Below are 144,179 nucleotides of genomic sequence, written 5' to 3' on the forward strand. Positions count from 1 at the left end.
ATGACACAAATACCAGAATCTTGGTTGCCTGGTGAAGAAATCAGTGACAAAACTGTTCCCGATCTGGAAAGTCTGTCGCCAGTAAGCCCTGGCAACACGCTGCAAGTGATAAGGGTAGTAACAATTGTCATGGAGAATGTTCCAAACGGTCGTCTTGCTTACCCTCAACTGGCAGGCCAACTGTCTCGTTCTGAAGCGGCGGTCGCCTTCCACGGTGCTAATCACATTTTCCTGCAAGCCTTGTGTCCGAACATTTCGGCTACGTCCTTCATGATTTCCTGCTTCATGAAACGACCCTGTCTCAGACAAACGGCGAAACACAGTTGTAAGCGTCAATGCCGTGGTTGTTGTCGGCGGGGATAGGCCTCCTGATACAACCTTGCCACCCGCCGCCTGTTGTCATTTGTCTTTCCGTAAGTAAGGACCATGTCGGCAAGCTCTCGAATCGAATATGGAATCATTGTGTACAACGCTGTATCACATCCACTACAACATGAGTCAGCACAACATTAACAATTACTAGGGCAGGAGAGGGTGCTAGGGCATGACGTATGAGGAACGGTACCACCATCTAGAACGAAACCATGTGCGCTGTACTGTGGCCGCATGGTACAGCTTGGGTTAGACTGCAGCTTCTGTGACCAAGTGTAATTGAATAAATGGTCTCTAGCATCGAAACCATGCATTTCCGGACTTAAGTTCATTAGATCTGTTTTGTTCGTATCCTCTCATCGATCAGTCCCTAGAGTCTGTACACGGTGGAAAAATTCACCCTGTATATGTCCTCGGAACACGAAGAATTTTAGATCTGACACAATCCATTTAACTATTGTTGACGGAACTGACATAGGCAACTTGGGATGAGGCTGTTTTCTAGTCTGCCTTTTGATGCATATTTTTTGAGCTTTGACGCTGGCTCAAACTCTGTGTAAATAAGAATTTGACTGCGGACGCAGTACTGTGACTCTGGTAACCTGTCACATTAATAAATAATTATTGCAGATCGTATAAAAAGTTTTTGCATATTATATCCGTACACAATATAGAAATATGATTGTTAAATAATTAACTTACGCTCATGTTTAATTTCAACTGCTGACAAGAAAAGGCGGTGTTGCTAATTCTTTTGTACAGCATGTAAGCAGAAATTTGTTCGAGGATTATAGTGTGCTGCTTAAAACATAAGTTTGTAACTGAGGAATTTTTTCGTTTACATCCGCGTTTCAATAACGTGTTCTATGCGTGTACATCTCATTCCCTTGTTTTCCAATTTTTATTGTACGAAGTGTTTTTTATGTTGGTATAAAACTGGCAATAAAATTTATTTTTTTATTCTGTATATTATCTGCGTTGGTGTAAGTTTCTGTCATGATTCGTATGAAGCGTATGATGGAAACAGACTTTATGTGTACTTAATGTGATACGATGGGTCACCAATAATGTAGTCTAACATACACTCATTTCTGCGAAAGTTGTAACCGTCTGACACTTGGTGCGACACTAGCGCCCCAAGCGGCGGGAAAGCAACCCTAAAAATTAAAGTTTGTTTTTGATTATTTTTCTAGTTAATTAGCGAAATAGTTATTAATTTTTGCGTTCCAAGCATTAGTTAATTATCATGAGACATGAGTGATCATGAAAAGCATGTAAAAACAGTGAATCTCTCTGATTCAGTGACGTAAGCTACAACTTAATGATAAAGAAATACTTCCCAATGTGTGTACAGTTACAGCTTACTCCATTGAAAACAAGAGAATATAAACACATAATTTATGTAAGAGAAGAACGTATTTCCTTCGTAGACTGTTCTTATTCTGACAAGCACTTTCCTTGACGCGTAGGAACTTTGTAGGAAGCCTAATGTTTCGTACAGTCTTACGCTTCACTCAGCTTTCTAGTACATAAATATTTTTGTAAATTTATTTGCTTTCGCTTTAAAGGCGGATGTGTTGAAGATTATTACCGTTTGTGGCTAAAATGCAGCAACAATTGTGGTAGCGGATTCTTCTGTGTCGGGAAACAGTTTTATTGCTTTTGTTCTTTTATCATCACGTCTGTGTGGTTTCTTCTTCAGCTACAGTTGTGGTAGATCATCTGCCGTATTAAATAAAGTAGGTATTGCATACCATACACGTTTTCTGTTCTACATTCACTGGTTTGTTTGGAAGTTTAGTGAAGAAAACTCGTTTTTGAATAGATATACGACACCTTTCTGCGAAAGGTCAGGTCTTCTGCTGTTTACTAGCAACTTCTTTGTTCTTGAGGAACGCTACATTGTCCAGTAAATATCTGTAGGTTACAAGAAAATCGTAAATAAACCCCCTAGGGTCGTTGGGAACCTAAAAAAAGACAAATGTGGTGTCTTCTTCTTGTTGTTGCTGCAATTTATTGCTCTACAGACGCTGCAGTTTGTAAAAACAATTATACAGACCAATACAAACAATTAAAACTTGCTTTAGCTTTCACAAGGTCTCACCGAACTCAACAGTATTACTTCCTGACCGCTTGGCGCTCTGCCATCGCACTGGGTAACAGAAAAGAGACAGAGTCTCGTGATTGTCATATTGGACTGTGGTAATAACATCTGTAGGATTTTGCTAATGGTGGAGATTATTTTGTTAAAACAAGAGACTGTGTGTAGCCGTGCTGGCGTGTGAAGGCGAGAGCGAAACCGAACCGGTGCGCGTAAATTTCGGAAACTTTAATTCGGTGTTGTGAAAAGTCAAGACTTAATGAGAGCCTGGAAGTGTTTTGCTGATCGGAATCGTTTTGGGGACTGTGGAAACGCGATTCAATGTGATGCATCGTTGAGCAAGTGGCTGGCTGTTCCGTTATTAAAGGGGACCAACACTGGTAACTGAGATTGCGGATCTGGACTGTGAGACGTGAAGAAAATCAGTCGGCGGAAGAACCGAGTGAAAAAAGTGGACCGTGATACAGCTGCATTGCATGGTGTTCGTCTATGAGCAGTGACGTACAGAATTGTCGTGTAGGAGAATGGAAGATGCAAACGAATAATGTTACGAGCGCGCTAGCTCCAGATTGACTGTACGAACAACATTATACGGACCATTCGTAAGATTTGTTTGTGACGAAGACTGAACAAACGAACACGTTCCTGAAAAATAAACTGGAAGCGGGCGTGTATGCCTCGCTACAGATATATAGTGTTTCAGCTGCATTTCCGACCTAAAACTCCTTTATCGACTCTTCATGTTCTTATAGAAATCTGAGGCGTAACCGGAAGAACTAAATTAACGTCTTTACAGCGTGAAAGAAGAAAAACATTATTTAATACGATATTAAATGGAATGCAGAAAGAAGAAATTTGCCCTTCCGATCGACTGCCATCTTTGATGGTCCAGCACAAGACGCAGATATTATTGCAGTACCACAGAGCTTCTAACGCAGGCGTGGCATGAAAGGTACGTCTTTGTGGTTCCACTACATCTCTGGAGAGGGCAACTGTAAGGAAATAAACTGTACGAAATTTTATAACCCAGTCCACTAACAAGGGGAGGCCACCACGTTTGGAACGCTGATTTACTGCAAACTTCGTACACTCGTAGTACTCCACGAGGACAACAAAATGTGTAAGCAGTAGCGCGTACTTCTCAAGCGTTATTGAGAAAATCGCAAGATAATTTCGGTCATCAAACATATACCTGTGCGTGGCCATTTTTGCCAGGAAGCGGCGGCAGCCGACTAATCGCCGGCACGGTAACTCAGCGTGTTCAGTCAGAGGGTTAGCTGCCCTCTGTAAAAATAAAAAAAACAATTTAAAAAAAGTGGTTAGCGTTCAAGCCCCGTTATCGTTGGTTCGCTGGATCGAGTACCGTTCGTCAGTTTTTTTTTTAATTTTCAAAACAGTCATTTTCTTTACTATTTGTATTAGAATTGATATAATGGGAAAAATACGTGTAATCGGATGAACTTTTATTAAGTTTAAAATTTTATTTGGCAGTCTTCAATTTTTTATTATCACAAATAATATAATGTTCATAACTATCGACTAGTAAACGACCAAAAGTATAAAGTGATACTGAAAATGTATGCTTGCCCGTGATTTGAAAAGTCCCTCATACCTGGAAGGAGCCCTTAGCGACTTGTTACCTTGTTATGAGCGGCACAGACGGCTTTCGAAAGATGTGCAATTAATCGTCGCTTTCGACATTACGGGTACAAGTTGCAGGATGGTATTTTTCGTCAAAACATGGAAACAAAGTTACACGGCAACAGCAGCATTGAATAAATGTTATGTTTCCGCATACGCAAGGTCTTTTGAGGTTTTCCGTGGGGAACAGACCTCGTTAACATTTTCAAAAACCTCTCTTTCAGACGATAATTTGGAAGCAAACCATGCATAACGCAGCACTTACTTAAATATCGGCTCTGCTAATTGGTCATGCAGTATCGACTGTATTTTGGTAGCGTCTTCACGAGAAGCAATTTCTCATTCTCTTTTGATTAAATACGAACAATTTTGAAGATACGGACAAGCATGCATTTTTCGTATCACTTTATGCGTTTGGTCGTTTACTAGTCGACAGTTATGAATATTATATTATTTGTGATAGTAAAAATTTGTGGACTGCCAAATAACATAGTAAATTTAATAAAAGTTCATCCGATTACACATATTTTTTCCCATTATATCAATTGTAATATAAATAGTAAAGAAAACGACTGTGTTGAAAATAAAAAAAAAACTGACTAGCAGGACTCGATCCAGCAGCCCAACGATTACGGGGCTTGAACGCTAACCACTTTTTTTTTTCGGCTGCCGCCGCTTCATGGCAAAAATGGCCACGCACAGGTATATATTTGACGGCTGAAATTATCTTGCGATTTTCTCAAAAACGCTTGAGAAGTACGCGCTACTGCTTACACATTTTGTTGTCCTAATGGAGTACTACGAGTGTACGAAGTTTGCAGTAAATCAGCGTTCCAAGCGTCGTAGCCTCCCCTTGTAAGCTAGAATCATAAAAGAACCTTCGATCCAAGTAGGAAAGAAATATTTACGTACGAGTAGTGTAAGCAAAAACTTGCAACAGCTTGATACATATAGTATCTAGGTATATAAAATTGATATATCTTTTACAAGAGACGTTCCTTAATTAAAAAAATTAACTGACTACTCGCAGACATTTACCACATGACATACCATATGATTAACGGGTTGTGTGACAGATCGTAGGGTTTAAAGACAGTATAATTCACCTGAAAATGGGATTTCTACTTCAGTTACATGTAGAAGGCATAACTGTTCTGCATGATAACAAAATAATTCATACCCACAACACTTAATATACTTTATTTTATGATGTATTATATTTTTATTGTTGTTGCCTTTCTTCTTGTTGTTGACAGAGAGAGAGAGAGAGAGAGAGAGAGAGAGAGAGAGAGAGAGTGTTATGTGGATGTGCCGCGTTGTCTTCCTACGATAGTGTCATACGTAAAGATTAATTGGAGGAAAGCCTGAGAATTGAATGTAGTTCATGTGTTAAAGTTTGCTCAGTGTTTGCACGCATTTCTCCCGCGGAAGACCTGAGTAACTGGAGATTTTTATTATTATTAACAACGGTTTAACTACAAAATATTCCTGCAAACAATACAGAAATAAAACTTCATTTATTTAGTGACTGTGGAGCAGCACGCTCTTATTACTATAGCAGTATTAGCGGTTGTATTAGAACAGTTCAGCCATGTCAAGACAGGCGAACGGCACAATTGCTGACACGTTAATCATAATTGCATGTTACGGAAATAAACCGACCATAAAAATACATTTTCATCTGTATCACTTCATACACAGTAAAGCGCTTTCAGTTTGTCGTACTTGGATATTCACCGTTGAAGCTAGTAACCAACAAAGTTTGAAACCTTCCGCACAATGTACGTTCTTTGTAGTCACTGTAGCTGTAGTATCTTTCTTGCATTGAGAGAGCCGGATTATCCCGTTCGTACACTACGAATGGCAAAAATAAAAAACGACGCACTTTCATGTTACGTTGGTTCGTTGCCACAGGCAACAAAAGGCAACAGGAATGCATAAGACAGATAAACTGAACAAATGTTGTCATTATCTTGCTGGAAATACTAAGAAAGATCTCAGCGTGATTTGACAGGCCGTTATTCTGTAACGTAGCATTAGTTGCAGTTTGTTATGCAGTAGATGAGAAGGATTTTAACCATTTGTATAGTACTAGTATTCGCATAACTATAAAAATATGGAATTTGATGTTATTTTGTTAGCAAAATAAAAATTGTACACCGTAATTAGTTGGGCCGAGCGGTTCTAGGCGCTACAGTCTGGAACCGCGTGACCGCTACGGTCGCAGGTTCGAATCCTACCTCGGGCATGGATGTGTGTGATGTCCTTAGGTTAGTTAGGGGACTGATGACCTCAGCAGTTAAGTCCCATAGTGCTCAGAGCCATTTGGACCATTTTTTTCTGTAATTAGTTGAAGATTACAATATGACTACGACGAGATAGTTACTTCATGAAGAGAGGGATTATTCGTAATTTAAGATTTCCAGAAGACACCTTTATGATTTTCGTATTCTCTGTTAACTACCATTGTTAACTATTGCTTCTTTTATTTGATTGTCACTGATAATTTTATGTCATACCAACCATGATCAATAATTCATCTTCGAACCAAATTTCGCCTAGACCGAAACAGCATATAAACACTACATGTGACACATGTTCTTTAAACAGGTATGAATTTATTAGCTGTTAAATAATAGCACCATCTGCAAAGAATCTAAAACGCCTGCTGACATCGTGTCCTAAATCGTTTTGATTCGTTAAGACCGGCAGACGTTCTATAACACTACAATGGGGAACGACAGACCCACTCGATGACTTTTCATCAGTTACTACGAATTACCTTCCTGAGAAGAAATTACGAATCCAGTCGCACATCTAGGCCGATACTGACTTGTTTTGTGTGCAGTGGGGGATCTGTTCCGACTCTAATTAATTTACTTAGCACGAAACTCTTAATTCTTTGAATTTAAGCCGCATTTAGTCTACGCTTACACAGTTCGGAAGGAGTGGAGATCGTGTCTTCGGAAGGCGCCTAGCAAATTCTTAAATAGATATATTTTTTTGCTTGTTTAAAAAGACATTTTTTGTGTTTATTTCTATATCTACATGGATACTCTGCAAATCACATGTAAGAGCATGGCAGAGGGTTCGTCGGACAACTTTCACAATTCTCTGTTATTCCAATCTCCTATAACGCGCGGAAAAAATGAACACGTCCGTGAGACTTCTTATTTCCCTTATTTTGTTATGAAGGTCGTTTCTCCCTGCGTAGGTCGGCGTCAACGAAATATTTTCGCATTCGGTGCAGAAAGTTGGTCATTGAAATTTCGTCAGAAGATCTCGTCGCAACGAGAAACGCCGTTGTTTTAATCATATCCACCCCCAAATCGTGTATCATTTCAGTGACCCTCTCTCCCCTATTTCGCGATGTTACAGAACGTACTGCCCTTACATGAACTTTTTCGATGTACTTCGTCAATCCTATCTGGTACGGATCCCACACCTCACAACAGTATTCTAAAAGAGGACGGACAAGCGTAGTGTAGGCAGTCTCCTTAGTAGATCTGTCACATTTTCTAAGTGTCTTGCCAATAAAACATAGCCTTTGGTTAGCCTTCCCCACAGCATTTTCTATGTATTCCTTTCAATTTAAGTTGTTCGCAATTGTAATTCCTAGGTATTATTAGTGGGTTTGAATGCTACGGCATGCAATTTTGCAGCAATGACTCCGTGGTCACTAATTCCTGTATCCGTCATGACGCTATGTATTTGCTTGTTGTCAAGAAGTTTAATATCTCAGGATTGTTTGTTGCCAATTGGTCTAGTACGTTATCAAAACCATCTACGCCTCGTATGGGCTCCTGAAGAAATTGCTCCGCCCGGGGCACGACACTTTTTTGGCGCCCTCTCCCTTCCTCCTCGGCTCCGAGGATACGACAATCCAGAAACCCATATAGTAACATAATATATACACTCCTGGAAATGGAAAAAAGAACACATTGACACCGGTGTGTCACACCCACCATACTTGCTCCGGACACTGCGAGAGGGCTGTACAAGCAATGATCACACGCACGGCACAGCGGACACACCAGGAACCGCGGTGTTGGCCGTCGAATGGCGCTAGCTGCGCAGCATTTGTGCACCGCTGCCGTCAGTGTCAGCCAGTTTGCCGTGGCATACGGAGCTCCATCGCAGTCTTTAACACTGGTAGCATGCCGCGACAGCGTGGACGTGAACCGTATATGCAGTTGACGGACTTTGAGCGAGGGCGTATAGTAGGCATGCGGGAGGCCGGGTGGACGTACCGCCGAATTGCTCAACACGTGGGGCGTGAGGTCTCCACAGTACATCGATGTTGTCGCCAGTGGTCGGCGGAAGGTGCACGTGCCCGTCGACCTGGGACCGGACCGCAGCGACGCACGGATGCACGCCAAGACCGTAGGATCCTACGCAGTGCCGTAGGGGACCGCACCGCCACTTCCCAGCAAATTAGGGACACTGCTGCTCCTGGGGTATCGGCGAGGACCATTCGCAACCGTCTCCATGAAGCTGGGCTACGGTCCCGCACACCGTTAGGCCGTCTTCCGCTCACGCCCCAACATCGTGCAGCCCGCCTCCAGTGGTGTCGCGACAGGCGTGAATGGAGGGACGAATGGAGACGTGTCGTCTTCAGCGATGAGAATCGCTTCTGCCTTGGTGCCAATGATGGTCGTATGCGTGTTTGGCGCCGTGCAGGTGAGCGCCACAATCAGGACTGCATACGACCGAGGCACACAGGGCCAACACCCGGCATCATGGTGTGGGGAGCGATCTCCTACACTGGCCGTACACCACTGGTGATCGTCGAGGGGACACTGAATAGTGCACGGTACATCCAAACCGTCATCGAACTCATCGTTCTACCATTCCTAGACCGGCAAGGGAACTTGCTGTTCCAACAGGACAATGCACGTCCGCATGTATCCCGTGCCACCCAACGTGCTCTAGAAGGTGTAAGTCAACTACCCTGGCCAGCAAGATCTCCGGATCTGTCCCCCATTGAGCATGTTTGGGACTGGATGAAGCGTCGTCTCACGCGGTCTGCACGTCCAGCACGAACGCTGGTCCAACTGAGGCGCCAGGTGGAAATGGTATTGCAAGCCGTTCCACAGGACTACATACAGCATCTCTACGATCGTCTCCATGGGAGAATAGCAGCCTGCATTGCTGCGAAAGGTGGATATACACTGTACTAGTGCCGACATTGTGCATGCTCTGTTGCCTGTGTCTATGTGCCTGTGGTTCTGTCAGTGTGATCATGTGATGTATCTGACCCCAGGAATGTGTCAATAAAGTTTCCCCTTCCTGGGACAATGAATTCACGGTGTTCTTATTTCAATTTCCAGGAGTGTATAATTTACTCCAGTAGTAATTTATTTTCCGGAAAATTTTGTTTGTCTTGGAGACCCTTTGGCGCTCCTCTGCAAGCGGCGCTCGGGGCATGATAGACGCCGTGACGCCCTCTCGCCTTGCCGCTGGACAGGCTGAAGTCACTACCAACTTTAATTGTATGAGTCGGGTGCCCATTCGAGTGCTGGTTATTAGCAAGTAAAAGTTCTCTGTGATCCGCTGATCCTAATGTTCTACAGCAATATAGTATTACCAAATGTCGTATATTAATGGTAAGAAGATGGGCCTTATTCTGCCCATTAATAGTGTTCTTAACGGCGTAATGGCGTTGCTTTTTTTTTCAATTTGTGCTTATTGTCTTGCTTAAAACAACAACGTGAGGTGTTGAAACAGTGGTCAACCGAAAGAATAGTGTTAGAATGATGAACTGAATTTCAATTTCTAGTGTCATAGTATTTGTAAATTGGTTAATAGTGATTTTGAGAAGTAAAGATTACATGCTTCATTCCATTTACGGTATTTAAAGTTTAAAACGACCATTATTTATATAACATATCACTGCATTCGTCAATAATTATTGAGGAAGTGAATGATAAATGAAAGTAAATGTTACAATAGGAGTGATGACGGTGTGCAAGATTGCGACAAATTAAGTAAACGATTGTTTCTCGTGATTGCGACCACAACATACTCGCACTCTGCTGTAGCTTTGTAATGTTAAATCTTTGGAATTATCATTCGAAGACTATGAATGTGAGATCGTATTGTTGTCTATTTGCTGCAATAATAATATAACGAAAGTGCGATTTTTTATCCAAAAGTGAAGGCATCACGCACCGATTTCTAAACATCTTTAAATGTTGTATAAGCGACAAATATAGTCTCAGCAATACAGTGCAATGAATTTTAGTCTCTTTTCCAAAAACAGTAGCAACAAAATACGAAATTTGACGTACAGGAGGGAATATCATACATAAGAGTATTAAAAGCTGTGAAAATTTAAATCAGAAACTATCGCCACAGGCCTGACTTACGGAACGAATGTTTGTAGATGTTAAATTGATTAAAAAGGAAGCGAGAAGAGAACTACCATATTTGTATATACAAATGCTGTACCACACAATCGTTATTTGGAGCTTTAAAGCAATCTACTACAGTACCGCATGCACAACACTAGCCGACAGGATACATGATAGAAAGAGACATAGTTAACTGTGCTCTCAGCCAATCAGGGAAGATACCATTACTGACCTCACACTCTTGTGTCTGTATAGGGAACTGGTGTGCGCCAGCTGTCTGTGAATCGTGTAAACTTCATTCTGCATATTTCCGGATTTTAGCTGTTTTGTGTATCGTTTTCTCTGATGCGGAGACACGGGGCCGACGTAGCATTTGCCTAAACGAGCGTGGAAAATCGCCGAGAAAACAACACTCGGTGTACCAGACAGGTGGCCGTTAACCCGGCGGGTTTGGATCACCTCCCACGCGGCGCGTTTAGTTACACGAGCAGTGGTGCTTTCGTATCACCCCGAGAGGGAGAGAACCGTGGACGCGGCCATAGCCGAACTTGGTTCGTCACTTGACTAGGTACAACCACGTTCTGGTTCAAAGTGGGCACCGTTGTTAGTACAAGTGCGGGAAGTGACCGCGCAAAATGCTTACTGTTACCGTCGTTACATTTGTTGACAATGACGAGGAAAAATGAATGATTGTAGTGCCGGAAACGGTGACGGGCGTCGCAAGCACAGTGTTAAACTGAGTGAGTCGGTGGGCTACACATTATATACGGAGGGCGCCCAACGAACGGGCCACTGACGATATGGGCGTTGCTTTATTAGGTAGACATTACTGCAATTTTATTAACAAATAACGAAAAACTAATTTGCGAAGGCTTTGTTTTTGTTGCGCAGAATTAGCTTTCAAGGATAGCCGAGAAGAACTATTTGCCTAGTCGCCGTGTGTGCGAATGAGGCGACGCACGAACCCAGGAGTGTACCTCCTCCTCCCCCTCCCCCTACCCGTTTCTCGTGCGTAAACATGATCAGGTCTTCAGTTGACTTTGCGAGTAACATGTGCATTAAACTGTTTGTGAACCGTGTTTCGTAACCACTAAATGTGAATACAGCTATCTTACCTGTGTGTTCCACTGGTTCCCAGGCTCGTCCACTCAAATTTTGTATTAAGAAGTACAAACCTACGTCGCCAATCTCGGCACGTTCTGGAGTGGGAAGCCGGAATGTGGTGTTTGAGGATCAAAGGAAAGAACACAAAGGAGAAATGGAATTCTCCGTTGCTTTTTTTTAATGAAATCACACAACAGCTTCATTTCTTTAAAAGTGTAACTAGAATATATATTATTCAGTAATATGTTACAAGGTAGGCACCGAGTGCTAAACATTTTCCGTCAGAGGAGGTCTGTTTGTACAAAGCTGTGTACGGGACTACTTTACAAAGCGATAAGCATTGTTCTGCGGCGCCTGCTGCGACCGACCGCGGCAAACAAAGAGCGACGCGCTGATAACGACGCTCAACCTGACACTCGCCGCTTTCAGCCGGGCTGGTTCTCGTAACGCACACATAACAGAGTTCAGAAGTAATTTATATTTCCGCTAAATACTATCGCGTCGGTAAGGCAGAGATTGTGGACACCAATGTTTCATTTGTTCTCGTCTGACACGCTTTTTCGTAACCTTAAGAACTGTGTCTTTGACTTGCTGCGAGGAGACAAAATGAAAAAAGCGTAACGCCAAAAACGTCAGTGAAGTCTTTGAAAATGGAGGAGTACCATCGAAATGCTTAGGACTGGATCACGAAAATAAAAATAATAAAGATACTGTTACTGAACATGGCATCGCAGGTAGAAACGTCTGTTACACAGGAGCAACGCTCCGAGACTGTTAATGCCGAACTATCTGTCATTAACGTGAATAGAAGAGAATATGTTACCGAACGAGTGATGTTACGCTTCCTGTTCTTCATTTTGTTAATTGGTCTACGTCCTGTACGCCGATGAAATAAGATGTTAAAGAATTGCTACTTTGTAGTGTTTTTTTCGGGTTTGCGGCGGGTACTCTCTCGTCCTAGGCCTATCAGAATGTACACAGAGCTCAGCTGGTGACGTCTGCTGCTGTGTTGTGTGAGAGATTAGCCAGTTACGAGCCAGGCATGCGAGGCTACCAACTGGCGCTCGAGGGAAGTTAGCGCGGTATGCCGGATCCAGCTTTCGGTACCCGGCTAGGCGGGTTCACTTTTTCACCCATACAGAGCACAGTTACCTAACCTTTGACATCCGTTCTCGAAACGTTTTCCCCACATAGCATGTGTCCAAGAGATTCCCATGGCCGGAAAAAACAACATATATCACAAAAACAAGTGAGATTGCCATTTCATTTTATCGCCGAGAATTCGTCAAAGTGAATAGGATTATTTGACTTTCACTATAATTTTATTTTCTTATGAGACCCGCATCTGCGTCGAAATAAAAGCAATAAAATATGCCTGCGCGTTCCATGTGCTCTCATTTTTGAACTATCCTCAGCGGCAATAAATTTTTAGTACGGTCCGAGGCGCCAGATTTTTACGCCTCCCTTAAAGATATTTGCAGTCCGTTTTCACGTAGACAAACTCTGACTAGGAGCGCACGAAACGCGTTTCATAACTTGTATAGTCTTTCACCGAGATCCAGGCATTAACTTCGTTTCATCTCTTAAACATAAGTACAGTATAGACGTACCACACTAGCAAATAAGTATAAGAAGAAATCAGCGTTGAAACTTTTTTGTAAGTCTGGAAAGAAATTACGGTGTAAAACTACGTCCAGTGTAGGCCTTAGCACGGTGCGCCGTCCAAACGGCAGCAACAGCGGCAGCGCAGAAATCCCCACGTTCGACGTGTTCTCACTCCGTGATTTCTTCTCGTATCTACAAAACAGTTATATCACTAAGTTCTTCTCACACCGATCTGCTAATATATATACCGTGTTTCCTTTTAAAAATAAAGAAACGAAGCTGAAGTCTGCATCTCGGTGATTTGTTGATCAAGTTGCGAAAATGCGTTGTTCTTTTGTTTCATGCACATCTGGTCACTATTCGTGTAGGTGAAAAGAGATTACTAACATCTGAGATTAAAACGTTATTTGAAGTTAAACTCTGAGTTCCCATAATTATGTAAAAAAATTATTATGAACGGAATTTAATTTAGAAATTTGGTGTTCAACATATAAAAGAAACATACGCTCCATTGTGTAGTGCTCTTACGTCAAGTCGCTATAGAAGAAGCTGATTCGGTACCCAGGGTTGGTAAAAATGGAAGTGTGTGTCCGATAAAAATGCCTAGAAACATATCGGATGTTGACAGACACAATTAGATTCGACTAACGTCAGTGGATGTTGATTAATATGGCGTCGGTGACATTGTTTCCTTGTTTTCGGAGTCGAACTGAATGTGAGGTTCTGAAGTACGCGTGGTGCTTAGCGACAGTATTCTACAAAACATTCGGCCGTCGTTTGTCAACTGCAGTCGTGCCCTCGGTCGAGTGTGGTCGCAACAGGCGTGCAGAAACGACAACAACCGTTTAACAACAATAACAACAACAACAACAGCATCATCTGCTAGCTTCCCTCGACACAAAAGTCCCAGCAGCGGTAAACCAATACATGAGACTGAAACTAGCACACTCCGTCACGCTTTGTATACAAAAATATACTCTGTCCCCGCTATCTGCTTTCGACGTGAGACCTGTTATACAGGGGAGGCCGAGCTGCCACGCAGTCGGAGCTAGGCTAAGTTGTGCTAGGAGCAGGCCACTGCAGGCTGAGTGCTAAACGCGACCAAGATACCTCTTCCGAGGTAGCATAGCGCTTCTGGTCTAAAACCCAGAGTAGATTTAAACGGAAATTGAAAATCACTACCGAGATAAGTTGCTCCTCGTGCAAAATCTTTTTATTGCTTACAATTTTCGCTCGAAGTGTCATCATCAGCCATGTAAAAGATCGAGTCAATGTTCTTACACAGTTAATAGTATGTCGGCAGTAACAAAATGTAATTTGGGAGGTTCCTTTATGATCACATGTACTGGTGGAAAATCGTGTGCTATTTTGACCATTACAGCTTCTATTAGCTAACGTAATCGTATGGTCAGTTGATCAGAACAGCTATGGGTGTCATATTATTTTCTGTCAGTAGATACGACTGTAGGTTACACTTTTTTCGACATACAATCATCTATATTAAGTACATCGGCATGACCTCCTTTAATGGAGCTAATGGTAATTTTTGTATTGGAACTGGGAGCCAATAAAAAGATTTTATTCGAGCAGCAGCTTATCTCACCAATGACATTTCCAAGGTTTGAGGCACCACCTACATAGCTGAAAGGTGGGAAATTCGGTGGACTGTCTTACAGTTTAGCGTGGTGTATTCGCCAGAGTGCGTTTCGGAGCGCAGCTTCGTGTTCAGACCTTCGAGGAGCACTCTCTGCAAAGTCAGCACTGTGGAATGGGCGTCTATTGAATCTTAAACCGAAATCAATCGGAGAAAATCCGAAAGAAGCCATTAAAGCACTTTGGAGGCTTCAGTGGTCCGTGCACCACATGTCACGTTTCTCTCTTTATCGCCGCCACAGGTTCGAGTACGCGGTGACATCGGAACGACGTCGTCTACCGAATAAAACGAAATGTTATGCCGTAATACAGTCGGGCCAGTTTTTCACTTCCACAGAGCTGCGTCAGTACAGGGAGGTACGTGCTCGCCAACGTATCGCGGCTTCAGATCTCGCCTTCTACCACGGCGCCACGTGAAGGCGGCTTACCTCGGTATCCCTCCGCGCATTTGCGTCAGCGCCGTCTCAGCGACAAGGCTGAGCGCGCCTCGAAAAATGGCGCTCCTCCAATGCCACGGATAGCATTCAGCCTGGCCTCCGAAGAATGAATTACTTACATAACCTGTAATTACTCCAGCAGACAAGTACTGCTGATTGTTATAATGGAGGTGCAGCGGCTCCAGTCTTACAAGCGGTTTCTCCCTTTTATAAATAGCATACTGCAGAGTCAGAAAGCTCAATGATGAAACACAAAAAGAGGTTCTTCTCAGCAAGTTTTTCTGCCTTATCCACTGATTCTCGATATTACTAAATAGCACACTCGTAACTAAAAAGTCCTAGTCACATGGCGTCCATCTGTTCTTTTCACTGCACTCGGAGACTAATCGAAACGTCACACTGATTGCTCTCAAACCGTCTTCAGGAAGACGAATCGTAGCATCCCTATGCCTCTATTGTCTGTTTACACGAAGGGCCTGCTCTCTGTTGGCACGCTAGAGGCACCATTCACACGCAAGTTTGTGACTGCACTGGATTTGGAACGGCTGTTCTCTGTCGCGGCTTCCAATGCAGGACGAAAAGTGCCCAGCGAGGTATAGACAGAATTCAAAAGTTCATCAACTGTTGAGTTATTTGATGTCTCCTAACAGAATTGTCGAGACTGCACGAAAGAGGTGAATGGCCGACTATATGTCTCTTATTTCTCAGCAGCAATCCATAATCATTACGGCGAGTCCGCACACAGTGGGAAAACCTCAGGTTCGACAACTGAGGCTGGCAGCCGGCAGATCGTGTCGAAACCCGGCCTGAAGGTTGTCAGTCCAGAACGGCAGCGTGACTGCTGGGCTGGCCGCACTCGAGAACATCAGCCGCGGCTGTTGCAGGACACCACGCATTCCAGAGCGTGCGAGAAGCGCTGAGTGGCGTCGAAGCAGTGCGGCTCTGGAGGCGGGGTCACTTGTGGAGCTGTCTGTCAGGCAGAGCTGGTGGCGTTACGAGATACTCGCGTGGCACCATACGTGACATTCGTGACAGGCTTCACAATTGTAGAATACTTCCCTGTACAGCTGTCTGTCGATGGTGCAAATCTTCTTAAGGAATCGCTTGCGTCCTGAGCCGTCCCTAAATCCGGAGCAGCAATATTGAACTAGAGGCGTACTGTACATACAGTGATAGTCTCACAGATATTTTTTTGTTCTTGCATCTCTGCGCCAGCTGCTGCCATCACATGACAGGGTTCTCCGTCCCCGTTCCAAGCGGCAACCTTGTGTGAAATGTGGACCCAGTGAGCTGAATAGTTGTAAATGTTATGCGGTACAGTCTTCCTTCACGGTAAAACTTCAGACTGCCACTTCACCCGAGTGGCTGTTACAGGCTGGAGTTGTTTGATAACATTATTGGTCGACAGTCTAGACTGTACTGTTGATACTGGGGCTCAGGCTTTCTGTTTTCGAAACTGTGCAGGAGGTCAGTTGCGTTGGGCATTCTTCTGGGCGCGGTGAGACGTGTACTGCCTCGTAGTTGTGATACGATTCCTCTCCTCTAATCGTCACACAGAACGTTGTGTCGTGCCAGGTTGTCACAAGCTGTACAGGTTGCTGGACAAGCTGCTCTGCCGATTCACTGGCCAGTCTGCTGGAGAATCTGGAGGCTACGTCCGGTGTTCTAGGACAGCCACTAATAGACAGTCGCAAAGCTTCTGCTGCCCGATCCACTGGGCACGCGGGCAGTTCCCGGGACCGGTAGTGGTGCCGTCAACGGGTCCAAAATTAATGGACGAACGAGACAAACCGGACTCAGCAGAGGAGTCACTTGTGTTCTGTGTCACAGTTGCTGTGTGACTCGCCAGTGGTGGGTCAGGTGGCAGGCCGGCAGCAGGTCTACCGTAGTCTCCGCGTCAGTTTGATCCCGCGTCGTGGTCGATCACACACTGTCCCAGCCGGAGAGGCGCCCGGCTATCCACTAGAGCAGTGGCGGTGCCCAGCTGGGGTGGTCGACGTCGCCGAGCCGAGCTGCCGCGTCCTCGTCGCTGGGGGCGGCGGCCTCGCGTCACAGGACGGCCGCGTCGGCGGCGGCGGCGGAGGCGGAGGGGGCGGCGGTGGCCGGCGCCGCCCAGGGAGGCGGCTGTCACATGACGGGCGCCAGCGCGTGGGCGTGCGCGTGGCAGTGCGGGGGCGGCACCTGCACCTGCACCTGCACCGGCTGCTGCTGCTGCGGCGGCGGCTGCTGCGGGGGCGGCTGCGGGGGCGGCTGCTGCTGCGCCGCGTGCAGCTGCTGCACCGCCTCCATCTTCTCCTTGTGCAGCAGCTCCTCGCGCTTCTTCACCTGCTTGCGCTCCTTGGCGCGCCGGTTCTGGAACCAGATCTTCACCTGCAACAGGCGTCAAACGCACACGCTATTTCTGCGTCCGATCCTCCGATATCGTACGATTAAAGAGTAAGAAGTGCACAGTAATCGAGAAAACGGTATGGGAGGCTGGGGCTCAACGGGGGACACGACCTTCAAAGAACGAGGCCGTCCACCCATTGAAACGAGTGTGTCAAATTTCAACTACAGCGTATTAGTCAGGGGAGCCCTCTTTTCGCCCAAAGCCACAGGAACCGTGGAAGACGCTGCAGGAGGCGCCGGAAGATACCTGCCCTGTGCTTCAAAAATGGTTCAAATGGCTCTGAGCACTATGGGACTCAACTGCTGTGGTTATCAGTCCCCTAGAACTTAGAACTACTTAAACCTAACTAACCTAAGGTCATCAAACACATCCATGCCCGAGGCAGGATTCGAACCTGCGACCGTAGCAGTCGCACGGTTCCGGACTGCGCGCCTAGAACCGCGAGACCACCGCGGCCGGCCCCTGTGCTTCCGCTGCGGGGATACAGACCAGTACGGAGAGGCCGCTTCGCAGGCAGAACTTACAAACCGATCAATCGATGAGATGCGCCACGATTTTCAGGTATCGGAGAAACTGAGCGTATCTCGATATAAATATTAAGGAATGTTTTTAAGGGGAACTCTCTTGGCGAGTGCATGTAGTTTGGGAATAGGGGTCACTACAGAGCAGCATTAATAGTTGATCTCAAATAAATAAATAAACCCTTCGGAGCTGTGAAGAATCCACGAATGAGAGGTAGGGCACAGCAGGGGAGGGAGAATCCTAGACCATCCTGGCATGGAACCCGCCACCACCCCTGTGCTGCCACACACGGACAGTATGCATTGCCTCTGTGCTGACATGTCGCCCGATAAGCCACTGTCATAAATGTACCCCTGTCAATGTACTGTTTGTCTCTGATCTTCTACTGAACCGTAAGAAAAGAAACCCTGAGATAATTATCAATACAATGGGCATATTATTGTCCCCTTATTTTTTATTGTAACGTGTGATGGAAAAATATTCCCTCATTAACACGCAGCTCCGGTTGATTCCAATAGGATTTATTAATTTTTATTTTTTTTCCAGGAACTGTAGTAGATGCTCAGGAAATAAATGCAATAACAGTCGACGGTAACAATAACTGCATACATTTAAATCTGGCCCGCATTTACACACGGATCCCACTGGGTTGTAGAGCGCTCTCAGGTACTGCAAGCCGCGCAGTAGCGTGTTGGTCCACCTTTGGAACACAAGACAACAATACATTTGCGGGCAATGGTGCGAAAAGTCCTCGGTACGTTTCCAGACTATGTGGCACCAGAAGTTTTCGCGCAGGTCACTCTTTTCCCACAAAATACGAACCGAGATTTCGTGGGCGCGGGGCCGGCGCCCGCTAGCATCCCAGATGTGTTGAATTCGTGTTTCAGACCGGGAGAATGTGGCCTCGACGGCAACGTGAGTTAACTTCTGTGCTCCTCATACCACTCTCCAGAGTATCTATGCAAAGTGGTTGAAAGAGGGCGCAACCACTATTGGGCGATTAGATGTCAGTCGTCCTCACCTCATCACACAACTTTGTCAACTGAAGACATAAAGTCTTGACGTTGATATTACATCAGAATATTTTATGATCTGAAGATGGCGGTGAAATAAAGTAAAATCCGCCCAAACAGGCCATGAAGGACCAACGGTACCGACCGGCCGCCGTGCCATCCTCAGACCACAGGCGTCTCTGGATGCGATGTGGAGGGACATGTGGTCAGCACACCGCTCTCCCGGCCGTATGCCAGTTTACGAGACCGGCGCCGCTACTTCTCAATCAAGTAGCTCCTCAGTTTGCCTCATAAGGATTGACTGCACCCCGCTTGCCAGTGGTAACTGATCCGAGTGCTAGCCCAACGCGGCAGCGCTTAACTTCGGTGATCAGCGGGAGCCGTTACCACTGCGTTAAGGCGGTTGGCCTGTAACATCAAGTGTCATCACACTGCAGGAGCCTCCACGAAGATTGCGTTCACCACTCGAACAACAAGCAATCGGGCGTCCCCTGGAAACGACCTAGTCGGCCAATCCTGCAAACACCGGAGCACCAAAACCAAAGATGACAAAACTCTCCGAAGAGACTCAAAAAAGGCCTTTATCAAGACCATCACTAGTGACAACTTCCTGCAATATTGAAGGCTTATCTGTAAATAAAGAAATTTTATTATCTGACATGTGCAAACGAAATAACTGTGACGTTTTAGTGCTACAAGAAACACACAGAGCACCAACTAGCCATAGACCAAAAATACAGGGCATGAAATTAGTTCTCGAGAGACCACACGAAAGGTACGGAAGTGCTATATTTGTGAAACCGAACTTAGACGTACGCTCCTGTGCTCTGACCTGCGAAAAAAATATAGAAATTTTAACTATTGAGCTACATTCATGTACTGTAACATCCGTGTACAAACCACCCAGTGCGAGGTTTAAATTTACGGAGCCTGGAAATTTCCATTCAAAAAACATTAAAGTTGTACTAGGAGATATTAACTGTCACGGTCTCGCATGGGGTTATAAAGAGACAAATGACGATGGCGAAATGCTGGAGACCTGGGCAGACCAGGCTAAACTGAAATTGATACATGACCCAAAGTTGCCTGCATCATTTAACAGCGGAAGATGGAAACGAGGATTTAATCCAGATAACATCTTTGTCTCCGAAAAGGTATCCCTGCAAACTGTAAAGCAAATCGAGGATCCAATTCCAAGATCGCAACACAGAGCAATAACTTGCTGCATTACTGCAGTAATCAAACCAGATGTAATGCCCTTTAAGAGACGCTTCAATTTCAAAAAAGCTCATTGGGAACTTTTTACAGAGGACCTTGATAAGGAGATCTTGGAAATTAAACCAGAGATACAATCATATGAAACTTTCATAGACCTCGTCAAGAAAATCTCTCGACGGCGCATACCTAGAGGGTGCCGCACCCAGTATATCGCTGGACTAAATGGTAGCAGCAAGGAAGCTCTGAAAAAGTATGAAGAACTATACAATAAGGACCCCTTCTCAGAGGAAACGATCCAGGCAGGTGAGGCACTGATGTCTGGTATCTCCGAAGCGAGAAAGGAAAAGTGGTGCAACCTCCTACAAGAGACGGACATGAAGCACAGCAGTAGGAAGGCATGGAAACTGGTCAAAAGTCTCAACAACGACCCAACAGAACCACAACCAAATTACAGTGAAGTTACACCCGATCAGATAGCTCACCAACTACTCATGAACGGAAAAACTAAAAGGAAGATCAGGAATGGCAAAATTAAAAGAAAATTGAACGAGGAGATTAGCTTCCTAGCTCGCCCGTTCTTCATTCAGGAGCTACAAGATGCCATCAATGATTTGAAAAACAATAAGGCTGCTGGCCTCGACGATCTGAGATCTGAGCAAATTAAACATTTTGGACCGGGAGTACAAGCATGGATCCTAGAGCTAATGAATAACTGTATTACAACAATGCAAATTCCTAAACTGTGGAGGAAAGCTCGGGTTATTGCATTACTAAAACCAGGGAAAGACCCAGCTGAAGCTAAAAATTTCCTGCCTGTATCACTGCTTTGTCATTTATTTAAAGTGCTGGAGCGAATGGTCCTCAAACGCATAGCTGATTATGTGGACAAAGCCCTCATTAACGAACAAGCTGGATTCCGACCAGGAAAATCATGCTGTGGCCAAATTCTTAATCTCACACAGTACATCGAAGACGGCTATCAGAGAGGAGAAGTAACTGGGGTCGCATTCCTGGATCTCAGTGCTGCATATGACACAGTTAACCATAAGTTGCTTACCCAGAAAGTGTATAATGTCACTAAGGACTACACCCTTTCTATGTTCGTGCAATGTCTGCTACAAAACAGACGCTACTATGTAACCTTACAATCTAAAAACAGCCGTTGGAGGACACAGAAAAATGGACTTGCACAGGGTAGTGTCTTGGCTCCAATATTATTTAACATCTATACCAATGATCTTCCCATCAGCCGCCGGACACGAATGTTCATATATGCTGATGATGCAGCAGTGGCCACACAGGATAAAACCTTTGAACAAGTGGAGGAGAATCTCACAGGAGCCTTAACAGAACTTGCTACCTATTACGACGGCAATAATCTCAAACCAAACCCTAGTAAGTCTCAAGTATCCGCCTTCCATCTTAGGAACAAACAAGCCAAACGGAAACTCCGAGGTCTGGAACCGCAAGACCGCTACGGTCGCAGGTTCGAATCCTGCCTCGGGCATGGATGTTTGTGATGTCCTTAGGTTAGTTAGGTTTAACTAGTTCTAAGTTCTAGGGGACTAATGACCTCAGCAGTTGAGTCCCATAGTGCTCAGAGCCATTTTTTTGGAAACTCCGAGTCATGTGGCAAGGGGAAGAGCTGAAACATACAAACAGCCCAAAATACCTGGGAGTAACATTGGACAGAGCACTTACTTTTAAGCAGCACTGTCACAACACTAAAAAAAAGGTCTGTGCCAGGAACAACATACTGCGGAAGCTAACAGGTTCATCGTGGGGAGCTCAACCACATGTTTTGCGCACCACGGGTCTGGTGCTGAGTATCTCAGCAGCGGAATATGCGGCGCCAGTTTGGAGGAACTCTGCTCACACTAAGCAAGTTGACGTCGCCGTAAACGAAACTGTACGTATTGCCACAGGATGCCTCAAACCAACTCCCACAGACATCATTTACCCCATCATAGGCATAGCACCACCCACTATCCGCAGACAAGTAGCCGCCGAGATCGAAAGATCAAAACAAAAGAATGATCCTCGACACCCGTTGCATATGCACCGAAAACAACGTGTCCGGCTGAAATCCCGCAGGAGTTTCATTGAAACTACTGAAGAGCTCGTCACCAAACCCGCCGCAAGGCGGCTATCTCTTTGGGAAGAAATGGTGCCACACTCCACAATGGATCTACTTGAGGAGGGATCTGCAGGATTTCAACTACCTTTTACAACTTGGAGGTCATTAAACCGGCTGCGCACTGGAGTAACTGGGTGCAAATCAAACCTATTTAAATGGGGTTACAGTGATGGCGACAGGTGTGAATGTGGAGCAATACAGGACTTGGACCACCTACTGATCTGCCCAGATATGTCTATGACATGCACTAAAGATGATATTTTGAAAGTCAATGACAAAGCAATCTACGTTGCTAATTTCTGGGAAGGGAAGATATAATTGGTGCATCCGGACACGGAAGAAGAAGAAGAATCACACGACGGGGGGGGGGTCGGAGACTCGCCCGCTCTGTGAAGCAGGATAGGCGGCTGCCTGCTGCTTATCCGACGACAAAGTGCGTTGCTGCTGAAGACACAAGTAGCGTTCAGCGCACCTTACAGAACACGGCTCCCCGCAGCAGAATGCCACTACATATTCTCATTTTGGCCCAAAGTCAGTTAGGATTGCAGTGGGTACGGGATCATCGAGATTGGATCGTCGTTGGGCCATAACGGACTGCCCTTTATGTAGCATTTCCCCACATGCAGCCCGTGTAGTCGCTAGACCGACTCCGCATTCGTCTCTGCACCGCTTCTCCACCGCAGCGCCAGCCGTAGCGGCTCATCACTGTACAGAAAGATACGATGCCTTCACGTACAGGGTGCTTATAATTAAACGTTCGCTATTTGAGCCAATGTACACGGAAACTACTTACCGTATGTTCAGACTGTGTGCTTCAGGTTACTACTGTTACTGTCAAGATTGGCCGTTCGGCGACGTAGGATCGAAACATAAATCAGCGTGCATTACAGTTGCAGTTAACACGAATCAGGACGACTTGGGCAGGGCTTTACTCGTAAAGAAACAACAGCAGTACTGCAGCTACTCTTCGCGAGTATTGATGCATTAAAAGAGTATGCAGAGGTTCTCATTCCGCAGCGGCGCTGAAGAACATGATTCGGAAGTTCGAATTAACTGGCGATTTGGGAACTGCTTCTAGGTGAGACCGACGGCCAATTGCGCCAAAAAATGTTGAGGAAGTTAGTGTCCACGGCTGAGAATGGTGGACGCAATGTCCCGTCTTCAGGCAGCGCACGAGCTGTGTTACGACAGCTGAACATTCCACGGTGCACCGTTCGCAGAATGCTGCGAACGACTGAGAAATGGTATCTGTAGTGACGTTCCTGAATGTCACGGATGCAGATGGGCGTCACACTGAGCAACGTTTGTAACGTAGAACGCAAACGTGGTACGCGATTAACAAATTTTACCTTCTCATGTGGACATTAAGATCTGATTCTTTCCATGGTTTATCCGTTTTTTCTCTTTTGTATGTCCTTACAAATGTTTCCACGAAGTTTTTCATGGGGACCCTACCAACTAGTGAAAGTTCAGTTATAACTACCCTGTACGTCGGACGGTACCTTCTCCTGTGGTGACGGTTCTCTAACACTTAAAAAGTTTTTTATGTCTTGTTACATAGAGCTTCAGTGGTTTTTGTAATTGTGCTACTTTAACATTATTTTTCGTGTTTTGGCTTGTACAAAACGTTAACTAATCATGGTGCGTGATAAACCTTTTTAAAGATAAAGTCACAGAGACATTAGTTATTGTTACGTAAATATTGTTTTACGATGCCGTTTATTATCATGTAACTGAAAGTGGAGTATTAATAAAATTGTCAGGAGAATGTTAATAAGTGGCAACATTTTACAGAGTGTTGTGATACCGCAGAGCGGAATAAGAACACCCTTTCTACAAGAAAGTGCCTACCGCTGTACAAATGAATGAACTGACTCTATTCAGTCGGTTGTTTGAAAAATTTATACTCATTTGCTTCTAGTTTTGCGTTTAGTTTGATTTATTCATTCATTCCACTAAGTGAAAAAAGCTTCCACATCGGTAAAAACTAATTAATATATTGCTGTAGATTATGTTTTTCAGATACAGTTAACACGTAACTCGATATCTGCTCTTAATCTAGTGCCGACAAATAACCTTCAGTTCAATTTTTCGGCAATGTTTGTGAAAAGGCGTTTAATTAATAACTGACTTTGTATCTAGATCAAAAGTCCGAAACGCTCGGTGGCGTGGTAATGAGAGAAGAGAAGATCACATGACTGGATAAAAAGTGTTCCTCGAGATACATTCAATGCATTACCGATTCTGCAAGGATAATTCATATTCTAAAAATATATTTATTACAGATATTCAAAGAAAATGAACAATGACAAATATTTTTGAGGAAAAAATGCTCTCGACAAGTGACAATACACGATTAAAAAGCAAGTGATAAAGTCACCAAACAATTAAAAAATATATCTTACATGATTTCCGTTCACGTCTCCTCAGCATTTACCGAAAGAGAATTATCGGTTATGGTTTCAAACCAGTGAGAAGACAGACACAGGGCTTCATTAAATTTAAATAATGTAGTGCTTAGATGTTTAACCAACAGACAAAACTTAAAATACAAACCACACATAAGGATATAACACTGAAAAAAAGAACCTACTACTAAAACAAAAATAACATACGTGCCATCAAATTATCTGGCCACTTAACGAATAAAATGAACGAAGTTTTACATAAGATAAATGTAAAGTTAGCATTACCACGACCAGTAATCTGAAAATACGAATTCGATCCGGGAAAGCCAAAATGTCAGAATTTTCGAGCCCCGGAGTTAACAAAATTTATTATGAAAATTGTGCGAAATTCTACAGCAGCCAAGCAGGAGGAAACAACATTAGATTCAAAGAATATACGAGAGCAGGTGAAAGTAATCAATCAACTAACCGCCTACATCTTAAAAATGAAAACCACAAGGCAGAACACGTTGAAAACACTGTGCAAATTTTACACAAAATATCTAAGTGGCGTATTATGAATGTATTGGAAGAATTAGATATATACATACAAACGAGAATTTCCTGATCGGCTTACTTAATGAACAAACTGACCTGAAACAGAAGCCCAAAATTTTATTGAAATTTTCAACCACGGGAAAGGATGGACGTATAAAATCACAGATAATACATACACAAAAAATCTTAACCAATAAAATCTATGAAACAAAGACATCATCCGCGACTCCCAAAGGCGAAAAATTTGTAAACATACAGCATCTAAGGATACCAAATGTTAAATAGCTGTGAAGCAGTTACCACGAAACATTTTACATTACAGAAAACTGCGTGATTATAATAATATTATTTCATAACAAACAGCTCACCCCGGATTCCACATGGCCGTCAACTCCACCTAGACGTCAGCAAAAATTTAATCTATAAAAATCAGTTGTTGATCATAAGTGAGACGTAAATTACATTCATTGTTCACAACACCCGCAGGTGCACTTGAAAATGGCTTTGCAAGCCGAAACAGGCAACCTTTGTGTGCAGAAACCTCTATATACACTCCTGGAAATGGAAAAAAGAACACATTGACACCGGTGTGTCAGACCCACCATCCTTGCTCCGGACACTGCGAGAGGGCTGTACAAGCAATGATCACACGCACGGCACAGCGGACACACCAGGAACCGCGGTGTTGGCCGTCGAATGGCGCTAGCTGCGCAGCATTTGTGCACCGCCGCCGTCAGTGTCAGCCAGTTTGCCGTGGCATACGGAGCTCCATCGCAGTCTTTAACACTGGTAGCATGCCGCGACAGCGTGGACGTGAACCGTATGTGCAGTTGACGGACTTTGAGCGAGGGCGTATAGTGGGCATGCGGGAGGCCGGGTGGACGTACCACCGAATTGCTCAACACGTGGGGCGTGAGGTCTCCACAGTACATCGATGTTGTCGCCAGTGGTCGGCGGAAGGTGCACGTGCCCGTCGACCTGGGACCGGACCGCAGCGACGCACGGATGCACGCCAAGACCGTAGGATCCTACGCAGTGCCGTAGGGGACCGCACCGCCACTTCCCAGCAAATTAGGGACACTGTTGCTCCTGGGGTATCGGCGAGGACTATTCGCAACCGTCTCTATGAAGCTGGGCTACGGTCTCGGACACCGTTAGGCCGTCTTCCGCTCACGCCCCAACATCGTGCAGCCCGCCTCCAGTGGTGTCGCGACAGGCGTGAATGGAGGGACGAATGGAGACGTGTCGTCTTCAGCGATGAGAGTCGCTTCTGCCTTGGTGCCAATGATGGTCGTATGCGTGTTTGGCGCCGTGCAGGTGAGCGCCACAATCAGGACTGCATACGACCGAGGCACACAGGGCCAACACCCGGCATCATGGTGTGGGGAGCGATCTCCTACACTGGCCGTACACCACTGGTGATCGTCGAGGGGACACTGAATAGTGCACGGTACATCCAAACCGTCATCGAACCCATCGTTCTACCATTCCTAGACCGGCAAGGGAACTTGCTGTTCCAACAGGACAATGCACGTCCGCATGTATCCCGTGCCACCCAACGTGCTCTAGAAGGTGTAAGTCAACTACCCTGGCCAGCAAGATCTCCGGATCTGTCCCCCATCGAGCATGTTTGGGACTGGGTGAAGCGTCGTCTCACGCGGTCTGCACGTCCAGCACGAACGCTGGTCCAACTGAGGCGCCAGGTGGAAATGGCATGGCAAGCCGTTCCACAGGACTACATCCAGCATCTCTACGATCGTCTCCATGGGAGAATAGCAGCCTGCATTGCTGCGAAAGGTGGATATACACTGTACTAGTGCCGACATTGTGCATGCTCTGTTGATGTGCCTGTGGTTCTGTCAGTGTGATCATGTGATGTATCTGACCCCAGGAATGTGTCAATAAAGTTTCCCCTTCCTGGGACAATGAATTCACGGTGTTCTTATTTCAATTTCCAGGAGTGTACAATCCAATAAAGATTACATTACAGCTACTGGAATTGATTCCTTATTTTTTTAAAGGTCGTATTTCGAATTACTCGATGCTGCAGGCTCTACGGACAAAAAACTATAATCAGTTTGCTGTCCTCCAAAAGCCATATATTAACTGGGAGGTCGTACAACTGCTTGCAATTCGTTCTATTATCGCAAAACGCGAGTTGCCCCTTGTGTTGTTTAGAAAAATCTGTTTGTGAATATTCATAGCCTGTCCCGTGAGCTGTCCTGAGGCCATCTAGCGTATGAGGAGGACGCCACCCCCCCCCCTCCCCCCCCCCCCCCCACACACACACGCTCACAACGCAATTTGTTTCCAGGCGCGCCCAGTCGCATTCGTGTAGGCAGGCGCCGCGGGCCACTCCTTTCTGGTTTCTGCATCTGTAGGGAGGTGTTCGCATTGTGAGTGCGGTGTTGTCGGGCGCTGCTGTCTCGAATTGATCGCCAAAATGTTGGCAGTGGGACAGGAAACAGAAGGTCCTGCCGCGATACTCCACAGCTCCCATATTACCCTCGACAGCGATGCGCTCGACATCCGTACGTGAAGGCGGCCCAAAACATGACCCTTCCAAATAGTTATCCAGCGTCACAGAAGTTCTCCACCCATCGGTGAAAGGTGAAGAGGCTGATCCACATTCCATCCCAGGTCTTCCCGCCCAACTGTGCTGGGGCCTTGGCTGTGGCTCGTAATGGCCACCTAGACGGCCAAATTGGTGGTTTGGAGACGAATGCGTTCTGTCTGTATTGCCACAGCTGGACTACCCCAGATGCCTCTACAGAGGGAGCTTGCAGCTCGGTCAGATCCTCCTGAGAGCACCTAAGTCACACAATGTTCAGGTAGCACTCACCAGCCGGCGTTTCGTCCACCGACGACTGGTGCGAGACAGATTTTCAAACTTGTGTGTCTTACGACAGCGGGTGAAAGTCCGAATGACGTCGCTGCGGTGTGCGCCACAGTCACCGGAACACACGGTGGCTACTGTGATCGGTGACCTCACAGCTGACGCTCTCACCTCACCACAGCGCACGGAAGCTTATACAGGGTGACCCCTGATGATGTTGCAAACATTCAGGGATGAGGGAGAAATGTAGATTTCATTTGAGATAACAGATCCTAGTCCGGAAACGAACGAGTCGAAAGTTATAAGCAAAAAACGACCTGATAGCTCTGGCTGTCGAATACATGTACCAGTACTGTTGTTGCTGCTGCTAAGATTGTCAGTAGACAACCCCGACCAGCACAGCTACAAGCTCAAGTAATCCAATGCGAATGTGGCTCTGGGTACTGGCATGAGTAATCTTGGTGTAAAATGTCTGTTCTGTAGTAGACTTCAGTTTGTGTCTACAAGTTGAAGTACTAACGTCGATTAGCCCTAACCAAATGGAGTCTGACGGAACTTGCAGACTTGATTTTCATGTATAGGCAAGCAAATTGAAGCAGCAGAGAAGTGGAATGGTTGTACAGGGCCAAATATCCACGTAGAAGGCATCCGGATCACACTATGCTCCCAAGACTTTCCAACGATTAAGTGAAACAGTGCAATTGTTACTACAGTACAGTGATTGAGGAGGATGAAATACATGGACTGCCGGCTCAGAACACGCAGTGCTTGCTCACGTGGACGAGGCGCACACAATCAACACTCGATCAGTTGCACGTGAAATAAATGTTGCACAGAGTACTCTATGGCGAGAATAATGGGAAATGCGGCTACGCCCCCAACATCCATAGAAACTGCAGGCCTTGACTCCTGCTGACTTCAGACTTCGTGGCGTGTTCTTGCACTGCTTAGATTCGATCCTCACTTTCCTACTTTTCAAGGGTGAAGAATGTTTCACTAGAAACGGAGTGCTAAATAGTCAGTCATGTCTGGGCCGATCAAAATCCCCGCGCTGCAGCTGTGAAGAGCCATCAACACAGATTACAGTCAATGTGTGAGCAGGCATAGTCAGTGATTACGTACTGGGCTCATTCCTTCTCCTTCCTCCCCACTGAAACGCATCAGTGTATACAGTGTTTGTTCAGAGACTTCATCCCCAGGTTCTTGGAACATATCCCACTTGTTATTCGTCAACAAATGTGGTTCCAACGCAATGGAGCCCTACCTCACTTGGATTGAGGGTTCGTGAATACCTGGATCTGACAATCCCTGTAAAGTGGATAGGCAGATGAAGTTCTGTTTCGTGGACAGCACGTCCACCAGATTTCACTCCACCTGATTTCTTCTTTTGGGGCCATGTGAAGAGTCTTGTGTATGAGACGCCTGTCGAGACTGAAGAAGTTTTTCTGCCACGAATTCTCGCTGCTTGGGCCACTGATCAAACGTCACCGGGGATTTTAGAACGGGTACGACAGATCTTTGTGTGACGATGCTATGCTTGCATTGACACTGGAGGACACTATTTTGAACAACTGTTTTAAATGCAGCAGACTGTGAAACTTGGACAGGTCAACGTAATTCATTATTACTGTGCCGCAGACTTAGGATTTACGGTCTCTCTGGCACCATTTTACATGCACCGTTACCAGTCCATTAACGGGGCAAATTATCTGAGGGTATTGTGGAGTTATCAGCGGGAATTCTGTACATCATGATCAGGATTCGAAGTTGGGGCCTTAGTTCTGGCGCTGCGCGAGGCTAAGGCGGAACTTGAGTAGATTATTGTTTGTACCTTCCGACTCGGTCTTGTCCAGACTAGGATCCCTTACCTCAAATTCAAACATTTACCCTTCTTGATCAACCCTAACAATTTGTATCATCATCACGGAATCACGCTGTGCATAGCAACCCCAGGCATATTTCTAATTGCCGGCCGCGGTGACCGAACGGTTCTAGGCGCATCAGTCCGGAACCGCGCGGCTGCTACGGTCGCAGGTTCGAATCTTGCCTCGGGCATGGATGTGTGTGACGTCCTTAGGTTAGTTAGGTTTAAGTAGTTCTAAATTCTAGGGGTCTGATGACCTCAGATGTTGAGTCCCATAGTGCTCAGAGCCATTTGAACCATATGTCTAACTCATACGCAACTGCGAATACAATAGGGATATTTCATTTAATGCTGTATTAATACAGTTACCTTATTTATTACTTAAATAAACAAATAAGTTTGACTTTATTTAAAAACATAACGCCTTATGAGGTATGCAATGTAAAGATGCAGTAATTGCAATATCTTCAGATGACCTATTATTACATTGTTATCTCATAGCAAATTGTTAATGCCAATACTCAACCAGTTTTTGCAAATGTTTTATTTTAAGTAAATTGGCATTTTACTTAGAGATGCGATCCTGTAAATCCGAATTCTTTTGCCCAAGTTCTGCTATTTCTTTTGTCGTAATTTCTAATTGCTGGCACAAACGCGCGGTGTCGCAACCACATCATTATTTTTTTGTTTGTTTTCTTCACCGGGATTTTGTTCATTAGTTACTAATATATTTACGTCTAAAGTCTCTTCTGCTTGTTTACGTAAATTCACTTCTGTGTCCGAATTTTTCTCTCATTACTATGCTCATTACTGCTCCCTAAATCAAATGGTTCAAATGGCTCTGAGCACTATGGGACTTAACATCTATGGTCATCAGTCCCCTAGAACTTAGAACTACTTAAACCTAACTAACTTAAGGACATCACACAACACCCAGTCATCACGATCCCTAAATCAGCTCTGGAGGATGGGACACATACAGTTGGAACAGTCTCAGGCTTCAACTTCTGCTTCTGAAGAAGATTAAATAGTTCGCCCTTCAAGTCTAACCACATCTTGCAGTCACTCAACAACGAAGTGGCGACACAGTTTATGGCGGTGGCAGGACTAGTGTTGGTTGTGACGTCAGCATCCGCAGCTGGCTACTGTGCATGCGTGTCTGCAACCATTCTTCCTAGTAGACACTTCAGTTATGTTCATCATGCAGATAGAGACAAATGCTATCCATCTCTTGCAACACAATGTTTATTTTGTATTTAACCAAACATGTTTCACCTACTCATATTAGGTAGGCATCACCAGTTGACTATCAACAGAAGCAGATTTATACATACTTTGTTAGGAGATCTTTAATATTTCTTGACAGCACATTTAGAAGTCTTCTAATAAAAGACATAAGGTTAAATAATTTTATTTATGAATCATTCATGATGCCTGACGTGTAACATATGAAACATGTTTGGTTGGAACCAAAATAAACGCTCAACTGCAAAACTCAACAGCATTTGTTCTTATCTAAAGGTATGACACACACAATTAAATACTGTTTAACTGCAACTTGTGTCTTTTTTTGTTATGACAGTGGTTACCAATAAATGTTAGCGAATGTTGGTGCACTCCATCCCAATTGTCAACAAATGTAATTTATTGCACATAAATAGGTGTAGAAATCCAATGCTGTTCGGTTATACCACTGGCACTACATCACTGGAAAAGGAAACAACCGTAAAATACCTGAGCAACCGCCCTCAGCGACCTAATGTGGAATGACCACAAAGCAAGTTTTAGGAAAAGGGGATGGCAGGCTGCGAGTCGTTGGAAGAATCGTAATGAAATGTAATTCATTCACGAAAGAAGTGGCTAATCAAGTGAAACAAGTTTGCTTTTACTGTTCATAACTCATTCATGTTCGCGACCCGTTTCGGCGGGCTAACTTCTATCATCAGCCGAATTTGTGTGGCCTAAGATGACACGCGGGATTGTGTTGTGTCTTAGATTCCACACATCATCTTTGTTCCTTTCAGTGCTTACAAAGTGCGATGGTGTATGTGATTCAACATGACAGTAAAAGGAGTCTCTGACCACAGGAGACAGTACCACAGTTGTATTATAACACAGTGTGCAGCAGGTGCGCCCTTCAGTCCGAAGACGGGTTTCAGAAGGCTCTCTACGCTAGTCTGTCCTATGCCAGAGTCTTCATCTCCGCATAAGTACTGCAACCTGCATCTACCTGAACCGGTTTACTGTATTCGTGCACTACACTACTGGCCATTAAAATTGCTACACCAAGAAGAAATGCAGATGATAAACGGGTATTCATTGGACAAATATATTATACTAGAACTGACATCTGATTACATTTTCACGAAATTTGGGTGCATAGATCGTGAGAAATCAGTACTCAGAACAACCACCTCTCGCCGTAATAATGGCCTTGATACGCCTGGGCATTGAGTCAAACAGAGCTTGGATGGCGTGTACAGGTGCAGCTGCCCATGCAGCTTCAACTCGATACCACAGTTTATCAACAGTAGTGACTGGCGTATTGTGACGAGCCAGTTGCTCGGCCACCATTGACCAGACGTTTTCAATTGGTGAGAGATCTGGAGAATGTGCTGGCCAGGGCAACACTCGAACATTTTCTGTATCCAGAAAGGCCCGTACAGGACGTGCAAGATGCGGTCGTGCATTATCCTGCTGAAATGTATGGTTTCGCAGGGATCGAATGATGCGTAGAGCCACGGGTCGTGACACATCTGAAATGTAATGTCCACTGTTGAAAGTGCCGTCAATGCGAACAAGAGGTGACCGAGACGTGTAACCAATGGCACCCCATACCATCACGCCAGGTGATACGCCAGTAGGGCGTTGACGAATACACGCTTCCAATGTGCGTTCACCGCGATGTCGCCAAACATGGATGCGACCATCATCGTGCTGTAAACAGAACCTGGATTGATCCGAAAAAATGACGTTTTGCCATTCGTGCACCCAGGTTCGTCGCTGAGTACACCATCGCAGTCGCTCCTGTCTGTGATGCAGGGTCAAGGGTAACCGCAGCCATGGTCTCCGAGCTGATAGTCCCTGTTGCTGCAAACGTCGTCGAACTGTTCGTGCAGATGGTTGTTGTCTTGCAAACGTCCCCATCTGTTGACTCAGGGATCGAGATGTGGCTGCACGATCCGTTACAGCCGTGCGGATAAGATGCCTGTCATCTCGACTGCTAGTGATACGAGGCCGTTGGGATCCAGCACGGCGTTCCGTATTACCCTCCTGAACCCACCGATTCCATATTCTGCTAACAGTCATTGGATATCGACCAACGCGAGCAGCAATGTCGCGATACGATAAACCGCAAACAATCCGACCTTTATCAAAGTCGGAAACGTGATGGTACGCATTTCTCCTCTTTACACGAGGTATCACAACGTTTCACCAGCAACGCCGGTCAACTGCTGTTTGTGTATGACAAATCGGTTGGAAACTTTCCTCATGTCAGCACGTTGTAGGTGTCGCCACCGGCGCCAGCCTTGTGTGAATGCTCTGAAAAGCTAATCATTTGCATATCACATCATTTTCTTCCTGTCGGTTAAATTTCGCGTCTGTAGCACGTCATCTTCGTGGTGTAGCAATTTTGTGGCCAGTTGTATATTAATCGATTCCTTCTTCTAGTCAAATTGTACCACAAATTTATTTTTCCCCAGTTCGATTTAGCACCAGGTCGTTAGTTACTCGATCTACCCATCTAACCTACAGCATTCTTTTGTAGCACTTCATTTTAAAAACCTCTGCTCTCTTCTTGTCTGAACTGCTTATAGTCCTCATTTCACTTCCGTACAAGGCTACTCTCCAGACAAGTACCTTCACAAAAGTCTTCCTAACATTTAAATCCATATTCGATATTAATAAATTTCTCTTTTTCATAAATACTTTTCTTGCTATTGCCAATCTGCATTTTATATTCGCTCTATTTCTCCCATCACCAGTTATTTTGCTGCCCAAACATCAAAATTCGTCGAGTACTTTTACTGTCTATTTTCCTACCGTAGTCCCCTCAGCATCACCTGACTTAAATCGACCACTGCTTTTGCTGGCATTCATGCTGTAAGTTCGTTTCAAGACGCTATGCATTCTAGTCAGCTGCGCTTCCAAATCCGCTGTCGTCTCTGACAGAATTACGTCATCAGCAAACCTCATTCTTCTCCCTGAACTTAAATTCCTTCTCCAAATTTTTCTATGGTTTCCTTTACTGGGTTCAGAGGTCATCCTCAGTTCGTACAGGCGGTTGGTGGAATTGGTGAAGGCGGAAAGCCTCGCTCGCGGGGTGAAATCAGAGCTAACTATTTGTAGTATCGTTCCCAGAACCGATCGCGGTCCTCTGGTTTGGAGCCGAGTGGAAGGCTTAAACCAGAGGCTCAGACGATTCTGCGGAGATCTGGGGTGCAAATTTCTCGACCTCCGCTATCGGGTGGAGAAATGTAGGGTCCCCCTGAATAGGTTAGGCGTGCACTACACGCCGGAAGCGGCTACAAGGGTAGCGGAGTATGTGTGGAGTGCACATGGGGGTTTTTTAGGTTAGAGAATCCCCTCCCTAGGCCCGACAAGACGCCTCCTGAGACGCAGCAAGGTAGGAGTAGGCAAAATGCAACAGGGAATAACAATATTAATGTGCTAATAGTAAACTGCAGGAGCGTCTACAGAAAGGTCCCAGAACTGCTCTCATTAATAAACGGTCACAACGCTCATATAGTACTAGGGACAGAAAGTTGGCTGAAACCAGACGTAAATAGTAATGAAATCCTAAACTCAGATTGGAATGTATACCGCAGAGACAGGTTGGACAGTGAAGGGGGAGGCGTGTTTATAGCGATAAGAAGTTCAATAGTATCGAAGGAAATTGATGGAGATCCGAAATGTGAAATGATTTGGGTGAAGGTCACGGTTAAAGCAGGCTCAGACATGGTAATTGGATGTCTCTATAGGCCTCCTGGCTCAGCAGCTGTTGTGGCTGAGCACCTGAAGGATAATTTGGAAAATATTTCGAGTAGATTTCCCCACCATGTTCTAGTTCTGGGTGGAGATTTTAATTTGCCGGATATAGACTGGGAGACTCAGACGTTCATAACGGGTGGCAGGGACAAAGAATCCAGTGAAATTTTTTTAAGTGCTTTATCTGAAAACTACGTTGAGCAGTTAAACAGAGAACCGACTCGTGGCGATAACATATTAGACCTTCTGGTGACAAACAGACCCGAACTATTTGAAAAAGTTAACGCAGAACAGGGAATCAGCGATCATAAAGCGGTTACGGCATCGATGATTTCAGCCGTAAATAGGAATATTAAAAAGGGTAGGAAGATTTTTCTGTTTAGAAAAAGTGACAAAAAGCAGATTTCAGAGTACCTGTTGGCTCAACACAAAAGTTTTGTCTCGAGTACAGATAGTGTTGAGGATCAGTGGACAAAGTTCAAAACCGTCGTACATAATGCGTTAGATGAGTATGTGCCAAGCAAGATCGTAAGAGATGGAAAAGAGCCACCGTGGTACAACAACCGAGTTAGAAAACTGCTGCGGAAGCAAAGGGAACTTCACAGCAAACATAAACATAGCCAAAGTCTTGCAGACAAACAAAAATTACGCGAAGCGAAATGTAGTGTGAGGAGGGCTATGCGAGAGGCGTTCAATGAATTCGAAAGTAAAGTTCTATGTACTGACTTGGCAGAAAATCCTAAGAAATTTTGGTCTTATGTCAAAGCGGTAGGTGAATCAAAACAAAATGTCCAGACACTCTGTGACCAAAATGGTACTGAAACAGAGGATGACAGACTAAAGGCCGAAATACTAAATGTCTTTTTCCAAAGTTGTTTCACAGAGGAAGATTGCACTGTAGTTCCTTCTCTAGATTGTCGCACAGATGACAAAATGGTAGATATCGAAATAGACGACAGAGGGACAGGGAAACAATTAAAATCGCTCAAAAGAGGAAAGGTCTCTGGACCTGATGGGATACCAGTTCAATTTTACACAGAGTACGCGAAGGAACTTGCCCCCCTTCTTGCAGCGGTGTAGCATAGGTCTCTAGAAGAGCGTAGCGTTCCAAAGGATTGGAAAAGGGCACAGGTCATCCCCGTTTTCAAGAAGGGACGTCGAGCAGATGTTCAGAACTATAGACCTATATCTCTAACGTCGATCAGTTGTAGAATTTTGGAACACGTATTGTGTTCGAGTATAATGACTTTTCTGGAGACTAGAAATCTACTCTGTAGGAATCAGCATGGGTTTCGAAAAAGACGGTCATGTGAAACCCAGCTCGCGCTATTCGTCCACGAGACTCAGAGGGCCATAGACACGGGTTCACAGGTAGATGCCGTGTTTCTTGACTTCCGCAAGTCGTTCGATACAGTTCCCCACAGTCGTTTAATGAACAAAGTAAGAGCATATGGACTATCAGACCAATTGTGTGATTGGATTGAGGAGTTCCTAGATAACAGGACGCAGCATGTCATTCTCAATGGAGAGAAGTCTTCCGAAGTAAGAGTGATTTCAGTTGTGCCGCAGGGGAGTGTCATAGGACCGTTGCTATTCACAATATACATAAATGACCTTGTGGATGACATCGGAAGTTCACTGAGGCTTTTTGCAGATGATGCTGTGGTGTATCGAGAGGTTGTAACAATGGAAAATTATACTGAAATGCAGGAGGATCTGCAGCGAATTGACGCATGGTGCAGGGAATGGCAATTGAGTCTCAATGTAGACAAGTGTAATGTGCTGCGAATACACAGAAAGATAGATCCTTTATCATTTAGCTACAAAATAGCAGGTCAGCAACTGGAAGCAGTTAATACCATAAATTATCTGGGAGTACGCATTAGGAGTGATTTAAAATGGAATGATCATATAATGTTGATCGTCGGTAAAGCAGATACCAGACTGAGATTCATTGGAAGAATCCTAAGGAAATGCAATCCGAAAACAAAGGAAGTAGGTTACAGTACGCCTGTTCGCCCACTGCTTGAATACTGCTCAGCAGTGTGGGATCCGTACCAGATAGGGTTGATAGAAGATATAGAGAAGATCCAACGGAGAGCAGCGCGCTTCGTTACGGGATCATTTAGTAATCGCGAAAGCGTTACGGAGATGATAGATAAACTCCAGTGGAAGACTCTGCAGGAGAGACGCTCAGTAGCTCGGTACGGGCTTTTGTCAAAGTTTCGAGAACATACCTTCACCGAAGAGTCAAGCAGTATATTGCTCCCTCCTACGTATATCTCGCGAAGAGACCATGAGGATAAAATCAGAGAGATTAGAGCCCACACAGAGGCATACCGACAATCCTTCTTTCCACGAACAATACGAGACTGGAATAGAAGGGAGAACCGATAGAGGTACTCAAGGTACCCTCCGCCACACACCGTCAGGTGGCTTGCGGAGTATGGATGTAGATGTAGTTGTAGATACTGCTTGCCCAATGCACAGATAGAATAACATGGGGAATATGCTACGGCCTCTTCTCGCTCCCTTCTTAGTTACAGCTTTCCCTTCCCGTCCTTCAGTCCTGGTTTCCGTACAAGTTATTATTGACCTTTCGCTCTCTCTGTTTCATCCGTGCTACCGCTAAAATTTCAAAGTTTATCGTTCAGCCAATACTGTCAAATATTAATATTATATAAATGTTGGGAAAGGTGTCCTAAAATGACATACCATAAGGAAAGAAACTCTACTGCAGGCATATTTTTCGAATTATAAACTTTAATTTTTGCAAATTAACATTAAGAACCATTAACTAAATAGTGACACAGTGATTCACGAAAACAAACTATCGTATCTCATATCATTATTGCAACGTACTGTCAGAAAGTTTATTTAATCCCTTGTCATGGCAATCGTTGGATAAAATGACACACCCTTATATCTTCTATAGATTTCCACATTTACTTGCAAATGTTAAAATGACACACCCTTATATCTTCTATAGATTTCCACATTTACTTGCAAATGTCACATGTAAACATCTTTGCCCTATGGGAAACCCCAGCACATTCACTGTGATCCCACGCTGAACACTTTGCACACCTGAACCGTGTCTCATTTGCTGCAGAGTGACTAAATAAGTTATTACAATATAGACAAGGAACATCATCACCATCGTTACAAAAGTCCATATCTTCATCACGTCCACTAGGCAAATCTAAACAAAGTTCCTTCGCAGTCTACTTAGCGACACGCCGGCACCCCAACATTCTTTTCTTGATTGAACTTGGCTTTTACTTCTGAAACATGTGGGCTGCTGGTCAGAACTTATGAACTCAGTTTCCGTTAGTTGGAAACAAGCCTAGCTTGAGATCCAGAAGGAGATGGAGATATGTCTACATCTTCATCTACATAGATACTCCGCGAGCCACGTACGGTGCGTGGTGGATGGTATCTTGTACCACTACTAGTCATTTCCTTTCCTGTTCCACCCGCAAAAGAGCCAAGGAAAAACGACTGTCTATATGCCTTCGTTTGAGCCCTAATTTCTCGTATCTTATCTTCGTGGTCCTTACGGGCAATGTATGATGGCGGCAGTAGAATCGTTCGGCAGTCAGCTTCAAATGCGGCTTCTCTAAATTTTTCTCAGTAAAGTTTCTCGAAAAGAAATTGACCTAATAAATGAAGGTCCTGATCAAGGAGATGTTGCAGTATCAGAATGTGATATATGCCAGCTGATGAAATCGAGGCAGTTCTAAAACAGCACAGTTTTCTGCTTGTAGGTTCGCTTTAGTAATTAGGCCTACAGTTTCATTTCCAGTAATTTCTTTTTCCAAGAGCGATCTCTCGGTTAAAACCAATGGACAAAAAAGATTATCTGGGAAAGTACTGTGGTTGAAAGACCAGATTACGGTATTTGCAAAACCGCTGGTTGCATAGTGAATAGTGGCGGCTTTTCCATATGCTGCTGCTAAGTATAAAGTTGCCACCTGAAATTGTCCCCCAGCTCTCCCAGGATGGTTTCTCAACAAACTAGAAACCTCTTGGTTATAACTGTTTTAAGGAGACCAAAAAATGCCACATCCAATGGCTGAAGACAGTGTGGACAATCTAATGGAAATGACAACATTATGACATCATTGTCTTTGGCATAAGTCAGTGCATCATGATATTTGTGTGTTGAGTGGCAATAAAAGAATGACCTTATTCTCGTTGGTAGGATTAGCATATTCCTTAAAATGCTTCAGCCATCGTAGGAACAAGTGTCCAGTCATCCAACCCGATTCATTAACCAGTCCTAATGTGCCAGTTGGAGCATTATCAAAAAGTTCAGCTTTTGCTCTTTTTATTTCAAGAATGAGAACAAGTGGAATAAAATTTGCAGAAGAGTTCATACAGCAGATCACATTAGCATGCTGACCTTGTTCTGCACTAGTTATTGCTCCTGCTTCCTTCTTTCCTCATGCTGCAAGTATTTTAGGAGGTCTCCACACACTTGAAATCTCAGACTCATCTGCATTCCAAATTTTTGTTGGCTGAATATGATGAGTTTCCACTACCTCATTCAAAACCTTGTTAAAGACTCGGGCTGTAGCAGCAGATATCGGTTCTGGCAGCCTTAGTGAAATACTTGGATTTCTCTTTCTGAATCCGTTCAACCATGCTTTTCCTGAAATCATCATATGTTTAACTAAATTTATTGTAAATACTTTAAAATATAAATATCAGTTTGATGTATTAAAACAGTTGTAGGTAGCCTATTAATGCTTATTGTTTGTTTGTTTAAATTAAGTAGGCATTTAACTGCCATCAACGTCTCCTTGCTGAATCGATTGTCAGTTTCATTACTCTTGGCTAACTCAAATGCCAGTTTCCTTACATCGTTCAATGTTAAGTCCAAATAGCCCGGAATAGAGGTCTTTAATATGCTGTACTAGTGCAGTTTCTAGCTCTGCTGGAAACGTTTTCTGGAATCGACCCATGTGCCTTTGTTAGCTCCTACAGCTTGCTTATTTTTGCCGTGTTCTTCTTAAAGTAGCTTGAGGAACACCGAACATTTTTAGGCATGCTGCCAGCCCATTTGCTTGTTAACAACATCAATGGCCTTCTGCATGCTCTCTGAATCCCATGACTGGCGATCACTGCTTGTTATAAATTTCAACCATTGTTACTGAAATAGTAATCATAATAAGAATAACAATAGTAGTATTAATGAACTGCATGTTGTATGACCATAACCAGAAACGAATAGAAAGATAGGAATCATAAACTGAGTTAGTGGTAAAATGACATAGTTGTGTCATGTTACCTCCATCCATCGGATGTCAATTTACCCGGAGTTTCAAAGGAAGTATTTACGCACCTTGTGCTTTAAAACAATTATTACTCAAGTAATCTAGGCGTAGTATGTCACACAAGAACAATTGTCGCTACTTCTAAACCCTGTTCCAAACGTATTCTTCACGTAACACGCAGCCGTTTAAACAAACGACCTCGTCATTTTGGCGTAGAAGTGAAGCCAGTACTAGACCATAATCTCGTGTCATAATGTTCTGCCGCTGGTGGCAGTAGCAAGAAATACGGGGTTGTCATTTTACCAGACTATGTCATTTTAGAACACTTTTCCCTAGGTTTACGTTTTTTCAACCTCTGTTCTAAGAGATAATACGTAAGGTCAATATCGCCTCGCGCGTTCCTACATTTCTCCTCAGCCCATATTGATCTTCTCCGATGTGGGCTACTACCAGTTCCTCATATTCTTCTGTAAATAATCCGCGTCAGTATTTTGCAACCATGACTTTAATGTCTGATGGTTCTACAGTATGCAAGACAGTCGGCATCTATCTTTTTTGGAGTTGGAGTTCTTATACTTTTCATGAAGACTTAGGGTACCTTTCCCTGTCTCATATCTTGTGCTCTAGGTGGGATAGTTCTGTCATGATACATTACATTGTATTGCGCCATACACATCCACTTGATAATGTAGGCTTAAACGCCCCGAACTCGTCGTGGAAATAAACAAACTGTGACTGGTAACAGTAAACTTGTTTCATTCACGATAAAGCTTTACCAAAATGTTCGCATTTGAAGGGATGGCTTGCTAGAAAATTTGTCGCCCAATTCTTGAGCATTGCTCATCAGCCTCGGAGCCTTAGCATCTTTGATCAATAGAAGAGAGAGACAAGATCCAACGAAGAGCGGCGTGAAGGGCAGCACAAGAACGCTAGGTTTTTGGCCTCGTGTAAACAGACGCGGCGATCGAAGTGCAACGTAACGTTCACGGCACAGACGCAATGCTGGGTTATGTCTTTTATGGATGAAGTCCTTATTTAGTACTTTTTATGTACTGTTTAAGAGGGCTGGCCTAATGAGAACGCACAGTTGCCGTCTGTTGTGTTTATGGAACTACGGTGCATGAATTTCATTAATTCTCCTACTGTCTCACAGTTTACGCTTTCTTCGTGCATATGCAACTTGTGTTAATTTCTTTCGCTATTCTCTCCACTTTGCTAGACAAATATCAGCCTCTTACTGGATGTTATGGTTCGTAGTACATCGGTTTCATTCGTTCAAACCTGCCCGACATTATCTATGTATTTAATGGTTCTTCACTGTCCATAAAACTTCAATTAATTAAGGATGTAACGGATAACGTTTACATTACCTCGAACCAAAACATTCAGTAGAGGGGGTAGGCAGGGCCGGCCTTAGCCATCCAGGTGCCCCGGGCGAGTCGTCCAGTTGGCGCCCTTTATTGTATAAATAGCGAACCTGGCAGTGCTTTGCAACACGGTATTTGACTGTTTTCTAGAAATCGTCTTAAGTGGTTAATGGCGTCATCTTATGATCATAACATGGTTTTGTCCATCGTAAATTTGAGTATTTTATTTTTTTAAATGGAAATGAAATCCAAATAATCTGAAAGCCCGCTAAGACGCTCCATGTGAGTCTTGTGTAGCCTGTGACGTCAGTCCAGCATGCTGCTGTCGCTGCCGTAACAGTCAGTATGGCAGTGATATATTGTTTGGGCATTCACGTTTTGGGAAATTGTCTAAAAATATTGCGTAGTACTGCACTGTACATCTACAACAACTCCAGAAAATTGTTTTTGCGTGTTCCAAACAAAGAAAAGATGCGTAAAATGTGGTTGAAACAGGCTCGTATATCCCAAATATTTCTTTTCTTTTCTGAAGCACCCCTGTACTAAAGCGAACAAAACAAAACAAACATTATTCAAATTGGTCAAGCCATTTCTTTGTTTTGGTGAGACTAACACACAACAATTGATTTTTATATATATGAGGTAATATGTATAACGAAAAAACACTAATTTTGAATTGGGTACCATATTTTTATTGAATTTAATATAACTGTAAGCCATAAACCTATATTTTCTGTCAGTCATCTGAACACAAAACATATTACGCCTAATGAAAAACAATTATAAACGACTAAAATTTTACTTTTCTCGCTTTTCTGTCGGCAAAGTCTCTGATCAGATTAGCAAAGTCCAGGTTTTCTGCAAATTCATTTTCAATGGACAGTGAGGCCAAACTGGTTAGTCTTGTTTGAGACATTGTAGACCGCAAGTACGTTTTTATCAACTTCAGTTTGGAAAAACTGCGTTCGCCGCTTGCGACAGTCACTGGTATTGTTAGCAAAATACACTCCTGGAAATTGAAATAAGAATACCGTGAATTCATTGTCCCAGGAAGAGGAAACTTCATTGACACATTCCTGGAGTCAGATACATCACATGATCACACTGACAGAACCACAGGCACATAGACACAGGCAACAGTGCATGCACAATGTCGGCACTAGTACAGTGTATATCCACCTTTCGCAGCAATGCAGGCTGCTATTCTCCCATGGAGACGATCGTAGAGATGCTGGATGTAGTCCTGTGGAACGGCTTGCCATGCCATTTCCACCTGGCGCCTCAGTTGGACCAGCGTTCGTGCTGGACGTGCAGACCGCGTGAGACGACGCTTCATCCAGTCCCAAACATGCTCAATGGGGGACAGATCCGGAGATCTTGCTGGCCAGGGTAGTTGAGTTACACCTTCTAGAGCACGTTGGGTGGCACTGGATACATGCGGACGTGAATTGTCCTGTTGGAACAGCAAGTTCCCTTGCCGGTCTAGGAATGGTAGAACGATGGGTTCGATGACGGTTTGGATGTACCGTGCACTATTCAGTGTCCCCTCGACGATCACCAGTGGTGTACGGCCAGTGTAGGAGATCGCTCCCCACACCATGATGCCGGGTGTTGGCCCTGTGTGCCTCGGTCGTATGCAGTCCTGATTGTGGCGCTAACCTGCACGGCGCCAAACACGCATACGACCATCATTGGCACCAAGGCAGAAGCGACTCTCATCGCTGAAGACGACACGTCTCCATTCGTCCCTCCATTCACGTCTGTCGCGACACCACTGGAGGCGGGCTGCACGATGTTGGGGCGTGAGCGGAAGACAGCCTAACGGTGTGCGGGACCGTAGCCCAGCTTCATGGAGACGGTTGCGAATGGTCCTCCCCGATACCCCAGGAGCAACAGTGTCCCTAATTTGCTGGGAAGTGGCGGTGCGGTCCCCTACGGCACTGCGTAGGATCCTACGGTCTTGGCGTGCATCCGTGCGTCGCTGCGGTCCGGTCCCAGGTCGACGGGCACGTGCACCTTCCGCCGACCACTGGCGACAACATCGATGTACTGTGGAGACCTCACACCCCACGTGTTGAGCAATTCGGCGGTACGTCCACCCGGCCTCCCGCATGCCCACTATACGCCCTCGCTCAAAGTCCGTCAACTGCACATACGGTTCACGTCCAAGCTGTCGCGGCATGCTACCAGTGTTAAAGACTGCAATGGAGCTCCGTATGCCACGGCAAACTGGCTGACACTGACGGCGGCGGTGCACAAAAGCTGCGCAGCTAGCGCCATTCGACGGCCAACACCGCGGTTCCTGGTGTGTCCGCTGTGCCGTGCGTGTGATCATTGCTTGAACAGCCCTCTCGCAGTGTCCGGAGCAAGTATGGTGGGTCTGACACACCGGTGCCAATGTGTTCTTTTTTCCATTTCCAGGAGTGTACATAACGTTATCCAGATGTTGGGATATAACTCTTGAAGATTATGCTTTTTTATGAAGTTTAAGGCTTCAATAGGCGTTGCCTGGCTGTCTTCGAGATAGTGTTGCAGGCCTAAAATTTCGTCGCACAGCAAATTTCCATCAATATCTGACTTCATGTTGACAGTTAACTTTTCTTGTAATTTAGAACAGCATTGTATTAGTTCTTCTTTATTTTGATTTTTTTTAATGTCAAACAAGAACCTCCACGTCGCAGAAAATTCTTGCATCTGTTCAAATCTTTCTTTCGTGGATATGTGCACGGTGTCCAACAGTGCATTGAAAAACTCTACTTTAAACTTCTTTTTTGGGTCAGTTATTTGGTCATCAACAGCCTCTTCACCCGGCCTGCGTTTATTACGTCTTAATCGCATTTGTGGTTTAAATAATGGCTGCGTATCAAGATCCGAAGCCAGTTCAGTTGCCGTTCAATAGCTTGTTCGAAACCTGTTTGTCTATATGTTTCCAAATAAGAGTAACATTTGTCAAGGATTCCCATAAACTCGACAAAGTTGATTGTGGGTGACTGACTTGCTTTACTCACAACGTTAATTTGAAACAGAACATCATACCATGTCACGAGAGAAACAATGAAGCTGAAGTCTTTTCTTCTTAATTCTGTTCTGGACGCCTTTATTTTTCCCCTTCATGTTTGCGCCGTTATCGTAGCCCTGTCCTCTGCAGTCATTAATGTTAAGGTCAAGATCGCTCAATGTTTTTAAAATGCTTTCTGTGAGGCCTTCACCGGTTGTATCATCTATTTGCAGAAATGAGATGAAATGTTCTTTAACACTTACGCCATCCTCTGTTATGTCGGCGCATCTTAAAGTTATCGAAAGTTGTTCTTTGTGGCTTATATCTGGAGTACAGTCAGCTATGATTGCATAATACGTTGAACCCTTTATGCGGGATACGATTGTAGACATAACGTGTGATGCCATGAGTTCTATTAATTCATTTTGTATATTTTTGCCGCAATAATGGTCAGCCAAATCACCATTCATTGCCAGTCTGACGTGCTCTTCCATGATTGGACCAAACTTTGCCAATAACTGTACAAGACCTAAGAATTTTCCATTATTTGGGGTAAATAATTTATCTGATAACCCTCTGAATGCCATATTGTTTTCAGCCAAATACAAAGTAATGTGCATCAATCTTTGAAGCACATTGCTCCATCGTAAACTTTCTTTAGAAATTAGCTTTTGTTCTTCCTTGTCAATAGTTAATCCAGCTTTAAACCTGATTTCAGCTTCAGTCCATTGAGTAAATGCTTTTTTGTGGTTAGGACTATTTTCATGCAGTTTCAGGGCTTCACTTAAATGTTTCCAATTTCTGAAACCCACAGTGGTAGTCAAATTAGTAGTTGACTTTAAATCAAACAGTCGACAACAAAAGCAAAAGACACTGTCGTTTGATACAGAATAAACTAGCCACCGTCGTCTGATAGTTTCTTCGTTTGATAGTTTTCTTGTGTAATGAGTTGAAGAGAAATGACGCCCATTTTCATCTTTTGGAAACTTATTTAGACATACTTGTGAGGGTCCACATATTATAATGCGATCTATATCTCTAGCATTAAGTACTTTTGGCCACGTACCTACATCAGAAACATTGTATTCTCTTATTGCAAGAACGTTGATACTTTCATCGACCACAGATGTCATGTGTTGATTTTGACTTGGAGAAATATCAAAGGATTCATGCAAAGATGTACTGCGCTGGTCAATTTGATCACCTTCAATAGGTGATTGTATATTTTTTGTGTATAATTGTTCACAGTCTGAAGAAATATTTGCTGATACATGGACTTTTGATTCAATATCTGAAGTATTTACCTTAGAATTTCCTTTAAGGTACTTATGTGCTTTTTAGTTTCTTCAAGAACTTTTTCTTTTTCAGCTTTTCTTTTCCGATTTTCTGAACCAGAAAGCTTTTTTTAAATCATTTCCTTCTCTTCTGGCATGATTTAATAATTTGACAAATTATTGCTTGTACACTGCTCTATTTCGCGACCACAATATTCGATCTATAACAAAGAAAGAAATTCACCTATCAGTAGACGTAACTAGAAAAAAACCTGAACTGAAAGATAAAAATGTTTTTCGCACCTACCAGAAAATTAAAATGTTGACACAGTCACGACACTCGTTTCACTCACAGTTATTCAGCCACGAAAACATGACCGCTGCCTCCGACTCTTACTGACAATTACTGACATGCGGGTGCAAATCGTAGCGCTGCCAACATATGCAGTCTAACAAACATTGTGTGGCGCTGTATTATTTCAGTAAGTTAGGGAAGAATTCTCTATGAATGCAGTGCACGCATTGCATGATCTATTAATTAATGTACATGAGTCATTAAGTCACAAATATTCGATATAAATACATCCGTATTAATTAAATCATAATGTAATGTATATTTCACAGTCTGTATTTTCTTTTATTTGGAGCGACCGGTAGTTTCTGTTGTAAACGAGAGATGGTGCGGCTGCATGGGATCTTCCTTGTTGCAGTTCTTGAAACAATAAGAGAGGCGCTTTGGTAGAGCCCGTGCTAGCCCGCGTCAAACATGGATGGTTGCAGACAATACGAAGATTGCATTCAGCATGATTTCTCTTCTGCTACCCCGAATTCATCGCGCATTCGTGAGATTAGCGACGTATGTTGAATGAGACTGAATAATATTTTAGTTTCGCGAAATGGGTGATTGTAAATTGTAATTTTTTTTTTTACATGTGTTTAGTACGTGGCGCCCCTTGGGCCCCGGCGCCCTGGGCGACCGCCCGAGTCGCCCCACCCTAAAGCCGGCGCTGGGGGGAGGGAGGGTAACCGTTTGGTTATTCTTGACCATAACTAAAACTTTCATTGATTTTGTTCCATTAATGCTTCGACTACTCCTTCAGCAATCTCTTAGTTTATCTTTCAGACTATTCTTTACAGTGGAGTTGAAAAACAATCCGCATTTAATGAGGAAAGGGAGTGGTAATTTTGTTATATCGATAGAATTTCATGATTCTACATAAGTATCTACTTTAATTATTCTCGAAACAACTTTCAAAAGGGATTTATATAACAAGAGGCTTGGTATGGCAATAACATCTAGCGTTTTGACTCCAAACAATGAAGACAGTTAAGATTTTCCTTTGTTCTCTTACATACAAAAGAATTTCCGTCACGCTGTGGGATAGTGGATGTGAGTTAGTTTCTATTTCGTTCAGCATGTCAGCATTTAACACAACATTCACGCAAATACAGGGAGGGGGGGGAGGGGGGGAGAGATTCCTGAGGGGACTTATGCTGGTGTACACACTCAAATTATATTTTGTACGCCTTTCATACCTGATATTGTTCCCATAAAGAAAGAGGGGCAGCCTGGCTATACCAAATAACATCTACACGAAATTTGAATTCTAAGTCACGTCTCTGGATGTATGTTTGATTGGTCATTAATTCATGCAAGGATATTGAAACAAACTATTTGAACCAGCGTGGGAGAAATAAGACACACGTGGCGGTAACACATGGGAATCCACTGGTACTCACAAAAACATCTACCCGAAGAATACCAAAATCATTGTATGGGACTGCAAGCAGCAACATTTGAATTACTCTCGATTCAGATATTATATGAACTGTTGCTAAACCACATGGTCAGATCTTACAAAGAAACAAGTTGAAACTGAACGAAAATTCCCACAAAAAGCGGTCTCAAATTTCTCCAAATCACTTTTATAAATCATTGGTACAATTTACAACACTCTAATGCCTTACGGGTCTTAGAACAGATTTTACACTCACTGTTGGTGAGCCGTATCCCTCCACTACACGACACAAAGAAACGACCAAAAATTCGCAGAATAACTAAATAAATATATTTTTGTCGCTTTCTATTCCCATTAGCAAACATTTAACATGGCTAAACACATGCAAAACATTGAATTTCTACTCGTTAAGCTCTACTCCCGCAAAATGGTGCGAACATGTGCTCACACCCTCGTTTCAAAGAAACCTGTATGAAAATCAAACTTATTCTACAAAAACTACGGTTAAAATGCAACTTCATCAAACGTTCCCTCAACTGAACAAATTTCACCCGCAAATATTCACGAAGCAGAGTGCGGAACTGATGGCCAACACAATTACTCCTATCACCTGAATCATCAAAATAATCGTAATTAAACTGTCTTATAACACTTCCTTGACTACATAGACTCTAAACGACAGATTGCGAATCTTATCGACGATGACATAACTCGTTTTGATGCGTTTTTCTCACCATATCCGCAACAGCTCCACAAGAACGTCTGCACTTCAGGTCAGCCAGTCTAACAGTGCCGAAAAAATGGCAGACTTCCTGAGACAAAGTCTCTCTGTTCGAATTATAGGGAGGGGAACATCTCCTACTGGTTGTGACAACCTGCGACCCTCAAAATCTCAATTCCGTCGATCTTTTACGAAACCCTCAGGCAATCTCTTTGTTTTGCTTTGCCCATAGGTTTTGCTTTAGCAAGACCACCACATTATAACTACCTTTGGTTAGTCCCTCAACTTTCTATATCCCATACATTCAAACTTCATGCAATCACACATTCATGGATGAGTACAGACAGGAAATGGGAAGTGTGACACATTAAAATGAAACACAAATGGGCCCATTCTCATATCAAATGGCCATGTTTCATTAGTATTAAGTGGAGAAAATTCTCCTTATACCACGGAGTACCATGACAAACAATGAATCAATATAGTGACACTCAGATAACGTTGGCGAGCAAGGGTTAAATTTAGTATGCCGTCTTTCTGGTACGACTTGTTATAAAAAAAAAAAAGACAGGAAACTACGTATAGCTGCTTAAAGGCTATACATACGTGGTGCTTTTCATATTATAGCTTGAGTATGCCATTTTAAGGCAGTTCCGAATTAGAGATTAATCAAAAGACCGTTGTTTTTTGTACGATTTGTTATAATTAAATGCCAGTTAGTGACGTATCTGAGGTTAAATTATTCAGAGAATAGAAAGATACAGACTTCGTAAGACACAAGTTCGAACTGACATCTCTTGACTGTAATGAGGTGAATAGGGACGCGGATTGAGATCTGAAAAAATTCCACTTTGCGTCCTGCTTACTGTATAGAGCTTTTTTTTAATTTATGTACCTGTGAAGATTCTGGGACTTTCTTATTAACTTGATATCGCCAAAACATTACGACCACAGCCTAACTCCACAATGAATGCGACTTGGTGGTGTTACGGACAAATCACGCAGAAAGGAAAGTATAAAATGGAGCAGAGAGTAATGGGGAACCATTCTAGCGGCATTACAGGTGCAAAGAGCGAAATGCACCGACATAAGCGACTCTGGCAAGTTGCTATGGCCTGGCGCTTAGAAATGAGCACCTCGGAAAAGGCGAAGTTGTCTGCTGTTCGCCCACTACTGTCGTCGGCATCTGTGAATGAACAGTAAAACGTAAACACCGACGTGTACACACGTAGGCACTCGGGAGTTGTCCATTGCCCCTTACTGTAGCAGACGAACGTATTTAGTTGACACCCGTAAAAAAAAAAAAAAACGTCAAAAATGAAAAGTAAATAACATGACGGTATTCAGCTAGACCTTTACAGCCCTGAAATGTAAGCATCCGTAACAACTCACAGTCTAACTTGTGGAAAGATGGAAAAGTATTGACATGTTATATAGAAGATTAAGATGTATTAAAATCTAAAATCAATAAAATACTTACTTTTCATTGAAATAAAAGAGTCAAGGCAAGCATGAACATGTCACTCGCGAGAAAGACTCACCACCAAGTGACCGGTAGTGCTGTAAGGCATGTAATTGGAGAACAACAGCTGTTGGCCATCGCTCCCGTATGGCTATCTGTCCTTGTTTTATCCTAATGATTTTTCTAACTGGTTAGTTCACTAACTAGATTATACAAAACCACTCGCCAACCCTATGACGTCTAATAGTTGTTTGGAAAACTTTTTGGAGAGAAATAATTATAGTGAAATTTTTATTCAGATATTGTTGAAAAATCTGTAATTAACAGACGAAGTTAGTATTGAGTAAGAATTCTGCAATGATGTACGTGATACAGTTATGGGCATTAGTTTTCTCAGACAGCAATGACAGAGTAACATTTTAGAAACTTCATTTACTGTAAAAATGTGAGTTTTACTGACACAGTGTGGAAAGTCACAGTTGGGTTTTATGTCCGCCTACGAATAATGCGCCATGACTTGAGCAGGATAAAATGCAACTGCAACTGGAACATATGAACACAAGAACATCGTGTTAGGTGAACGTCAGAAAATATCTGGAGGAAATGGTCATACAACAAAAAGAGACAGACAAAACGGAAACATCTTCACAACAGTATGGTCACATGCGGGTCTTTGCCACACAAGAAATAAACAGCTGGTCCCAAATGGACGGCTGAACGGCGTGCCGAACACAGGAAGCTAAGGAAAAACACGCGGCTTGTACAAAAGGAAAAGATAAGTGAATGAAAACGACTGTAATATTCCAGAAGAGATTTTCACTCTGCAGCGGAGTGTGCGCTGATATGAAACTTCCTGGCAGATTAAAACTGTGTGCCGGACCGAGAATCGAACTCGGGACCTTTGCCTTTCGCGGGCAACTGCTCTACCAGGTACTGGCAGAAGTAAAGCTGTGAGAACGGAGCGTGAGTCGTGCTTGGGTAGCTCCGTTGGTAGAGCACTTGCCGCGAAAGGCAAAGGTCCCGAGTTCGAGTCTCGGTCCGGCACACGGTTTTAATCTGCCAGGAAGTTTCGACTGTCATAAGAATCACCGTGGTCTTTGGATTATCAACAAAATAAAATCCATACCGTAATTCCCGATGTACAGTCTTTTTGACATACAAGCTGGCGATTCGCGGCGACTGCACATATGAAATCCGAGTCGTTTGCCTGAGGCGGCGACAGGCACTGTACCAACACCACGTGGAAGGCTTTGTACACCGGCTGCCCGCAGGACCCCGTGTCCAGCCACCCGCAGCGACTGTCCTGCGAGGGGGACTCGAGCCGTGCTGGCGATTTATCAGTTCGTGGCCTGGCGGTCGACATCGCACGTTGTGATCGTGCAGTTGAGAGCTGAGCCCACTCCTTCCACGACTGTTTTTAAAACACATTTCCTTTACACGCTAACGGTGTAAGTTTGGCGCAAGCGGAAAGGCAATTTATTTCATTCTCTGATCTATGAGTAAAAGCGAAATTTTACAGAAACATTTCCGCGATAGAGTTTGGCCTCGATGCGGCAGACTTCAACCGCACTGAATTTTGCATATTTGAAAGTCATGGGTATTGCTTAAAGCTTAGAAAATGGAGGGTCAGTTGTGAAAAGATATAATATTAGCGGAATACTGTCCGCATTGCAATTGGAATGTGGAGGAAGACAGTGAAGCCAGGTGTAAACATTGGTGCCGCGTGTAGGGCGTCTGACCCCAGGGAAATGATGACAGGAATTTTTTTCTCGTTTCAAGGAGGAGCGTTCTGAGATGAATGATTTGCCACATTCGGGAAGACTTACGGGCTATGATTAAGAACATTTCGACAGTTTAATCTATGATGGTTCGGGTCAGTACACCCAATGATCAACAGCAACCATTTGTTAGTAGTCTGTTTGTATGTTGGCAGCGCTGTAGACTGTGTTAATATCGCTGACAGCGCTATACGCCCTCGGTAAGAGGTTCTGTGGTTGGGCGGACTACCAGTTAGCGAGTGGATGCGGAAGTGTGTGGACATGGTTTTTCCTAGTGAAGACTCTATGTTGGTAGGACATGCATTGTAAAGTGAGACGCAAGGAAATGTATGATAACGTGTGTTTGATTGGTAATGTTTGGGCAATGTAATTATTGACAACTATATAATTTTTGGAACTGGATGTCAAATGAATAGGGTAAAATTTTCTAAATACGTTGTTTGCTCATCAACAAAATCTTTGTTCTGCTAACCATATGCTGCTAGTAGTTTGAGTCTATAGTAGTTAGAATCTTTTTATTTAGCTGGCCGCAGTTGCTGCTTGCTGTAATTGCTGCAGTTCGTGTTATCAATATTTTCTGTGTGGTAAGTGACTTATGAAAAAGAATGAGTTATTCTTAGGATATCCTGCAATTCAGGGCCATTCTGTTGTGTTAATTATTGTAAGTCATGTTGCCATTGTATAGCAGTCACATTACGTTGGTCTTTCGTACTGTGGGTAATACATGAATAGGTTAAGTTTGAGATGTCTTTGTTAGGGAAAATTCTGTAGATCAGTGTTTAAATGATGAAAATAATTAAAGACTTGAAACTTCCTGACAGGTCAAAACTGTGTGCCGGACCGAGTCTCGAACTAAGGACCCGAGTTCGAGTATCGGTCCGGCGCACGGTTTTAATCTGCCAGAAAGGCTCATATCAGCGCGCACTCCGCTGCAGAGTGAAAATTTCATTCTGGAATTGAAGACGTATTTGGTGGAACTAATTATTATTTTTATTATTGTGGGTAATAAATGAATGGTTAAGTTTGAGTCGTCTTTGTCAGGGAAAATTCTGTAAGTCAGTGTTTAAATGATAAAAATAATTAAAGAATTAGTTGGTGACAGTGCTGCTATACAGTAATAACATGACTTACGATAATTAACCCAAAAGAATGACCCTGAATTGCAAGAAATCCTGACAATAATAAAAATCCAAAAAATATTAAATAAAAGAAATATGAAACTACCTCCAACTCTGTTAATTGCCTAAACTCATTTCAATCACGAATCCCGATAGTGCAAACCCCATTGTTTTTCATAAGTCACTAACCACACAAAAAATCTTCATAACACGAACTGCAGCAATTACAGCAAGTACCAACAGCGGCCAGCTAAATAAAAAGATTCTAACTACCCGTGGACTCATAACTACTAGGAGGCATGTGGTTAGCAAAAAGAAAAATTTTGTTGAATAGCAAATAATGTATTTAGAAAATTTTACCGTATTCATTTGACATCCAGTTCCAAAAATTGTATAGTTGTCAATAATTGCACTGCCCAAACATTACCAATCAAACATATCATCATACATTTCCTTACGTCTCACTTTACAGTGCATGTCCTACCAACACAGAGTCTCCACTAAGAAAAGACATGGGCATTCACTTCTCTATCCACTCGCTAACTGCTAGTCCGTCCAACCACAGAATTTCTTGCCGAGGGCGCAGAGCGCTATCAGCGATATTAACACAGTCTACAGCGCTGCCAACATACAAAGGGGCTACTTACACATTCATTTTTCGCTTAAGATTTTCATTCAATGGGTAAGGGTCAAATCTCGTGTGTCAGCGAATATCACGCTTTAATTCGAAACTACAGAAGTCAAAGCGATGGTCATATATGCATTTTTGCTTGAATGTCATCAGTTTTGTCCTCAAGCATTGCTACCCTACCTCGTTACATCATAACTGACGACGACTTGTGATGCCTTGATGTTAACTTCATCATAAGAAATAAAACATCTCCTGAAGCAAAGGTCACTGTGAGTCCACAAATTAAAATGTCGCGCATGTGGCGGCAAGAAGAGGGTGTTGTGTTCTACAAACAGCTTACCTATATGTCCATCGCAGCTGGTATTGATTGCTACAACTGAGACGCCTTTTAGTGCAGTGTAAGAGAAACGGGCAAGAAGTCTACAGCAAGGTTGTGTTCTGCTGATTTGCCAGAAACAACTAGCCATAACCAAGGTTGGGACGTTTTCCCTCTCCTTACCCGTGCTGTTGATCTCGTGCTTTCACATATTTACCTATTTCGCTCCTTTTGGAAAGAGCATCGACAAAATTCTTTTCTGGACGAAAATATGTTTCAAACTGGGTTTGACAACAACTTTTTGTAATTCCAAACGGGTAGATTGCGACGGCCTTAAAATCGAAAAACCACCCGATTGTTGTCACGCTGCTGTAGATTGCGTTAGAGAATATAATGTTGGTGATTGATTTTTCTCTTATGTTTATCTGCGATGTTCAACAAATTAACGACAAAACGATAAAAAACATGCACTGAACTAATACAGATCAGTTATAGTTTACCAAGTAACTTTCTGACGAAATGCTCTTCTAATAAAATAAGCAATTTCTGTAACAAGAGCGAGTCCGAAACTTCACGAATTAGTAAGAGATTAGATACTTTTAAATTCAATACGTTCTGTGTCTATGTGAAGTCCTTTTGCCAGAATGAAGTAGCATTTCCGGACTAGCACATAAAACTAGGTATCTGACCCTGAGAGGAGACGCAAAGAAACAAAATACAGTTAACAGTTTATTCAGTGAAACTCATTAATCAATGAAGTGCTATATTCCTGCATTACAAAAAACAAAAATTATGTCGGCGGAGGCAGAAAAATACTGCTCTTGCCGAGTCTGCGATTATGTAATTTCATGTGGCTTTCACCTTCGAATATATGACTCCGCCCGAACAGGCCGTGAAGGCCCAACGGTACCGACCGGCCGCCGTGTCATCCTCAGACCACAGGCGTCACTGGATAGGGATACGGAGGGGCATGTGGTCAGCACACCGCTCTCCCGGCCGTATGTCAGTTTCCCAGACCGGAGCCGCTACTTCTCAATCAAGTAGCTCCTCAGTTTGCCTCACAAGGGCTGAGTGCATCCGGCGTACCAGCAGCGCTCGGCAGACCGGATGGTTACCCAGTCAAGTGCTCTCGCTTAACGTCGGTGATGTGGCGGGAACCGGTGTTACCACTGCGGCAAGGCCGTTCGCACCTTCTATATATGCAGTAATGAACTGAGGAGTCAAGAGGACGTAACGCGGAGAAGTTAAGATTCTTTTACTGATTTTCGATTGTTAGCTTGTACATCAGCCAAAGACGAGATAAAATGCTGCGAAAATATACTTGTTCTCGTTGACCAGAACTTAAGGTTAAGACAGTGCATGTTACGTGCATATTTGCTTCAGATACTATAAAGGGTAGTAAAATTTTGGAAATGTCACTTAGTTCACTTTGGAAGCGTTAAGGAGCGCCTCATCTGTATCAGTGAAGAGCCATCCCGGAATCCGGCACCAGTCGCAGCCTGCCTACCTGGCGTCTTCCAGAGGCACCGAAGAATTTTATTTCAATAGATGGCGTAATTATTGTCCGAATATAAGAATTAAAATGCTGTAGCAATCTACTCATTAAGTAGTATTGCCTTATGTCAGTAGTTTCACACAAAAAGACAAGAATTACGCTTAGAAACTGTATGTTTGTCTTGAGGGGCATACCAGATGGCGTGCTGGTACCCGGACTTCATTCGTCCGGTAGCGACTTCCAACAAACTTTAAACATAATTTCGAATATTTTATAAACTTTTTCTCGCTTACAGGCTTGAAATGAAATATTTAAGGGATTAACTCATTTGTAAAGTACGCTACTGGCCATTGAAATTGCTACAACAAGAAGAAATGCGGATGATAAACGGGTATTCATTGGACAAATATATTATACTACAACTGACATGTAATTGCATTTTGACGCAATTTGGGTACATAGATCCTGAGAAATCAGTACGCAGAACAACCACCTCTGGCCGTAATAACGGCCTTGATACGCCTGGGCATTGAGTCAAACAGAGCTCGGATGGCGTGTACAGGTACAGCTGCCCATGCAGCTTCAACTCGACGCCACAGTTCATCAAGAGTAGTAACTGGCGTATTGTGACGAGCCAGTTGCTCGGCCACCATTGACCAGACAATTTCAATTGGTGAGAGATCTGGAGAATGTGCTGGTCAGGGCAGCAGTCGAACATTTTCTGTATCCAGAAAGGCCCGTACAGGACCCCCAACTTGCGGTCGTGCATTATCCTGCTGAAATGTAGGGTTTCGCAGGGATCGAATGAAGGGTAGAGCCACGGGTCGTAACACATCTGAAATGTAACGTCCACTGTTCAAAGTGCCGTCAGTACGAACAAGAGGTGACCGAGACGTGTAAGCAATGGCACCCCATACCATCACACCGGGCGATACGCCAGTATGGCGATGACGAATACACGCTTCCAATGTGCGTTCACCGCGATGTCGCCAAACATGGATGCGACCATCATGATGCTGTAAACAGAACCTGGATTCAACAGAAAAAATGACGTTTTGCTGTTCGTGCACCCAGGTTCGTCGCTGAGTACACCATCGTAGGCGCTCCTGTCTGTGATGCAGCGTTAAGAGTAACCGCAGCGATGGTCTCCGAGCTGATAGTCCATGCTGCTGCAAACGTCGTCGAACTGTTCGTGCAGATGGTTGTCGTCTTGCAACCGTCCCCATCTGTTGACTCAGGGATCGAGACGTGGCTGCACGATCCGTTACAGCCGTGCGGATAAGATGCCTGTCATCTCGACTGCTAGTGATACGAGGCCGTTGGGATCCAGCACGGCGTTCCGTATTACCCTCCTAAACCCACCGATTCCATATTCTGCTAACAGTCATTGGATATCGACCAACGCGGGCAGCAATGTCACGATACGATAAACCGCAATCGCGACAGGCTACAATCCGACCTTTATCAAAGTCGGAAACGTGATGGTACGGATTTCTCCTCCTTACATGAGGCATCACAACAACGTTTCACCAGGCAACGCCGGCCAACTGTTGTTTGTGTATGAGAAATCGGTTGGAAACTTTGCTCATGTCAGCACGTTGTAGGTGACGCCACCGGCGCCAGCCTTGTGTGAATGCTCTGAAAAGCTAACCATATGTATGTCACAGCATCTTCTTTCTGTCGGTTAAATTTGGCGTCTGTAGCACGTCATCTTCGTGGTGTCGCAGTTTTAATGGCCAGTAGTGTAATTAGATGTTCGAAGCTGTTTTATGCACGGGAGATCGATTCTTGAACTCAGGAGTTTCCAGGTAGTATCCTATTAGAAGGAAAGCGGTCGTCTCTAGCGAGTCACATTGAATCGAACGGTATAGGTCGAGAACATACTTGAAATCCAGCACATTGTTGTCCATTTTTGCTTTTTGTGGAGTGCAAACATTTAACGCAAGCTGCCAATATTTCAAGCAGTTTGAAATCTTATCAAAATCGGATACCGGAGTTGCAGTGGCCCTCGCGTGACGTGCGTGACGCGCCCGCTCGGCGATCTCGGGGACAGCGGCGGCGTGCGGCGCGCGGCGGTAGCGTCTGCCGCTTGTTTGCCGCGATGATTGAGCGCCGGCGCTCGGCGCTGTCGCTAATTAGCATAACGTTTGGCCAGCGCATTAGGCCGTTTATGGGTGGCGGCTTCGCTTTTGTTATTCGCGGCGGCAGTTATCTTTACTACTTCCGCGAGGCCGTAAACCGCGTCGCGGAGAAATATGGCGGCGTGGAATGTGTGTGTGTGTGTGTGTGTGTGTGTGTAGAGACGGGGCGGTCGCGTGGCACCGCAATTAGGGGCTGGCGAGACAGCCGACTGCGCCACTCATGCGGCGACAGCCGGCGACGGCTGCTGTCCACCGCCGGACGTGGGTCTGCATCCACAGGGCCTCGCAGCACGTCGTTCGTGTTCCGCTGACGGGCTGCCTTAAGGCGCGTTTACATTGAGCTGAGAACATGTTTTTGTTCGGAACATTGTGTGCAACTTGTTCCCTCAACATGTTGCCAACATTGTTCGTTGTTCGCATTCCCGTTTACACTAGCGACCAACATTTCTACGTATTCGCATAGTCCGCTGCGGTGAACTGATAGGTTACTTTGTGTATTCACATCAGGAGATACGTTATGTCAAGTGAAGAGGAAGAATTAATGACATTTGGTGCTGCATTAATAATACTTAACGAAATGAACAGACGAAGAAAACGACGTAGTCGTCGTTGGTGGACCAAAACGTACTATAGAAAACGTGGCGGGAATGACATGCTTTGTGAGCTGTATTTGGAAGACGGTTCTGCCTTTTTTAACTTCACTAGGATGTCGCCGTCAGATTTTGAAATGTTGTTGAATATTATAAGACCAGTTTTTTCAAAGAAAGACACAAATTTCAGAAAAGGAATCCCTGTGAACCAAAGACTTGCTGTTATTCTTCGTTGTTACTCTTCGTTTTCTGGCATCAGGAGACTCCTATAAAAGACAGCCATACCTCAAATAGTTCCATATCATTCAGGAAACGTAGATATTTAAATCCAAACCACTTCGTTTCGTAAAGTGTGTCAGTACCACATCCAGATTTTTTACTTTCCTCCATTTTTCTTTTCTGTCGTCGGTACTGAGACAAGAGAGATTTAATTTCTTTGTCCACGTCACTACTGCTGGTGCCAAGCGCCGCAGCAACTTTTTGTAATGAATCGTGTTTGATTTTAGTATTTTTGTAACCTGCGCAACGTACATTCCACAGGCACTCCTCTGCCTCATAGAGCGATATCAGTTGGAAAATTTTGTCTGGTGACCACTCCATTTCAAATAAAAATGAAGGGACGTCAAATAAACGCACCACTACACTCCAGCAAAACAAACACCAAAACACTCACTCAGAGGAAAGGAACACTAGCGCTACGTAGCGGAATTTAGTGGTAGCAGGCCACGAACAATGTTTCCTTGATCTCTACCGACGCAGCCGTGAAACATTGATTCTGTGTTGCGAACATGTTGCCAACATGTTGCGAACATCGGCAGTCAATTACTAGCCACGAACAATGTTGCGAACAATGTTGTGAACTCACTGTAAACGCGCCTTTACAAGCTACAGCGTTCTTCTGTAAACACAGTAGCGCAGCTAATGCACTCGTCCGAGTGACTAGTGCTGTGGACAGGCACGAAACGACCATTTTATTAACGTTCGGCTTCAGCAACGCCTTTAACTCAGCTGAACTTCCCAAACAGGGCAGTACTACGTCTCGACGAGTCATCTGTAGGCTGCAGAAATCACCGTGGAAACACACGCAACCCAGAACCCCTCAGGTCTCACTCCTTGGTGCAATACGGTTCTCGCTGTGTACCGCTGAAAGGTAGACTTACACTTGACGGAACGGAACGATGAAAAACATTCAGCAACGTATTTCAAATGGCAGGCGTCGTCGTCTGCTGACATATTCTTACTTCAGGTTTCACAATACCTGGACAAAGAAAAACCTGCACTTCCCATAAATAAAAACATAGATTAACGGAACAATCAAGAACAAATAACCTGTAACAGCGAGAAAGTTGGCTCTATTGACGGACAAATACGCAGGTTTTCAGCGTTATTTGATACTTAGAAATTAAATGCACAGAATAAGATAAAAAAGCTCCGTGAATTGCCTTCTGAATATTATTTCGTGTGATTGTACGTAGGCCTACATATTTTCTCTGTCAAATGAAACTATCCAGCTGTAGATGTTTTCAAATCTTTGCACGACTCTTTTTCTATTGTTTCACTTCTCAGCACAGGGGAAAATTTGGTTTACAGACTTTGCCAAGAACCTCCGTAATGAATTTTGCTTTGACCATTTACAAACTCTATCGCTGCTAGCTCCTTCATACTGACACTGTTATTCGAGATCATTTGTTCAGATGCTGAGGTTTAGGAACTGCTGAAATTGTGAAGCCAATAATTCTGCATAGATTTTTTTTGTCATACGGTTATTGATCTTTTCATAATAAATTTTACAGGCAGTCAGATGTGAGCCGTGGCGCTCGTTACTGGCGCGCCAGTCTCTTGGATGTCCATTATCGATCCTTCGATGTTTCTTATCTTTGCTTGCCTTGTTGTTTTCCGCATTCGCGGGGCGAGTGGCGGTTGACGTTTGCTCGGGCTACCTGCTGAGACGCCGCGAGGTACGAGGTGGGAAGCAACCACGTATATGTGGAGTTGGTTGTACGCGATGTACCGGTTCTGGATGGAGGATATGTGTTGCCTGCCTGCCTGTCTGTCTGCTCTCCTGACTTTGCTCGCCGTGCCTTGCGACCGCCTAGCTTGGATTGATGCCTGGTGTATCCTACACGAGCCATACCGGACGTCCAGCAGAAGTTAAGCAGCCTTGTGTTTCTTTTAAAGAAAAGGAGCAAATGTATAAGACTTTTTGTGACCAATTTTGATGGCCTCTTAAGTGTGGCCTTAGCGTTTACACTGCCTTTGGGGAGAGCTAATTCGTTTAGATTTAAATAGTTGTGGTTCCCTGTCCTTTATAATCTTTTGGGGGTTTTATTCGAATTTTCTCTTTGGGGTTCCTTCCTTGTGCTTGGTTAAATGTTTACTTGTATAGCGGGAAGTGACTCCTGCTTAAAACTCGGAGAAGGTGTTTGGTGTTACTGCCGCCTCCGGCATTCGTCTTTTCAATTAAGTGTTGTCATCCCTTCGAGTGACCTGGTGTCACTTCTCGTTAATTAATGCTGGTTTATGTGTACTTAATTTTGAATTGGCCATTTGAATTAATATTTTGGAGTGCAGTATATCACTAAGGCAACCTCATTGTATACCACCTTGCGCCCCGGTCTAGTACCTTAATTTTCAGTGGCACGAGTTAGCTCCACTACCGGTTTTACTGATGTGCTCCCTTCAAAATCTTGTCTTATATAAGTTTGCCCCATGTGTGTCTGGGAACACAGAGATGAGTTTCAGTGTGACTTCAGTGCTAGTCAGTTAACTGAATCTTCATTTGGCTTGGCTCCCACTGAAGAGTTTGAGTGGAGCGTAGTGTGTTTGATTTGTTATTCATTTAATTACTGTAAGTTTGTTTATTTAATGGGGAGCAAGACATTTAAGGACTGTTGGTATTAACTCCCCTAGTTGTTGCTAATTCGGTCCAAATGGCCTACTGCTTATTCAATGGCAAGGCTGTTGATTAGTTGCTTACTGTGAGTACAAATTCACGCTATTTATTTGTTGCCGAAATTGTTAAAGTATCTGTGTCGTGATTCAATCACTAGCTACGTGTTTGAGCTAAATTGATATAAACTTTACATTGCCTCCTTAAAATTTGTTGCCAGCAGAAACCCCTAAGACAACTAAGTTTTGTCAATGCTCATGTTAACCTTTAGTGGGAGCAATATTTCATGTAGTTAAATTTTTTCTTAAAATGTGTATTTCTCTGATGTAATAAACGAGTAATAAAAGTAAAAAGCAAAGGAGTCTGGTCCTTGCTATTGTGTCCGGTTTGTAACACGTATCAAGATGGTCTAGCCAGGGGTATTGTGTCGCGGGGCTTCTCGCTGACAGCTGTTTGGAACGTACTTATTTTGCCCGTGCCTTCGCTGCTTCCGCTAATATGTTTTTACAGACGTCATGTGGATGACATTTGCATGGTGTTTGACAGTGATGAGCGTGACGTAGCACGTTTGGTAGAAGAGTTCGGTAACCTCCACGATAAAATAACCTTTATGCACGGAGTTACGAATAGCGAGGGGATCCTAAACTTCCTCGATTTGAAACTTCGCCTCGCTGCCAACGTAATGAAATTCGATATTCACCGTAAGCCTTCGACAAGTGGTTCTGTCATTCACGCCACTTCCTGTCATCCCCATAAATATAGGATGGGTTACTTCAGGGCCGTGATGCCTCGTATTACTGAAACTCCACTTACGCCAAAATCAATTAATAGGGAACTGGATAATTTAAAATATGGCCACAGTCCTTCCATCGTTAAGTTGTGTATGCCCACAGCCTTTCAACGCAGGATTATAGGGGCGATAATTTCCCGTTTCTAGGTTACGTGCCTTACAGAATCGCCAAACTCTATTGTGATCATAATGTAAATGTGATGTTCATCAGCTCTAATAAAATTCTGCATCAGTACGTCCTTAATGAGCCACCCCCTACAGATATGTATGCTGCTTCTGGAGAAAATAAGCTTGCGTCAACGAGTGTAATGTGGCTTTCATCGCCCAAACGGGGAGCATCTTTAAAAACAGATTCCAAGAACATTTGCTCACAAGGAGGGGGGGGGGGCAGGTGAAACACAGTTCCGCCTTCGTTGTGCGTCTCAAATCTAGTGGCTGTCAGCCGCGGCACTCTCACTCGGAATTTTCATGATTTTACACCGCGCTTGTGGAAGAAACTGAAATCGTTAAGCACTCGTGCACTACGAAGGATGTCGTACTCAGCGATAAATTGCCCAGTTAATTGCGAGGGCGACATTCAGTTCTGCAGTAGCTTTTGCAGCTTCTTAGCCTGCGTCACGAACCTCTTCAACGACCGTCCGCCATGACCACTCAAGACACACTCTAGTTGGTGGCGGCCGGCGTGACCGAGCGGTTCTAGGCGCTTCCGTCTGGAACCGCGCGACCGTTGCGGTCGCAGGTTCTAATCCTGCCTCGGGCATGGATGTGTGTGATGTCTCTAGGTTAGTTAGGTTTAAGTACTTCCAGGCTCCCATAGTGCTCACAGCCATTTGAACCATCTAGTACGCGTTGTGACCTAGCCGATGACGTTCTTCCGGTTTCCCTTTGTGCTGTATAAATATTCGATATGGTGCCTCTTGAAACACTAAACAATTACCTTGTTTAATGAAGCACCCACCACACATGAATCAACTATTTGCCCACGTTTGAATGCACTGATCCCCGTCATAATGCACTCACAATTACACAGAGCACCGTTCCGGTCTGACACTGGCAACGTACTCAGCACATTGTCGTCTGTGGTCCAATACAACAGCGAAACCTATAGGCAAGGCCAGCAGATGCATTTATGGATTTCTCGTGGCGTTTCCATATTTTTGTCCATGTATGTCGTCCATAAAGGAACGATTTCTTAAAAGCGAAATTTGAAACGTCAGCTTTCCTTTTGCTGTCTTCTATTGCCATATCAGATTGAACAATGAGTTCCTAGTTCGACCAGTCGTAAGTAGGCTGTTTAGGTTTTTATGTTGGTGACGCCACGTCACGCTCTGCATGAAAATCACTGACTGTGCTGTGTGAAGTCCGTGGCTCGTTTGCATTGTTGGAATATTTGCTATTGTATTGGTGGGCAGTTGGATGTGAACAGCGCGTAGCGTTGCGCAGTTGGTGAGCCGCCAGCAGTGGTGGGATGTGGGGGGAGAGATGGCGGAGTTTTGAGAGCGGATGATCTGGACGTGTGTCCATCAGAGACAGTTAATTTGTAACACTGGATGTCATGAACTGAGATATATTATGACTTGTTCGTTCTCTATCAAAATCTTTCATTTGCTAACTATGCCAATCAGTAGTTAGTACGTTCAGTAGTTAGAATCTTTTATTTAGCTGGCAGTATTGCCGCTCCCTGTATTGCAGTAGTTCGAGTAACGAACATTTTTGTGAGGTAGGTGATTAATGAAAGGTATAGGTTATTGTTAATCAGGGCCATTCTTTTGTAGGGATTTTTGAAAGTCAGATTGCGTTGCGCTAAAAATATTGTCAGTTTAGTGTTTTGAAAGTCAGATTGCGTAGCGCTAAAAATATTGTCAGTTTAGTGTTGAGCAGAATAAGTAAAGAGTCTGAGTACGTTCAGTTTTGCTCAGCTGTTTGAAAATCAAATAACGTAGAGGTTTATCAGCACAGCAATTCAGTGATTTTTCAAAGGGGATGTTTCACAGTTTAGCGGTTTTCCGTAGGACCAGAATTTTCTCGGGTTCTCGGCAGGATATTTTGCTAAGGTATGCGGAAGTTGTATGCTTTGCGCATTGACCTTTTTCGAGACGTACGAATTTGTACTAACTTTTGGCTGTTTCCATTTGCACGTTCGTTTTGAATCGAGATTGCAAGAGTCTGTGCTTCCTCACAATTTTCTGGATTTTGTTCTTAAACCACGGTGCGTCTTTTCCATCCTTAATGAAATTACTCATCAAAATCGTTCAAATGGCTCTGAGCACTATGGGACTTAACAGCTGTGGTCATCAGTCCCCTAGAACTTAGAACTACTTAAACCTAACTAACCTAAGGACATCACACACAACCATGCCCGAGGCAGGATTCGAACCTGCGACCGTAGCGGTCACGCGATTCCAGACTGAAGCGCCTAGAACCGCACGGCCACATCGGCCGGCTTTACTTAGCACATACGTCTCCAGAGCGAGATTTACAACCAGTTTAAGCTTTGACTATAATTCCTCTACGGCCATAATATTGGTCCTAACTGGTGTCCATTCATTATCTAAGTTGGATGCTAACAACTGCTTATCTGCTCTTTCTAGCAAAAACTCTCTTCTAGCCTTCTTCGTCGATTTCTTAACTTTAGTAACATCATCGCCGTGATATCACGTTAACTAATCCCTTTCTCTATACTAACACCGTCGATAAGGCCAGGTCTGTTTGTAGTTAAAAGATCTAAAATATTTGCACTGCGTGTGAGCTGTCGAAGTAGCTGCTGAAGTTTTCAAAAAACGTGTTCGAAACTGCTTCACAAGATTCTCTGTCCATACCATCTGCAATGAATCCACAGACGTCCCAATCTATACTCTGCAGGTTAAAGTCGCCTTGTAACACCATAGCTCTAATGCTGTGCCGATTTATTTTGCCTTTTGTTTAGTTTAGTGTTATATCGTTGAGTTTCTGCAAATGTGTTTGACTGAATCGATAACACAAAATTGTATACTCCTTTCTTTGTAAAAGCTTTGATGTCTTTTAGAGTGTAGGAAGTGTAATCTCTGTAATATGCACAATATGAGCATATTATATGTTTTGTCTTTGGTTATCTTTAAAATTAAATAATTTTGTGTAGAACTACCAATATTAGCAAATGTTCTGTTTTATTTAAAATGTTTGTTTGCTGTTATGTAAACTGCTGATCTTCACTTAGGGTCCTTAGTTATTTTGTATGTCAAAAGGTGTTGTGGTTCTCCTCGGGAACGGAACTGTGTAGCGCGCGCAAATTGTGGTTGGCCTAGGTAGAAAAGGTGGAACAAAGAGTCAGTCGGGGACGAGCTACAAAACTATCAACTGCTGATGTAAAAGTTGTGTATTGTGTTGGTTCTGAGAGAGGCTTTTCCTGACGCCTTCCAATGCCTCGGATGGATGGATAAAGAGCTGCAACTATCCTGGAGTTGGTATCTATGATAGCTACCAAGAAGTGACAGAGTCCAGCAATTCTACCTGCAAATCCACCTACCAATATGCAATCGCCACCACATTGCGCAATCACTGCAATGGAACACTATATTTCGGAGCTTTCTACTACGAGTTTCAGCCAGCTCTCGGTTCCAAGATTAATTTGACCGCAACAGCTCTGCTGGAGGGCAATAAATACGGGAACAGGCGTAGCTTCCCCCTCGATAGATCTCTGTTGTCTTTGTTCTGCTCAACAGCGGACCGGTGTTTGTCAGATTGTCAGCACTACCCAGCTTTCCTCGTCTCTACATTTATTTTCTTCCTTTCAGTTCATCTGTTAACCTTACTCTATTTCTCGCTCTCCCTCTGACGAATCTGCTTCTTCCCCATCTTTGATTATTTTAGTGCTTCCGCCACACACTTCTGTTACATGTCAATCACGTTTGATAAAAACTGTAACAAGAAAACTACTCGCGCGGTGTCAATCAGGCAGACATTTATAATATAATTTCGAGAAGATAATTCCTCGTACGTAGACGAAGAAAATATAATATACGGACATGGATCTGGAACCGCTTTATTTCCATGTAAGAGCTCAGTCTCTACAACTCTTCAACACATTCTTCACGGAATATACCCCGGAAAAGCACGCATCAGCACAATGTGAAACACTTTCCTAAATGCCCACCGCTAGCAAGGACACATGCATCAACCCACCGTCGCACGTGATCCCTGTGCGCTGATCTCTCCCAGAAGTACCGCGTATTAACACACATAAAACAGTTGTGCGTCACCCCGTTTCCCAGAACTCCTGAAAATAGACGTTGACTGTGGGTATCGTATCACAGACACAGTCCCTCTGACTGTTCAGAGATGTCAGTAAACCCGCCCAAAGACGTAAACAACCATTCATGACCAGCGCCTATTAGACGGAGGTGGTCAGACAGCCGATCAGTTCCATTCATTCCACCAGGAAGGAGGTACACGGCTCGTATTGTCTGCAGTTCAACCATGCCTAGACGGTCAATACCGCGATTCTATCGTGTCCGGATTGGTACTTTGTTCAGGAAGGGCTCTCAACAAGGGAAGTGTCTAGGATTCCCGGAGTGAACCAAAGCGAAATTATTCGGACATGGAAGAGATACAGAGAGACAGGAACTGTCGATGACATGCCTCGCTCAGGCTGTCCGAGGGCTACTACTGCTTCTGTCTGGAACCGCGTGACTGCTACAGTCGCCGGTTCGAATTATGCCTCGGTCATGGATGTGTGTGATGTCCTTAGGTTAGTTAGGTTTAAGTAGTTCTAAGTTCTAGAGGACTGATGACCTCAGAGGTTAAGTCCCATAGTGCTCAGAGCCATTTGAGCTACTACTGCAGTGGATGACCGCTACCTACCTACGGAGGCTCGGAGGAACCCTGACAGCAACGCCACCATGTTGAATAATGCTTTTCGTGCAGCCACAGGACGTCGTGTTACGACTCAAACTGTGCGCAATAGGCTGCATGATGCGCAACTTCACTCCAGACGTCCATGGCGAGGTCTATCTTTGCAACCACGACACCATGCAGCAAGGTACAGATGGGACTAACAACATGCCGTATGGACCGCTCTGGATTGGCATCAAGTTCTCTTCACCGATGAGTGTCGTACATGCTGTCAACCAGACAATCGCCGGAGACGTGTTTGGAGGCAACTCAGTCAGGCTGAACGCCTCAGACACACTGTCCAGCGAGTGCAGCAAGGTGGAGGTTCCCTGCTGTTTTGCAGTGGCATTATGTCGGGCCGACGTACGCCGCTGCTGGTCATGGAAGGTGCCGTAACGGCTGTACTATATTGAATGCCATCCTCCGACCGATAGTGCAACCATATCGGCAGCATATTGGCGAGGCATTTGTCTTCATGGACGACAACTCGCGCCCTCATCATGCACATCTTGTGAATGACTTCCTTCAGGATAACGACATCGCTCGTCTAGAGTGGCCAGCATGTTCTCCAGACATGAACCCTATGGTAGATGCCTGGGATAGATTGAAAAGGACTGTTTATGGACGACGTGACTCACCAACCACTCTGAGGAACCTACGGCAAATCGCAGTTCAGGAGTGGCACAATCTGGACCAACACTGCCTTGATGAACTTGTGGATAGTATGCCATGACGAATACAGGCATGCATCAATGCAAGAGGACATGCAACTGGGTATTAGAGGTACCAGTGTGTACAGCAATCTGGACCACCACCTCTGAAGGTGTTGCTGTATGGTGATACAACATGAAATGTGTGGTTTTCATGAGCAATAAAAAGGGCAGAAATGATGTTTATAATTATCTCTATTCCAATTTTCTGTACAGGTTCGAGAACTCTCGGAACTGAGGTGATGCAAAACTTTTTTTGATGTGTGTGCATGTGAATGACCTTCACTGAACATTAAACAAGCAGAATTAGTACTTTTTGTAGACAATACTGTTGTTTTTATTGCTGTTGCTGCGGTCTTCAGCCCGAAGACTAATTTGATACAGCTCTCCATGCTACTCTATCTTGTGCGAACCTCTTCATCTCTGAATAACTACTGCAACCTACTTCTTTCTGAATCTGCTTACTGTAGTCATCTCTTGGTGCTGACGGATAGGTTTCGTACTGCAGAAAGTACTGAAATGTTTTACAAGAACTTCCCTCGAGAACGGTTTCCGAAGTTGTTTCGAATAGCTGCTCGAGTCTGTAATATGCTAGGGATCACATATTTGTGTGGAAGTGTTTTATTCAGCAATGAAATTAACAAATACTAATCTCACGCGTAGCGTTACTGACGTTGATCTGAATGAATGGTCCGAACATCGAGATGCTAGCGAAAAAACATTTAAAGACGATAGCAGAGTGATGAAAATATTTTCTGTCTTCTAAGCAATAGGCCAGCTCCGAACTTCACACCTCTGTTATATATTATGTTAATAGATTTTAGATATAATGTCCTAAAAACGCATCTGCTTTTTATCAGTGTTGTATCTGTGACCGAGAAATTAAGTTGACGAGCGTGGTATTTTATTCTCTTTTTCTTCCTTCCCCCTCCTCTACTGAATGACAGAATTTGGAACATTTGGTACTGATCGTAACTACTCTCAACCTATGCGGCGCTGCGCAGATTATTTCTAACTTTGTGGTTGTGTTTTGCGTCTATCGAACAGAAGACGGTCACAACAGCTCCTCTACCGTCTACTGGTGTCATCTGAACGTGTGTACCTGCCATTAACTTTTCGAACGAAACAGAAACGATACCTCTCGCTCAGAAGAAAGTGGAGGGGTGGACAAAAGTATGTACATGTTGCACTGCGTTGTCGTACTGCAGTAATTACGGCAGTGCAAAGAATACTAACATGACTACAAGGTCGAGCGTCGGCTGTCGACCGTGTATTATCGGCCGTCTTCAGGCCCGTTCGCGAGCGGGAGAGAACGGGGTTGGGTGGGGCGCGCGTCGCGACGCAAGTCGCCGGCCACAGCCGGCGAGGACAGCTGACGCGCCCGGAGAGCTCGGAGGCCGAGGAACTGGCTCCACCTCTGCCTGTCCCTCTGTTTTTTTAGAAGCCAGCCAACGTCGACAGTGAGACGAGAAAGAAACTTAACTGCTGACACTACCTGCACACGCTCCACACGGTTCGGATACCGCAGGTTCTCACGTAGCACTCTCCAGACAGTCGTGGGATCAACATTACTTGTTGCAGCTAATTCTCTTACGCTGACACTAGGGTCGTTGTCAATTGGACGAAGAAGTTCCTCCTCCAGATGAGGTCTCCCTGTCCTTCTAGGCCTCCTCCAGTTCGAGCTGTAGGCTTAAACGTCCCGTGCTCCCTAGCACGAGAACCAACTGCTTCAAACGTCATCTTATCTTGACACCGTCGATTTGGACATCTTTCCCGTACAAATGTTGAACGCCACGGCCCTTATCTTCTAAGCCGTGCAGTAAGTGGGCATCTGCTACTCCACATTTGAGTACACTTCAGTTGCACTGTACGGAAAACCAACTCTGTCATGAACACGAAACACTTGACGCTACGTGTTTGATGCTAGTAGAGTAAAAAGTGATTAAATTTACAAGTCAACACAAGCAGTGAAGTGAGTCACTTGTCAACATTACCTTCGCTCCACAAGAAAAACAATCTCTGGCGCTGAACTGTACCTACATTCAAACCATACGTAAACACGAGGATATTTTGAACAGTTCATGCAAGAAAACATTTCCTGTAATACTGGTATCTTTTTTTCTGTATATTTTCCATGGTTAATGTGATTATGCAAAGTTCTAACATGGAAATAATGTATTGCGAGAACCATGCCTGTTGTGAATAAGGCGGAACTATGGGCCTCATGGAGAAACGGTGACCCGGCTGAGTCATGCAATTTGCCTCTTAGACTGATCACGAGGTGTGGTCATCAACTGCACGCGTTTATCACATAGGCTGACGTGAGGATCAATGAACTATCATTGACGGGATGTATCTGAAACATCGTAGGTGATTAGAAAGTTAGACAGGAATGCGGTTAAATACTTAGCTTTAATTCAGAATCAACGGTGAACGTCGATCTTGACTTTGTACAATAATATTTACAAGTGCAGTTATAGACGGAACTGCGAATACTTCTTTACAATTTTGATTGCTTCACACATATAGACCAGTTGTCAATGCATAAACTGTATGTGGCGCCTGGCTAGGTCGTAGCTACTGACTTAGCTGAAGGCTACGCTAACTAGCGTGTCTGCAAATGAGATCTCTGAAGCTATAACAAGTGAACCATTCCTATTAAAGTCGGCTGTAGAACTGTGCAGTGCGCCAGCTTGTCTCGTAAGACCAGCCGAGTGGCGGCGCTCGGTCTGCTACCGTCGACAGTGGCGACTCGCGGGTCCGATGTGTACTGACGGACCGCGGCCGATTTGAAGCCTACAACCTAGCAAGTGTGGTGCCTTGCGGTGACACCACAATGGCCATGTAATACGCTTCATTCCTACATATGTGAAGGATGTTTCCCGAAAGTTTGACCACACCTTTTGTTACACCCTGTATATCCATTACCACGTAATAATAATAATAATTATTATTATTGTCTACTGTTTATGTACTACGTATATGTAATAATAATAATTATTATTATCTACTGTTCATGTATTACATATGTTGTCACATCACCGAACTAGGCGTGTCTAGTTGGATGTAAGACCGGCTTGACAGGTGAAATAAATGCATAAATTAATAAAGAAATAAAATAAAGAAGTTTTATGACTGCATCTGGGATAGTCCCTACTTACGTGTTAGAAGTTTGTGGTAATGTCTAAAGGGACCAAACTGCTGAGGTCATCGGTCCCTGAATCTACACACTACTTAATCTAACTTACGCTATGGACAACACACACACCCATTCCCGAGGAAGGACTCGAATCTCCGACGGGGAAACCACACGGACCGCGACAAGGCGCGCAAGACCGCGCGGCTACCCCGCGTGGCGTGTTAGGAGATATTTTGCTGTTAATATAATTTTATGGAAGGCATGCTGAACCATCGAAAGTGTTGAGCTTTTTCTGCTAATCGCAGAGCTATACGATTCACCATTGTAGTTATCATTCCAAATCTCACTGGACAGTCACTTCCTCTGTCCCGTCAGTCAAGCCCATGTGGGTCTGGCAATCGGTATGCGTTGTGAAAATCTGTTAGATTGCTAAGCGTTCTACAAAGAAACATAGGTGCGGTAAGCTATTAAAAGACGGGGAGAAACAAATGATGTTTAATGCTTTTTGGAAGAAAAAGTTACTGATGGTGCTAACTGTAAAATAACATCTGCGTTTCCTGAGTTTCTGTATCGAGTGTATAAAGAACACAAAGAGACGAACAGTGCCGGTAAAGTGGCTATATAAGTATTGGCTCAGTAGCTGCAGTGGGTAATCCCTACATTACGCTTTAACCTCATCCACACAAAATAGGCTCTGTTTGCTACACATTTCCATCCTGATCGCTGCACGCCTAACTTAAGGTTACGGCCTGATGCCTTGTTAACTGTATTTCCACAGTTTTACCTTATATTAATCAATATATGCTTTTTACAAATTGTACTAAATAGCATCTGAGCTTTTATTGCTTGCCCACTTTTCATCACTAACACGTATTTTATTGTTCGGCTGCTGAGGATACATTTATGTAGCCTGTGGCTTACTCCCCATAATCATAATATAGTACAGGAGAGCACATTAATTTGTATCAACAATGTAGTATGTATTACCCGTCATGGCGTAGTGGTAATCCGACTGCAGCAGAAACTGACTTGGTCACGTGACTGTACAGTCACGTTCCAGTTCAAAGTAACGCGAATTGTCATCCGGCAGGACGAGCGTGAAAACCGATCTCGAAAGCTACCGCGCAAAATACCTCCTCGGGAAGCTACGACACCTTGCTGTTAACGTAATTAATTTTACAGACAGTCAGAACCAGAGGTGTGACGGTGCCGACATAGAATATAATGGAAAGGGGAGCAAATGTTCGCAGGCAAAAGATAAGTCAGTGAACAGTGCGCAAATTACGGAAGGGGGAGCACGCGACCGATTTTATTATATTTTTAGTTTCCTCGCCCGTCAGAATCTCTCCTCCATTAGACAGCACACACTTTTTTGCGTGACACAAGGCTTTTAAATTTTTCTAATTTCGTAACAGCGAAAGGTAATAAAACAGCAATGAACACGAACTCACCGCGTGGTCTGGTGGCTAGCGTTTCCTTATAGTAACGCCGAGCTCCCAGGATCGATTCCCGATGACCGCTGCTGACGTTTTGTGGTGGGAAAGTCTGGAAGGAGGTCCACTCAGGCTTCTGGGGCCAAGTGAAAAGCTGAGGGCAGCGAAATTGAGTTGCAAGTCGCCGAAGAAGCGGTACTTCGAAGCGCTAACACCGAGCAAGGCGACCCAATACTTTATTTACGAACGGCAAAAGATTCACCAGAGTGGAGCAGAATTCAAAGCAGGACAAGTAAAATGGAAACCGCAAATATTGCGTTGATGATATACATAGATTATTATTAGGCAGCAATTTCCGTCCTTTCTACTATCAGTTGGTAATTGTCAGGAAAAAATTAAAAACACCTGGAGACAAGGAAGCCGAAATTATGGCATCAGTTAAGGAGCACCAACCTGTCCTCTTTATTCTACTGACAAAATTTTCCTACTAAATAGTTACGTACTAAGTGCTGGCCTATAGTAAATCCTATACATCTGATCCGCAGTCATAATGCGCTCTTAAACCCGAAAAACTAACGGCTGATGAATAACCTCCAAAGTTTTGCTCTGTTCGTTTTCCTGTAAGCTGCATACAGTTGAATTTGGCCCTTAAAAGGACCATGAAACGTCCACTGAGTCTTCTGTCCCAAATTCGCAACATTCCAGGCAGGCAGTACAAATGAACAGGGCTTAATGTGTCCGACAATTGGAAGTGATTATAATTTATTTTATTTTCAGTCGGATGCAATCACAAAATTTTTGCTTAAATGTCCGGATCTTCAGAAACTACAGCGGGAAACTAAAAAAACAAATTACCAACATGTGTTGTTGTCTTCAGTCCTGAGACTGGTTTGATGCAGCTCTCCATGCTACTCTATCCTGTGCAAGCTTCTTCATATCCCAGTACTTACTGCAACCTACATCCTTCTGAATCTGTTCAGCGTATTCATCTCTTGGTCTCCCTCTACGATTTTTACCCTCCACGCTGCCCTCCACTACTAAATTGGTGATCCCTTGATGTCTCAGAACATGTCCTACCAACCGGTTCCTTCTTCTTGTCAAGTTGTGCCACAAACTCCTCTTCTCCCCAATTCCATTCAATACCTCCTCATTAGTTATGTGATCTACCCATCTAATCTTCAGCATTCTTCTGTAGCACCACATTTCGAAAGCTTCTATTCTCTTCTTGTCTAAACTATTTATCGGCCATGTTTCACTTCCATACATGGCTACACTCCATACAAATACTTTCAGAAACGACTTCCTGACACTTAAATCTATACTCGATGTTAACAAATTTCTCTTCTTCAGAAACGCTTTCCTTGCCATTGTGAATCTACATTTTATATCCTCTCTACTTCGACCATCATCAGTTATTTTGCGTCCCAAATAGCAAAACTCATTCACCACTTTAAGTGTCTCATTTCTTAATCTAATTCCCTCAGCATCACCCGACTTAATTCGACTACATGCCATTATCCTCGTTTTGCTTTTGTTGATGTTCATCTTATATCCTTCTTTCAAGACACTGTCCATTCCGTTCAACTGCTCTTCCAAGTCCTTTGCTGTCTCTGACAGAATTACAATGTCATCGGTGAACCTCAATGTTTTTATTTCTTCTCCATGGACTTTAATACCTACTCCAAATTTTTCTTTTGTTTCCTTTACTGCTTGCTCAATATACAGATTGAATAACATCGGGGATAGGCTACAACCCTGTCTCACTCCCTTCCCAACCACTGCTTCCCTTTCATGCCCCTCTAGCCATCCCTGCTTAGCCATTTTGCACTTCCTGTCGATCTCATTTTTGAGACGTTTGTATTCCTTTTTGCCTGCTTCATTTACTGCGTTTTTATATTTTCTCCCTTCATCAATTAAATTCAATATTTCTTCTGTTACCCAAGGATTTCTACTAGCCCTCGTCTTTTTACCTACTTGATCCTCTGCTGCCTTCACTACTTCATCCCTCATAGCTACCCATTCTTCTTCTACTGTATTTCCTTCCCCCATTCCTGTCAATTGTTCCCTTATGCTCTCCCTGAAACTCTGTACAACCTCTGGTTTAGTCAGTTTATCCAGGTCCCATCTCCTTAAATTCCCACCTTTTTGCAGTTTCTTCAGTTTTAATCGACAGTTCATAACCAACAGATTGTGGTCAGAGTCGAAATCTGCCCCTGGAAATGTCTTACAATTTAAAACCTGGTTCCTAAATCTCTGTCTTACCATCATATAATTTATCTGATACCTTCTAGTATCTCCAGGATTCTTCCATGTATACGACCTTCTTTTATGATTCTTGTTAGCTATGATTAAGTTATGCTCTGTGCAAAATTCTACCAGACGGCTTCCTCTTTCATTTCTCTCCCCCAATCCATATTCACCCACCATGTTTCCTTCTCTCCCTTTTGCTACTCTCGAATTCCAGTCACCCATGAGTATTAAATTTTCGTCTCCCTTCACTACCTGAATAATTTCTTTTATCTCATCATACATTTCATCAATTTCTTCATCATCTGCAGAGCTAGTTGGCATATAAACTTGTACTACTGTAGTACGCATGGGCTTCGTGTCTATCTTGGCCACAATAATGCGTTCACTATGCTATTGGTAGTAGCTTACCCGCACTCCTATTTTTTATTCATTATTAAACCTACTCCTGCTTTACCCCTATTTGACTTTGTGTTTATAACCCTGTATTCACCTGACCAAAAGTCTTGTTCCTCTTGCCACCGAACTTCACTAATTCCCACTATATCTAACTTCAACCTATCCATTTCCCTTTTTAAATTTTCTAACCTACCTGTCCGATTAAGGGATCTGACATTCCACGCTCCGATCCGTAGAACGCCAGTTTTCTTTCTCCTGATAACGACGTCCTCTTGAGTAGTTCCTGCCCGGAGATCCGAATGGGGGACTATTTTACCTCCCGAATATTTTACCCATGAGGACGCCATCATCATTTAACGATACAGTAAAGCTGCATGCCCTCGGGAAAAATTACGGCTGTAGTTTCCCCTTGCTTTCAGCCGTTCGCAGTACCAGCACAGCAAGGCCGTTTTGGGTAGTGTTGCAAGGCCAGATCAGTCAATCATCCAGACTGTTGCCCCTGCAACTACTGAAAAGGCTGCTGGCCCTCTTCAGGAACCACACGTTTGTCTGGCCTCTCAACAGATACCCCCCCATTGTGGTTGCACCTACGGTACGGCCATCTGTATCGCTGAGGCATGCAAGCCTCCCCACCAACGGCATGGGGGTAGGATTACCAACATGGAATTAAAAAATCGTTTCTCTTCTATCTGGGAAAGCATAATTGAAAATAAATATAAAGTAAATACGGTCCGTACCTGTGGATCAGAAAATGCTATTAACGTGTTCAAAAGTGTCCGAATGACTTGAATTGCGTTCCTCCTGATTTGCACGCAGCCCACATAACGTAACTTTCTTGCAGGTTCTCTAATCTCTTTTCGGTATATCGTTTGGCTACACAGAATAGTCACCACAAGTGGTCCTGGAGGACACTGCTCTGTACGACACTAAACTTCCAGACAGTTAACGCCCAAGGTATGTAGACCGGCCGCCGTGTCGTCCTCTGCCTGCTGTGTGGAGTGGCACGTGGTCAGCACACATCCACCCTCGGCCGTTTTGCAGACTTCCAGAACGTGGAGTCGCTACTACTCTGCCACACAGCTCCTCAGTCGGCGCTACGAGGCTGGTATCGAAACACAGTCCAACCCATGACAGCCGTTTACGCTGACCACCCAGCTACGGAGGCGGACTGCACGGCAACAGGTCCACACGTAAATGAATACCATAGACTAGTAAATCTCCTACTCTTCAAAGAATGCAACTCTCGTTTTAAAACACCTTCAAAAGTCTGATTACCTCCCCAGATGAGTTAATGCATAAATATTTGACTTCAGGCATGTAGGCAAGAAATTATCCTTAAAATGAGTTGCGAGTCGATAAGTGCTCTCATTATGAGACACTGGAGGAATATAGTCTGGGCAATTTGCGCTCCATTTTAAGCAAAGTCTAATTTTTCACGCAACTCAATATTTATAATGTCGTAGTTACTGAACTATTTGTTGTACAACGATATAATTTGGCAGGTACATTCAGCGATGTGTATGTGGCTACGTTCAGCAAGTTGTGTTGCGAATACAGTCCGTAGTAAAGAAGTAATAAATAAAAATGTCATTCCTGATGCGGCAGTTTTACTGCAGGAGCAGTGAAAAATTTAAATTTTTGAAAATTTATTTTCCCTTCTTCTCTTTGAGGGGATATCAGCAAGAAAAAGGTTCGTAAAGGTTTGAAATTATGTGTAACAATTGTTGGAAGTCTTAAGTGCTCTCATTCCCGAACACTAGATGAATATTGTCCGGATAATCTGGGAGCCGCAACTTACGCTGCCTCAGGACATTTGCACAGTTTCAACTTTCATGTTCGACATATTGTCAGCTCTTGCTGAGTAGAGTACGACAGCATTGTAAATTATTAAATTCGGGCAATAATTACGAGAAATACTGAAAATAACTTTTTTGTGCTCCTCTAAGACGCCAAAGGTATGTGATGCGTCTCAAACAGCCTCTCCATACAAATGCCAACCTCACCTTCACGAGTTGCAGCCAAGGATTGCTGCACGGTACACCCTGTTACCACTAACGAGGATATGGCGACCGAGTATCTCCCGGAATAAGGAGACACCCTCTGCCAAGCGAAACGGCCTCCTAGGAGGGCGGATGAGCAGGTAGAGGCAGGACACTCTCTTGTCCTTGGGATGGGAAACTGTCCCTAAAGGCGGAAGAGCCACATGATGGCCAACGGCATAGAGTGAAGAAGGCAAGGAGAAACCACTTCATTAAAGATCTAATTAGATTTCTCAAGTATCAGCAGCCATAATATGAATATGAAACAAGCTCTAGTAAAAATGCAATCCGGAGTAATAGCCCCTCATTCGGTTCTCCGGGAGGGGACTACCAGAGATCTCGTTTCAACAGTTCATAGGAAGAAAGGAAATAAAAAGAGCTATAGTAGAATTGGAACGTGGAACGTCCGCACCTTACTGCAGATGGGGAAGCTCGAAAACCTTAAGCAAGAAATGAAGAAAATGAAGTTGGATATACTAGGAGTGTCTGAAATGAGATGGCCTAACTGCGGAGATTTCTGGAGTGACGAGTACAGGATAATTCACACAGGAACGATAGAAGATAGACCTGGAGCAGGTGGGGTTGGAGTAGTTATGAGTCGAAAATTGGGGCAGAGAGTGAAGGGATATATACAATATGGAGGAAGGATAATACTTGTCAGTCTGGATACCAAACCTACAGAGACGGTTGTGATACAGGTCTATATGCCTACCACAAACCAGGAGGATGAAGAAGTTGAAGCTGTATATGAAGAGTTAAATGGAGCCTTGAGAGGAATCAAAGGAGAAACAAATTTAATAATCATGGGAGACTGGAACGCAATAGTAGGAGATAAAGAGGTACAGCCAGCTGTTGGACGCTACGGCCTTGGTAAAAGGAATGATAGAGGAGACCGACTTATAGAATTTTGTAACAGGAATCAACTGATAATATCGAACACGTGGTTTCAACATCACCCCCGTAGAAGATACACTTGGAAGTCACCAGGGGATAGAGAACGATACCAAATTGATTACATTCTAGTCAAAAATAGATTTAGAAATCAACTAAAAGACTCTAGAGCATACGCAAGCCCAGATATTGTGAGTGATCACAACATGGTTGTTGCGGAATGCCGACTCAAGTTCAAATGCATAAGGAAGAAAATAGGAAATGGAAAACTGGATATAGGGAAGCTTGGAAACCGTGAGACGCAGAAGGAGTTCCAAGAAAGGGCTAAGGATCTAATTCAACAGCATCCTATAGAGAATGTAGAACAACATTGGGAAAATATGAGAGATGGCCTAATAAAAGCAGCTGAAGAGATAATTGGAAAACAAAAACCTGAAAAGAGGAAGGAGTGGATAACTGATGAAATAATACTTATGTTTGAGGAAAGAAGGAAGCTCAAAAATAATGAAACGGAAGAAGGGAAAACGGCATACCGAGTGCTTAGGAACAAAATCAACAGGAAGTTGAAGCAAGTAAAAGAAAGATTCCTTGAAGACAGATGCAAAGAAGTTGAAGACCTTCTGAAGAAAGGGAACCTTGAATTGGCATACAAAACAGTGAAACGCTTCTTCTCAGGAGGACAAAGGATTAGATGTAATGCCCTAATAAGAGAGGATAATAAGATGGTGTATAATCATGAAGATATAGCACTTACGTGGAAGGAATACCTAGAGAAATTATATGGAGGCAACGTACAAGATGATTTGATTGAAAGTGAGGACGAAGTAGATAAAGATGAACTAGGAGACAGCATACTAAGGTCTGAATTTGATCAGGCACTACAGGCACTTAAGCACGTAAAAGCACCAGGAATTGACTCATTGCCTGCAGAAATCATCAAAGCAGCTGGAATAGAAATAAAAGATAAATTGTATAAATTAATCTGCCAAATATGATACTGGAGAGCTGCCTGAGAACTTCAAAAAGTGTATTATTGTTCCATTACCAAAGAAAATGCCAGCAAAATCGTGTGCACAATACAGAACCCTCAGCCTAACATCACATGCATCAAAAATTTTGACGACCATCCTCCTCAGAAGAATTGAAGGGAACGTGGAATGCACGCTCACAGAAGACCAGTTTGGCTTTAGAAGAGGGAGAGGTACGCGAGGAGCCATTATGGCCCTAAAGCTCATAATAGAAAAAAGAATGGAAAAAGGAAAGGACACCTACATAGCATTTATTGACCTCGGAAAAGCCTTTGATAAGGTTGAATGGAAAAAACTATTCCAGATATTGAGGGAAACTGGAGCTAAGTACAAGGACAGGAGAACGATATGGAACATATACAAAGAAGAGGTGGCAATAGTGAGATGTGGGGAACATCAACAACAAGCAAAAATTAAACAGGGTGTGAGACAGGGATGTGCACTCTCCCCTGTCCTCTTTAGTATGTACATACAGAAAGCAATGGACGAGGTCAGAGAAAAGTTAGGACAAGCTAATGGAATCAGGATCCAGGGAAAAATAGTTGATATGCTGCGTTTTGCGGATGACATTGCTGTCCTAGCGGAAAATGAGGAAGAATTACAAGTAGTGTTGGAGGAAATGGAAAACACTCTTGCTACACGGTACAACATGAAAATTAATAAGTCAAAAACAAAAATCTTAGTTGCAAGCAAACAAAATAATCAAGCAATTACGAATATAAGGCTGAATGGAGAGAAGCTGAAAGAAATACAAGACTTTGTCTACTTGGGAAGCAGAATAACATCAGATGGTCGTAGTAGGAAAGATGTAATAAGTAGAATAAATCAGGCAAAGATTGCTTTCTATAAAAGGAAAGGACTCCTCACATCAAATATGATAAGTCTGCCGTTAAGGAAGCGGTTAATAAAGACCTTTGTTGGGAGTGTGCTTCTCTACGGCAACGAAACCTGGACACTTGGAGAGGACGAAAGAAGAAGGATTGAAGGATTCGAAATGTGGTGTCTGCGAAGGATGTTAAAAATTCCATGGACGGCCAGGATGATAAATGAAGAAGTCCTGCAGAGAGCGGAGGAAGTTCCAGTTCTTTGGAAGACGGTCAAGAAGAGGAGAGATATATGGATGGGACACATTCTGAGACATGAAAGTCTTCTCCACACTATAACGGAAGGCCTTGTGCAGGGCAAAAGGGCAAGAGGCAGACCTAGAAGAAAGTACATAAGCCAGATAATGCAGGACCTAGGATGCGGAAGTTTCACGGAATTGAAGAGGCTGGCCGACAATCGCACTGAATGGAGAGCTGCTGCAAATCAATCTTAGGATTGGCAACTTAAGAAGAAGAAGACGCCAAACAGGCAACCTGCAAGTGGTGGTAGGTTCTAGGATAGCGGTCTAATAATACAGATGAGACGGCCCTTAACGCTCCTAAACTCAGATTCATTACAGTGAGTGACATCTCTAAAATGTTACCACTCTAATTAATATCTGAGACACCAAAAACGCCTGTAACTCTTCCACATCAATATTTTCCTAATCCTTACTCAAAACTATTTCTTGTTTGTTGATAACAGTTAGCAAATTTTATCGTGAAAACACATGACGAAAATGTTTATACTGTACCAGGACTCTTATCCAGCGATTATAGTCCTTGTTATCCATTCACGAAAGGTGATAACTATGGTTTCATTCACAAATAACAAACTTGAAATGGCATGTGGTAAATTTTTGAGTTGCATGAGGATCCGAACCCAGCACTTCGTCGGATTCCTAATGAAGCACAATCAGAAGTTAAGACATCGAATATTTTCAGCACGGTACTCGGCATGTGATAATTACATGACGACATTAGTGAACATCACTCAGACTATTTAATTCAAATACCAAGCAAATATCAAGTGAGTTCAACAGGATAGTTTGTGTCTCTCCAGGTAGTGCTGCCAAGCGTCTTCTACAACGTTGCCAAGTCCCACCCATCTCGCAGCAGGAAGAATAAAGCCAATACGTTTTTTGAGTGGGCTATCAGTTCAGCAGCAAGACTTACACTTCAAAACTTCACAGATGCAGCGGAGGCAGCCGCTCCTATCATAACTGACATTATTTTATTTTTGTTTTAGTCTCTAGGTTGTCAGAATATTCAATTGACAATTATTAAACAAAATGTTCAGATGTGTGTGAAATCTTATGGGACTTAACTGCTTAGGTCATCAGTCCCTAAGCTTACACACTAGTTAACCTAAATTATCTTATGGACAAACACACACACACCCATGCCCCAGGGAACACTCGAACCTCCGCCGGGACCTGACAGTTGTCGAGGAGTAATAGTTTCAACAGAATGCTTAATTAAGTGAAGAGTCGAATGACAGAAGGTTTTCAAATTAAAAGAAATTTTAAAAAAGTAGCGTGAAGTGGCATCTACACACAGCGATGTACACCAACAGGGGTAGTTGTCAGGCGTAATTTACCCGCTGCTTGCAGAAAAAAGACGTGTTAAAAGTTCCTACTATTTGGGGGCTCTCTTTGGTCAGTTCATTATTTAGCTTTAAAGAAATGTTCTGATTCCTTTTTCCAGTCTCATTTTTTACAGATGTCCAAATAATTCTTATCTTGTTGCAGGAGGAACTTTTTCTTCCAGAGACACAAATTCTGACGCTCTCATAATTTTGCTTAAAATTTTGCAAAACTGTTTGTAATGCGTTTAACCCTGTCATCATCTATGTTTTTTCTTCCTTACTTCGCATAATATTCTGATCATAGTTCAAGTATTTACATAACAGCATTGCAATCTCGCTGTGTATGTACAATCGGCATCAAGTGCAGCCGTTCCGGTTCCAACAACTCTTTTTTGTAAATTGTATGAGAGAAAGACAGGTTATATCAAAAGGAAAGTGACTTAACCATAGTTTCACAATAGACACGCCCGAAACATTTAAGCTGAAATCTTCGCTTAATATTACCTTGTTCCGTTTAGAAGGTCAAAAGTTTAATAATGCGTCGCGTTGTTTCATGAATAGCTCGAAATCGCCCAGTCCAGCCTTGTGTATTGGTGCCTATTACTGTTAACTTCCTATGAATTTTGAATCCCTACTTCGACACGACAAGCTGTAGAATGTCAGAGTATCATTGTTTTTATATTTGTAATCCTTCTCAATGGAAATGGCAACTCCTGCTTCGACTTCTCAGAATGGTTCGTGCCCGCTGATGCCTATGTTGAGCCCTTACTCCGTGTGAGCAAAGCGAAACGAAAACCTGTGCGGAAATGAAACGAGAACGATAAAGACGACAGACAATAAGAGGACAGAAGCTGTCCTGCATCGTATGACAGAACAGTGCTGGAAAGGGGGTGGCCAGATCGGGCAACTAATAAAAAGGTACTGCCTCGAACTGGCGAGAAAAAGAAATTTATGGCACGATTATCTCGGACATAGTGCTGCCTCCATGCCAGTGAGCGTGGATCCCAAAAACTATTGTGACAAATCCTGCTCGCGTTTTCTCACATGAAATCCCGAAAACCTTGGACCTACTTCAGCCATCTACGTGCGTACATTCACATCTATGTGCTCGGTAGAATGTTCGCAACACGACATTCAACCCATTTCTCTACCGTTCCACTCTCGAAGAGTACGCGAGGGAAACCAACACCTGAGTCTTTCCATGTGAGCTCCGATTTCTCTTATTTTATTATGCGGTCATTTCTCCCTATGTAGGTGGGCGTCAACAAAGTATTAGGCATTCGGAGGAAAAAGTTGGCGATTGAAATGTTGCGGAAGATCTCGCTGCGACGAAAAACGCCTTTGTTTCAATGACTGCCACCTCAGTTCACGTGCCATATGCGTGACGATCTCTCCAGTTTCTTTTAATGAGATATCAAGCGAAATTTGTAACTGGATTGAGCAGGGAGGGCGCACCATATGTGGTGTCACCGCCAGACACCACACTTGCTAGGTGGTAGCCTTTAAATCGGCCGCGGTCCGGTAGTATACGTCGGACCCGCGTGTCGCCACTATCAGTGATTGCAGACCGAGCGCCGCCACACGGCAGGTCTAGAGAGACGTCCTAGCACTCGCCCCAGTTGTACAGCCGACTTTGCTAGCGATGGTTCACTGACAAATTACGCTCTCATTTGCCGAGACGATAGTTAGCATAGCCTTCAGCTACGTCATTTGCTACGACCTAGCAAGGCGCCATTATCATTTGCTATTTATCTTGTGATGCATGTACCGTCAGACCGATATTTACCAATTATGGATTAAAGTTAAGTATTCCAGAAGCTACGTACTTTTTTTACTAGACTCAACTCCTTTAACTGTTCCAGACCTCACGCCTGCCTGCGTGAGCTTAAACGCGTGCCTTTCGGCTATCTCATAGTGGCTTGGATGTCTTGCCAAGTCACAACACCATACTCTCTCGCGTTGGTCCAGGGAAGTGCGTTCGGAGCGTTGCTCTTCGTGTGGTGTGTTTAAAAGCAGCAAGGATATTCAGTCAGATGTTGATAACATTTCAAATTGGTATAAAAATGTTCGTGTGGGTGTTTAAGAGCAGCACAGATATTCACTCAGATGTTGATAACGTTTCAAATTGGTATAAAAATTGGCAACTTGCTTCAAATGTTCAGAAATGTAACATTGTGCACTTCATAAAAATGAAAAACGTAATATCCTACGACTACAAGATCAAGGAGTCACAGCTGGAATCGGTCAACCCATACATATATCTGGATGTAACACATGGTAGGGATCTGAAATGGAACGGTGAGATAGGTTCAGTCGCGCATAAGGCCTGTGTCAGACTTCTGTTGTTTAGCAGGATACTAAGTATGTGCATTGATTTTATAAAGGAGTCTCCTTACAGAGCGGTAATCCAAGAATACTGCGCAAGAGTGTGAGACTTGTACCTAATAACAGTAACAGGGGATATTGACTGCGTGCCAAAAAGGGCAGCACGAATGTCGCAAGTTGGTCACGAAGACGCTGAAGAACTAAACTTGCAACAATTGAAGATGAAGCAAACTGTCCCGTGAAATGCTTCTTACAAAAGGCGTCTTGGGGTGAAGTACAACCTCGAGACTAACTACAGCTCTCACAGAGGGGCGTAGGCAATCACTCTTCCCGTGTTCTATACGTAAATGGAACGGGAAAGAATTTTAACACGTGGTACAGTGGAGAAGTACATTCTGCCACGTTCTCCACGGTTGTTTGCAGAGTGCAGGCGTAGGGGGGAGAGGGAGGTCGCTATGACACACTCAAAGGCACCCGTGAATAGTAAATTGCGCATTGAGGGTAAGGGCGGGGCCGAGTAAAAACTGCAGAGTGAGAGCAAAGCCCAGACTGTACACACCTGCCTCTCGGAGAGCCCCAGGTTGGCCGCCAGCTCGGCCTTGCGGCGGATGGTGATGTAGCGGCTGTAGTGGAACTCCTTCTCCAGCTCCAGGCGCTGGTGGTCGCTGTACACCACCCGGTACTTGTCCTTGGTCCGCGTCTTGCCTGCGGGACAGAGAGCGCGCCGTTAACACGGCAAAGGCAACGGTTCTGAGCAACCGTAACTCGCCCACGAAATAAGTTTACACTTAAAACACTTCGTGCAGCCTTCCAGAAAGGAAAAGGAGACTAGCACAAATACAACTGCATAGAACTCAGTGGTGTTAAATGTTATCAATCGTAGCACATTGGGATAGCCCTCTTGTGTTATTTATATCACACAAGCAGCATACAGTGGCACTAACTAGTCAAATATTCTTATGCAGTCCTAGACCGGACGACATACTTTTGTAGCAAAACAGATGTAGCCATCTGAAGCGGGACATGATATGTCGAAACAGGTCATGGCAAAAAAGCAGAGTTTTATTATTATTATTATTATTTGTGGCTGGTTGGGTCCTCCGCCAACAGTCCTTAACTCAATGACAACCACAGAGTTCAACATTATCCCTTCCAGAGATACGAATTTTCAGTTTTGCGAGCAGAAATTTCTGAAATATTGCAACGGCATTTCATACATGTTTACTGACAAATTAGCAATGACTTGACGCTAGCTTGGAGCATGTACATGGAGTGCGTGGGGACAACAAGTGTTTAGACACACGCGCATTTCTTGACATGCGTCTGCGGGCGTCGTGTGGACGTGTCTGCTTACACAATCCCCCCAACGAGCCAACATCTTGCTCTGTTAAATGGCTGTAAGCTGAAGTAGCGTCACACGAAGTAGATATCCGTACGGCTAAGTGGGTAAGTGTCAGTCCCCTGCCTGTCCTGCTTTCAAGACGGACTCTTCCGTATTGCTCACACGACAACGGGCACACCCCATCAGATGTGGCGTGCCGCAAAGTTCTATTTTGGGTCTTCTTTTGTTTCTAATACATAAATGATCTTCTACTTGCCGTTTCGGAACATGGAAACTTCGTCCTTCTGGCTTGTGACACATCTATAAGAACAGAAAGTAGTACTAAACCCCTTACTGAAAAGGAAGCAAACTAAGTACTTGAAAACGTCAACGGATGGTTCGAGGCAAATGAATGATCGTCGAATTTTGACAAGAGCTGGCGCCTACACCTTACTACTTCTCATCGAACTTTACAAGCTATCAAAATAGCTTCCTGAAACAATGAAATTCAAGAAGTTCAAAGTATGAAGACTTTGGGTCTACAGGTAGGTCACATCCTTAATTAGAAAACCCACAGCCTAGAACTAATGAAGCATCTTAGTTCAGCTACATTTGCAGCAAGACTGATTACTGCTGCAGTTAATGATAAAACTATACTGCACGTATCCATCCACTGATGAGTTGTGGAACCATTTTTCGAAGAAACTCAACGTACAGGGGTAGTATGATAACATTAGAATGCATCAGACAGTTAAAACGATTAAAGTGGGATTAATTCTAGAACATCCTACAGAGAAATCCTACAGAAGGTTGTATTTTGACGCCTTCTTCACAATATACATACCTTTTTCAAAAAATAGTAAAAGACAAGGGACTAAAACCTCTACAATCACTTCCAGGGCTTAGCACGAGTACAGATAGGACTCAAATACACGCGTACACATGTGTGAAACAAGTAGGAGTATGTCAGGTCTCTTGTGGCTTTGTGGGTGGTGTAGAGGACATTAAGAATGGTTTATAGTACAATACTTTCCGTTGGACAACTCGTTCTACTCTACTGAAGAGTATATTCGTAGAAACTCTTAATATTAGATCTTTTACGTTATTTTATAATTAGCATTAACACAACGGCCTGTCCACTCCAGTTCCAGTCGACGCCCTAGTCTAAAATGGGATACATGCAGTTTCACAGCCCGGTGAGACAATCGACCTAGTGAAAGAAAACCATTAATAATTGGCAACCAATTCTATACAATCGCAATAAAGTCATGAGATGTTCAATTGACTCTTTTATTAGAAGATGTTACGCCTTTCGGGATTACACCCATCTTTAGACTTCACAAACTTCAACTCCTTCCTAACCAACTAGGCGTACAGCCTTGATAACTCAAAGAAAGTGTTCAATAACATATGACTATAACTGCGACACAAGCAGTCCTGGGGCAGAGCGTATACGCAGCAGATGACCATACCGGCAAAAAGACAACGACTAGTAGAAATCCTTAGATAACACGGGAGATATTGAATGAAATTTACGAAAGACGAAATTTTAAAAATGCTGTAAATAAAGCAGGCGAAAGGGAATACAAACATCTAAAAGAGGAGGAATAGAAACATCTAAAAGAGGAGATTGACAGGAAGTGCAGAATGGCTAAGCAGGAATGACTAGAGGAGAAATGTTAGGATTTAGAAGCATGTATAACTATGGGAAAGATAGATACTGCCTACAGGAAAAATAAAGAGGCCTTTGCAGAAAACAGCCGTATGAACATCAAAAGCTCAGATGGGAAACCAGTCCTAAGCAAGGAATGGATACCTGTAAGGTGGAAGGAGTATATAGAAGATATATACAATGGAAGTGTACTTGAAAGCAATATTATAGAAGTGGAGGAGCACGAAGATGAAGAAGAGATGGGAGATACGACACTGCGAGAATAATTTGACAGTAGTGACGGAAGTCGAAACAAGGCCCCGAGGCTAGACGACGTTGTCAGAGCTACTGATAGCCGTGTGAGAGCCAGCCATGACATAACTCTTCCATCTGGTGTGCAAGATGTATGAGACAGGTAATATACCCTCAGATTTCAAGAAGAATATAATAATTCCAATTCCAAAGACATTAGGAGCTGACAGGTGTGGACACAACTGAACTATCAATTTAATAAGTCATGGTTGCAAAAACTAACACGAATTATTTATGTAGGAATGGAAAAACTGGTAGAAGCCGACCTGGGTGATGTCAGTCAGGATTCCGGAGAAATGTAGGAACACGCGAAGCAATACTTACCCTATGACTTGTCTGCGAAGACAAGTAAAGCAAAAGCAAACCTACGTTTATAACATTTGTAGACTTAGTATTCAATCTGTTCATTAAGCAAGCAGTAAAGTAAACCAAAGAAAAAATTTTAATACGAATTAAAGTTCAAGGAAAAGAAATCAAAACTTTGAGGTTTACCGATGACATTGTAATTCTGTCAGATATACCAAGGAACTTGGAAAAGCAACTGAACAGAATGGACAATGTCGTGAAAGGAAGGTGTATGATGAACATTAACAGAAGCAAAACAAGGATAATGGAATGCAGTCGAGTTAAATCAGGTGATACTGAGGGAATTAGATTAGGAAATGACTTTGAAAGTAGTAGATGATTTTTGCTATTTGGGCAGCGAAATAAATGATGGCCGACGTAGAGAGGATATGACTGGCAATGGCAAGAAAAGCGTTTCTGAAGCAGAAGAATTTAACATTGAATACAGATTTAAATGTTAAGATATCTTTTCTGAAAGTATTTGTATGTGTGAATGTATGTGCATGGAATGTAGCCATGTGTCGAAATGAAACATAGACGATAAACAGTTTAGACTAGAAGAGAATAGAAGCTTTTTAAATGTGGTGCTACAGAAGAATGCTCAAGATTAGATGAGCAGTTCAGTTAACTAATGAGAAGGTACTGAATAGAATTAGAGCGGAATGAAATTTATTGAACACCATGACTAAAAGAAGACATCTGCTGATAGGACACATTCTGAGCCACCAAGCTACTACCAGCCTAAATTTGGAGGGAATTGTGGGGGGTAAAATTCGTAGAGGGATACCAAGAGATTAATACAGTAAATATATTCAGAAGGATGTAGTTTGCAGTAGTTATTCGGAGGCGAAGACAGTTGCACAGGATAGAGTAGCATGGAGAACAGCATCAGATGAGTCTTCGGACTACACTACCGAAACGAAGGAGTACAATATAACTTGAAAATTAGTTAATTTTTCTCTATCAGCTCAGGATAGCTGGACAAATGCCAGGTGTCAGGGATGACTAAGTAACTAATATGTACCAGGGCATTAAATCTGCAGTACAGGGTGCAGACATTGAGGCTATGGCCAAAAAACAACCCACGCGGATCAGATCGAACGACCTGTGGTGGTTCGAGGTACGTGGGAGAATAGCGGAGGAGAAACAGACGGCATATCATAAAAAAAAATTAGTTCTGAGCACTATGGGACTTAACATCTATGGTCATCAGTCCCATAAAACTTAGAGCTACTTAAACCTAACCAACCTAAGGACATCACACATCACCCAGTCAACACGAGGCAGAGAAAATCCATGACCCCGCCGGGAATCGAACCCGGGAACCCGGCCGCGGGAAGTGAGAACGCTACCGCACGACCACGAGCTGCGGACGGTATATCATCGATGGCTAATAACGAAATCCGACATGTCTCGCTGTATAGAGGGCAAAGAGCAAAGACTCCCAAGACGCAATAAGTAAAGCCAAGAACGAGGCATGGCAGAGTGCTGCAGCAGACATTGAGATGAGAATGGAAATCACAGCGCAAACAACGCGTAGAATGCCCTCGAGACATGATGCAATTTCGAAACAAATAGCAGAGTCGGTACTCTTCGCGATCTCATGGAGAAACAAACGACTAGAGGTACAGTTACTCATTTAATCTTAGCAGATCTGCAAAAAACTTGTGATAACCGGTCCACAGAACAGGTTGTGCACCATCATGATAATTGCGGTAGTATCGCATACCTTTGTTAAAGAAAGTTACACAGCAACTCTGTACATGCTGTACTAGTAAGGTTGAAGAACATTATTTAAATAATGACAAATGTAATGCTGTGGCTTAAACCATTTTAACCGTTATCCGTGAAGGTGGTGCATGACTGAACCGGTCGATATTTGGGTTCAAAATAAAAATAAAATAAAATAAAAGCGGCTGATGGTCAACATTAATGTTGGAAAGGACTAAGGCAAGGATAAATTTAGACAAATTGCCTATGAAGCGCAGCGATCTGATGCTATATACAGGGTGTTACAAAAAGGTACGGCCAAACTTTCAGGAAACATTCCTCACACACAAAGAAAGAAAATATGTTATGTGGACATGTGTCCGGAAACGCTTACTTTCCATGTTGGAGCTCATTTTATTACTTCTCTTCAAATCACATTAATCATGGAATGGAAACACACAGCAACAGAACGTACCAGCGTGACTTCAAACACTTTGTTACAGGAAATGTTCAAAATGTCCTCCGTTAGAGAGGATACATGCATCCACCCTCCGTCGCATGGAATCCCTGATGCGCTGATGCAGCCCTGGAGAATGGCGTATTGTATCACAGCCGTCCACAATACGAGCACGAAGAGTCTCCACATTTGGTACCGGGGTTGCGTAGACAAGAGCTTTCAAATGCCCCAATAAATGAAAGTCAAGAGGGTTGAGGTCAGGAGAGCGTGGAGGCCATGGAATTGGTCCGCCTCTACCAATCCATCGGTCACCGAATCAGTTGTTGAGAAGCGTACGAACACTTCGACTGAAATGTGCAGGAGCTCCATCGCGCATGCACCACATGTTGTGTCGTACTTGTAAATGCACATGTTCTAGCAGCACAGGTAGAGTATCCCGTATGAAATCATGATAACGTGCTCCATTGAGCGTAGGTGGAAGAAACTAAAATGAGCTCTAACATGGAAATTAAGCGTTTCCGGACACATGTGCACATAACATCTTTTCTTTATTTGTGTGTGAGGAATATTTCCTGAAAGTTTGGCCGTACCTTTTTGTAACACCCTGTATAGATTAAAATAGACAGTCGAGATCGCAATAATGTTATAAATTTAGACAACATTGTCTATGGTGTACAGGGACCTGACGCTATATTTAGGTTAAAATGAACTGTCGCAATAGTATTATTGCGATCTCGACTGTTGATTTCAACCTAAGACAAGGATGCTCTGTAGCGCCTGCCTTGTTCAGCAACTCGTTCGACGTAGACCTTAAGAGAGGGAGAAATAGGTGCTGCGGAATGGGGGCGACGACAGAAGATACAACTTTGCGCAACCTCTCTTCGCTGACGATCGGTTTGCTGTAGTCGCAGATAGGGATGTCGCAAGGTACAAGCCGCGAAAGATGGGCGCTTTACCAACTCGCTCCCGATGTCAACTACGGGCATCTTACGACGAAATTCTTTAATGGATAAGGGCTTTTTATTTTCTACACAGTTGATGTGATCCTACGTTGCCACGCGGCAGGTGCACAATCGTATTCTTACCCGAAACAAAACGAACACGCATTAATCTAAATGCAGTGGTTCTCCTTCCTAATGCCCAATTCGTCAATAGTAGACCATTTTCGCTAACAGGAAGTAGAATCAGGAAATTGTAGACGTAGAATGCTGAATTCCGTTTCTCGGGTAAATATTTTGTGATTTTTGTGAAACAAACAGTCTCAATAAATCGATTTTGATAAAGTTCGTTAACCGCAGGTTAGTTTCCTCAAAAAAAAAAAAAAAAGGTTCAAATGGCTCTGAGCACTATGAGACTTAACAGCTGTGGTCATCAGTCCCCTAGAACTTAGAACTACTTAAACCTAACTAACCTAAGGACATCACACACATCCATTCCCGAGGCAGGATTCGAACCTGCAGTTTCTTCTTTCATGTTCATTTATAGCGATAATTTCCTCCGATGAGCCTTTCTATAGTACAGAGGCGTTTAAATAAATGTCTCCCTAAACTCTTACCCTACAAATTTCGTTAATTAGGTTAACGTTCAATATTGAAACCAAATACGAACCCGGTCACAGATAAACCGTCCACCAAGAATCGCAAGAATGCGTACGCAAATTTCAATTTATTATTTATCACTGAAAGATTAAACTTACTGCAATAAACTTATAGCACTGACAGGTAGTTTCTATAAACCCTTACCCAGGTTAAATGCCGTTCAACTTTGAATCGCTCGGCCCAAAATTAGCGTAAACCGAATTCGAAACTTTTCAATAACTCTCATTGTTGCCCATGAAATAATGAATGAGTATTGAATTAATTAGACAGTTCCTGATATTTCACTGGGTCCAGAACGCGATTTAACTCTGACGTGGTAATTAATAATCCAAGTTGATTCAGTATTCGCTATGAGATGTATTGCTATTTCTGTACATCACATGCGATGCGTAAAAACATTTAGCGTCAGCGTCATTCATTTAAATCATTCCTAGACTTCATCCGAACTGTAAGAAATTCCATCGAAGTTGGTTAATAAATCGACTTTTGAATATCAGTCGTAAAATATTATATAGCTCCGCATGAGACTATCATTCGCTTCTGAGCTTTCTCAGTAGTGCTTCATATTATATTAATTAAATTTTTTAAGTAAAAAACTTTTAATGCCCAGATTGCAATTTTCCTATTACAATGAACCCTTTCAGGGCCTCTGGCAACAACTGTGTACATTAATTTCACTGTGTATTAGCTGGAACAGAAATATTTTTCGCCAATGGGAACCTGGGGTACACATTTGTGAATGTTCAGTCCTTTCACCATGTGCCAGTGCTGCCAACTGTACAGTTGTATACTGCGATTGTTATTTTGCACGGCCATTTTATTTATAGGAGTAGAGAATATTTCATCATTGGCTATTTTAGTCCATAAATTGAGGCCATGTGTAGAAAGTATATTTTGAAATAGGTACATATTTTTGTATAAATCACATAAAGAAAAATTTTCCTTCCTCTAGAAAAGGTTAAAGTATGAAAACTAATTTTCGTTGATATCTTCAACCATCTTCAGATCTGTGAACAGATGGAGGAAAAGTAACCTAATAAAATTTCGCACACTCAAGTAGGATATACAAACACTATAAATGCTGACAAAAAAATGTGAGGGGAGCCAGTTCTAATAGTAAATGTCAATATTTGACAAATCCATTTAACATTGTAGTATAAAATATGTTGATGCTTATAAAATAATGTAAAAAAGCAGTGAACATGCATAGGAAAACATAATTAGCTGTAGTCATGCAATGACAAGCGTTCGTAAACACAAAGGGAGTACGTTGTTTAAAGACATCACCGTGAGGAAGCCAGGTTGTAGATCTGCCGAAAGAGTTTTAGACCAGAAATCTCAAAGAGCTATGTCCACATCCAAGTGAATTTTGAATTTATAGAGATAGCGAGTCAATACAGAATCCCTGCTTTGTAATTTTAACTTAGTGCCATTATAATCTTTAAAGTTTTAACATTCACTTGGATGTAGGCATAAACCTTTTAAGATTTCTGGTCTAAAACTTTTCCGACAGATGTATAACATGGCTTCCTCAGGGTGATGTTTTTAAACTACGTACTGGCATTGTCCGGATATTAACGATAGGCTTTAATTAGAGGAAGACATTTCTGAGAATGTACGTTTGGAGCACAGCATTGTGTGGTAGTGCAATATGAACCGTGGGAAAACGGAACAGAAAAGAATCGAAGCACTTCAGATCTGGTGCTGCAGACGAATGTTGAAAATTAGGTGGAGTGATAAGCTATGGAACGAGGTTCTCCGCAGAATCGGAGAAGAAAGGAATGCGTTACAAAAATGAGAAGTAGAAGGGACAGGATGTGAGGACATCTGTTAAGACATCAAGAATGACTTCCATGGTACTAGAGGGAACTGTACACGGCAAAAACTGTAGAGAAAGAGATTGGAATACATCCAGCAAATAATTGACGACGTAGGTTGCTAGTGGTACCCCGAGATTTCCCCGGCGCATGTTTCACTATTATTTTTCCTTCCTTCTGTTTCTTTTACGACTATCGAATACCAGTTCGCATCAGTCCTGTAATACTCCGCATAATGCTTTTTTCATCTTGTCGTACACGGTTTCAAGCTCTTAATCATCTGCTAGGGACTTCTTTCCACATCCCTCAGATTCTCTCCGAGGGTTTCACGGAATGTGACTAACGTGATTTACGTAAGGACATAATGAGGAGAGGTAGGTATCGTTCGCCAGACGAGACGAGAACACGGCGTGCGTGCTGCCTCCCGCGGCTCTTCTGGGAAGAGCAGAAGAAAGCCGGCCGCCTCTACCTGCTGCTGGGTCGCCGCCGCCGCCATGCCTGCGATGCGATGCGATGCGATGCGAGGCCGCTCAATTGAAACGTCCGGCCGGGCCCGGCAGCTCCAATAAAAGCGGACGCCGCCCGCCGCCACAGGCGAGCCGCGGCCGGCACAAAAAAACGGGAGAGAGCCGCAGACCGAGCTTTCAGCCTACCCAGGTCCCTGGCCGGGCCGCGGGCCGCCCTTTTACGATCCCCCGCTCTGCTCTGCTCTGCTCCACTCACGATAGCACAGGCCCAGGCCGCAGCTGTAATGGCCAATTAGCCCGCATCCAGCGTCCAGCCTGCGCCGGGCACTACTAAAAAATAATTGGCCTTTCTTCCCCGGATCTCCGTGAACGCCCCAGTGTAATCAATCGTGGACTGCCTTCTCTAGTCTGCCACTGCTAATTCAGTACATACTCAGAATCTATGAGAGCGACGATTAGAGCATCGACAGCTACGTTTGCGACTGTAAACTGCAAACCACTGATCTGCATGGCAGAGGGTGCTTCATCTACATCTACATGGATACTCTGCAAATCACATTTAAGTGCCTGGCAGAGGGTTCATCGAACCACCTTCACAAGCCTTGATTATTCCAATCTCGTATAGCTCTCGGAAAGAATGAACACCTATATATTTCCGTACGAGCTCCGATTTCCCTTATTTTATCGCAGTGATCGTTCCTCCCTATGTAGGTCGGTGTCAACAAAATATTATCGCATTCGGAGGAGGAAGTTGGTGATGGCAATTTCGGGAGAAGTTTCCGTCTCAACGAAAAACGCCTTTCTTTTAATGATTTCCAGCCCAGACCCTGCATCATTTCTGTGACATTCTCTCCCATATTTCGCTATAATACAAAACGTGCTGCCCCTTTTTGAACTTTTTCGATGTACTCCGTCAGTCCTATCTGGTAAGGATTCCACACCGCGCAGCAGTATTCTAAAAGAGGACGGACAAGCGTAGTGTAGGCAGTCCCTTTAGTAGGTCTATTACATTTTCCAAGTGTCCTGCCAATAAAACACAGCCTTTGGTTAGCCTTCCCCATAACATTTTCTATGTGTTCTTTCCAATTTAAGTTCTTAATTGTAATACCTAGGTATTTAGTTGAATTTACGGCTTTTGGATTAGACTGATTTATCGTGTAACCGAAGTTCGAGTTCCTTTTAGCACTCATGTGGATGACCTCACACTTTTCGTTATTCAGGGTCAACTGCCACTTTTCGCACCATTCAGATATTTTTTCTAAATAGTTTTGCAGTTTGTTTTGATCTTCTGATGACTTTATTAGTCGATAAACGACAGCGTCATCTACAAACAACCGAAGACGGCTGCTCAGATTGTCTCCCAAATCGTTTATATAGATAAGGAACAGCAAAGAGCCTATAACACTACCCTGGCGAACGCCTGAAATCACTTCTATTTTACTCGATGACTTTCCGTCAATTACTACGAACTGTGACCTCCCTGACAGGAAATCGCAAATCGAGTCATATAACTGAGACGATATTCCATAAGCACGCAATTTCACTACGAGCCGCTTGTGTGGTACAGTGTCAAAAGCCTTCCGGAAATCCAGGAATGTGGTATCGATCTGAAATCCCTTGTCAATAGCACTCAGTCTGTAATTTAGTGGATTACTCCTACTACCTTTCTTGAATATTGGTGTGACCTGTGCAACTTTCCAGCTTCTCGCTGTACCAATTATAAGAGGTACCTCCCGTTGTATTCGTGCACGGAAAACTGCCAGAATGCCCGCTTAGATACCCCTGTGCGGATTCTTATTTTTTTAAACTTGTCTTCGCAGAAGCTAGGGCAGCAAAACGTTGGGGATTGTAGCGCATGCACATATTCGTCACAACTGACCCGGTAAGCACCGTTAAGTAGAATTTGGTGGGAGAGTTAAGGTCTATTGTCGGCCGCCTGCCACTGTAGGTACGGCAGCAACTTCGTGACACCCCGTCACGTGTCAAACACGTGGCCATTCGTACTGCTCTTCTTTGTATTTTTATTGCGGTCTCCAGTCAGAGGACCGGTTCGATCCAGCTGTCCTCTTCAGTCTATCCTGTGCGAGTCTCTGGAGAACTAGCACAACCTGTACAGCCATTTGAATCTAATTACTGGATTTGAGCCGTGGTCTTCCTTTTCAATTTTTACCCTCCAGACTTCCCTCCGTTACCAAACCAACAATTCCTTGACGCTTCGAGATATGTCCTACCAGTCAACACCTTTTTTGTAGTCAATTTCTGCCGTAATCTCGTTTCACCCTCATACGATTCAGTGTCTCCTTATTGTTTGTTCGATCTACGCACGCAGTCTTCAGCATTTTCCTGCGATTTGCATACTTTCAATATCCCGTGTTAATCCTGTTTGCTATGTTACCATACACTTGAGCAATAATTAATAATGGTTCGCACGCGTACCTCTGACTGCATTGCGCCAGTACCCTCCCGATGAACCGGTGTTGCGCCTGCTATAGCCACCAGTTAGCGTATACGATGTATCTGTTTCCCCATCCTCACACATCGTTACAGCCCGTTATTTGCATGAGCTGACGGATTCCAGCTGTAGCTCAACATTATTGTAATCATAGGGTACTACAACTTTGCTTTTGATGAAGTGCACATTTTTACGTTCATGAATATTTCAAGTGAGAAACCAGTCCATGCACAACTTTGAAATCTTATCAAGATCTGACTGAATGTTTGCGCAGTTCTTTTCAGGTAGTTCTCATAGGTAACTTCATCAAGCGCGAAAAGTCTGATGCTACTCATCAGGTGAAGAAGGCGGGCCCTTCACGACCGATCTAACAACAATGACTGGCGGTTTCTTGCAGCAGCACGCAGGCACCCCGGCGCTGGGTTACGTTCTACACGTGTGCTGCATTCTGACGCGGAAAATCGCAAATGGGCGTCAAATTACACAGTCGCCTGCGGGTCATAAAACACTTAATTTCTTTCCCGTGTAAGGAAAATCCTGCTATATCTTCAACGTGTTTGCTATTTGACGTCTATACACCGTGCGGGCAATTCAGTTGATCATTACCAGAGCAAGACGTAATATAACTTAGTGGCTCCATCGCATAGTGTTGCAAGAAACTGCCAATGCTAGGCAGTAAAAACAGTTACGTAAGAAATTTCACCATTCATTAGAGTCCGTAAGGATTTAGATTATGAAGTCAGTGCTCCAGTTTTATATTTCGAGTTCTGTCGAAGTTTATTGGGTATGACGTCTGTCTGCGTGCTGTTCTGCCTCTGTTTTTCCCTGCCTTCGTCTTTTTGCATGTTCCCACTGCACTCGAAAGTCCGAAAATCCTTAGAATTTAGATGCTGATGTTATATTTTGTGATTCCTTCAAAACATAGAAAGTCGCATACACTCATCATTCAGAGTGGTAAATCACAATTTAGTACAACTATAGTATTACTTGCAAAAGACTCAGCTTACAGTCAAACTGGTTAATTTTCGTCGATTACATATTTTCATCTTCCTTAGCTGGCGCTTAGGGCAGTTTAAAACACAATGCTTTAAATTCATTCATTTCAACAGTTATTGCGCATAAGAGTTTGCTTCGTGGATACAGTTCTTTAATAGGAGTGAGATGTATGAAAATAACATTTAACTTCTTTGGTGATAATACTCAGTAAATGTCTAAGATGGCCTTGTAAGCCGAAAACCGGTTAACAATAAAAGTAATATTGTAGAACAAAAGCAAACTGGTGTTTTTCATTTATTATAATGTTGTTCTACCAAGAACCGACGGGAGATTCTGTTAATAAAATATTACTGGATTTTCTGTTCATTGTGTAAAAGAAAAACGTTTTTAAAAAATGTGTTCATCATCTAATTTGACATTTAGAATTTTTTCGAACTTTCCTAGCTTGTACTACACATGAATAAACATAACTAGTGTTGTAGTTCATACTAAATCATTAGGTACGAGATGCTTGCCACCTGATGAAACGCGTAAGACAAACAAACCCCTTTTTCCTTGGCGCAGGATTAATTTTTTCTGTGTTGTTATTTCCTCTGTCATTTCGTTCGCACCTGGAGCAAAGGAAGACACTCCTGTGAGCACCCTAATCTCTTTTGTCTTATCCCTGCGTGGTACGCACTTATGATGGAAGTAGTGGAATTGTTTCCTACTTTACCACTAGCACCGGTGCTCTAAATTTACCCAAAGGTAAGAAGGAAGCTTAGGGTTTAAACGTCCCGTCGAAAATTTGCCCAAGAGCATTTCGAGAGAAAAAACATTGCTTTGCTGTTTCACATATCTCTGCTGCACTATCGTACCAGCTACAAAAAAAAAAAAAAAAAAAAAAAATGGCTCTGGGCACTATGGGACTTAACACCTGTGGTCATCAGTCCCCTAGAACTTAGAACTACTTAAACCTAACTAACCTAAGGACATCACACACATCCATGCCTGAGGCAGGATTCGAACCCAGGACCGTAGCAGTCACGCGGTTCCGGACTGAGCGCCTTGAACCGCTACAGCACCGCGGCCGGCTGTACCAGCTACAAGTAACGTGCTGCTAATACAGCACAGCGTCTCTGCCTTCGTTCGATGTCTTGTGAAGTTAACACTATAGAACGATACAGACTTTTCCCCTGTTTCCCGTGCTTTCTTTTTCGTTCTACTTTGGTTTCTTGATACACTGAAACAGATATTTCAGGCCGAGTGTTGTAAATTTATTTCTTTGAATAACTATGTTTTTGTTTACATCATGCAGTTGTCGTGAATGTAATTCCTATTTTGATTGGTTCTGATGTTGCATGTTTTCACGCTTGTTAACATGTTGTTTAAATTCATTTTCCACGGACAGAGTAACGTGGTGTTATTATTTTATAATAAACAGTAAATCGACGTACTCGGAATCTTTGAATGTGTAATGCGAAGCGAGATGTGTTGAGAGGTATAGAAACATATCGATAGGTCGCCAGAGAAAAGCGCCAGCATAGAGTCGGAAGCGAGAACAAAGTGATTGTCGTGCTCTTTAGTGTGCATTGTGATCTTTAGTGTGCATTGTGACTGTGTGGACGTAGAACCACTGGCTCTACCCCCCCCCCCCCCCCCCAACAACATCGCTGCCCTACCGCAGCAAGAACAACTGTATCTTTGCTAGATCAGTTCTCTGTAGTATGCGCTCTACGCTACACGAATCGTGTATACGATGCGAGAATAAAAGTGTTCATAGTAAGTGAGGGGAGCGATTATTTATCGTCGTAATTACCACGCCCGCTTCCCACTACCTAAATGTCCGTGACCGATGTAAAGTAACTGTATGGACGGTGATATGTTTTCTGATTTTGGTGTGTACAGCGGACAAAGAGTCTATAACTGAACGTGTCACTTTGCCTATTAGTCGGAACTGCCACTCGCGACATAAATCTTAAAAAACTATGACGTGCGGACGGCTAAGCTGGGTGAATGCTTTAAAATGCACTGTTTTGATTGTAGATAGCACGGGCTGTTTAGTGGATACCGCGGACAGCGAAATTAAACAGAAATATGATAACGCATTTCAGTGTCGTGAACGGGTATCAAAAACTTCAATCGAGAATGCACTATGTGCCGATCGCGGCGCAGTTTTGATGTGATTACGGTGACTTGTGCACGGTACGGTTTGTTTGATACGGACTGTTAAGTCAGTGTACGAGTAACTTAACGTACTTTCTTATTGCGGACGGTTGTATTGTGAAACGTGCCTAGCCGCGATAGAACGGAAAACCATAAATCTGAAACTGTGACTAATAACAGTTAACCAACGTTATGACGTCGGGATATGTCACGCGTTAATTGAATGAAGCGTGTTTTACTTTCGTCGCTGCATACAGACGCGCAAATTAAGATAATTCTACGAACATCGCGCGTTCCTGCTGCATTCGGAATGGCCGCCTACGATCATGAGGAACAGGAAGACAGTTAAAACGACTGGGCTGCACGCTCAAGGATTATGGACCAACGACACGGACGTCGACGACTCTCCGGTAGCACCAGGTCAAAAACAATGATAAAGTTTCAACTCTCACGTGCTCTTTTCCCAAATAGCACTGCAAAGACTTTTTGCGAAAACAGTGATAGTTTTTCGTTGTCACTGAATTATCACATTGAACTGCGTTTCTTCAGAATAATTATTAAAACATGTTTCGTTCATTAAACCACTTTTTACTATAGACGTTATAATTCTACAAATCCGTTAACTTCCTACATTGCCCTTATTACAGTAAATAAATGTTATTGCTACTAATAAGACCAAATCTATTCAGTCTTTATTTTCTATTCTCTTTTTAATCACTCTGCATGTTCATTTGTGTTATTAGTGAGTGTTTATTTGTGTTTCCATGTTTTCTTGTTTCTGTGCTAATTGCAGTGTCCGCCATCACGTTAGCAAACAGTAGCCCACCACGACTTCGTGAAATATCTGTTAGGGCAAACTTTTTTGATTTTGACAGATGTGTAAACACTCATCATATTATAATTTTAAGACCCTTGCTTGCGTATGAGACCATAATATTGAATTATTCCTGGTTAAAGTTAAACATTCTTGGTTTCATTTAGCTCCAAACTTACGCACGCGAGAAATCAGGGGAGACACATCGGGGTTCTTCCGCATTTATTAGGCGAATTCGGTCATTTGTAGTTAGGTTAATCTTCGAGGGGTGCCCTTCGTCTCGCATGGCTAAATTTCGTGCTTGAACTGAGTCACATTCGCTACAGTCTGCTATAATGCCTACTTGAAGGACTCCAAACGCTGAATGAAAATTCAAAACATTTGTCGCACTAGCTTCTTCTTTCTTCAACAGACACACCAAAAGCCCAAAGATTTTAAGTTTAAATTTTTTAAATAAATGATAAGTATTTCAACGAACCGAAGTCATCATTATAGTTTTCTACAAGAAGCAACGTTACCGCAAACATATATCCCACGTAAGGAGCGCAAAGACAAGGTAACTGAAATTAGGTTCGCAAGGGGTATACAGACAGTCGTCTTTTCCTCGTACAATTTACGAATGTTGCAGGAAATGGAATGACTATTAAGTCAGATACCCTCAGCAATACTTAGTGGCTTGCGGAATATGATAACTAAATGTATAGACACCGGTCGCAGAAGACACAACAAGTTCTAAGATATGTACTTAACGTCTATATTCGCAATATAGTACCGGGGAGCATATTGATTTTCTATAATCAATGTAAGAAGTAACTGTTGCTGTGTGAATAATGTTGCCATCCGTCCCGATATATCGGGAACGTCGGCGTTGTGGAACTTTTTGTCCCAATTTTGCGAAATACTGTCACGAGCATGCCTCAAGTACTTAAATGACGCCATCTGTGAGCGCAACATATAAATGCAACCTCACTTGGTTCTATTTATGTCAACAAGTTTATGTTGACAAGGTCGCCTGACAAATGACATTGCGTGTTGTATCGGCGATGCAAGCACCTTCTAGATCTAGCGCCATCATTCGAGAAAATACCAGACTTCTCCAGCAGTACGGGGCTGGAAGTATTCAAGCAGCGCCATGCGGAAGACTCTGGCAGTCCCCATTTGAATAGCGATCTCATAAGGCCATTCTTTGTAAACGTAATACGAATAACGAGTGCAAGTCAATAATGTTTAAAGTGTTTAGTACGGGTATATAAGGCGAGAAGCATAAATTGATGTGTACTTCAAAGACTAAAGTGTCATTGACGACTGTTTACCATCTAATAAATTTATCGTGTTATAGCTTACGAAAATGCCTAAGGATAAAAAGAGAAAGTGTCACTTTTCGGACGGTTACACAAAATAATGGTCTTTTGGTCAAGAAAGGACGTACGGATCAGGAAGCGTTGTACGTAGCTGTTCCATCTCAATAACTCACGGAGGTAGGCAGATGCGAGGCATCACTTTTCTACGAAGAATCATACAAATAGATTCGCGGTAGCATCTACATCAAAATCTATTTCTGCTTCCATGACTAAAGAAGATACCGAGAAAGAGTTGCCCGGCCTGCTGCAGAACTAACAACAGTTTATGAAGTTGCCAAGCATTATCAATCCTTCAGTTACCTTGACTGTACCGTAAAACTGGATTCCGCAATGTATCCTGACTCCAAAGTCGCCGCAAAGCAGTCTACAGCCAGGACCAAAGCTACAGCGATTATTAGAAAATATTCTTGCACCACACTCCGTGTACGAATGCATAAAACAACTGCAAAAAGATTCATTTTGCAGCATAGGCACCGACGCATCGAACCGCAAGACTAAAAACATGTTAGCTTTAGTTGTGCAATACTTTACTGTAACATGGAACACAATAGAAGCTGTTGAAGTTTGATTCGGTGAATGACGAAACATCGGAGACAATTGCAAAGTTCTGTCTAAACACTTTAAGACAACTGCATATTACATGACATAAATTAATCTCTTTTTGTGGAGACAGTATCAATACCAACTTTGGAAAGCTTCGTCGAAGCGGCCGGCGGAGTATCTTCCACCAAGTTAAAGAAGAACTGGGAAAAAATGTTCAAATGGTTCACATGACTCTAAGCACTATGGGACTTAACATCTGAGGTCATCAGTCCCCTACACTTACAACTACTTAAACCTAACTAACCTAAGGACATCACGTGTATCCATGCCCGGGGCAGGATTCGAACCTGCGAACGTAGCAGCAGCGCGGTTCCGGACTGAAACGCCTAGAACCGCTCGGCAGGAAAAAATGTAAACGGAATTGGATGCGCTGCGCATATTCTCCACAATTGTATATCAAGCGCTGGTGGAGTCTTAACTGTCGGCATTGAAATAATCGCCACGAAAATATTTAATCATTTTTTAGTATACACGGTAAGGGCAGAGCAGCTGAAAGAGTACTGCTTGTATGTTGATGTCAGTCATCAGACTCTTCTACCTCACTCAAAAACAGAGGCTGTCGTTATTGCCCGCAGCTGAGAGAATTGTATTTCATCAAAAATTTTTTTGACTCCGAAGACAAGCCACCTAAAATAATTTCAGATTTCTTGAGTTGTGCGATCACTGAAATTTACTTCACGTTTCTGCAGTCAAACAGGGCTCTGTTTGAACAAATCTAAAAAGCGTGGAGAAGAATAAATTCTCGATAATGGAAATAAATATATTAATCGACAATCAAATATGTCTGACTGACAGGAAGACTGCCAATTTTATTGGCACGGCAACCAAGGCAAATCGCAACAAATTAAAGAATGACTGCCCTACCCAAGAAATAATTAATCTTATATCCGAAGTTTGAGGAAGATACAATGGCTTTCTATATCATAGCATTTGATTACTTAGAGAAATGGGCTATTTCTTTTAATAAATATCAAGTATTTGATTCGATGACACTATCTGAAACCACAGGTTGGACGGTGATTGAAAATACTATTATATAGCTGGCTAAAAATGGCGTGAAGATTTTAGGCGATAGTTGTTTTCAGGAAAATATGTCTAAAAACTTCGTGGAAGAAAGGTTGATTTACTTTCTTAAGGAAACCGATAATCCTGAAGTCAAATACGAACTGCTAAAATTATGCAGGTATTTATTTTCTATTAGCGCAGAGAGCGCCAGCGTATTTTGGATGATGTCGGCCCAGTGGACTAATGAAAGCAATCCACTGCTGCCAGGGATGTGGAACCAGTCTTACAGCGGCAGTTTAATTACAAGCTGACTTGCATGGAGTTTTATAACTACGTGAAAAGGAAAAAGATTCGCTGAAAAACGTGAAATCTTCCGAAAAATATGGTGTGGCAACTACTTCTGCCGCAACACGTTGCATGTAATTGTGTTGTAAATAAAAAAGTTATTATATCAAAGAAAATTTTTTCTTCATATCTACAGTCGCATCTCAGTGTTTCCCGACGAGCTCCCAGCTATGTTTGAACAATGTAGGAGTGAAGTGGCTCTGCCGGTCCTCTCGCGTGAATTTTCGCGGTGGTCGTATCCTGGGGATTATGAGAAATAGTCGATTAATGGGCGTTTCTGATTAATTAAATCTACAATGACATCGAATAATTGGCGTTTCCGATTATTTAAAAATCTATAATAGTATCGATTAATTGCATTACAATAATGGATTATTCGAGTAATTGTTACGTTAGGTCTTTAATTTTACGCACATAAAGCAACCCTTAAAATTACTATTTTATGATGAAAAGGTTTGTTGTACAAAAAAGGGATGCTATTATACTTTCGTTTCTCTTTTTGCCACTAACAATAGACGTTCTACTTTATGAAATACATAGTTAACATTTTATATTTTTAGCAGAAATATATATCGTGACACTGATTAGTGAAGCTAACATCGTTGTTTTTAACACAGACACTGTAGTGAATGTGCGTACGAGAACGAAAACTTGTCAGGAACTGCACCGAAGAAGACTCACGGGTTGGTGCGTCGCGTCAAGATCAGCAGCTCTGACCGAAGTAACAAGACAGGATCTGGCGAGGACGCATCGTGGAGACGTTCGCGTTCAAACGAACGCGTCGAGTTATTCAGTTCTTAACTGACGCACACAACACAAGATTTGGCCACGCTGCTAATGGGCGGCCCACAGGGGAGTATGTGTGTGCGCAGATGCCTGCGCATGCAGTTCATCGCCGCAAATCACGCGCTTCCAAGCGACAGTTTCACTGTACAGCTGGCCAGCCGAACGTCGTTCTGGGAAAGAACTTTCAGCGGCGACCGGCTGCCGTCTCGCAAACGATATCTTAAAGGATAACCTGATGCTGAGCACCTTCACAACACTATCAGAAGAAAGTCAAAAGTTATGGTAAAAACTTCAAGTGGCAACACGTTAACAAAATATAACCGCCAACGCTACAATGTCTTTATTTGCTTGAAAAGTGCGAAACATCCCCAGCCACGCCTGGGCTTTTGCGGACCGCCAGGTGCACGTTCGAAAGCAGCCGACGAAGGGCAAGGCAAGGCAGGGCGGCGTAGCGGGTTTTTGTGACTCAACAGCGCAGGAGGGCTGGCGTGGCTGGCGGGGTGAGGGCGGGGGCGGGGGCGGGCTGTGGGTGTTCTGCGGTACAGGCGCGACACCGCCGAACGGAGCCCCGGCACACTTTACTACGGGGGCCCTGTTCGCACAAGTGACCTCCAGTAAGCGTTTGGTGTTGGGAACGCTTTCAAACTTTGTACCTATATTTTATAACTGACGTTTGAAAACATTTCTCTTAATTTTTCCATTGCTAATTATTAAACAGCGAAAATGTCTCCAGTACTTCAAAAAGTAATTTTCACAATAGACTGACTAAATTTATTGGTTAAATTCTACATAAATTACTCTTTAGGAGCCGCAACCAACCACAAGTTATCTCTAGATGATTTCATTATGCCACTACTAGTTTCGGACCTGAGCCCATCGTCAGATGGTAGCGTTGGCCTCTTTGCAGCTTTTAAATTTATGTCCTAAAATATATTAAAATTTTTTTGATGTGTAGTGTACAGAAGACTACCATTTGCGTCCCAAAATATAACAAAGTTTTTTACACTTTATACATTGTACTTACTTCCTGAAAAGGCCTCCTTTACGGATTATAGGTTGATTTCCTTTTACAATCCATACTGATCAGTGAACAGAACTAAAAACAACATGGCGCTTACATTTGTTTACATCGGCTGCTGGTTTGGTATGCCAAAGAACGTGCTATATGTACAGATATGTTACACTACTGGAGTTATTTCAAAAATACTTCTGCATCGTACAGATAATTTTATAGTCAGACATTTAATAATTTACGTTTGAAAGATGCTGATAATGGCCAATGGAGAAACAGTTTTGCGCTTACTTTACCAGATATGACATGTTAATGCCCTATGGACTTTTACTATTATATTCGATAATGGCGAAAAATCTGAAATCTAGATTTTACAGAAGAAAAATACAGTAATTTGCAGTATAATGGCCGTGTATTTTATTTTTAAAAAATGTACCAAGTTTGGTTGAAATCTGTCCAGTGGTCTAGGAGGAGATGTGGAATTACACACACACACACACACACACACACACACACACACACACACACACACACACACACCACACACACACACACACATTCGCGGGAGCATACATCCATTTTTATAATATGTAAGGATATGAGTCATACATGTTTTTGGAAAGTTAAAACTAACGATTACAGCAATCGAGATAAGATGGTAGCTCCTTGTAATTTTAATAAGGGAGAACAGGAGCAAACACCAAACAGGGAAACGGTAACTAAAAATAGTTGCGAGAGTAACCAAAATTGTTGGTTCTACCTGATTTGCGCTTAGAAATCTCTCTCATTACGTTGACCTGCATAAGGTACTGGTATCACACTTTCACTCAGTACTCTCCTCTGCCATAATCTTTTGTGGCAACGTACGTAAAAGAAAAGAATTTACCCTACAGAAGACTGCAGTGCCGGCCAGAGTGGCCGAGCGGTTCTAGGCGCTACAGTCTGGAGCCGCGCGACCGCTACGGTCGCAGGTTCGAATGCTGCCTCGGGCATGGATGTGTGTGCTGTCCTTAGGTTAGTTAGGTTTAAGTAGTTCTAAGTTCTAGGGGACCGATGACCTCAGAAGTTGAGTCCCATAGTGCTCAGAGCCATTTGAACCATTTTTGAAAACTGCAGTCAGAATGCAGTGTTAAGATGATTAAGAAACATATTGCAGCAGTGTCTTTTTCTGGGACATACGGGCAGGGATACTTAAATTGTGTATCAGTACCTGTACTGCCTAATGGAACACTGAGTGGGGCTATAAACTGTACAGTCCACCACCATATTCCTGAAAGTAAAACTTTTCATATAGCCTAGACTATGAATTCTACCTAGAGATCAGAGTGGAGCGCTATACTGAAGTGCAAACGCTAACAACAGGTTGATGGCAGACTTCATGGAGGGAATTGCAAATTCCCATACGCTCAGAAACTAAGTAAAAGAGACCTCATTGCCCACTCCTATAATTTATTACAAGATATTACATTACAAAAGACGTCTACAAATAATGTAAATATATCGTCTGCAACTTGTCAAATTTAGTATGTTAAATTACTGAGATACTTTACTTGTCTTTATGAAATCGTCCTTCATAGTGTTGTATATACAGGGTGTTTCAAAAATGACCGGTATATTTGAAACGGCAATAAAAACTAAACAAGCAGTGATATAAATACACCGTTTGTTGCAATATGCTTGGGACAACAGTACATTTTCAGGCGGACAAACTTTCGAAATTACAGTAGTTACAATTTTCAACAACAGATGGCGCTGCAAGTGATGTGAAAGATATAGAAGACAACGCAGTCTGTGGGTGCGCCATTCTGTACGTCGTCTTTCTGCTCTAAGCGTGTGCTGTTCACAACGTGCAAGTGTGCTGTGGACAACATGGTTTATACCTTAGAACAGAGGATTCTACTGGTGTTGGAATTCCACCGCCTAGAACACAGTGTTGTTGCAACAAGACGAAGTTTTCAACGGAGGTTTAATGTAACCAAAGGACCGAAAAGCGATACAATAAAGGATCTGTTTGAAAAATTTCAACGGACTGGGAACGTGACGGATGAACGTGCTGCAAAGGTAGGGCGACCGCGTACGGCAACCACAGAGGGCAACGCGCAGCTAGTGCAGCAGGTGATCCAACAGCGGCCTCGGGTTTCCGTTCGCCGTGTTGCAGCTGCGGTCCAAATGACGCCAACGTCCACGTATCGTCTCATGCGCCAGAGTCTACACCTCTATCCATACAAAATTCAAATGCGGCAACCCCTCAGCGCCGCTACCATTGCTGCACGAAAGACATTCGCTAACGATATAGTGCACAGGATTGATGACGGCGATGTGCATGTGGGCAGCATTTGGTTTACTGACGAAGCTTATTTTTACCTGGACGGCTTCGTCAATAAACAGAACTGGCGCATATGGGGAACCGAAAAGCCCCATGTTGCAGTCCCATCGTCCCTGCATCCTCAAAAAGTACTGGTCTGGGCCGCCATTTCTTCCAAAGGAATCATTGGCCCATTTTTTCAGATCCGAAACGATTACTGCATCTCGCTATCTGGACATTCTTCGTGAATTTGTGGCGGTACAAACTGGCTTAGACGACACTGCGAACACCTCGTGGTTTATGCAAGATGGTGCCCCGCCACATCGCACGGCCGACGTGTTTAATTTCCTGAATGAATATTTCGATGATCGTGTGATTGCTTTGGGCTATCCGAAACATGCAGGAGGCGGCGTGGATTGGCCTCCCTATTCGCCAGACATGAACCCCTGTGACTTCTTTCTGTGGGGACACTTGAAAGACCAGGTGTACCGCCAGAATGTCCGCCCCAGTAGCTGAGTGGTCAGCGTGACGGATTGCCGTCCTCTGGGCCCGGGTTCGATTCCCGGCTGGGTCGGAGATTTTCTCCGCTCAGGGACTGGGTGTTGTGTTGTGTTCATCATCATTTCATCCCCATCCGGCGTGCAGGTCGCCCAATGTGGCGCCGAATGTAATAAGACCTGCGCTATGGCGGCCGGACCTGCCCCGCGAGGGGCCTCCCGGCCAATGACGCCAAACGCTCATTTCCATACCGCCAGAATCCAGAAACAATTGAACAGCTGAAGCAGTACATCTCATCTGCATGTGAAGCCATTCCGCCAGACACGTTGTCAAAGGTTTCGGGTAATTTCATTCAGAGACTACGCCATATTATTGCTACGCATGGTGGATATGTGGAAAATATCGTACTATAGAGTTTCCCAGACCGCAGCGCCATCTGTTGTTGAAAATTGTAACTACTGTAATTTCGAAAGTTTGTCTGCCTGAAAATGTACTGTTGTCCCAAGCATATTGCAACAAACGGTGTATTTCTATCGCTGCTCGTTTAGTTTGTATTGCCGTTTCAAATATACCGGTCATTTTTGAAACACCCTGTAGATTAGCACATGTCGGACATTATTTCGCCCAATGCTCGTTTGGACATTTTTGTCGAAACTCTGAACCTTCACAGCTTGGTCCTGTCGTCAGTGATCGCTGTGTCGCTTTGAGTCACCCGTGCGGTGAAATTATGGTCCTTCATACAAGAATTTAGCAGAGCTGTGTGGGGAGTTATCAGCGTCAGTGAATATTTATATCCTCCATGTTCGTTTCAAAACAATTTCGCCAGTCTTCGGGTTCACCTTGTAACTCGCGAAGCAAATTAATACTGCCGTCGCTGAAGCAGCCACTGTCTTGATCATTTAAATCGTTATTTCCGCCCCTAACGCTCTGTCAACAATTGGTTTCTCCGTCTTAAGCTTACTGCTATAAATTGAACAGAATTTTACAGCAGGCAGGTTTCGCTTTTATTTATGAAGCATCTTTTGTGGTCGTTGGTGTTTGGCCTCTTGTTTACATATTCTTTAAACCACTGCTTCTTCCCTCTTTGTTAGCGAACAAACACAAGCTGTTTGCGTAATTAACTTGGGTATCCGTTGTCAGGGGGCTGGCCGCTTCTCGCTCAGAGCTGTAAGCAGCAGTAGGTCGAAACGGCGTGTCGTTTGGTTTGGTTTGGTTGTGCTTTAGGGCGCAAAAAGTACTGGGGTCATACGCGCCTCGTGTCGTTTGCGTGCAAACAGACCGTAGCGTGTGGACCACGTTTAACAGGACAGAAGCTACACTGCACAGTACAATTCTTCTCTGGTTTTTAACCCTCCATTCGACCACACAACAGTATAATTTATTTACATGTAGACAAAAAGTATTAAGGTTGTCAATAATAAATTTATACAGTTTATTTTATGTGTAGCTCGACTGTTACATATATTGGCGTATGTTTATCACCTGTCATTAATCCAAACTTTAAAGTTTACATTTATCAACATCCTCCATGTCTACTATTCCAGTTATTAAGTACAATTCCCAAGTTTCGATGGCACTCGTCTTTGCTCGAATGCTTTGGCTTACCGACGGTATAGCTATTCGGAAGCGTTGTGGCTTTATTGAGTGGCGGGCGCAACTACGAGTGGGAAACATATTTTCATAGTATTTATACTGTAGTTCCTGTAAGCTTTTACTGGCTTCACAGTTCGATTTCGTAATTTTAGATTGTCCTCCTTCAACACGATAAAAATTCACTCAGATGGACCGCAACGTAATGTTGTACGTCATATACTGACCCTAAACGAGAATGACCTGAATATGTGGCTTAAGCCCCGAAAGCATAGTACAGAATTAGTAACGTCTTTCATGGCTGAGTACAGATAGCAATTCTCTTCTTTTATATTCTAGTTGCAAAAGCTCTTACAAGTTATTGATTAAAATTTCTACGAAGTTACAGTCGGTTAGACAATGTCTAAAGGGTACGAAAAACCTTGAAGTAATATTTGAATCCCCAAGGTTTTCGTTCGTTGTGAAAAACATAGCAGATTATTTCTAGCAGACCACACAGGATCCTCTAGTTCTTCATTCGCATTACGGAGTAATGTGTGTGCTTATGTTGCTAAATGGCTGGTTATATAGGTTTATATCGGTGGTCATGCTACATTTCCAATGATAATTAGCCGTGGGAATAGTTATGAGATTCTTCGTGTTTAGTCTATGTAGAATGGCGTGAGCCTAACATGTTGCTGATTTTGCTGCCACTGCTAACTTCGATATACTGAACAAGCTGGAATAAACCAGAGGGTTGAAGTATGTATATGGAGTGAACATTCAGGGCCCCAAAAGACGACTTTTGCCTTCAACACGCTTTGAATCTCATCAAACGATTTCGGAAGAGCATAACGTTTGTCTGTAAGCGCTTTGCAGGTTTGTCATCATCATTGTTAAGATAATTCTCAGTTATTGTTCTATCTTGTTTCAGAGTATCATACTTCATTTGATGGTAATTCATTTTTTGTAAGAAAATAAGGGATAGGCACCACTGTCTTTTTTGAGTTTTGTGCTTCACTTCATCGTAAAGCCAAGATTCTGTTAAATGATACTGCGGGAAAATAACAAAATGCAATCCTAGGACGCCAAAGTGAAAGTGTCCCGAAGAATAACACATATGGGTCTATAACACGCAGCAAATTAGCGATTATTTCCTTTATTGTTATTGAAATTTGATTATTTGTTTTGCTTTCTGTAGCAACAATATTTTACTTTTTTGTACATTTGTTTGGCGCATTTTACGTGCCAACGTCTTCTAAGTCTGAAAAAAATGCGTAAAAAAATGCAATGAGTTGAATAAAATTAACAAAGGAGTATACACACAATCAAACACATACACACACACACCTGCAAATTTTTCCCCATAGAAACAGTCTTCTGTAAATTTTTTGAACAGGCTTTGATATATTTTTAAGTTCGAAATTTACCCGTTTTTGCTTTCTGGTGCCATATTTTTAATCTTCGATCTTTCTTAGAAAAGCTATAACAATGATCACCCATAATCTTTATCCACGTTATAGATACTATTAGTAGTCTGCATGTTTCAACTGTAAAATAAACACATTGGTTTTGAAATGAGCTCAATACGGATGGAGTGACATATATTGTCATATTATGTATCCCTTATCTGTTGATGGACATTGCTTGAAATTATTTTACATTCAACAGATTAACTGGCCGCATTTGTCTAGCACTTGTCTCGTAAAATGCGGCCATAATATCGCATAAATTAGCCCTATGAGATTAACTAATTAGTTCTGTATGTCTCAACGTTTTACAACATATAAAACACGTCTTGCTATTATGAGAACTGTAATTCGACATTTGCGAGCGATGCTTACCTATGAAAAGTGAGTTTTGCTCCTTTGAGGGGAGGTTCTGGTAGTGACCGACAAAAACATCTATTTTTTACATAATGTGCATCCCTGAAGTAAGTAGATTATGCTCGAAAAAGAATTTTAGTTGTAAAAGTAGTATAGAAAATACAGCGTGTTGAATGGAACCGTGCGCCGACCGAAATACAGGCAGCTGTAGGCGCTCGATGAATTAGTCCCAGAAAAGATTCGATCAGCATACGAATTTCTGTCCAATGAATGTTTGCTTAAAAATGCACCGGCGCCAAACACAAAATGACAAAGAGAGCTTCAATGTGGGTGTTCCAAATCTGGTACCGAAAGATCTTCATCGTGAGGCAGAACACGTTGAAATAACAATATGTACTGGGTGTTCAAAAAAAGTGTCGAATACTTTAAGAGGTGATAGTATTCATCGAAACAAGAAAAATAAGTCCAATAAACATGGGTCCGGAAACGCATACTTTCCGAGATAAACAAGTGTTTGTAGAAAGTGCTGCGGGACGCATGGTTGCGGGTGTTAGCACAGTCGCTGCATTGGCGCTCCGTCAACTGTGTCGGCAGGGTATTATGACGTCTTACTTACAGTACTCTACCGACCATTAGGTGGTCTGCAGTCAGCTGTGTGGTTCGAGTCGTGTTGTGGGCTACGTCAGGTTTCGTCGTGCCTGTGTGCCTCATTGTACAGTACTGTCAACCCTGGGTACGTATCATGGTGTTTTACCTTCTTCCAAACGCGGATTCATTTATGTGTTTACTGTTATTGCGCTGTACATACAAATGGTGTAGTACAGATACATTTTCTCTCTTCCTCCACCTGTCAGCAATGGAAGCCTGCTATTCGACAAGTGACATGGCTGATACGACATTCTGCTATGGTGTAGCAAATGGACGTAGCCTGCTAGACCGTGCCCTCTACGCTGAAAAATATCGGCAGCGCAGAGTGCCGACTGCTAAGCTATTCGGCAGACTTTTTCCAGCGTCATCTCGGAAGACTGACAGTGGAAGGCCCCGCACAGTCCGCACGTCTGACGTGGAGGAGCGCGTGCTACGTTCGGTGGAAGAAACCCCTGGGACCAGTGTGCGACCATTAGCGGCAGCAGAAGGTGCGTCTCACTTTCTTATCTGGGAGGTACTTTATGGACAGTTGCTGTGCCCGTATCATCTACACAGCGCATTCAGACCCTAAGGCCACAGGCGGTTGTGTCAGTAGCTGTTGCACAATTGTACCGTAGCTCCACTGTGCACATCCAAGATTTTATTTACCGATGAGGCAATTTCCATAACCAGCCCGTTTGGGCAGACGTAAATTCAAAAATGGCACTGAGCACTATGCGACTTAGCTTCTGAGGTCATCAGTCGCCTAGAACTTAGAACTAATTAAACCTAACTAACCTAAGAACACCACACACATCCATGCTCGAGGATCCATTCGAACCTGCGACCGTAGCGGTCGCTCGGCTCCAGACTGTAGCGCCTAGAACCGCACGGTCACTCCGGCCGGCAACGTAAATTCCCAAGCAGTTGGGGGAGAGGGCATCGACACTGATTCTCAAACAACGTATGGGCAGGCGTAGTTCGCGATAGATTAACAGGACCATAGGTGCTACCACAAAGGTTGATTGTGGCGCATTATCTGGACTTCCTCATTAACGTATTGCAGCAACGAATACAAATGTGATTCGTGTATGATGGCGCTCAAGCACAATGTGGGTGAACACGTGACGCAGAGCAGACATTGCAGGACAGCTGGATTGGTCGAGAGGAGGGAGGGGGCACACATTGGTCTGGCATATTCGTTCCCCAGACCTCAATCCCCTAGACTTTTGGTTACGGGTTCATTTGAAGGCACTTAAAGGAATTGGTCTACGTCACCCCAATCAACTATGTACGGACACTACAAGGTCGCTTGCCAGTAGGTACCTACAACAACCGGGTACACTTCAAAGTGTGAATCATTCCTTACGACTGTGGGCAAAGGGATGCATTGTCACGAATGGACGCCACATTGAACAATTCCTATTAACAGCTGTTTGTCGCAGAAATTACGCATCTTCGGACCCACATTTATTGGGCTTACTTTTGTTGTTTCGAAAAGTACTACCACCTCTCAAAGTACTCGGCACTTTTTTTCGAACACCCTGTATGGATGGGATATATTCAGCGAGGGTTATTCGCCTATTCTGAAGACCATGAACGTGCCAGTAGTCGTCATAGGGACGAACAGCAGAAAAAACTTCGCGGAGTTAACTGAGAAGAAACTCGTGGTCGCCGCGGAGCAGGGAATGTCTCAGTTTGTCAAAAGAGCCCGGATTAAAAAAAAATACAGCACCAGGTTCAGAACCAGAGAGGAAGGAAGCCTCAATAGTCCTGGGATCGCAAATTAACCGCAAGTTCTGAAAAACTTCTTCAGCGCGTGAAGCGCACTAGAACCTCGACTGATTAACCGATTCATTCGAATTTTTTAAAATGAAAGATAATTAAATTTAAGGGGCCTTAGCGAGAGTTTTTTTATTTGAATTTTAAATATTTTGTTAAACATTTTGTAACCCCATAGCTCTAATGCTGTACAGATTTATTTTGCCTTTTGCTTTCATTTAATGTCACATCGTTGAGCTTCTGTAAATGTGTTTGTTTGAATCGATAACATAAAATTGTATACTCCTTTCTTTGTTAAAACTTTGATGTCATGGTTTGGTTCTATGCAATGTAGTATATCTGTCATTTAAATTCTTTCTCCCATTTGGAGGAAACAAAACTTACTGTATACAATTGTAATTTCTGTGTGATTAATTTTTTGTAGAAATGTCAGTATGTGCAAATGTTCTGTTTTATTTAATGTATTTGGTTGCTGTTATGTAAACAGCTGATTCTCACTTAGGGTTCTTAATTAGTTTGTATGTAAAAGGTGTAGTGGTTCCCCTCGGGAACGCCGGCCGGAGTGGCCGAGCGGTTAACGGCGCTACAGTCTGGAACCGCACGACCGCTACGGTCGCAGGTTCGAATCCTGCCTCGGGCATGGATGTGTGTGATGTCCTTAGGTTAGTTCGGTTTAAGTAGTTCTAAGTTCTAGGGGACTTATGACCACAGCAGTTGAGTCCCATAGTGCTCAGAGCCATTTGAACCATTTGGACCCCTCGGGAATGGAACTATGTAGCGCGCGCAAATTGTGGCTGGCCTAGGTAGAAAAGGTGGAAACAAGAGTCAGTCGGGGACGAGCTACCAAACTGTGCATTGCTATGTAAAAAGTGGCATATTGTACTGGTTCCCAGAGAGGCTTTTCGTGCCGTTTACCAATGCCTTGGATGGATGGATAAATAGCTGGAATTATTCTGGGATTGGTATCTATCATCGCCACCAAGAAATGACAGAGTCCAGTAATTTTACCTGCAATTCCACCTACCAACATGCAATCGCCACCACATTGCGCAACCACTATAATGGAGCACTATAATAATGTACAGTGAAGGATCAGCTCATTGGATGTTTTAGTGGGCACAAATATAAGGTAACTTATAACTGAATTTATGTACCTACCCTGATTTTTTCCTTATCATAACACCTGTCAGGTTCCTCTCCGTTTGAACTAAAGTGATTACCGAGTCTCCCTACTGAAAGAACATTAAAGACCAGTGTTTTGCTAAATAATGCCTCTTGAACATAGTAAAAAGAAAGTTAAAGTTAATGTGGCAAGAGAGTGAGTTAAAGTAAATGATGCTTGCTGAAAATAATTTTCCTATTAAAACTGCTTATTAAAGTGTTGTTGCCAACTTCAAAATTAAAAGTTCATAAAACTGAGGCTTATAAAGTTTTGCTTAGTTAATGATGTGCGTGTAGTAAATTTTAAAAAGTGAGCCAGTTCCTGCAAATTTGTCAACATTGTGTCTCAATGTAGTAAAAGTCGCGAATTGCAATAGTGGATAGTTATATATTCATGTGTGCTAAGTGTTTGTATTTCTTGTGTATTGGAAGTACATAGTAATAGTATAACAGCATCCACAGTTTGTCTATTGTGCTAATGCTAGTTAACAAGTAACGGAAAGACCATTATTTATGAAAACAATAATATCTTTAATCAAAAGATAGTGAGAAGCAATCTGTTAGTGAATTCCATTTAACTTTCATTCTAAATAGTAAAGTATTTAACTGAGAGAGACTTAACCTATGTCCAATTAATGATTCTGCAGTGAATAGTAATAATAACTTATAAAGACCATTCAGTGTGAATAAGCACTGAAAGTAATAGTGTGTTTCGTTATTTGTTATATCTATGCAAATAGTTTGTGCTGCTCTAGCTGTTTGTTCCAACCTTAACGTTAACATATCCAGGTGTCAGAGTTCATTGCACTCGCCTGTGGCCGAGTCTAGGTTGTGTTTGTCCGTTAAAGTTACGCATACCTTTTTCTTAAACGAGAACGTTAATCTTTCTCTTGCATAATTAGGCTGGCGACCGTTTTCCTTATTCTTTAAACAGTATAGCTAGGCGAAAATACTGTTTGTTACTGTTCGAATATTTACATATTTCTGACTTTCATTTCCGATAAGCCATTTCCGTTAGGTACAACACCTCTCAGAGGGTAACACTGTTCTGTTGCGTTATAACATAATTGCTTTCATAAGACGGTTTTAATTCACAACCTGCCTCCAGCTTCGAGATTATGGTATAGCAGTAGAAGACGGTAGTGTTATAATTTGAACTTAGAAAAACATGCCAAAACTTGACATGTTTTCCAAATAGCTGCCAACAGCTGCCACCTTGTGAGGTGTTTTCCAAACTCCATCGTTATGGCCCCCCAAATTAATTATAATTTAAGAATTTTCTATTTTTGTAGGTATTAGAAATAGCCACGGGTCTGTACAACGCTTCGCGCGATCCAGGGCTCGCCGTGAGTTGCATACTTTGACGATGGGTGCAGCCTTCATTTTTAATTTATTAGATAAAAAATTTATTCATATACGAATGTACGTATAATAAAGTGGTAAAACCTCCAGTTTAATAAGAAAAAATTCTAAAGTTCACACATTCTTCGTGCCTCTCCTTGACGTATTTAGATTTGCATTTGTAGCAGCAACAATTATTAACTAGTACTGTTAGTAGTCAATCAACGTGCAAAAGCGGGGCAAATATGTGAAATGTGAATTTCTCGGTCTGCCGTTAGTGCAAAATGTAAACAGCATTACTGTTGTACCGGAATCGCGCGGCGGTCCCCGCCTGTTGCTGGCGGCGTGCGCAGCGCTCTGTACCCGCTGCCTCCGTGCGCGGGGGGAACGGCAGGCGCCAGCAAACCCCGGCGTCAGCCGGCTCTTCTACCATTCAGATCGGAAGACATTTAAGCCACAAGTGACGTGCGGAGAAAACACTTTACACAATGTAAAGTAGGTTAACGAATAAAAAAAAATTCACGAATTTTCATCTTTTGGGTTCAAACGCAATGAGGTATGTCGCACAAAATGATTTTCTCCCCGCCAACTAGCACCAATTCGGAAAATGTCGGTCGTGCGAACCCTAACTCGTCCTTTTCTTATACGACGTACTGAAAACTATAGCTCATGGCAATAATGTGGTAGCTGTACTTCATGACTTTCGAAAAGTATTTGATCCGGTAGCATAACAACCTTTATTAATGAGAGTACGTTCATATCGAACATCAAACAAAATCTGCGACTGGCATAAGCACAGGAAGAACACAGCATGTTGTTTTGGATGGAGATTAATTTACAGATATAGCAGTAATCTGAGGCAAGTCTCACGGAGTTGTACATCTGCTGGCACTCTTGCCGTTAATGTTGTAAAGTTAATGACCTGACAGACAATGTTACTAGTAACAGGAGACGTTTAAACAGCCACTCTTCCCTCGCTTCGCACGCGAACGAAACGGGAAGTAGCCCCAATAACTGGTACAGTGGCAACTACTTTCTGCCACACACTTCACAACGGTTTGCAGATTCCAGTATGATCAAATCGGCACCTTGCTTTAAATGCACAGAAAGTTACAACTGTGCCCTTCACAACACGCAGAAAAGTAGCATCGTATGACTACTGAAAGTTAGCCAGAGTGGCCGGGCGGTTCTAGGCGCTAGTCTGGAACCGCGCGACCGCTACGGTCGCAGGTTCGAATCCTGCCTCGCGCATGGGTGTGTGTGGTGTCCTTAGGTTAGTTAGGTTTAAGCAGTTCTAACTTCTAGGGGACTGATGACCTCAGAAGTTAAGTCCCATAGTGCTCAGAGCCATTTGAACCATTTTTTTGTTAATTAGAGAACTGGTCGACTCATTCAAATAGTTAGGTGTAATGGAACGATCACATAGGCTTGAGTCGCTCGCAAAGCAGTTGGCACATTGCGGTTCACTATCAGGATGCAAAAGGGCCTGCTTACATAACACAAGTGCGTCTCATCTCAGGATATTGCTCAAATGTGTGGGATCCGTCCGTACCAAACACGGAATATTGAACGGATACCTAGAAGGCAGCACTGTCAGAAGATTTTTCGGCTCGTGGGAGAGTCACCGAGATGCTGAAGAAACTCAAGTGGCAGACTGAACTTAAGACATTCTAGGAGTAGCAGAGACGTGGTGGCCAGAGGCTGCAATGTGTGAAGTTCAGGGGGGAAGAACATATTACTTAGGAAATGAAGCTAACAGGCACGGAGAAGACGTAGAGTATTCGTCACGGAAAAATGATCCAAATCTGTAATAATTTCTTCCCACTTTGAGACCGAATGGCTTTACTTCAGTTTAATGCCACTTCAATTAATGTCAACATCATCCAAGTATACGCGTCGACATCAGATTCAACTGATGATGAAATTGAGATATTCTACGAGTAACTGATACAACTGCTTAGACTGGCAAAATAAAAGGAGACAAGCTTAATAATGGGTGAATTTGATCGGAGAAGGGAGATTCGAAGAACTAGTCGGTCCATGTAGGCTAGGAATACGAAATTATCGAGGCGAAAGGCTTTATCAATTTTGTCAATAGGAAAAGTATGTCAGTTAGTATGTGAAAGTCCAAGCAGTAGGTCGTGAGTGGACGATGGGATTTACAAACGCAGAAAAAGCTAACATGCTCATGATGTACGGAGAGTGTAGGAAGAATGCAGTTCGTTCTTGTACGGTGTATGTGGCAAGACATCCCAAAAGACGTCAACCATCTCGGCAGTTACTCAGCAGCCACTTCAACCAGTTGCGTGAAAGTGTGGCACGTAGACAACGCAACAGAAGGAAACAAGTGACGATGGAAGAGTGGGAAATTAACGCCGTTGCTGCTGCCGTTGCAGTTGCAGTTGATCCTCACGTTAATTCCCGCATAATCGCACGAGGAAGCGGCATGAGTTACGGAAGTGTCCTACGAAATCTCCCTCGACATGGGTTCCACCCCTATCACATCTCTCTCCATCAAGAGCTGCATGGAAACGATTATGAGAATAATGTTAACTTTTGTACGTGTGCATTACGAAAGGATACGCCAGATGAATCATGTATCTTGGCTAGAGATGAAACCATGTTTACGCCGGCCGCGGTGGCCGTGCGGTTCTAGCCGCTGCAGTCCGGAACCGCGAGACTGCTACGGTCGCAGGTTCGAATCCTGCCTCGGGTATGGATGTGTGTGATGTCCTTAGGTTAGTTAGGTTTAAGTAGTTCTAAGTTCTAGGCGACTGATGACCTAAGATGTTAAGTCTCATAGTGCTCAGAGCCATTTTTTTGAAACCATGTTTACCAACTATGGCCAAGTAAACCGCCGGAACATGCACTATTTGTCTGTTGGTTCGTCCATGGAGTGTAAACGTGTGGTTTGGGATAGTGAACCATCAGCTCATAGCCTTGTTTTTCATAGACGGAGCACTGAACGCTCACAAGTGTCGCAGCATCCTATCGGACCATCTTCCACGGATGCTAGAAGGCGTTCCTCTGTAGACTAGGAGGAACCTATGGTACCAACACGTCCAGCCCGAAGTGCATAAAGTACTACGGCATGTCTTCACGAATTGTTTCCAAATCGTTGTGCTCCAATATGAAATTTGCTTTCAAACTACACAAAAGTCCAACGGGAATAATAACCAATAGTAAAGATGTGTTCGTAAAATTAACGATTATAAGTACACCGTGCAGTACTTGGGGTAGTCAGTCATACACATCACCACGAAAAAATAAAGTTACGTAATTATTACTATTACTATTATTATTATTATTATCATCATCATATTTGGATAAAGTGGTGATCGGCTTCAGCATTTTGTTTTATGTTTTCGCTCGTCTAGCAGCGGGTATTTCAGAGTGTACCAGACGTGCAGGTCAGACGGTACATCCGAGGTGATAGTTAAGTCTGACCCTCCTATTTATCAGTCGCTATGTAGGTAAAAAGTTACCTTCATAATTACTGCACAAATAGCTCTGTCCATGACGCTGGAACAAGATTATTTAGATTTACCAAGAAAGAATACACAAAAACTAAGAACAGCGTTTCCTACTAAGGAATAAAATTTTACAATAAATCACCTAAGCAGTATAGAGAGACTATTAAAACAAACTCAGTTTAAAAAAGGCGTTAAAAGTGCCTCTGAAGGAACAAATTGTACGCAGCGGAGGATTTCTTAGATAACGCAGAGCAGGGGTTTGGTAAAAATGGAACGCAGGTAACTAGTAATAAAACATCTGAGGCATTTCACAATACACTTTCGCTCTATGATGGTCTTTTTCTGGAAAACTTCGATCCAAAGCTCTGCATCCGGTAACAGCAACGTCTTATTCTATTTTTCCGCTCAAAATCTTCCTCATGTTCGACAAATTCTGACTCAGTTTTTCAAGTATTCGAACTGGAAGTTGTGGTGCACCAAACGGAAACCAAACATTGTCGTCATTTCCCGATTTCAGGTGATTACGTCTATAATGTGTAGAAGGAATGGTGAAAAATGAGTGAACAGCAGCATTAGCGTTTTGCAGAATTAAATGGCTCTGAGCACTATGGGACTCAACTGCTGTGGTCATAAGTCCCCTAGACTAACCTAAGGACATCACACACATCCATGCCCGAGGCAGGATTCGAACCTGCGACCGTAGCGGTCGTGCGGTTCCAGACTGTAGCTCCTTTAACCGCTCGGCCACTTCGGCCGGCAGAATTAAATAACCTTTCTGTAAGAGCGTGTAAACAAAACTGTATTGTACACACGGAGAGGCTGTGTTGCTTTAAACAGACTGGCCTCATACTGGGGCGGTTGGGGGATCTCGTCCCATCCGGTCATGCTGACGTCGGTTTTATTTGGTTCCCCTAAACAGTTTCGGACGAATTACGGGATGGTCCCTCCCTTGTCAAAGGGGACGTCTATATCAGTAATGATTCAAATAATAAATTCACTGCACCAGCTATGTTTTTTCATGGGTAGCACGATGCATTAGGTGAATTTTTTCCCATTTTCAAATGCTTTGACAGTTTGCGTGAGTGTTGTGTGTGTGTTTTTTGTTTTGCCTCTCTTTTCCTGCAGTTGTCTTCTTATGTTCTCACTGCAGACAGAAAACAGCAAATTACGCCGAAATGTGTATTTTGGGGTTTTGGTCCTTCTCCCATCTCATGTAATAAAGTTTTCTCGATTACTCCTGATTTTGTTTCCACAGCAGTCAACTTCTTCTCCATATTCGATTTCATTTGTATCGCTGCCATACATTTCTATGCCATTACTCATATTCGATAAAAAGGTAAAAAACAAATTATGTAAGACAGTGTTAAATAGTCAGACATTTCTGAAGTACTATAACATTACCATATGTACTGTTGTTTTTATTTCTCGCAACATGCAGTACGTTCTGTGAAGTTTTGGAATTGCGTCGATTTCTTGCCCCGATATTTCGGCTGACAAACACTCAGCCATCTTCAGATGAGTGTTTTGCACTATGCCTGCAAAACACTGAACTGAAGATGGCTGAGTGATGGCAGCAGAAATATCGGGGCAAGAAATCGACGTAATCCGGTTGCAATCCCAAAACTTCATGGAACACTTTTTATGCTAGGAAAATTTCAAGAACCGCGAACAGGACATTGTTGGATGCAGTCAAGGGGTAGTGGTTTTACAGAATTGTGCTGTACCTTGTATTTCACGATGTTTACTGCGTCCTAGGATTCTAGACAGAGCGCTCTTCACGTTCTACGGCACTGATCCAAGGAACGAATGGTGTCGGTGAAAACATCAGCTTTAACGTTCCACAGCGACTAACAACGATGCTCAGATCCTTACGTTTCAACTTCTTATGAGCCACCGCATAAATAATTTTCCCATCTCGTGAGACGGAGACACCGATCAAGAGGCACGATCTTTGATCTGGCTGACGCGCAACGGTGTCTGGTTAGGCTTGTTAACTGCAACCGTTTCGGGCTCTATGTATTTGTCGACAGTGTTACATTCAGTTGTAGCCTTAGGCGTGTGGTCGTGCCATTTGATGGAGACATATGAAGTTCGTAAAGCTCTGCAAATCTGCCAATGAAGTAAAGAGTACGCATCATTTTGCTTTTGCAGATGTTCATTCATTACCATTACAGGGCAGCCTGATGTTACGTCGTCCGTCGTCCGTAGTATGGTCCACAAGGTCGACATGCATCGTCTTGAGTGCTTTTAATTATGTGTAGTTGTTGGTCCTCGAGGTCTGCTCTCTGGGAACTGCTATTACAGTTTGTGACTCTGTTGTCGTTCTTCCTCTTTAAACCTGCTTCTGATCTCTGTCAGTATTTAAGTTCGCCAGGCGAATTCGGTACTGGCTGACCAATCACAGATTTCTGTTCAAATATTCGTTCCGGTTGATTTTTGAGTTTCCAATCTGATATTACTTTACGGAAGTGCGTCAGCATCAGTACCTTCTGCTTTCAGCGAGAACTTTCTGAGCCTGGGAAATAATTCCTCTATTTCTCTCATTTTGTCGTCTCAGACTGTACTATTCGGCGCATTATTGCTCTACTCTGTGTGCATTTTCTTCCGTTCTTCTGAGAATTCCTTGCCGGTCTTCTTGTTAGACTTCTGCGTTAATCTGAACTTCATTAGAAGTGTTCGAAAAGTTAGACGATGATTTATTATATTTTCTTCTGTGTAGTTCATATCTTGCAAATTTTGCATACCTTCTTCTGTCGAATTTTATTTTCTTCGATTTATAATTCTTGAGTAGTCTTTTGGCAAGCCTATTTTTCCCATTCTATAAATACATCTACATAATTTCAAGACTCTTGTGCACTGTGTTGGTGAACCTGTCTATTTGCATGTGGACTACGATGTTCTACTCTTCATCCAAACTCAATTATATTGCGCGCGACAATTGATTTTCCCCAGATTTCTCCCTCCTGTTGTTCACTATTTGCAACGTCCGAATGCCCTCTAACTGTTGTGCTCTCTGAGGCATAGAGACTTGTAACGTTCCAATATCGCGTTGCGTGGTATTACTGTTTTTCATTTATTTGAATAATGAAAACTGCACCAGTTATTTTTTGATCTTAGCACAACACGTTTTGAGAATTTACTCTCATTTTTGAACGCATTTGCGCGTTTGTTTTCATGAATATGTTTGGTGATGTTTGAATGTATGATTTTCTGCTTCTGTTGCGTCTTTTTGAAGTTATTCTGTATTATGGAGGAGGGACAATACCTGTAAGTAGGGAAACGAAAATATCATTTCTAACATTAGCGTTTAAAAACACTCAGATTCATTTTGTCCCATTTTCCGATTGCAGTCTAACTTCAAAAAGAAGCAGGAGAAGCAGAAAATCTCACATGCAAACATCACCAAACGTATTCATGTAAACAAATGCACTTCAAAACGAGAATAAATTCTAGAAACGCGTTGCGCTAAGTATCAAAAAAATAGGTAAAAAATAAGTTCATTATTTACATCACGAACGGCTTGGTTTCAGGCTTTCCTAAATCATGTAATAGGATGTGGTTCCATGTAAATATGAACACCTTTCGAAGTTTCACGGCTGTTTCTAGGCTGGCGTTGCTGTCAGACCGTGAGCATGGTACGATCTTTCCTAAGTATCTGAAGGAGGAGCATATCTTGAAATAATCTGATGTTCCATCATTAGTAGATCTTTCCTGCTATTTTGAAGCCGTTTTCCTACGTACTGGGTTTTGGAGGCGCGTTGTCGTTATTACTCTCCTCCGTACGGAGGCCGCTAACGCTCGCCAGTCGGTGGCATTCAACTCGGAGGTAACACGGTTCGAATCGTGGCGGTGGAAAAGTTTCACTGCCAGTACTTGGCCAGAAAGGGGAGGAGGAGTGACCACCAGTCTTTGCGCCACGTCCTGACTCAAATTCCAAACCTGTGGCGCGGTGCCTCGTGGAGCCGGAGCACGTGACACCTTCGAACCTTCGATGGTGATACGTCTGTCAGATGGGGACGTTAAGCACGGCGGTCCCCTCAATGCTATTCGAGAGCAACAGCCTGTTGGAGGCAACACCCTCACCCACAGATGACGAACTCAGAACTACACTGTACACTCATCCCCACGAGACAGCTACACAAATTTAAACCTTCTTTAAACTTAATTATTCTTTATTCTTTCGAAACTGAGTAGTGAGTAGAGGGATTTGTTGCCAATCTTGTAGGAAATATTTTCACGGGGGTAGGGGGGGAGGGGCAGTGGGGAGAATGTTGGGAGAACTGCAGAGTATGCAGTAGGAACATTTTGATTGGTGAACAGGAAAGGAAAATCTGTGCCCTTCAGGCACAGTTGGAGGAAGCAAGGAAAGAACTGATAAGGATCAAGGGAGAATGGGGGGAGGAGGGGGATTGGGAATTGGCAGCCGGTAGGAGGATAGGAAGAAAGAGAACGCGATCTGACAGTTTTATCAACAACACCAAAAACAGATATCTACCACAGCCAGAATTAAGTGAAGAAGAGCCTCAGGTAGAACGGGGAGCAGAAAATGTGCAGCGCACTTCAACCGAGGCCAAGAAGCCTAGGAGTGTACAAAGTGTTAGGAAGAAGAAAGTGCTGCTGCTAGGTGGTAGCCATGGGTGAGGTGTAGGCCCTCAGTTACAGGAAAGTTCAGGGGCAGATAGCCAGGCCACCAGTATCTTCAAGCCAAATGCAGGGCTATGTCATGTCTTTATGTAAGGACTTTACAAAAGAGGACCATGTGGTGATAGTGGGTGGGGCGGGAAACAGTTTGGACAGGGATGGGGCGTGTGACATAGGTGGTGACCTGGACAAGATAGCTTCCCTGACTCATAGCACCCACATACACTTTGTTGAGCTGTTCTTGCGTCGTAATCGGCCACACCTTGATGGAGCTTTGAGGCGAATCAATGTGGGGTTGGGGATGGCTCTGAGGGCAGCCAAATTTGCCCGTCGGGACTATCAACAGATGGGGTTTCACTAGGCATGGCCCACACCTAAACATGACTGGGGAGGTGAGATTGGTACAGCCGATTCATGAAAGTACAGGGAGTGGATCTCCATGTACTTTTTTAGGATAAATCCAGACAACAGGTTCCCCTGCCTAAAGAATATCTCCAGCACTTTAAAAAATACTGAAACAGTCTCTCGCAAGACAGATTTTAACACTCCAAATATTACACATTCCGGATGTCACAAAGAAAGCCAAACAATTGGAAAGAGTAACATGGGGCATTTCACAGACTTAACAATCCTCTATCAAAACATGCAATCAATAAAAAATAAAATACAACTCTTAGAAGTTGAGCTCCAGTCTTTGAATTGCACAGTAGTTTCTGTTACTGAGCACTGGTGCAGACAGACAAAAATCCAACATGTTGTGTTATCATCGTATGAAATGGCAAACTCTCACAGCAGAACTGCTTTAAGGGGTGGAGGATTATGCATTTATATCAGAAAAGGAGCACAGTTCAAATCAAGACATGACCTCAGTACAGCAAGTGAAGACAAATACTTTGAAATATCAGCTGTTGAATTAACAGGGCTTGATACCACCAAGAAATTAATCATTTTATGTGTGTATAGACCTCCCAGGCCGGCCCCAGGGGCCGAGCGGTTGTAGGCGCTTCAGTCTGGAACCGCGCGACTGCTACGGTCGCAGGTTCGAATCCTTCCTCGGGCATGGATGGGTGCGATGTGCTTAGGTTAGTTAGGTTTAAGTAGTTCTAAGTTCAAGGGGACTGATGACCTCAGCTGTTAAGTCCCATAGTGCTCAGAGCCATTTGAACCAAGATCTCCCAGTGGTAGTGTGGACACTTTTTTCAATAAATTAACGGAGGTTCTAGATAAAGTCTGAAGTACAAAGGTCAACATAATTCTGTGTGGGGACATTAACATCAACACTAATATCATAAACGAATCCAGCAGCACCCCCATAAATATCCTTCAAAGTTTTGGGATGTCCCTATTGGTTAAAAGTGCAACAAGGGTTACTACGAAGACTGCGTCAGTAATAGACCATGTGACCGCAAATATGGACAGGGAAAAATGTGATGTAGCTTTAAAAGATCTCGGACTATCAAACCATCTCTGTCAAATAACAGTAAAATCAGGCATCCAATCATTTCTTAAACTAAAAGCCTACAAACGACTTCTATCAGAAATCAAAATCAAAGATTTTTCAAAGCCTAGCAAAACAAAGGAGGGATGAAGTGTATAAGAAAACCAATGTGAATATGAAATTCTCTAAATTCTCCTCATTTAGCTTAAGAAAGGCATTTCCAAAAGTATGCAGTCTGTATCAACATCTCACAAAAACAGATGGATAACTGCAGGTATTAAGAAGTCCTCCCAAACACTTAAATACCTCAGTTCCATGAAAAAGAGTGGCAATGATCCTGAATTCTTAAATTTCTATCATATATCTAATGACAAAATAATATATAATGCAGAGAATTGAGGCAAAGCAGTGTGGGATGTTATAAAAAAGGGAACAGGGAGAGGCAAACAAACCCAGAATAATATACTGCTAAGGGAGGGGGGATAAGGTAATAAATGATTCACAGCACTTAGCAAACTATGTAAATGAGGATTTTTCAAGTATTGTAGAGAAATTACAGCAAAAATTCCCCAAAACAAATATAGCACCCGTAAATAATGTTGCACTAAATACAATGATGTTACTTCCAACCACAGAAAATGAAATCAATACAACTGTTCAAAAGCTAAAAAATAAAAAGTCAGTAGGCTTGGATGAAGTACCAGTGTGTGTACTGTAACAATGCGTAGAGATTATACAAGGCCCCTCCAGAAATATAAGAAATGAATCCTTCACATCAGGAACATTTCCAGAGCAATTAAAACAGGCCAAGAGTTGTACCTTTGCTTAAGAAAGGTAATGCAGAAGACATAGAAAATTACCGGCCTATTTCCCTGCTGTCACCATTCTCAAAAATAATAGAAACAATTATGAAAGACAGCTGAATAAATACAATCTTTTAAGCGAATCACAGTTTGCTTTCCGAAGCGGTAAAAATACGGAGTCAGCCATAGTAGAATTCACAAAGGCTGTACTTGATGCTCTTGACAAAGATGAGTGTGTCACGGGCATATTTTTGGATCTTTCTAAGGCCTTTGATATAGCTGACCACAACATTCTATTAAATAAATTAGATGCATTAGGAATAAGAGGGGTAGCTAATGGCTGGTTTCTATCATATCTAGCAGATATGGTACAAAGAGTAGAGATAACACTTACTTCAAATAGATCTAAATATTTAGTAAAACACTTATCAAAACCAGAATACATTAGTATAGGGGTTCCGCAAGGTAGCATTTATGACTTTCCCACTAGTGTTAGTCATGGTGAAAAAATTCTCTTCGCTGATGACAGCAATATTATAGTCACTGAGAAAATAAGAGAACTCCTTGCCGAGAAAGCAAATGAAGCTCTCAAGGAAGTTTACGATAAAGTGACACTGAACATAAACAAAACTAATGCCATGAATTTCAGTTTGAAGAGGAAAAATGACAATGTTAAATTAAATATAAACGGCACCTCTATAGACTGTGTAACAAGTGCAAAATTTCTAGGAATGAATATTGATTCTCAGTTGAAGTGGTGTGAACACACAAAGGTACTTGCAAACAGAACGGCATCAGCATGTTATGCCCTTAGAATCCTATGATCAGTGTGTAACATGCAGTGTCTTTTAGTTACATACTGTTCGTATGTACACTCAGTTCTTAGCTGTGGCATTCTTTTTTGGGGAACAAATGCGCAAAATATGAACACAATTTTCAAGTTCCAGGAAAGAGCCATAACAATAATAGCTAAAAACGGATGTCGAGCTCATTGTAAAGATCTGTTCAAAACACAGGGCATTTTAACTGCTCTGTGTGAATTCATTTACCAGTCAGTTGTACGCATCAAAAATAACATTGGTAATTACTGCACAAACAGCTCTGTTCATGACTATGGAACAAGAGCTTGACTCAACTTACATTTACCATGAAAAAATAAACATAAAACTCAAAACAGCACTTTCTATGAACGAATAAAACTGTACAATAAATTACCAAAAGAGATGAAAGAAATTGCAAAAATACACTTATTTGGCAGCTAAAAAGTACCTTTTATGCAATACATTTTATACATTGAAGGATTATTAGATAAAACAAAATAGGGGTTTGGTAAAAGGAAAGTTTTATACAAATAAATAATAACAATGAATATAAAACATCCAGCATTCCACATAACACCTTCCCACTATGTTTTTTCCTTTTACCCCCAAGCTATGGATAGCACAGTACTAACACCTCTTCCTCTTTCTGAGCTCAGCATCTCACTCATCATAGAGGGATGCTGACTCGGTTTTTCAGGATAGCAAATGGGAAGTTGCGGTAGAGAAAATGGCCCAGAGATCACCAGTGTGTGTGTGTGTGTGTGTGTGTGTGTGTGTGTGTGTGTGTTTGTTTGTGTGTGTAGTGAGTGAAGTATTATGAAGGAATGTGTGTATAGTGTGTGCAGTGACTGGTAGTGAGATAGGAGTGAACAGTGTGGCATTACATTATTTAATAAGTTATTTGGAAAAAAAGTATTGTATAGCAGCAGTAAATCTAATGATTGTCTCTAGCTGCTAGAAGTCTGTAATTGTATGTGTATACGAATTAGCTTATTTTAAATTGGTCTAAACTTGTAAATACTTTGACATGTCCGATATCCTCGTAAAAAGAGATCTACGGACGAATAAAGTTACTACTACTACACCCTCCACCAGGCACCACCTCCACTAGGAGATTCCCGAGAGCAACGACGGAGGGTCCCGGCTGCACTCGTTTGCTGACGACGGGAGCAGTACGCCTTGTTATTTATTATTAGGATGCCTAGAATTTGTAGAAGCACATGGAGAAACGTTGACTGGTGCCGTAGTTTATTTCAGCCGAGACGCAGGATGTGTCTGTAGCCGGGTAAGAGGCGCACTAGCAGAAGCGTTCCCACGCTGCATCCGTGCAAGGGACTCGGCGCGGTTCGGTAACCGCCTGGTAGCGCAATAAGAGGTGCGCGGCGGCCACCTCCGGCGCTGCGCTTCCCCTCCCCCCTCCACTGCCAGAGCCCCCTCCCCCATCCCACCGTTCACCCACGCCTTCGCGCCCCTCCTCCTCCCAGATCCGCCATGCTGGGTCGGCCATGGCGCTGCTGCCAGAGATAAGAGGGCGCTATCGGGCGCGCCGCCTGCCGCCTGCCGCTCGCCAGTGCTGCTCACCCTTCCCTCCCGCCGGCACGCGTGCGGTCTGCGTCGCGGCTGCCTCGGCCTCCAGCCCGCCCACACACGTCCCACCCTTCACATTGTTTCGTGTGTCGCCGCGACGTGGCCGGAGAGCGACGCCAGGACCGCAACGTGGACGGTTGACGCGGCGGGGGCTGCGCTGTCGGCGGGCGATGCGCTGCTCCGTACCACAAGTGCAGCGCCAGGAGGCTGCAGCCGAGTGCGGGGGTGTGGCGCCCGGAGAGGGAACTCCCAGATGACCCTCAGCGTAAATAAATGTAACGTATTGCGTTCTACACTGTTGCTGGGGGACGATTAGTTCACAACAAACATCCTCAACGATCCTTCGGTCGTCCGGTCCAGTGCAGCACATTTCGCTTACAGATGAGCCAGGAGTTTTGCGTGCTGTTCCCATCTGCTTACTTGCGTGCTACTCTTAAAGTGATCCCGTAGCACGTTGTGTTCGTTTTTCCTCCGACCAATTGTAGACTGAAGCAGAAGATACCGACCACGATTCCACACCAGAACATTCTCCGCACAACTGATTCTGGTGAAAAACACAAGTTGATTTAAATGCACACAAGTCCCGTGATTAATCAGTTCCTAAACGTTCTCTCCCTATATTCATAAGTCAATGATGACATTATTTGGAATGTAATAAACGAGATCTTGTAAAATATTCCGGTAAATAACGGCTCCTCCCCCTTCGCCAGGTTATCACATTTTGTGCATAAATGCATATTCGTCAGTTTATATCTGTAAGTCGCAGTGACAATGTAACGCAGTAGAGTGTTTAGTCACACCCAATAGAGCGTGGATCACTTGTAGGCGCAATACTCGGACATGGTCAATTTTGTGAAATAATCTATAATTAATATCTAGTGTTACGGTTGGCGAGTAACTTGAATGGTTGATGACTTCCTATTCTCTGGGTAATAATCGACAAACGGCTACAACACTAGGAGAAAGGATGATCTTCACTACTCAAGGTTAAACCTCACTTTGCCTCAGAAGGGGGTAAATTATGCTGCCACAAAAGTCTTTGGTCTGTTACCTAATAGCATCAGAAATCTGACAGATAGCCATATAGCATATAAAAGGAAATTAAAAGAATTTGGGAATGGAAACTCCTACTCATTAGATGAATTTTTGGATATAGTAAGTGGGTAATAAGTGGGTAATTTCCCCACCCCTCACACAAAAAAATTGTGTCATGTAATATTTTGTGTGATGTAATATCTTGTATTGACACCATTTATTAACCTGACACGTTCCACATCATTACCAAGTGTCGCATTCATGATCTATGGAACAAGTACTAATCTAATCTAATCTCTAACGTTTATTCCAAATTTGCGTGTGTTTGTCACATAACGCCTTCATTTCTATATTTGTAATGAAACTGCGGTACGCTTCAGCTGTGATACATTATGGAAATAGGAGAGCTATTAAAAATTTGGACCGATATCCTCATAGAAAGTAAGAAGATGCCCTCACCGAAAATCCATGTGATTCTTTCAGTTTACAGTATTGCCGATGATTCAATGGAAACAGGAACAGCCGTAAAATGCCTAGAGACAATAGTGCAGAGCGACATGTAAAACGTGTCGTTGTTGTGGTATTCAAATTCAAATGGTTCAAAAAATGGTTCAAATGGCTCTGAGCACTATGGGACTTAACATCTGAGGTCATCAGTTCCCTAGAACTTAGAACTACTTAAACCTAACTAACATAAGGACATCACACACATCCATGTCCGAGGCAGGAAATGAACCTGCGACCGTAGCACAGAGCGGTTCCGGACTGAAGCGCCTAGAACCGATCGGCCACAGCGGCCAGCTGTGGTATTCAGTCCAAAGAATGCTTCGATGCAGCTCTTCGCACCAGTCTTCCCCCACAACTTTTAGGCCCCCCTCCCTCCATACTCGTCACTTACAATTTTGCGATTTCTTGATCTTATACTTCTAGTCACATTGTGCGATAAATTTCTCTTCTCTCCAATCCGACTGAGTACCTTCACATATGATTCGGGCGCTGATGACTGCGCAGTTGAGCGCCCCACAGACCAAACATCATTCACATTTGATATCGGATCTACCCATCTAAACTCGAGCATTCTTCTGTGCCACCAGATTTCTTGTCTCAGCTGTCTGCCATCGCCGTTTCAGCTCGGTACACAAACACGTTCAGAAAGGACTACCGGGAGGTGTGGCCGAGCAGTTCTAGGCGCTACAGTCTGGAACCGCGCGACCACTACGGTCGCAGGTTCGAATCCTGCCTCGGGAATGGATGTGTGTGATGTCCTTATGTTAGTTAGGTTTAAGTAGTTCTAAGTTCTAGGGGACTGATGACCGCAGATGTTAAGTCCCATAGTGCTCAGAGCCATTTGAACCATCAGAAAGGACTTTTCCATTCAGCAGACGTTGTCTTGTTGCTGGCCTCATTCTTTCTCTTTCTTCGACTTCGGGGTGGAATTTGCACTCGCACTGCACTTTCAAACATTCACGGCACATTCGCTCTCAAATGTACTGGCCTCTATTATCTGCACAGTGCATGACTTTAAAATTCCTACCGGTTGCCGGTTACTACTACACGTGCTTGCTACGGGAACCGTTACTGTTTTGACTGAAGACCTGTCTGTTTCTGTGGTCTCCGTTTATACAACAGCAGACGTTACCCGGCAAAGCGAACTGAAGACCCAGCAGTGGCGGCAACACCGCCGGGTTTGCTTCTAGAAGCAGAGCGGCAGCGGACGCCGGACGCTGCAGCAGCCTTGCCTCGCAAGCGGATCGGGAGCTTAAGTGACACACTGACGGCCACTTTTGTCTCACCTCAGACCTCCAACACACTTGCGTAAAAATTTGTGTCTTTTTCACACGTGGCGGCTTGTTTATTCCGACACCTTTTTACAGCAAAATCGCACTGAGAAAATAATTTTCTCGCAGATTCCTTGCTGGCTTGAAATCCAGTTCCATGCGAAATGTGCTCCCAAAGTTGGCATTTCTTTGTACTGTTCGTAATATCGCAGAAACTGCTGCCTAGCAGACATTTATCCGTACAGTTACTGTGAAGGTCGCGAGATCTATCTTCTTATCTTGTATTTTCTACTGGAAATCTCGTGCTTGTACTCTTGTTAACTCTACTATTACAGAGATCACCTAAACTTTATTATTTTTTTAATTGGTCCTGTGTGCAACAGATAACTTACTTGGTCTTTCTGCTGCCACTGCTCGATCTGCTGCATTCCATTATTTAACAAAAACATAAAAAACCCATCATTCTTGCTGAGTACAATGCATGTTCTGTATGGCGGCTCCTGCTGTTGCTGCTGCTTACTACAACTACATATAATTCAAGAGAAAGGGTTTGGTGAAATCTGAAATCGATAAATGATAACCGAAACAAGTAATTCATTTTTTCAAAAACTATATTCTGAAAGCGATTCTTCCTCATTCAATTAGCAAAACGCTAGAAGCTCTTTGAACAATCGCTTCGTACATAAATCTGCCTCCAGTGGCATTAAAGCAATATTACAGATTAATGAAACTCTTGAGACAGACTGAAATACTTCTCAATCAAATATATGAGTGAAACAATTCCCTGACAGTTACAAAAGAAATCAATGACAAAAATCAATACTTAGTCTATTCGCCTAACAATGGTTTCCCTTAAGAATTCAACTCCTATCATTATCAAATTAACGTCTGCTGCTACGCACATACACAAACCATTTTCTTTAAATCAATAAGCGCGCTGCAAATTATACAAAATATCAACTCACTACCAAATCCTGTGTCGCTGCTGGCGGACACAGCAGTACGACACCTCGGCGACGGCCCCTCGCCCAACACACGTGCGCACCACAGCAGGCGGGCAGGCGGGCTCCTACACTGGCCTCCAAACTGCCACTAGTTAATCCGAGCGCTGCGAAGCGCGACAACAATATCTTAGATTCCAGAGCTTGTGTATGCGCGCTGTAGCCGACCTTTAAATCCTAAGAGTATTGCCAACACTCAACTGGGACTTTTCATCGTGAGAGTTCGATACCACGTCCCCTGCAGCTGTAGACTACGCGTGACCGACTTGCTCGACTTGAACGTTTCCCTCACCTCTTCCCGCCAGCAGAGCCATTCCTTCTTCGGGTCGCCGCAGATAAATTTGCTGCCGTTAGCAGCGGCGGCTGCGGCCCTCGTTGGCAGGCAGCCGCCCCCGCGCTCGCACCGACAACGGGCGCCGCTCCGGACCGAGACGTGGCTGGCAGCCCGTCACTTGCTGAGGAAGCAGCTGGCTCTTCTCCGTGGGAGCGAATTTTCAACTATTTGCCAAAGTGGTGATACACTAACTGGGGGTCACTTTAAGGGACACAGTGAGAAAAGAAAACACATAAAAAAGCATTGCTGCCTAACAGGCATGGTACGTGACGTACAAAATGTACCAAGCTGAAGAGGCACCAGCAACTTTTAAGTTGGCACGTAAAGTCCTGCAAAGTTAACCCCAACGAAGCAGAGATGTGGGAAGCTCATATCGCCAATGTGTCAGCAGTTTGTCTGGTCGCAGAACGACGACGACAAACGAACAAGGAATTTGTGGAAGTGCTGAGATATGTGTCCACTGCAACAGACTCGCCACACACACGTTACGAAGTTGTGCGGCAACGGACCGGCGTAGGTCTTCAAATACTTATGCACGAGGCCGCCAGACGTGCAAACAAGACGAAAAAGTGGTAGCACGGGAAAACAACATGCTGACGGGCGGGCCCTGGAAGTGGGCGAAACAGCTGCACCCGCAGCTGAACCGGACAAGTGCACAACTGATACCAACAACGCTCTGATGGAAAATCACCACAAGCAGCTCAATTTTTCTCATTTATTATTACTATTTCCAAATACTTTCACCATTAAAGTCGCCAGCTGGTAGGATTTTAAATTCTTTATCGTGTATATGGTACACCTACAGTTTTAAAATGTGTCAAATAACTATGTACCACCTTGAATGTAGGCAGCACCGTTTTATGACATCGTCATATTCTGCTTCTTAGATGCTGGATACTTATTTAATGTATTTTAAAATTGTATTCGTGTAGTATTCTTCATAATGACGTTAACTTAATTCTATATACTGCTGTCAGTATTTCTTCTGTCGACGTTATTACTTTCTTAAAATAAAAAGCAAACCACCTTCGGTCACAATTTGCAATTTTTATTCCAGTACACGATGCACTTCAACCGCTGGATCTTGTCTTCAGGTGCTGATCAGTCTACATCATTTTCCGAATTTAGGTTATTACAGTTTCTGTTAAGAGCACATAGGTGTATTACAAGGTGACAAATTACGACTTCATTTTTCTACACAATTAAGACAGAACCGAAAAGTTACTTACTGTTTCGAGTAGTGGTTACATTGTTTTTAAGCACCGTATCTGTAAACAAAATTGCTGGCCGAAGTGGCCGTGCGGTTCTAGGCGCTCCAGTCTGGAACCGCGAGACCGCTACGGTCGCAGGTTCGAATCCTGCCTCGGGCATGGATGTGTGTGATGTCCTTAGGTTAGTTAGGTTTAACTAGTTCTAAGTTCTAGGGGACTAACGACCTCAGAAGTTGAGTCTCATAGTGCTCAGAGCCATTTGAACCGTTTGTAAACAAAATTATTTACATATAGACACTTCTCGTTTAACGGCACATTTTTAAACACATTTCAAACAAGTCAGGGGATATCCAAATATAAAGATGTTACATTTCTGCATACATACAGATGTTGTTATTTCTAAGATGATATACAAATGTTAGATTATTATTTAATCGTAGTAGCAATTTGCAAAACAATTATTTGTGTAGATATCAGCTATGACCTCATAATTATTGCAACTATTAAATACTTATTTCTTCAGAAAAAATAAACTTTTAAGATTGCTGAAAAAATGGTGATTTTTAAAGTCTGTTCAACTTTTTTCGAAAAATATTCCTCTCTGTAACAGTATTTCTATTTGTTCTAGCAGATCAAGTTTCTACCCTTATTTTCTGTGAGGAATATAGTTAGAATTTTTTTTATTAAGATATATATGGTTAGCCACTGAGCATTTATCAGAGTGGTGGAACCTGAAAACATGGAAAATTCTTCCTATGTTGGCTATATAGAAAGCAAGGCAACTGTTACATTGCAATTTATATATTCCACTGCATTCCGTTATTCGGGTTTTTACGTCTGCTGCATGAGGTAAGTGGTGTCCAGGTGTATAGTTTGTGGAGAAAGACATCTTTATCTTGGTATTTCTAAATAAGTTAACGTTTTTGTGACGATATCTCTAAGGAGGGATTGCTTGTAAAGATTTGTGTTGTGTCATTTCTTTTACCTGTAGTGCTTCTATCTCTGAGGTTGCTATGTATTTTGTTGGATACTTTGTCAATTAATTTTGTTAAATATCCAGTATTCATTGCAATTGCTTCCATGGTATCTGTTTCTAGCGTTAGTGCTTTGGGTTATAAAGATAACGTCTATGTGTTCTTCAACGTGGACCTAAATGCAGCATGCTTGTGTGTCTTTCGATGGTGTGATGATTTGTGATATCAGCATAGGTTGGTTTCTGGAGGAAATAAAAACTATGTTGTCCGTATTCATTAACAATTGTGAAGTCTAAGAAATTTATAGACTAGCTTGTTTCATGTTCTGTTGTGTTTTATTTTATTATGGAGTGAAATGAATGATTTGATCTGCTACAACAATAATAAATTTCTTACACAACGAAACATTTTTTGCAAAAATGTTAAACGAACAGAATTTAACAGCTACAATTTTCTCAGGAATTTCAAAAGTTAATTTTTTTCTAAATAAATAAATATTTAATCATTTCATGACACATGACACAAGGTCACATCTGATACCTACACAAATAATTGTTTTACAAATGAAATCTGTCTAAACAATAATGTAACATCTTTGTATCAGAAAAAGCAACACACTGTGTATACGTAGAAATGTAACATCTCTATACTTGTATATTGACTTTTATGAATTGTATTTACAAATGTGCTGTGAGACGAAAGGTGTGCGTACGTATACAAATATATCTAATCATACCGTGATTAAAAACTATTTAACCACTACTGGAAACAGTGAGTTTACTGTCTCGTCTTTCTTTTGTGAAATTTGTCTTTGCCACTTTGTAATACATCTGCCTACTCTTGATAAGACCAGTAGTAACCTAAATTCGGAAGAAGATGAAGACTGATCAAGCACCTGAAGAGGAGTCCCCAGGGCTCAAAATGCATTGTATATTGAAATAAAAATCAGGATTTATGACGGAAGGCGGTTTTCTTCATTAAACACGATAATGACTATGACATCTAAAACAGACGCAGAATGATAATAATAATAAAATTTAGCTGCTCGTGATGGTTTTTTAATCAAAACGTGTCTTACAAAAACTGCGGAGCAGAGTCGAGGAGCATTTTGTGACACTAATGAATGCGATTAGAAAACAGTGAAGTAAATTCCTCTGGTGTTGATCATCAGTCGAAATACCTGCCGCCACTCAAGTTGAAAGAGATTTTTTATATTAACCACAGTGCCTCTCGTTGTAGTAGCGACTGATTTACGTTCATAAGATGTGAAGTTAAATCGTAGTATTTTTCGTTAAAAAGCGCAATGCATTTCGAGCCCTCGAGGCGCAACTTCATGTGCCCAGCATATTATTTTGTCGTTATTTGCAGAGGGTAGTTCTCACTGGTTCTGTTACAATTAATAACTAAACAAGACGTATTCGGCACGTGGAGATGGGTTAGCAGCGCATGAATTGCGTCGTGCTTTTTAGTGAGAAAGCGCCGCAGTTGCATCTGAAGACGGGAGACTTCTCTATACATTTCGCGAAGGAGAAAAACTAATGAAGAGTGGAACAATTTATTTTGGTGCCGTATTTTCATCAGTTTTGTGTTAAATTCATTCAGTACCATCATGATGTTTTTGTTTCTTACATAAATGCGATTCTTCTCCGCGAAGACGAATTAATAAAAGGGAAAAAACAGGACTGTAACTGTTTTCATATTTGACACAAGAGATGACGTTCAGTTTTCGCGGAAATGTTCCTGAGGGGTGAAACGGTTGATTTTGGTATCATTTTATACATATTTTCGCCATTTTTGCCTTAACTGTATTATCTTCATTCGTGCTGCCATCATATACGTGATGCAATATAAATATCTTAATAACACTGAAACTGTTTGTCTCGATATCACAGTTAATAAAGCACTGAGAATAACGACGCCGACTATGAAGGATTCTAATGTAGACGTCTGCTTTAATTACTTCCCCATCCAAAATTTTAAGACGACATTGAGAAAACAGTGCAGGAAAAGGAGGGGATCTTTGGAAAGGCATTTAACATTCAGTGAGAAAAAAAGTAACTTTGTGGTTTCCATATTACACTGCAATGCTGTTGGACACGGAAAGGGCTTGGAAGGGCAGCTTAACGAAATGTACAGAGCCAAGGCCGCAGAACGAGCATTGCAACAGTCAAACAAGAATAAAGGAATGTAGTCGCGTTAAATGGGGGGAAGAAGATTAGGAAATGAGATACTAAGATTAGCGTTTGAGTTTCGCTATTTGGGCAGTAAAATACCGACGATAGCCGAAGAAGAGAGATATCAAATGCAGATTGTCAATACCAAGAAAAGGGTATCTGAAAAACATTTCATTATCGAACATAAATTTAAATGTTAGTTCGTCTTTTCTGAACACATTTGCGTGGAGAGTAGCCTTGTACGACATTGGAACGTGGACTATAAGCCTTTCAGACAAGGAGAGAATATAAGCTTTTTAAATGTTGTGCCACAGAAGAATGATGGTTAGAAGAGGAGATCGGATAAGTAATGTAGAGGTACTGAATCTAACTGGGGAGAAAAGAACTTTATGGCACCACTTGACTGAAAATGGGATCGCCAGTGAGGACACATCCTGAGGCATCACGGGAGCTAAACGTAGGACACAGAGGCGTGAATACAATAAGCACGTTCAGAAGAATGCTCGTGAGGAGCTCGCACGGGATAGAGTAGCATGGAGAGCTGCATTAAAGCAGTCTTCAGGCTGAAGGCCGCAACGACATACAGTAAGTGTGACTAGAAAGACAGATTGTAAGCAGGTGCACGAATCGTAGATGTTCAAAACTGCCAAGCCGGTCGCTTTCCTTTTGTATAGATAGGAAGAAAGAAGATAGAAGAAAGGTGAAGGTGAAAATGGTGAAACCATCTTGGCAACTGTTATCACGTTTAATTTCACGTAAGACACTATTTTCGCGAAGTCGACATTCATCTCGGTTATCAAGCGGTAGCTGCAGAACTGATGTAGTTAACATACTTATACCATTGAAACACCAGCTGCAATGAACAAAAAGACATCAATTTCTCTCCAGTAAATCGCACTCCGATAGCCATTTTATATAGTTTATTTTAATTTGTTGTTAAAGTGTTTCGTTGTTACTAAACATGTTTGTCACATCAAAGCAAAATCCCAAATTTAAAAAAAAGGATGCTATAATACTTGTAAAAATTTCAACGCTAACATTGCTTCACAGCTTCGACAAAAAAAGATGAGCTATAAATTGTAGCATTTCAAAAGAAAAACGGCTTTCGCACGCTCCATATTGAGTTTTTTTGTTTAACTTATGCACACAAACGCGTTTCGCCTTAATTACAGGGCATCTTTAATGAGTCTCAGAAAAGCGTTTAATTCATTATTTGTACGCCTAATAGCCTTCTTTCATGTGGCAAACTGGTTGAAAGTTTACAGTTTTTCTTTTGGTCACTGATTTACGATATAAAGCACTGTAACTGCTATTTTTTCATAGATAAATTAAAAGGAACAACGGCTACAAATTTGTTTCCTGCCGTCATTTATTGTCGCTATACGTGTTAAGTACATGCCCTCATTTATTCTCAAAGCATTACCACTGAGCTGAAATTGTATGTCTTCACTATATTCGCATGTGGCGGAGCGTACTTTAGCTCACGTTATCATTTCGCTCTTTCCTGTGCCGGGAGAAACGATATTCCAAATGAGCTTTTGGCATATTGGAACTGCTTCCATATGATATTGCATTCTTGCTCTTGCACAACTTGACTCCGAGCACCCATAACGTGGTAACTGATGATGCATTCGGTGATCTTGCTGCCCTTTTGTCATACAGCAGTGTTTTTTTCTTTTTTCAGGTTTTATTTTAGTTGCATTTAAATGTAATGGTGGACGCGGGATTTGTTGTAGGTCGCCATTCCGGTACCATGCACATTACTGCAGATGCAGTTGACGTTTTCATCGAATAACTGGCCAGATTACTCAGGTTACACGTATTTTCTGTTCTGTATTAATTACGGTTTCACTGTACGAGTACATAAATTTCCCATAAGAATATTATATTTATTATAAGCGTGTTAGACCTTACAGAACACCCACGCGTGTGTCACGTATGTATTGTCATTGTCAATACTGTTCGTCATTATTAGTGTTATTACTGTCTTTACTGTCAGCAGTGTTTTTTTACTGTCACATGTTTTTACTGTCATTGTCATGACTGTTTTTTATGTTATCTTCTACCTAAGGTGTCGTATAAAAAATTTCTTTCCTTTCCAAAATAAAGTTCCTTTCTCCTCTTCACATATCACCGTTAGCAATAGATATGGATTAATACTGCAATCTCATGTTCCTCTGCGCATGTTTCGATTCTTTATATGTTGTAAAGGTAGTGTCATGTGAGTAAAGTCGCACATCTTTTGAACAACAACATATACTGTAAAATGATTTTAAATGTTATGTGTTTAGGTTGTAATTAGAATATTTAAGGAAGGAAACAACTGTTTCAGATTAAAATTACATGGGAGATCACAGGCGATAAACTCCGATCACTACAGCCACCTGGTGGCGATAATTTTTACTTTGTAATGCGCAGCACGGCGAGAGCAAGTTTGGCTTTTGATATTGAGTAACTTGTTTATCTGTGGCTAGATACTGTGCGTCCATACGGTGTGTAATAAACCTCTGCGTCACCACAATCCTTCTGAATATCGTTTATATAAACGTTTGTTCCATCCACTTCTGACCTACGTTAAAACGAAACACGTAGTCAGGAGCAATAATAAAGGGAATGTAGCGATCAAGAGGAGAATATGTTACTCAGACAATTTGTAACACGACTTCATTTGAAATCCAAATGTTGAAGAAATATCTCACGAAAATTTCACAAAATCTGTTTCGGTAATTACGACTGAAAATTGTTAAGTTAAGGAACTTATCAAGAACAAGACAAACTATTTCGTATTAAAATGTGTTCGTAATCGGACGCTACGTTTTAAGTCTATGTAGGCCTAATAGAAACACCCTTGGGTTTCAGAGGACGTTTTAAGTCTATTATGGTTGGCAAAGGAGTTGGAGGAGCAGTTGAACGAAAAGGATAGTGTTCTGAAAAGAGGTTTAAGATGAACATCAACAAAAGTAAAACAAGGGTAACGCAATGCAGTTGATTTCAATCAGTCAATACCGAGGTAACCAGATTAGGAAAGTAATAGAAATTACTGAAAGTAATAGCTGAGTTTTGTTATTTGGGGAGCAAAATAACAGTTGATGGAAGAAGTAAAGCTAGTGTAAAGTATAAACAGCCAGTAGCAAGTAAAGCTTCTCTGAGAAACAAAATGTGTTGACATGTGATATACACGTAATTGTGTGACAGTCTTTTCTGAAGGCAGCGGCCTCATGTGCAGCCCACAGCCCAGTGAAATGCGGACAATAGAGTACAGGGAAGACGATATTAGAAGGTTTTGAAAAGTCGGGCTGCAAAAGAATATTGGAGATTAGATGAGCGGCTTAGTTAGTGGTGAAATAGAGTTAAAATCGAATTTCGGGTCCTGAGGCATCACCGAATAGTCAGAGGGAAGTGTGGCGGGGAAACTGTAGAGGGAGATGAACGATTGAATACAGTAACCAGGTTCAAATAAATGTAGGGTGCAGCAGTTTTGCAGAGAGGAAGATACGTTCAGAGGACAGACTAGTATCAGGAGCAGAATCAACGACAGAGCACAACAACAGTAACGTCATTGTGAAAGGAACGCGAAGCATTTCCTTTATTCAAAGGGCACCGTACCCTTTGAATAAAGTAACTGAAAGTAAATTGTGGCTGGTTGCTGTCCCATCACCATCAACATCTGTCTTCAAATAACAGCCACGGTCTCCAACCATGTCATCATATGACAAAATTGCGAAGCATTTGTCGCTGTCAAATCATATCGGCGCCAACGAACGTCAGATGAAGCCGACCTAGCGCTGTTTTTTTTTTTGGAGGAAAAGCGCTTGCGCAGCAGGTGTGTGTTTTGAAGAGAGGAGCTATCGACGTATACAGTTCATGTAATCAATCGCGTTCCCCTACCGCTGCGTCCAGTGTGACGTCACCGCAGGTCAGCTGTCTCGTCCCGCCTGCTATCGCTCCTCGCTGCCTTGTCTTATCGTCCAGGGCAGGGGCCCGCCACAGGCAGTACGTGTAGTACGCAACAACACGTCTCGTATCAAGACTTCACGTTTCTGTTGAGTAACCAATGCAGAGAGATAACAGAGATGGTAAAACTCTGGCAGGGCATCGAAGTATTCTTGAGACCTGTGGCAGTATTAACCCTGAGAAGTTTTTAATTGGGGTGGCGAAGAAAGAAATAAGAAACTAGATTCGCGATCGAAATAATTTAGTTCTACGTCCGGCCATCCAACTATAGGGTTCTCGTGGTTCCCCTGAATCAATTAAGTTGGTTCCTTGAAAGGGTCCTGTAGCCACCTTTCATTAGTCCGGTAGCCCATTTTCATTACCATTTCTCTTTATTTTCCTTGTTTCTCTATTCTCTTTACTCTCATAGTAGTGTGATTGAATGAATGTGGTTGTGTGTCACGTTGCTAGACGGTGGCGTAGTCTGCTGCAGAAAGTCTGCGATAGTCGTACAGATTCAGCAGCAGTTGCACATAATAGCCAACTCTCGTAGTGGTCAAGTCGGCAAAGAGGTTTCCGCTACTTGTGAGAAATCCACCTGCGTTAAGTTGGTGGCGGAAATGGCATCTTGGGGTTTTCCGGTCCACGCGGAGCGTGGAAGAGGCTGGAGAAGCGGGAGGCAGTCTGCCGCCGGTACGGGAAGCGTCCACAGCTGTGCTCCAGTCGAAGAGGGGTGAGTTAGACTGACCGCGTGGCGCGTTGTTACTTGGCGAGGGGAGAGCTGTTAGCCTTTGGTCTCGCTTTTCAAATCTGGAAGATTGCTTTGCCTTGTCGCAGCAAGGAATGCAAAACTTTGGCAGATTTTTCTTTTAGCAAATTTCTATAGCAGACTTGGATCCGCCGGAAGAGCGCCACACAAAGGTGTCGATAAGAAGTGAGCACTCGCTTCTGTATGAATGTCTGTTTGCCTTCAGCTGTGCCTGTATAAGCTTTCACCTTTCTAAATATTTAGAGCCTTGCCTTCTCGTAAATTTTCCTTACTTTCCGTGTCTTTCGTCTGTGGGGAGCCAACCACGTGGTAGAACATTATAGTTGTTGGGCTACCGGCATCACTAACTGTCCGATCGCATGTTTGTTTTAGAAAATGTTAACATGATTGTATGATGTGATATTGTTGGAATTTGGCACTATACCTAGAAATTGTGCCTCCACAAACCACGTGTTATCAGGAATCGTGTACATGCCTCACATCCTTAGTTTAGGAATAAATGATTTTATCTACAATTTTCTCTTGTGTTCCGAGATTACGTTTTTGCGCCTAAGCCACTCACCTCGTAGCTTTCCCATTAGCACATCCAATGCGTTTCCTTATGCACAGGTCCAGTGATTAGTCTCCTCTTGTATTTTATAACAAATGCTTTAGATTAAGTCATATTTTCAGGTGTGTTGCTGGGAGCTGATCTTATGCAGTGTTCATGCATTTTCTATTTTATTTTAAATGTTTGATTGTCGTGAACAGCGCACGGGCAATACTATTAATTACATCGTATCCTCTGTGAGCGACCTCACAACGTATGCATTTTTGTGAGTTTTTGGTCTGTGATCAAATTAATTTATTTTCCGACTCGACCAAATCTTTGATTAGTTGTATGGTTTGAGTCGGTGGCGACCCTATTCTTCTCACGTTGATTTCATAAGCAATAAGTATTTCCATTCCCAATAATAAGGAATAACCCGTAGTAACGTGGTTAGTTACATCCTTCCGTAAAGAATACGGCCCATTTCTTTCCACAATCGGGCTGAACATTAAAAAAAAGTAAATTATACATCTATGTGTTTCTCGATACAACATGTCGCATGGAGGCATCGTTGGTATGATACCGTATCGAAAAATAGGTCTAGGTTTCCGATAAATCGATAGTTATTACAACTGAAACTATTTTCGAAAGAAACGAGCTACACAGTGTATAACATCAGCACACTGTCATGGTGTTTGTATGCTCGGTCAGTACTATATTGAGTGGTACATTACTGACGGGTTGCGGGAAGGCTGCAGTGTCATATTGTCATGGTTACAGCCGTACCATCATTGTTACAATGAAAGTGCTTACAAAGAGCAGTACTCATTTTAATAGCTTTAGTGTTCTTGAAAGATTAACTGGCTGCAATCGCTCAGACCGAACTAGCTTCGGGCCCCTCTTGTCTCAATAATGCTCTGCTTAATTCAATGAAGTTAATGCTCCCAAATAAGACATCAGTAATCATATGAATTAACATAAAAGTTTAAAAATCATTTATATGGCAGTGTTTTTCAACAGCAAACTGGTAAAAGCTCCTTATGTTCAAATTAGTTGTCTCCTTCCTCAATAATTAATATCGTATAATGAGCTTTAGCTTTCTAGTGTTGAATAGAGGAAGTATATGTTAGTCAGAGAAGGTTTGTCGCTAGAACGTTTTAAGTTTACTGCTGCGTTGCTCATGACATACTGCTATTCCAATAATGCAGCACTAATTGCTACAGTGTGCTGTTGTTTAGTGTCCTACAGACTTCAGTACCACGCAAAATCTTAATGAACAGTATAACCACTTGGCACCACTTTGCCTAATTAAGTTGGCGACAGTTTTTTTCATTTACGTAGTTGCAGTTTACTTTAAAACTACCATAGCCTTGGTTTAATTCCCGTTATTTCAACTACTGCTCCAATCAAAACACAATCATTCGTTTAACGAAAAATAATCCGATACCTTTTCGATTAACATACGGTTCTTTTAAATTCCTTTCATAGAGGTAACATTGTCGGGGTACTGCTCTAGTAGTAGTAACCAGTAGTGTTATGATAGGGAGATTGTGGATAGTGGTAGTAGAGCACACTCCACCACACACCGAAAGGCGGCTCGTAGAGCATAAATCTCGTAGATGCAGGTGACGCTCGCTCTAGCGGCGCCCAAAGGCGCGCATCACGTCCGACGGCCTGCGTTCGCGGTGCACAGCAGAGTTTCTGTCTCGGCAAGCTCCCTAGCTCCTTAGTCTGGCGTCGAGTGCAGATTTCGAAAATAATGGTTTCCAATACTATATTGATACTTCCAACGAAACGAGAATGTCTGCAGTATTCTGTGAATGATAACACAGACCAATAACGGAAAAAAAGACCACTTCTAATGGAAGTGGCTTATGAATTTGATTCGTAGCCTGCTGGATCGTAATATGGTAACAAAAAGCAGCATCACACCTCATTTCTACAGTTACCACTCAACATTTAGCAAATGGCTTTTTAGTAATTTTAATCATATATTTCGTGAAGTATTTCAGTTCATGATATTATCAAGACGCAATTTCGGTGAAGACCGTCGCATTCCTTACTATATAAAGG

General features: G+C 42.9%; 1 protein-coding gene across 1 annotated transcript; it reads right to left on the reverse strand.

Annotated features, from left to right (window-relative positions):
* Nucleotides 1-17,393: 17,393 nt before the first annotated feature.
* Nucleotides 17,394-93,006, reverse strand: LOC126412620 (homeobox protein CDX-1-like). Its single transcript, XM_050082290.1, has 3 exons — nt 92,925-93,006; nt 83,859-84,004; nt 17,394-17,636 (listed from the first exon to the last, which is right to left on the reverse strand). The coding sequence occupies exons 1-3, from the start codon at nt 93,004-93,006 to the stop codon at nt 17,394-17,396; spliced, it is 471 nt and encodes a 156-aa protein (XP_049938247.1).
* Between the last annotated feature and the right edge of the window lie 51,173 nt (nt 93,007-144,179).

Source organism: Schistocerca serialis, chromosome 7 (assembly GCF_023864345.2).
Source record: "Schistocerca serialis cubense isolate TAMUIC-IGC-003099 chromosome 7, iqSchSeri2.2, whole genome shotgun sequence".
NCBI lineage: Eukaryota > Metazoa > Arthropoda > Insecta > Orthoptera > Acrididae > Schistocerca > Schistocerca serialis.

What these genes read in the sequence shown, in the direction of transcription:
- LOC126412620 (XM_050082290.1), bottom strand. Translation starts at nt 93,006, where the DNA reads ATGGCGGCGGCGGCGACCCAGCAGCAGGTAGAGGCGGCCGGCTTTCTT. An exon ending in AGAGCCGCGGGAGGCAGCAC is followed by an intron (nt 84,005 to 92,924) that starts GCACGCCGTGTT and finishes TCTGTCCCGCAG; the next exon opens with GCAAGACGCGGACCAAGGAC. An exon ending in TGGGGCTCTCCGAGAGGCAG is followed by an intron (nt 17,637 to 83,858) that starts GTGTGTACAGTC and finishes CGCCTGTTGCAG; the next exon opens with GTGAAGATCTGGTTCCAGAA.